This window comes from Nycticebus coucang, chromosome 21 (genome assembly GCF_027406575.1).
Source record: "Nycticebus coucang isolate mNycCou1 chromosome 21, mNycCou1.pri, whole genome shotgun sequence".
Taxonomy (NCBI): Eukaryota; Metazoa; Chordata; class Mammalia; order Primates; family Lorisidae; genus Nycticebus; species Nycticebus coucang.
The window spans coordinates 51275159-51417806 of record NC_069800.1 but is presented as its reverse complement, the minus strand read 5'-3'; the positions used below and the strand labels follow the sequence as shown (position 1 = coordinate 51417806).

General features: G+C 46.7%; 4 protein-coding genes and 2 pseudogenes across 4 annotated transcripts; 4 read left to right on the top strand and 2 right to left on the bottom strand.

Annotated features, from left to right (window-relative positions):
* The first annotated feature begins 25443 nt into the window (after window positions 1-25443).
* On the top strand, window positions 25444-41469 carry LOC128573526 (60S ribosomal protein L10a-like; annotated as a pseudogene).
* Window positions 41470-57171: 15702 nt separating this feature from the next.
* Window positions 57172-59187, top strand: LOC128573683 (beta-catenin-like protein 1). The gene is made up of 2 exons (XM_053574042.1): window positions 57172-58689; window positions 58925-59187. The coding sequence occupies exons 1-2, from the start codon at window positions 57184-57186 to the stop codon at window positions 59084-59086; spliced, it is 1668 nt and encodes a 555-aa protein (XP_053430017.1). The 5' UTR covers window positions 57172-57183; the 3' UTR covers window positions 59087-59187.
* Window positions 59188-60967: 1780 nt separating this feature from the next.
* On the top strand, window positions 60968-114091 carry RIMS4 (regulating synaptic membrane exocytosis 4). Its single transcript, XM_053574318.1, has 6 exons — window positions 60968-61277; window positions 95243-95381; window positions 105830-105942; window positions 106234-106335; window positions 106946-107085; window positions 109718-114091. The coding sequence occupies exons 1-6, from the start codon at window positions 61181-61183 to the stop codon at window positions 109934-109936; spliced, it is 810 nt and encodes a 269-aa protein (XP_053430293.1). The 5' UTR covers window positions 60968-61180; the 3' UTR covers window positions 109937-114091.
* Window positions 114092-114230: 139 nt separating this feature from the next.
* Window positions 114231-121013, bottom strand: KCNK15 (potassium two pore domain channel subfamily K member 15). The gene is made up of 2 exons (XM_053574317.1): window positions 120518-121013; window positions 114231-115622 (listed from the first exon to the last, which is right to left on the bottom strand). The coding sequence occupies exons 1-2, from the start codon at window positions 120798-120800 to the stop codon at window positions 114910-114912; spliced, it is 996 nt and encodes a 331-aa protein (XP_053430292.1). The 5' UTR covers window positions 120801-121013; the 3' UTR covers window positions 114231-114909.
* An 8304-nt stretch (window positions 121014-129317) lies between these two features.
* CCN5 (cellular communication network factor 5) lies at window positions 129318-142407 on the bottom strand. The gene is made up of 5 exons (XM_053574319.1): window positions 142119-142407; window positions 141864-141978; window positions 138059-138275; window positions 132125-132379; window positions 129318-129844 (listed from the first exon to the last, which is right to left on the bottom strand). Exons 2-5 carry the CDS (start codon window positions 141921-141923, stop codon window positions 129624-129626), a joined length of 753 nt encoding a protein of 250 aa, XP_053430294.1. The 5' UTR covers window positions 141924-141978; window positions 142119-142407; the 3' UTR covers window positions 129318-129623.
* LOC128574406 (uncharacterized) lies at window positions 137089-137212 on the top strand (annotated as a pseudogene).
* Window positions 142408-142648: the final 241 nt, after the last annotated feature.

Sequence of the window (142648 nt, the reverse complement as noted above, 5' to 3'; positions counted from 1 at the left end):
AGCAAAGAGCTGCTGACCTCAAGGGAACCACCCAACTGGGCACCCCAAGAAGGTGGGGGTTTTTTAAGGTTGTGTCAAAGTACCCTACTGTACACCTATATTGTTCTGTCTCCCTCTTTCTGTGCCTCTCTTCTTTTTGTCAATATTCCTTTTACCAATCCCCTCTCCTTTCTCTATTTTTTTTTTTTCTTATCACTCGGTCCTCCTTTCTTTCATCCCTTTTTTGCTCTTCAACCTTCTCACCCTTCTGGTCCTGTAACCCTTAGTCCACAGGCACGAGAACTTAAAGAGCAAGAGGAAGTGAAAGGAAAATTAGGGCAAGGAAACAGATAAAAGAAATCACTCATGAGCAAGAATCAGCAGAAAACTCCAGGCAACATGAAGAACCAGTCCAGAACAACCCCACCAAGGGACCATGAGGTAGCTACTGCAGATGATTCCACCTATAAAGAAATGTTAGGAATGACAGAAAGGGAATTTAGAATACACATGTTGAAAACAATGAAAGAAATGATGGAAACAATGAAGGAAACTGCTAATAAAGTGGAAAATAACCAAAAGGAAATCCAAAAACAGAATCAAATAAGAGATGAACGATATGAAGAATATAAAAAGGATATAGCAGAGCTGAAGGAACTGAAACAATCAATTAGGGAACTTAAAGATGCAATGGAAAGTATCAGCAACAGGTTAGACCATGCAGAAGAAAGAATTTCGGAGGTAGAAGACAAAGTTCTTGAGATAACTCAGATAGTAAAAGAGGCAGAAAAGAAGAGAGAGAAAGCAGAACGTTCACTGTCAGAATTATGGGACTTTATGAAGCGTTCCAACACATGAGTTATAGGAATTCCAGAAGGGGAAGAAGAATGCCCCAGAGGAATGGAAGCCATACTAGAGAATATTATAAAAGAAAATTTCCCAAATATCACCAAACATTCTGACACACTGCTTTCAGAGGGATATCAGACCCCAGGTCATCTCAACTCTAACCGAGCTTCTCCAAGACACATTGTGATGAACCTGTCCAAAGTCAAAACAAAAGAAAAGATTCTGCAAGCTGCCAGGAGCCAGTTGACCTACAGGGGCAAATCCATCAGAGTGACCGCAGACTTCTCTAATGAAACTTTCCAAGCAAGAAGACAATGGTCATCTACCTTTAATCTACTTAAACAGAACAATTTCCAGCCCAGAATTCTGTACCCTGCTAAGCTAAGCTTCAAAATTGATGGAGAAATCAAATCATTTACGGATATGCAAACATTGAGGAAATTTGCCACAATAAGACCAGCTCTACAGGAAATACTTCAACCTGTTCTGCACACTGACCACCACAGTGAATCAGCAGCAAAGTAAGGACTCAGAAATTAAAGGACAGAACCTAACCTCCACACTGATGCAAAAGATAAAACTAAGCAATGGACTCTCACCAAATAAGACGAATAGAATACTACCACACTTATCAATTATCTCCATAAATGTTAATGGCTTGAATTCCCCACTGAAGAGACATAGATTGGTTGACTAGATTAAAAAACACAAGCCATCCAATTGCTGTCTGCAAGAAACACACCTGGCTTCAAAAGACAAATGAAAGCTCCGAGTCAAGGGTTGGAAGACAATTTTTCAGGCAAATGGAATTCAGAAGAAAAGAGGAGCTGCAATCTTATTTTCAGATACATGTGGATTTAAAGCAACTAAAGTCAAAAAAGACAAAGATGGTCACTTTATATTGGTCAAGGGAAAACTACAACAAGAAGACATTTCAATTCTAAATATTTATGCACCCAATTTAAATGCTCCCAGATTCTTGAAACAGACCTTACTCAGTCTGAGCAATGTAATATCTGATAATACCATAAAGCAGGGGACTTTAACACTCCTCTTACAGAGCTGGACAGATCCTCTAAACAGAAATTAAACAAAGATATAAGGATTTAAATGAGACCCTAGAACAACTGTGCTTGATAGACGCATATAGAACACTCCACCCCATAGATAAAGAATATACATTCTTCTCATCACCCCATGGAACATTCTCCAAAATTAATCATATCCTGGGACACAAAACAAATATCAACAGAATCAAAAGAATTGAAATTTTACCTTGTATCTTCTCAGACCATAAGGCACTAAAGGTGGACCTCAACTCTAACAAAAATGCTCGACCCCACCCAAAGGCATGGAAATTAAACAATCTTCTGTTGAATAACAGATGGGTGCAGGAAGAAATAAAACAGGAAATCATTAACTTCCTTGAGCATAACAACAATGAAGACACAAGCTACCAAAACCTGTGGGATACTGCAAAAGCAGTTTTGAGAGGAAAATTCATCACTTTAGATGCCTACATTGGAAAAACAGAAAGAGAGCGCATCAACAATCTCACAAGAGATCTTATGGAATTGGAAAAAGAAGAACAATCTAAGCCTAAACTCAGTAGAAGAAAAGAAATATCCAAAATCAAATCAGAGATCAATGAAATTGAAAACAAAAGAATCATTCAGAAAATTAATGAAACAAGGAGTTGGTTTTTTGAAAAAATAAATAAAATAGATAAACCATTGGCCAGACTAACAAGGAATAGAAAAGTAAAATCTCTAGTAACCTCAATCAGAAACGATAAAGGGGAAATAACAACTGATCCCACAGAGATTCAAGAGATCATCTCTGAATACTACCAGAAACTCTATGCCCAGAAATTTGACAATGTGAAAGAAATGGATCAATATTTGGAATCACACCCTCTCCCTAGACTCAGCCAGGAAGAAATAGAGCTCCTGAACAGACCAATTTCAAGCACTGAGATCAAAGAAACAATAAAAAAGCTTCCAACCAAAAAATGCCCTGGTCCAGATGGCTTCACTCCAGAATTCTATCAAACCTTCAAGGAAGAGCTTATTCCTGTACTGCAGAAATTATTCCAAAAAATTGAGGAAGAAGGAATCTTCCCCAACACATTCTATGAAGCAAACATCAACCTGATACCAAAACCAGGAAAAGACCCAAACAAAAAGGAGAATTTCAGACCAATCTCACTCATGAATATAGATGCAAAAATTCTCAACAAAATCCTAGCCAATAGATTACAGCTTATCATCAAAAAAGTCATTCATCATGATCAAGTAGGCTTCATCCCAGGGATGCAAGGCTGGTTTAACATACACAAGTCCATAAACATTATCCACCATATTAACAGAGGCAAAAATAAAGATCACATGATCCTCTCAATAGATGCAGAAAAAGCATTTGATAAAATCCAGCATCCTTTTCTAATTAGAACACTGAAGAGTATAGGCATAGGTGGCACATTTCTAAAACTGATTGAAGCTATCTATGACAAATCCACAGCAAATATTTTACTGAATGGAGTAAAACTGAAAGCTTTTCCTCTTAGAACTGGAACCAGACAAGGTTGTCCTCTGTCACCTTTACTATTCAACATAGTGCTGGAAGTTCTAGCCAATACAATTAGGCAAGACAAGGAAATAAAGGGAATCCAAATGGGAGCAGAGGAGGTCAAACTCTCCCTCTTTGCTGACGACATGATCTTATACTTAGAGAACCCCAAAGACTCAACCACAAGACTCCTAGAAGTCATCAAAAAATACAGTAATGTTTCAGGATATAAAATCAATGTCCATAAGTCAGTAGCCTTTGTGTACACCAATAACAGTCAAGATGAGAAGCTAATTAAGGACACAACTCCCTTCACCATAGTTTCAAAAAAAATGAAATACCTAGGAATATACCTAACGAAGGAGGTGAAGGACCTCTATAAAGAAAACTATGAAATCCTTAGAAAAGAAATAGCAGAGGATATTAACAAATGGAAGAACATACCATGCTCATGGACAGGAAGAATCAACATTGTTAAAATGTCTATACTTCCCAAAGCAATCTACCTATTCAATGCCATTCCTATCAAAATACCAGCATCGTACTTTCAAGATTTGGAAAAAATGATTCTGCGTTTTGTATGGAACTGGAAAAAACCCCGTATAGCTAAGGCAGTTCTCTGTAACAAAAATAAAGCTGGGGGCATCAGCATACCAGATTTTAGTCTGTACTACAAAGCCATAGTGCTCAAGACAGCATGGTACTGGCACAAAAACAGAGACATAGACACTTGGAATCAAATTGAAAACCAAGAAATGAAACTAACATTTTACAACCACCTAATCTTTGATAAACCAAACAAGAACATACCTTGGGGGAAAGACTCCCTATTCAATAAATGGTGTTGGGAGAACTGGATGTCCACATGTAAAAGACTGAAACTGGACCCATACCTTTCCCCACTCACAAAAATTGATTCAAGATGGATAAAGGACTTAAATTTAAGGCATGAAACAATAAAAATCCTCCAAGAAAGCTTAGGAAAAACACTGGAAGATATTGGCCTGGGGAAAGACTTCATGAAGAAGGCTGCCATGGCAATTGCAACAACAACAAAAATAAACAAGTGGGACTTCATTAAACTGAAAAGCTTCTGTACAGTTAAGGAGACAATAACCAAAGCAAAGAGACAACCTACACAATGGGAAAGGATATTTGCATATTTTCAATCAGACAAAAGCATGATAACTAGGATCTATAGAGAACTCTAATCCACATGAAAAAACCAACAATCCCATATATCAATGGGCAAGAGACATGAATAGAACTTTCTCTAAAGACGACAGACTAACGGCTAACAAACACATGAAAAACTGTTCATCATCTCTATATATTAGAGAAATGCAAATCAAAACAACCCTGAGATATCATCTAACCCCAGTGAGAATGGCCCACATCACAAAATCTCAAAACTGCAGATGCTGGCGTGGATGTGGAGAGAAGGGAACACTTTTACACTGTTGGTGGGACTGCAAACTAGTACAAACTTTCTGGAAGGAAATATGGAGAAACCTCAAAGCATTCAAGCTAGACCTCCCATTTGATCCTGCAATCCCATTACTGGGCATCTACCCAGAAGGAAAGAAATCCTTTTATCATAAGGACACTTGTACTAGACTGTTTATTGCAGCTCAATTTACAATCGCCAAAATGTGGAAACAGCCTAAATGCCCACCAACCCAGGAATGGATTAACAAGCTGTGGTATATGTATACCATGGAATACTATTCAGCCATTAAAAAAAATGGAGACTTTACATCCTTCGTATTAACCTGGATGGAAGTGGAAGACATTATTCTTAGTAAAGCATCACAAGAATGGAGAAGCATGAATCCTATGTACTCAATTTTGATATGAGGACAATTAACGACAATTATGGTTATGGGGGGGGGGAGAAGAAAGAGGGAAGGAGGGAGGGGGTGGGGCCTTGGTGTGTGTCACACTTTATGGGGTCAAGACGTGATTGCAAGAGGGACTTTACCTAACAATTGCAATCAGTGTAACCTGGCTTATTGTATCCTCAATGAATCCCCAACAATAAAAAAAAAAAAAAGAGAAAAGATGAAGAGATTCATGAAGAGGTTCTCTTCTTGCAGCGAGAAGTTACATTGATTACAGGAGACAAACTCTGAGCCAGTCACCAGGCTGGCTGCTGGAATGACAGAGATGACACATGACACGGTTTCTGTTTTCAAGAAGTGCCCAGATACCTGTAGGGTCTAGTCTGGTAATAATAAATGACAGAAGTGGGCCAGATGTGAGGAAAGAATGTGAGTAAAAGAAATATTTCACATTCTTAATTAACCCATGGTAAGAAAAAACAACACTGCAAGAGTGATGATAAATGGCTCTTGACATTAATGTCAGGAAGACAGGAGGGCATGGTGGGGACTGAGGAGAAACGGAGAAACATGGACTTTATCCAAAAAAGGCCGCTGCTATGAGGGCTAAGAGGCGGACACATGTTGCTGCATTTCCGGTTTGTCAAAAGAAGCCAGAATTCCAGAATTTTATGTGAAATCTCTAGATTTTTAGTTTTTTTCTTTTATTATTTTAGGTTTGAGTGTACAAAGGATTAGGTTACAATGTTTGCATTTGTTAGGTAGAGTCCCTCTTATAATTGTATCCCACCCTCAAGAAGTGTGCCTTATGCCCTGACATTGTGCCGATTAAGGGAGAGCACACCCACGCCTCTCCCTCCTCCCATCTCCCTGTCTGCTCATTCTCTCACCACCACCCCCACCTTGAATCGAATTGAGTTTTTCTCTCATGTGGGTGTATATTAGATTGTCTACTGGCTTATATTAGTATTGAGTACATTAGATTCTTGCTCCTCCATTCTCGTGATAATTAGCTAAGAAGAATGTGATTCAACTCCATCTGGGTTAATACAAAAGATGTAAAGTCTCCATCTTTTTTAATGGCTGAATAATCTCTTCCATGGAGATTTTTAGTTTTTGATGATGAATGCTAACACTTCAAAACCATTATGTGGGCCGAAATGGTGCGGGCCAAAATAATCATGACTCTAGCTGATTGCCAGATCTGAGCCTCAGGGTTCAGGATATGATCTCCAGGTCACTGGGAGAGACAGAGGGGCAGAGGACAATGTCCACACCGCTTGATAAGTCCAGAGACAGAAAGATGTAGTTTGGTGCACAGAAGAGCAGGAGGGTCTTGATGGAGGAGCCCCAGAGAGTCCTCAGGCAGGTCAAGACACTGGAGTCAGGTGTTGTAGTCAGAAGGGACAGCACAGGAGAGTTCCGTGGGTCAGGGCCCAGTGGGCTGGCAAAGCTCAGATGGGCATAAGGAACTGGAAAGAAAGGGGGAAGGTGAGCAGGCTAGATGGAGAGTGGTCCTGACCAAATCATTGGTCTGTTTCACAACTTAATTTTCCTGATTTTATAATTTCTGCTATTTTTATAGAAAATCAGATGTTTCTATGCTCTTCAAACAAGTATTTCCTGTAATAAAAAGAAACCCTTTTAGCTATCAAAGGTAGCCACACTCCTCCCCGTCCTTCTTTTCTTGCCCTCCCGCCCCCTCGTCTATGTCACAGTCTCACCCCTAGGATATTCAAGAAAATAAATACTTTGACCTTTATCAGAACACTCTGGACTTGCCAGCATTAAAAAAAAAAAAAACAATTTGCACAGGAGGAAATGTTTCGATTCTTTCCATTGGCTCTTTTCTCTGTGTCCAGAGCCAAGTTCAGTTGATGATTCAGAGATGGCAGCGTGGCCAGCAGGCCCCTGCATGGGAGATCAGGAGCCAGTTCTGGGTCTGGTCTTGCAGGCTGCTTCCTTCTGTAGCTGTGGGTAATGCTAAGCCATACATGCTCTACAGTCACTAGCAGGTAGGTTGGATGGTTTCTGAGAATCTGAGGTTGCTGCTTCTCCGTGAGGATTCAGGGCCCAAATCTCTCCTGCATGGGATGGATCTGGACCTGACATCAGTCTGGGTCTCATACACATAGCCAGCACATGCTGTGTGCCAGGCACTCTGCCAGGCTCTCGCCATACACAATTTCACTTAATCCTCATCACAGGCCGGGGTGTGGAGAATGTCACCCTACTTTATAGAAAAGGAAGCTGAAACTCGGGGAAGTTAAGCTATAGCAACTTGCCTAATGCAGTAAGGCTTGTGTGTACGACCTCAAAGACTATGTTAATTTGAAACACAATGTTAAAAACTTTCATCAAAGTAGTTTATACACATGATAACATTAAATAGCACGGGAGAGAGCAATTTATGTAACCTAATTGTATGTATCTTCATATTAACCTGAGATTTAAAAAATATAGCACAGGCAAGCTGAAAACAGTCACCCCCCGACTTCCATTTCATAACTCCAGTCCCACTCTCTCAAAGCCACCTGTTAATCATTTTGATTTTCTCCTTAAATATGTACAGTAGTGCTATGTATGGTCTGAACCAGGGGTCCTCAAATTCCACATGAGGTGGTGTGATTGTATTTGTTTCCATTTTGTTTTTTTACTTCAAAATAAGATATGTGCAGTGTGCATAGGAATTTGTTCATAGTTTTTTAAAACCATAGTCTGGCCCTCCTACGGTCTGAGGGACAGTGAACTGGCCCCCTGTTTAAAAAGTTTGAGGACCTCTGGCTCTGAACATTTGCATCCTGTACCCCAAATTCATATATTGAAATCTTAGCCTCCAAGGTGATAGTATTAGAGGTGCGACCTTTGGGAGATGATTACATCACAGGGGCTCTGCCCTCAAGAAGGGATTAGTGCTCTCATAAGAGGGCTTGAGTGAAACCCCTCACCCTCCTGCCCCGTGAGGACACAGCAAAGACACACCATCTATGGCTTGGCACCCATAGCTCAGTGGCTAGGGTGCTGGTCATGTACACCGAGGCTGGCGGATTCAAACCTGGCCCGGGCCTGCTAAAACAACGACAACTGTAACAAAAAATAGCCAGGCGTTGTGGCAGGCACCTATAGTCCCAGCTACTTGGAAGGCTAAGGCAAGAGAATCCCTTAAGTCCAAGAGTTTGAGGTTGCTCTGAGCTGTGATGCCACAGTACTCTACCAAGGGTGACATAGTGAGACTCTGTCTCAAAAAACAAAAACAAAAACAAACAAACACCCCCACCACCACCACCACCACCATTTACGGACACGAAAGCAGGCCCTCCTCAGCCACTAAATATGTCAGCACCTTGATCTTGGACTTCCCAGCCTCCAGAACTGTGAGAAATAGATTGTTTATAAGCCATGCTGTTCATGGTGTTCTGTTATAGCAACCCAAATGGACAAAGACCCATAGCTGGACAGACGGACAATCATTGCAAGGTTTGCTAACAATCCCTGCTTTCTGCATCTCCAACTGTTTGATATGTATCTCCTTATCTGCGATTCTTTGCTTTCTCTTCATAAATTCAATAAATGTAGCTTCTATGTTTTAATTTCATCACATGGACAATAGCTCTTGACATCCCCCTTCTAAGATGAAGGTATGCACAGTGTTACTTTTCTCTCCACTTTCCCTCTCTCCTTTTAGTTTCCACCTTTTGTCAACTTCACCTTTACTTTTAACTTGTCACCTTTTTTTTTTTTGTAGAGACAGAGTCTTACTTTATTGCCCTCGGTATAGTGCTGTGGTGTCACAGCTCACAGCAACCTCCAACTCCTGGGCTTAGGCGATTCTTTTGCCTCAGCCTCCAGAGTAGCTGGGACTACAGGCGCCCACCACAACGCCCGGCTATTTTTTTGTTGCGGTTTGGCCGGGGCCGGATTTGAACCCTCCACCCTCGGTATATGGGGCCAGCGCCCTACCCACTGAGCCATAGGCGCTGCCCAACTTGTCGCTTTTTAATGAGGAGGAGACTTCAAGATTTCTCCCCATCCAGTTCTCATTTCCTTTTGGAGACCATGGAAGATTATGTTTTTCCAATCCTATTAGTTGGGTGGAACCGAGTCACTAATTCCAGTGGGTTGTGGAGGGAAGTGATCCTTGTTACTTCTGGGCTGGAGAATTTAATGGGTCCCCTCCCCAACACACACACACATATGCACGCACGCGCACACACACACACAAACACACACATTTTCTTCTTCCACCCCTGGTGTCATACCTGGCCGTATTCCATCTGGTAGAGCCTCTGTGAGTCTGGGTTCTGGGAGTGCAGAGCTCCCTGCCAAATGTGAGGTCAACATGTTGTACGTGGGAAACGTACAGCTTTGTTGTCCTAAGCCTCTGAGAGTTATTTACTACTGCAACATAATCAAGCCGAAAACAGTCACCCCCTGGCTGTTCTGGCTGATACAACTAACATTATATTCTGTCCTGCAGCTGCAGCCAAGACTTTAATGTTTTATCCTTTACATAAACAGATTACAAAAAGGACAAACTTCCTCTGTCTTACAAGTCTGAAAATGTCTTTATTCTGCCCTTACACTTGACTGTGTTTGGCTGAGAATAGAATTCTAGGTTAAAAATTCTCTTCTAGAACTTTCAAGATAAAGCACTATTGGTGTCTGGCTTTTGACCTCTGATGGGAAGTCTGATACTGGTCTGATTCTTTATAGGTGACTATTTTTTAAACCCATGGAAAACTTTTAGAATCTCTAAAATGCACTGTGTCTGACACAGTCTCTTAATTTTTTTATTTATTACCAGTGAAGCTGGGCCCCCGAGATCCTTCCCAACACTCCCCAAAGAAAGGTTACTCATTCTTTTATTTTAACATTGACAATTATTTCTGCCTGTTTCTAAAACTTTATATAAATGGTATCATATAGTCATTTATCTTCATGAGACTCCAATTTCCTCAGCTGTAAATTGGGAGTAAAAATACAACTAAAAGTTGACAGCATACTGCAGGTGCTTACTACATGTTTGTCAAAGCTGTATAGTTCAGAGGACCTTCAAATCACTTTCCTGTACTTAGTTTACTTTTGTGGATATGGTACAGAAATAGATAATGTGGCTGAGTATGGTGCTTCATGCCTATAATCTGAGAGGCCAAGATGGGAGGATTGCTTGAGCTCAGGAATTCAAGACCATCTGGAGCATGAATGAGACACCATTTCTACTAAAAATAGAAAAAAATTGGCCACGTGTGGTGGTGCACACCTGCAGTCCCAGCTACTTGGGAGGCTGAGGCAGAAGGATTGCTTGAGCCCAGGAGTTTGAGGTTTCTGTGAGCAAGGCTGACACCATGGCACTCTAGCCTGGGCAACCGAGGGAGATTCTGCCTTTAAAAATATTTTTAAAAAGCAATGTAAAAACTATCCAGAGAGCCTATAGTCATAGAATCTGATGTGGGGCAGAGGCAAAAAGCCACTGAGTAAGAGAGGAACATTTGCTCCAGTCACTGAATTTGACAAGATCAATTCTGCCAATTCTCAGGCAACTCACTAGGAATCTTACCAGGGTCGTCCTTGTTATGGAACCACTCCCAGCATGAACCTTCCCCAGGAAACACTTGTGATTAAGGCAATGGCTACAGCCAAACTTCCTGAGTTTTGAACTTGACTATGCCACCTTCTCAATGTGGGACCTCTATTCAGTTTACCTCAGTTTTCATGCCTGTGAAATGTGGACAATAATATCTACTTTAGTGTTATTAAAGGATGACGAGATGGGGCTTAACATAGCGCTGGCACACAGTAAACACTCAACAAACTTGACCAATAGTCATTCCAAGCTGCCAAAGAGGCTGAATATAAACATTTTTAGTAGGGAGTTTTTCCTAATAACTCCGTTATTAATACTTGAGAGAGTAAAAACACCAGACAGTTGATTCTTTTTCCACGTTTTCTTTCACCGATATTTCTATTTCTAAATAGTCTTTGTTTTTAATGAAATTATTGTCATGGCGGATGGTCTTTTTCATTTTGTGGTCCTTGGTTGTTCTGACCACCCTCATTCTACTTCTTCCTTTTCTTCAATTTCCCTTCACTCCCTGCCCTCTCCTCCTTCTATACTTTTTTGTTTCCTGAGGTATAATTCACATAGAGTAAAATCTGTCGCCTTTTAACAAACTATTCAAAGAGTTTTGATAAATACATACGTTTTGACAAACACATCTCCTTCACAATAGAGTCTGAACAGTTCTATCAACCCCCCCACCAAAGTTTCTCAACTCTTTTTTTTGGCCGGGGCTGGATTTGAACCCACCACCTCCGGCATATGGGACCGGCGCCCTACTCCTCGAGCCACAGGCGCCGCCCAGTTTCTCAACTCTTTATTTCTCCCAACATGTAAGAATTTCTTTTTATCACTGTTTTTCAGTAACTTTGATTAGATATACCTCGGTGTAGTTTTTTTCATGTTTATTCTGTTTTGGGTTCATTCAAGTTCTTGGATCTATGGGTTTATACTCTTGATCAAAATTAAATCAAGCCCTTATTCTTTCAAATATTTTTCTGGCTTCTCTTTCTCTCTTCTACTCTTTGGGACCCTTCAATTATATGTATTAGACCTCTTGGTATTATCCCTTAGATGACTGATGTTCTGTTAGTTTTTTCTGCCTTTTCTCCCCCTCTGTGCTTCATTTTGGACATTCTATTATTATAGAAGGTGGTCACTGATCTTTTATTCTGCAATATCTAATCTGCTATTAATTCCATCCAGTGCATCTTTCTTTTCAGATCTTATCTTTTTCATCTATACACATTCCATTTGGACCTTTTATGGTATCTTCTATTTTTCCTCTCACCACATTGCTGGTTTCCTCTAGGTTATTTTGTATAGGAAGCACATTTATAAAAACTGATTTCCTATCCTTGTCTGCCAGTTCCATCATCTCTGTGATTCATGGGTCTACTTGTATTGATAGATAGTTCTCCTGGTTGTGGATCTTATTTTTCTGCTTCTTTGCATGCCTGGTAATTTTTTTATGCAATGCTGATATCTTAGCTCAGGCTGCTGTAATAAAATGCTGTAGCCTGTGTGACTTAAACAATAGACATTTGTTTCTTACAGTTCTGGGGGCTGGGAAGTCCAAAATCAGGGTGCCGGAATGATGAAGGCTCTCTTCCTGTCTTGTAGATGGCTTTCTTCACTTGGGGGGTGGGGAGATATCTTTCTCATGTCTCTTCTTATGAAAGCACTAATCTCTTCATGAGAGCTCTGCCCTGACCCAATTACCTCCCAAAGGCTTCCTTTGGTCTCACTTTAATAGCCTGTAATCATTGCTCGTGTTCGTCTCCTTATGGGGACTTCACTGGGTGCCTGATATGTTAAGAAGTGTTTCCAGATGCACTGTTGGAATCACAAACTATTTATGACTGTAAAAGCTCTAGAAATTCTTTATCCCACTGCTTTCCACCAGTTTTACCCCAGACTTGGGTTCTTTTCTTTCACATATGTACAGATCAGTACTCAGCCAAAGTCCCAAGAGGACCCCTGGAGACCTCTGAAGTTGAGAGCTCTCCAATACTCTTCCTTGTAAATTCTAGCCACCTTGGCCTCCCTGGGCTTTGTTTGGGTGTCTCTTCTCTGAGCTGCATTCTGATAACTGCTTTCATGTTGTCAGGGACAATCACAAGGCTCATCTCATTTATTTCCTTTCTCTGAAGAATCACAGTCCTCCACTGTCCATTGCCCAATAAGTAAAAAACATTGTTTCATATAATTTTGCCTGTTTTCCTGATTGTTTAAGGGACAGTAAATTGAGTCTCTACTACTTTACCAGGACTGCAAGTAGAAGACTTTGCCTAACATGATTAGGGAAAACTTATACATCTGGGAAATATGAAAGTCTGAAAACCACTGCTGTAGGCTTTTTCACTCTCTTTAAAATGATTCCAGAAAAAAAAAATCTATCATGTGACCAATGTAGATCAAAATGGCACAATTTCTCCTGCTTGAAATTAAAGACTAGGAGGAGTACCCAGCCCCGGCCAAAAAAAAAAAAAAGACTAGGAGGAGTTGAGGAACAAGAGTGGAAAAGGAGAAAGGAAAAATAAAGGACTTCTCTTCCTGATATGGTTCGTTTTACGATCTCCGCATTGATATGTGGGAACCTAAGAGCCAGGGTGATAGTATTAAGAGGTGGTTCTTTCGGAAGTGATTAAGTCATGAGGGCAGATGGATTGGTGCCCTTGTAAAAGGGCCTGACGGAACTAGCTAGGCCCCTTTTGTCCTTCCACCTCTTGTGCCACATGAGGACACAGCGTTAGTCCTTTTTTGTCCCCCTGTGCCATATGAAGTTGCAACAAGGTGCCATCATGAAGGCAGAGAGCAGCCCTCACAGACGCTGGATCTGTTGGCACCTTGATCTTGGACTTCCCAATCTCCAGAATGGTGAATAAAATAAATTTCCGTTTTTATAAATTGCTCAGTCTCAGGTGTTTTGTTATGGCAACACAAGCAAACTGAAATATCTTACAACACTGAGAAATGTGTCCTGACTTGGTAGCAGTACTCTGCTTGACAGGACAGACACAGGAGCCATCTGGCTGAGCTCAAGCTCCAGCTCTGCCACTTCCAAGCTTACCTTGGCCTGGTCCTTGACAGCTCTGTGTCTTAGTTTCCTCTTTGTAGGAAGGGATGATGGCAATATGGATGTCTACCTCTTAGGGCTTTCATGAGGGTTAAATAAATTAACATTTGTAAAGTACTGAGGAAGTGAATGGCAAAAAGCAATTACCATGTAAGTGCTTGATTTGAAATATGTATAATTTTTTCATTAAAGAAGTAATCCAAATGCAGTGGCTCAGATCTGTGATCTGTGATCCTGGCATGCTAGGAAGCTGAGGCAGGAGGATCATTTGAGGCCAGCACCAGCTGAGGAAGAGCAAGACCCTGCCTCTACGAAAAATAGCAAAATTAGCTGGATGTGGTAGTGTATGTCTCCCAGCTACTTGGGAGACTAAGGCAGGAGGGTACCCTGAGCCTAGGAGTTGGAGGCTGCAGTGAGCTGTGATAATGCCCCTGTACTCTAGCCTGGGCAAAAGAGCAAGATTTTGTCTCAAAAAAAAAAAAAAAGGAAAGAAAAGAGAGGTAATCCGTATTTCCCATAGATATAGAACATCACCAGGGTGGAGAAGTGTGGCCTACTATGGCTGTGTACTTGTCTCCCAGGATACCTCTTCGGTTGCACTTTCTTTTTTTTTTTTTTTTGCAGTTTTGGGCCAGGGCCGGGTTTGAACCCACCACCTCCTATATATGGGGCCGGCGCCCTACTCCTTTGAGCCACAGGCGCGGCCCAGCCGTTTCTTAATATCATGTATTTACTCAAGCTTAACTCTCAGTCTTGCAGGTGTGGGAGAAACAAAGCTTGCAGTATGCTCTGGTTGGATCAGATCTTTCAAAGCCAACTGACATCTCTGTAGTACCAACCACTGTGAGGCCTCAGCATGACTATGTATTCAGAGACACTGTCTGCCTGGTGAAGATTTACACATTTTTTGCTGGGCAAAAATGATCACATAAAACTGGTCAGTCTTTACTTTTACGACTTAAGTGGCTAAATAAAATTTTCTTAAACAAACATGTTTAACGATTTAACTAGTTAAACTGCTACAAGTCTTATGGTTTAAAGATTATCTATACAGTCTGTATAGTCTCACAGTTACATCTCTCGGCCAAATGTCTTCTCGTGAAATATTATTAAATATGGGGAAAGAATCAGTAACTGTAATAATCAGGGGAAATCTATACATTTTTAGTTTTTTAAAAAATTATAGTAACATTCACAAGAATGGAGAAGCATGAATCCTATGTACTCAATTTTGATATGAGGACAATTAATGACAATTAAGGTTATGGGGGGCCTTGGTGCATGCCACACCTTCTGGGGGCAAGACATGATTGCAAGAGGGACTTTACCAAATGCAATCAGTGTAACCTGGCTTATTGTACCCTCAATGAATCCCCAACAATAAAAAAAAAATTATAGTAACATAAACATAATGCCATCTTAACCATTTTTAAGCGTATAGTTCAGCAGTATTAAGTAGCAACGCATTGTTGTACACCCATCACCACCACCCACCCAACGACATCTTTTCGTCTTGCAAAATTCAAACTCTATACCTATTAAAAAGTATTTCCCCATTCTTCCCTGCCCTCAGCCTATTCTACTTTCTTTCTATTTTTTTCTGAGACAGAGTGTTGCTCTCTTGCCTGTGCTAGAGTGCCAGGGCCTCAGCCTAGCTTACTGCAATCTCAAATTCCTAGGCTCAAGCAATCCTCCTGCCTCAGCCTCTTGAGTAGCTGGGACAACACGTGCCCACCACAGCACTGGGCTAATTTTTCTGCTTTTAGAGACAGAGCCACTGCACCTTACCCAAGACATGTATAGATTTAATCTAACCTATGGCTTTTGCCCCATCCAACCAGTTTCTAGCAATGCCCTTGCACACTGTTCTTACAGCCGCAGCTATGTTAACATTCTAGGTAACCTCTTTCTTATCTCACTGAGAGGGCAATTTCAGTGAAGCATTTAAAATTGTATAAGTAGTTACATCCTCCAGATTAATTCCCCTCTCTTACAAGTCTTCTTATCAAATTCACTTGCAATATACATTTCTTTTTCTTTCTTTCTGTTTTTTTTTTTTTTTTGAGACAAAGTCTCACTCTGCTGTCTAGGCTAGAGTATTGTGGCATCATTGTAGCTCACAGCAACCTTAAACTCTTGGGCTCAAGTGATCTTCTTGCCTCAGCCTCCAGAATAGCTGGGACTACAGGCTCCCACCACCGCACCCAGCTAATTTTTTCTATTTTCAGTAGAGACGGGTCTCACTTTTGTTCAGGCTGGTCTCAAACTCCTCAGCTCAAGCCATCTACCCACCTTGGCCTCCCAGAGGGCTAGGATTATAGCTGTGAGCCACCATGCCGGGCTGGCAGCATACACTTCTGTAACTAAGATTTGTTTGATTCTTCACAGGCTTAGGAGCTGATGAATTCTCGCAGAGGTGGAATTACATGTACCAGGCTCCTGGGCCTAAGGTGGGAAACCAGAATGTCAGTGTGCTCGTTGATGACAAGAAACATAATTGTTAAGCAGACAGTAATATTCTCTCTCTTTTTTTCCTTTTTTATTTTTGAGACAGAGTCTCACTATGTTGCCCTCAGTAGAGGGCCGTGATGTCATAGCTCACAGCAACCTCAAACTCTTGGGCTTAGGCCAGTGGTTCTCAACCTTGGGTCGTGACCCCTTTGTAACAATGAAAATACATCAGTCCTACTATGAAACCAATTTATAACTAGCTCTAATCCAATTATAGCCCAAGAATACGGGGAAAGGGGATAGGGAGGGGAGGGGGTGAGGATGGGAGGAGGGAGGATAATCGGTGGGACCACACCTACGGTGCATCTTACAAGGGTACATGTGAAACTTACTATGTGTACAATATAAATGTCTTAACATAATAACTAAGAAAATGCTGTGAAGGCTATGTTAACCAGTGTGATGACAATATTTCAAATTGTATATAGAACTAGCACATTGTACCCCATGATTGCATTGATGTACACAGCTATGATTTAATAAAAAAAAAAAAGAAAGAAAGAAAAAGAAAAAAAAGAAAATACATTGTGGCATTAGGAAGGCTGAGAATCACTGGAAGCGATTCTCTTGCCTCAGCCTCCCAAGTAGCTGGGACCACAGGCGCCTGCCACAACGCCCGACTATTTTTTTTTGTTGTTGTTGCAGTTGTCATTGTTGTTTAGCTGGCCCGGGCTGGGTTTGAACCATCACCCTCTGCGTATGTGGCTGGCGCTGTAACCACTGTGCTTCGGGTGCTGAGCTGGGACAGTAATATGATGAAAATCAGCATTCTTTCCTGAAGGCACATCTAAGTCAAATTTGATCATTTGACATGGTCTACTAAGAGACCATTATATGTCAAACCTTGTGCTGGACAGCAGGTAGAGAACAGCAAATAAGAAAGATGGAGTTGGACTGGGCGCGGTGGCTCACGCCTGTAATCCTGGCATATTGGGAGGCCAAGGTGGATAGATTGTCTGAGCTCACAGGTTCAAGACCAGCATGAGTCCGAGTGAAACCCTGTCTCCAAAAAAAGGCTGGGGATTGTGGCAAGCGCCTGTAGTCCCAGCTACTTGGGAGGCTGAGGCAAAGAGAATTGCTTGAGCTCAAGAGTTGAAGGAGTTATGATGCCATGGCACTCTATCAAGGGCAAACAAGTGAGACTCTGTCTCCAAAAAAAAAAAGCACGGGAATATACTCTCTAAGGGAGAATTGTTTTCTCCTAAAAAGAAGCTAGAAGAGTCTATTTTGGAAAATTGGACCAGCTTCACATGTTGGGAATACATGGCTGTGGAAAGACCTAAAGATCCTGATATTTGGGGCTCCCTAACGGGTAGTCACACCAAAGCTCCCAGTAATAAGCCCTTTTCCCATGTGTCCAGCTTCCAGTACATTTTAGCCTAAATCTCTTCCTTCAATTTGATATCTACAATATCATTGTAGATTTGAGCAAAGCCTGTAATAAACAAAAAAGAGAACAAACAAATAAACAGACTTAGGCAAAGATATGTGGAAATACGTATTTTATTAAATTAGAATATCCTTGAAGTTGGATGAGAAAAGCAGTCTTTATTTTCACCAAGTTCAACTTAAATCAAGCATTTCCTTTGATTAGGAACATAAGCAACCACCTTAGTCTGTACTGTTACTTCATCAGCAATAGAAATCGGGTATTTTCCTGTCACATTGCTGTTGTTGAAATTATTGCAAAATATCATTTATGCTCATCATAACTTTGAAATTATGGTCATGATTGGACATGCTGCTAATCTTGTAACATGGAAGTGCACATGTTACCTACTCAATGACATATTTGCTTTTTAAATATTTTGAAACTATTTTAATAGAAGTGATTTCTTTTGCAATTCTATGTATAGAATTTTATTCTTTTAAAAATATTGTGTTGAGAAGGCTCCATCAACTGCAAAAGAGCCATGGCACAAGAAGGGCTAAGAACGTCTTTAATGGTTAGATGTGGTGGCTCATGCCTGTAATCCAAGAACTCTGGGAGGATGATGAGGGAGGATCCCTTGAGCTCAGGAGTTCAAGACCAGCCTGGACAAGAGCCAGACCCTGTCACTACTAAAAATATAAAAACTTTGGCAGTGCTTGTAGCTCGGTGAGTAGGGCACCGGCCACATACACTAAGGCTGGCGGGTTCCAACCCAGCCCAGGCCAGCTAAAAAAAATAACGGTGACAACCGCAACAATAACAACAAAAATAGCCGGGAGTTGTGGTGAGTGCCTGTAGTCCCAGCTACTTGGGAGGCTGAGGCAAGAAAATCGCTTAAGCCCAAGAGTTTGAGATTGCTGTGAGCTGTGATGTTATCGCACTCTACCCAGGGTGACAGCTTGAGACTCTGTCTCAAAAATATATATAAATATAAAAACTAGCCAGTGTGGTGGGCTCCTGTAGTTCCAGCTACTCTGGAGGCTGAGGAAGGAGGATCCCTTGAGCCTTGGAGTCTGAGGTTGCTGTGAGCTATGATGATGCCACAGCTCTCTACCTAGCGTGACAGAGTGAGACTGTCTCAAAACAAACAAACAAAAAAAAGTCTGGATAGGGCCTGTGGCTCAGTGAGTAAGGCACTGGCCCCATATACCGAGGGTGGCGAGTTTGAACCCGGCCCCGGCCAAACCGAAACAAAGAAATAGCCTGGTGTTGTGGTGGGTGCCTGTAGTCCCAGCTACTCTGGAGGCTGAGGCAAGAGAATCACCTAAGCCCAAGAGCTGGAGGTTGCTGTGAGCTGTGATGCCACTGCACTCTACTGAGGGTGACAAAGTGAGACTCTGTCTCTAAAAAAAAAAAAAAAAAAAGAAAAGGTCTGTAATTATGTTCTCTTAGAGCTATAAGAGACTGAGGAATGCAAATAATCTTATCAAGCACCCCGCGCCAGATTTTTCTTTCTTTTTTTTTGAGACAAATTCTCACTCTGTCACCCTGGGTAGAGTGCTATGGTGTCATAGCTCACAGCAACCTCAAACTCCTGGCCTCAAGCAATCCTCTTGCCTCAGCCTCCTGAGTACCTAGAACTACAGGTACCAGCCACCAGACCTGGCTAATTTTTCTATTTTTAGTAGAGACGGGGGGGTCTCACGCTTGCTCAGGCTGGTCTCCAACTCCTGAGCTCAAGCAATCACCTGCCTTGGCCTCCCAGAATGCTGGGATTACAGATGTGAGCCATTATGCCCAACCTCTGTGCCAGATTTTAAACCTCATAATTCTAAGACGTAGGTCTTATTATTATTTTGATAGCTTTCATTAGAATTATGAAATGCTCATTGCGTCATTTGGGTGGGATATTTAGAGAGGGGTGAAATGAATGATGTGCCCAGTCACCAATCTTGGCCCAAAAGTCCAGTTTTCCTCTGTAAAACAGTAAAACAGTGTGTGCTCATCATAAGCAAGTTAGAGAAGTCCAAAGAGGACAATAAAAATCACCCACGACCTCACCACCTGGTTGGTGACCATCATTCCAGATAGCAGTCTAGGCAGATAGACATAAATATACACAGACCACATAACATATAAAGAGCAAAAATTGTATAATGATATATAGATAAATAATTTTAAATAAAATGAGATCAAACTACACATGTATTATTATTTTCAATTTTTTTTTATTTATTTTTTTTAGAGAGAGTCTCACTAGTCACCCTTGGTAGAATGACCTGGTATCACAGCTCACAGCAACCTGAAACTCTTGGGCTTAAGTGATTCAAACCCACCAGCCCCAGAGCATGTGGCGGGCACCCTAACCACTGAGCTATGGGCAGTCAGCCTCTGTGACCATTTAGAAAATGAGATGCCCAGGCCAGGCATGGTGGCTCATGCTTGTAATCCTAGCCCTCTGGGACCTACTGGATCACCTAGCTCAGGAGTTCAAGACTAGCCTGAGCAAGAGTGAGACCATGTCTCCAAAAACATAGCTGGGCTTGGGCGGTGCCTGTGGCTCAAAGGGGTGGGGCGCCAGTCCCATTTGCTGGAGGTGGCAGGTTCAAACCCAGCCCCGGCCAAAAACCACACACACAAAAAAATAGCTGGGCATTGTGGCAGACACCTGTAGTCCCAGCTACTTGGGAGGCTGAGGCAAGAGGAGCACTTGAGCCCAAGACTTTGAGGTTGCTGTGAGCTATGATATCACAGCACTCTATCAGGGGCAATAAAGTGAGACTCTGTCTCAGAAAAAAAAAAAGAAAGAAAGAAAAAAGAAAATGGGAGGCCCAGAAAGGTTAGGTGACTTGCCCAAAGTCACAAAGGTGGTATTTGGCAGGTCTGGGATTTAAAACCAACACTGTTTGACCCCTTTTTTTACAGGCACCTCCATTTTTTACACACTACCTCTGAGTTCAATGCCATCTTTCAAGGGCATATTTATGTGACTCCTGGTTATCTCTGTAGATCATAGTGGCAATAAGAAAGGGACTGTGAGCAGCCCTCAGAACATCCCCCAACCTCTAACTTTCCACACTAGGGCAGTGGAAATGTGTCCATTTCTTTCTTCCTGAGAAGCTGAGACTCAACCCCTCAGAGGCTTTCCTCAGTGATGACCCATTCTCCATCTCATCTTCTATGACAGACACTACTAGTTACTTAACCAATGTCTGTGATCCCTTTCACTAACAGAATCCCGATTTTGTTTGGATAACAATGTGACCACATTTCCTTGCAACTGGGGGTGGTCCTCTGACCCAGTTCTGGCCAATGAGAAATAAGTGGAAATCTGGATGGAGCTTTCTGGAAATTTCTTTTCTTCCTCAGGAACAAAGGTGGAACTCAGAAGGCTCATCCTTTTTCCTCTTTTCCTATGCTTTTGATCCCACCTGGAATGTAGGTGAGATGTCTGGAAGTGAAGCAGCTGTTTTGTGACTATGAGCCAGCTATAGGATAGTAGACCAGGAAGAGAGAAAGAGGTTTGGTCCATAAAGATTTCTTTGAGCCTCTGTACTGGCCCGGCCTGCCTATTTCCAGACTTCTTGTTAGTTGAGAAAAATGAAGCTTTATTTGGCTAGATTTGTTACATGCAAATTATTGCAAACCTGACTGATAAATTCTCCAAGAAAAGTCTCTTCTTGGTGGTGCCTGTGGCTCAAGGAGTAGGGTGCCAGCCCCATATACTGGAGATAGTGGGTTCAAACCTGGCCCTGGCCAAAAACCACAAAAAAAAAAAAAAAAGAAAAAAGGGGAAAGGAAAGTCTCTTCTTTGGCCTGTAGCCCTGGTATGTGGCCTTAATAAGCATCTGTGATGACCTAAAAATAGACCTAGGGATGGAGAGATTGACTGTGGCTGTGATTCTGAACTTGCTGAGCTATCACCTGTTCCACCCATGTTCTGAACAAGAATACTGTTAATCACCACTCTCCTTGGCCAGCCAGAGCACAGGAGGGTGCATCCATGTGTTCCCGGGGAAGCTCAAACACAGCTCAGGCTCCTCCACTGCTTTTGCTGAGTGTGCAGCATCTGCATGTCTGGCAGCCCCCATGCAGAAGGGGAAGCTTGTCCTGGAAGGTTAGGATCTGAAGAAGGGGCTGGGAACCAGGGGTGTTAGCAAGGCCTGGCGCCAGGACACCAGGTATTCTTGTGAGGTGGGAGTTGTTCTTTCTAGTTAGCAGATGACAAAATTTGCTTGGGTCCAAAGTGGGGCTCAGAGGGTAAAATGGCTATGTGCCAGTTCAGTTATTTGTTATGCAACAGAAGTGGGCTTCATATAACTGGAGGAAAAGATCATTTGTTAGAAGAATAAGAAGTGGTAGAATCATAGGCAATGCTGAAAAATCCAACTTAGACGCAAAAGGAGCCATAGTTCCAGGAGGTCTGGGTAATAGAGACAAGCATTGGAATGACATCATTTGGCCATGCACCCAGGCCTCATTCGAAGGAAGGCAGGATGCCTTGACGGGCAGTTTTTCTAAATGATATTGGGAAAAGTAAGCAGTTTACTGGATGCAGCCGAGGGTTTTAGTCCCCAAAGAATGGTGAGAGACAAAAACTCTTCAGTGCAGATGGCATAGAATTGGTCAAGGGCGCAGGTTTTGGGATTAGGCTAACCTTACTTAGAATCTTAGCTCTGGGCGGCGCCTGTGGCTCAGTCAGTAAGGCGCCGGCCCCATATACCGAGGGTGGCGGGTTCAAACCCGGCCCCGGCCAAACTGCAACCAAAAAATAGCCGGGCGTTGTGGCGGGCGCCTGTAGTCCCAGCTACTCGGGAGGCTGAGGCAAGAGAATCGCTTAGGCCCAGGAGTTGGAGGTTGCTGTGAGCTGGGTGAGGCCACGGCACTCTACCGAGGGCCATAAAGTGAGACTCTGTCTCTACAAAAAAAAAAAAAGAATCTTAGCTCTGACCTTCACTGTCTGTTCTCCGTCTAGTCAATTGAGCTCTTTAAGCCTCAGTTTCCTCCAACACAATCATTATAACAACAGCTAGAAGTCACCAGAAGGGGCAGACCTGGGTGCCTTTACCTATTCTGCCTAACTTTTGACACCCTCAGCATCTGTAAGCACTTTGTTCACAGTTTTTAAAATCTATTTTTATGTTCATTTATTTATTTATTTGTTTCAGGTTGATGTGAGGGGGCAAACAACCAAATTGCAACATTTAAATTTGTCAGGTAGAGTCCCTCTTGCAGCTATGTCCTGCACCCAAAAGGTGTGCCATACCACACTTTTTTTTGAAATAAAATTCTAAACCAGCTACTTTGTTCCACTATTCAGGCGTAATAGCACACTTCTGTGAAAGTTAACAATTTTGTCATGGAGAGAAGCGGTGGTGATATGGAACATTCTTATCCATATCTGTGTGATAAAAATGAGACTTTTTTTTTGCATTTTTGGCCAAGACTAGGTTTGAACCCGCCACCTCCGGCATATGGGGCCGGCGCCCTACTCCTTTGAGCCACAGGCACCGCCCCAAATGAGACATGTTTAAACTCACTAGGCTGTCAGATGTAGGAGGGCTGGGGTTTTGTCTGCCCCCCGCCCCCGCCTTATATCCCCAGCACCTAGATGAGCGTGTGGCTCATTGTTGGCACTTAGGACATATTAACTGAACTTTGCTTTTGTCCTAGAATACCTCGTAGGGTAGAGAGCTATTCTGTTGGATTTTTTTTTTTTTTTTTTTTTTGGGCCGGGGCTGGGTTTGAACCCGCCACCTCCGGCATATGGGACCGGCGCCCTACCCGCTGAGCCACAGGCGCTGCCCTTCTGTTGGATTTCTAATGCGGTAGGTTCTTGGAGTGCAATGTGAGCATCACTGCTGCCTTGCTGCTTCACTCTGGGAAGGGAGAAGGAGAAGAAAAGGAGAAGATCTAGGCAGACCTTGGGCGAGAGGAACAGACGTGCACGCTACAGGCTCTTCACCTGCTTACTCACAGGCACTTGTGCTGCGCCCTCGTCCTCCCAAACTTTTGCTGCCAACAACAAGCCCACGTCAAGGCAGGGTGGATCATCCCAGCAGTCTTCAGGACTTCCTGGCACGTTGCTGGCATGGTAAACTCTGCTCCTAGGTTTGATGTGTTGAAAAGTATGAAGTCATCATGCTCCCAAATTTCACAGAGAATCATGACATATTGTGGCAAATAGAAAAAAAAAGACAGCCCCGGGGAATTGTGTGCATTATTGAAAAAAAAAAATACACACAGCAGGACTTCACGGGGGAAATGAATGCATTTCGACTCTTCAGTCATGTTTTCATCCACGGGGCTTGACAAGATGAAATTCTAAGTTGTTTCACTCCCGGGGGCCATTGTAGAAATACAAAGTATAAAAGAAAGGCAAATTTTGGAGAAATCGAAATTCTGGTGCCCCTGATCTTTAGTCTGTCTAATAACTAGCACCTTTGCCACTTTCGTCATCACCCTCAAAGGCACCACCGTCATCATCACACCACCACCAATTACCGTCACCACCATCACCACCAACAACTGCTGTCACCGCCTTCACCATCACGAATTCACCCAAGTCCAATGTTGTCCACAGCAGCAGCACCATGACCTTTACCACTTCCAGCATCTCTGCCTCTATCACTTTCACCATAAAAATCTTCATCGTCATGGTTACTACTCAATAGTAAATATACCCAGATGCCCACATTGGTTTAAAGTTATAGAAACACAATTTGAATTAGCTTTACTAAAAAGGGGTTCCCCTTCAGCTCAAGTCCATCCTTAGGAGAAGCAAAACATGAGCTGGCCTTAGGGCTAACTGGAATAAGGAATCTTAAAACCAAGCAGTTTCTTCTCTCCCCTCTCTCCCACCTTCCCTCCCTTCCTTCCTTTTTTTGAGACAGAGTCTCACTTTGTCACCCTTGGTAGACTGCTGTGGGGTCAGAGCTCACAGCAACCTCAAAATCTTAGGCTCGAGTAATCCTCTTGTTTCAGCCTCCTGAGTAGCTGGGACTACAGGTGCTCGCCACAACGCCCAGCTGTTTTTAGAGATGAGGGTCTCACTCTAGTTGAGGCTAATCTTGAACTCTTGAGCTCAGGCAACCTGCCCACCTCAGCCTCCCAGGGTGCTAGGATTACAAGTCTGAGCCCCTGTGCCCAGCCTCCATCTCTTTCTTCTTGCATCCCTGACTAAGAAGAGGTTAGGGGAAGCCTGTCCCCGTTACCCCAAACCCTTGATCCCACCTGATGATAGGGTAGTTATCCAAGTCATCCAGAAAGTAGCGGAATCTTGACCCAGGGATTCACGCCAGGTGATCCTCTGATACATGAGGAGACAGAGACATTATGAAGAATAAGAAAAGTCCCATGGATGGGTATAGCTGCAGGCACTTATCATCTTTCCCTGTGATTGGAATTTCTGCACCTGCTCCGCATCCTCCCTAGGAAGCAGGCGGTGTGAGGTGGAAGAAAAACAGTACAGGCTGGTGTCACAGAGCTCTAGATTCCAACAGTAGCTTTCCTGTGCCTACTCAGCACATTGCCTGGTAGATATTTGATGGTTAACTGGCAGTGTGGCTTTGGGCAAGTCCCTGCACTTCTGTGAGTCTCCATTTCCCCATCTAATGGAGATGCTCATCATGCTTAGCTAGCAGAGTTGTGAAGATTAAACAAACGAGGTGAAGCACCTGGAGCACGGATGGTGCCCAGTCAGGGCTGCTTCCTGGCCCCACTCACCTTCCCGGCAGAATCAGCTCTCTTTGTCATGCTATTTCCAACTACGCTAGCGGAGTAGCATCCACTGTCACCCCAGGCTAGAGGCTAAAGAGAAATATATTATATTAAAAATATCCATACCAGGCCCTTGTTCTTTGTTTTGCTGACAGTGACATAAATCTCACAGTCATCTCCATCTTCCCCTGCCACCAGGCCGGCCTCCAGGCCATTAAACATTGATCTTGCATCTATACTTATCTTGTCCTCCTTCTTCCAGCCAAGCCTTGGACATCAATTCCGTCTTTCAAATAAAACATTTAACCCTCACATTTATGGAGTTCACTCTTTTCACATGCTCTTTATAAAGAATTAAAGCAATACGGAAAAGTACAAAGAATAAAGCAAAAAAGTCAGATGATCTGGGTTGGCCTCACCAGCGACAGGTCATGAAGATATCAGGTACCCCTTAATATAATGTTCAGAGGAGAGTCCAACATCTCTGAAGTATTCATCCCCCAAACCCACAACCTCAGTTGAACCATGAGAAAATGCCAGAGAAGCCCAAATTGAGGGACAATCTATAAAATATCTGACCGCCACTCTTTGAAAGTGTCAAGGCTATGAAAGACCAAAAAAGACCAAGAAACGGTCATAAGCCAGAGGACACTAAGGAGACCTGACATCTAAATGAAATGTGGGATCCTTGTTTGGAAACTGGATCAAATATGAATGAAATATGTAATTAATAGCATCCTACCAATTGCCAAGTTCATTTCTTAATTTTTATAAATGCAGCATCAATACATAAGATGTTAACATTAGAAGTTGGGTGAAGGGAAAATAGGAATTTTCTGTCCCATCTTTGTAGCTCTTCTGTAAATCTACAATCATTTCAATATTATAAGTTTAAAAACGAAAGCAAAGGCCAGGCATGGTGGCTCATGCCTGTAATCCTAGCACTCTGGGAGGCCGAGACTGGTACATCGTTTGAGCTCAGGAGTTCGAGAGCAGCCTGAGCAAGAGCGAGACCCCGTTTCTACTAAAAATAGAAAAACTAGCTGGGCATCACAGCAGGCACCTGTAGTTCCAGCTACTCAGGAGGCGGAGGCAAGAGGATCGCTTGAGCCCAGGAGTTTGAAGTTGATGTGAGCTATGCTGATGCCACAGCACTCTACCCAGGGCAACAGAGTGAGACTCTGCCTTAAAAAATAAAATGAAAATAAAAACAAAAGCAAAAAGCCTGAAATGAGCCTGATTCAAATGAGATGACCATCAAATTAAATATCTTTCAATGCACATATATAGATAGATAAACAGAAATAGTTTTATTTAAAATGTTCAAAGTTATAATAATTTTTGAAGGGTATTTCATTTACTTTACTTGGATTTAGTGGAAATTTACAAATGAAAGTAAAGAAAGAATTTGTGAAGTTTAGAAAGCTATTTCTCTACCAAAAGAAATATATTTCTGGGTGTCTTGGTTCACACCTGTAATCCTAGCACTCTGGAAGACTGAGACTGGTAGATCACCTGAACTCAGGAGTTTGAGACCAGCCTCAGCAAAAGCGAGACCCTCCATCTCTACTAAAAATAGAAAAACTAGCCTGGGGTTATAGCAGGTGCCTGTAATCCCTTACTGCAGCTACTTGGGAGGCTGAGGCAAGGAGATCACTTGAGCCCAAGAGTTTGAGATTTCTGTGAGCTATGATGTCATGACACTCTACCCAGGGCCACAGAGTGAAATTCTGTCTCAAAAAATAGGCATTAGCTCCTTAAAGATCCCTCTAAAAACATCATGAGGTTGTAGCCATTGTTGTTTTTAGCCATATATATCAATTCTAGATGGAGACTCCATGCAATGAAAGATTGGCACTGCTGCATGGTTTCCATCTTTTCTCTCCAAACTTCCCATTTTGTATTGGTTACATGATTTTTACATTGTTGGGTGGATCAGTTAAAGATCGCTTATAAAGAGTGACAGAAAGCCTGAGAAGCCAGTGGCTTAAATAAGCAACTAGTAAAGAGTCAGGCAGTTGAAATCACTGGTTTAGTGTTTCAAAGATGTCAGGGTTGGGTTCTACAGGATTTTTCTCATAATTGCAAAACAGTTGCTGCAGCTCCAGCCATCACGTTCTTATTCCATCCTGAAAGAAAAGAAGAAAATGACTGCATCAAGAAAGGAAAATTTTCCACAAATTTCTAGTCTACATCTCAAGGGTCACAACTGTCTTATATGCCACCCTTAGGCTAGAAAATGTGGAATTTTTTTTAAACTAAAAATTTAGCACATTTGATGGCCCCAATAAAATTGGTGTTTCTTAGTGAGGAAGATGGAAAGATGCTAATTCTCAGTTTTTTTCCCTCATTGTATACTTAAGCCTATTAAATAATTACCAGTAATTTTATATACTAAATCTTTTTCATATCTAATTTTTAAATTTTAATTGACTTCTTTTTTTTGTTTGTTTGTTTGTTTTTAGACAGAGTTTCACTTTGTCACCCTCAGTAGAGTGCTGTGCTGTCACAGCTCACAACAACCTCAAACTCTTGGGCTTAAGCAATTCTCTTGCCTCAGCCTCCCAAGTAGCTGGGACTACAGGGACCCGCCACAACGCCCAGCTATTTTTTTGTTGTAGTTGTCGTTGTTGCTTGGCAGGCCAGCACCGGTGTACATGGCTGACCCTCTAGCTGCTGAGCTACAGGCACCGAGCCTTGATCAACTTCTTAGTTGGCAAGATTTATTATTGTAAGTGAGCTCAAGCTGGGATCTCAGAAAGCACCTACAGTAACCTGCCTTGCATGTCCTTAAGTTCATCACTGCCCTGGAAGTGGACTCATCTACCAAGGTGGCCCAATCCTGACTCCTGTACCCAGGCAGAAGCTGTCCTTTAAAAGAGAGAAGATTGCAGCCAGAAAGGCTTTTGATTGACAGTCAATATACTCCCTGATGGCTTGGTGTCATCACCAGTGAGCAACAAGGCATCCAACTGGCAGCTTAACAATGAGTTGCCTCTGCCATCAGGAAGGCTCTGCGCAGCACTTGCCCTGCTTGATTTTAAAGTCAGAGGAATTTGTCTTAGTGGGTGGCTTCTAAGGCTACTCAGAGCCTCTCACACACCTTTACCCTCAAAGAAGGGCTGGGCTTCTCTCCTCACTTCTCTCTGTCCTTGGAAGCATGATAGTCCTGCCTATGAGACCAGACTGAGGTTGGCACCCAGGACTAGAGAGTTTAAATAGTTCTTTCCATCTCCAAACTTCCAGATCTGGGCTACATCCCGGCACTTATGTGCGTGTTCTTCCCTGCACTGCCTCCCACCCACCGCCCTGCTCCACCAAAGACCTTGGCATTATTTTTTTTCTATAGGCTTGTTGTAAAAAAAACAAAACAACAAAGAGAAGAAAGGAAGAAAGGAAGGGAGGAAGGGAGGGAGGAAAGGAAAGAGAAAGAAAAGAATAGCAAAAGAACAAAATGAAAATTATGCCTAGCACCCCATAAATGCATCAATGTACAAAGTTATGATTTAATAAAAAATAATTAAAAAGAAAAACAAAATTATGCCTAGCAATAATTTTTGTCTTTCTTTTTTCTTTCTTTCTTTTTTTTTTCTTTTTTTGCAGTTTTTGGTTAGGGCTGGGTTTGAACCTACCACCTCTGGTATATGGGGCTGGCTCCCTACTCCTTTGAGACACAGGCACCACCCAGCAATAATTTTTTTCTAGCTTCTCTCATAAAAACAAAACAAAACAGTTATTGCTAATATTTCCCCATTCTTCCTTTTCCAGCGCTTTTCTATCCATTTATGCACTTTTAAATGAGATATAACGCTCATAATCAAATAAAGCATACTAATTTTAACTCTACAATTGGAGTACTTTAAATATATGTTTACATCCATGCGACCCAAGATACAGAGGATTTACAGCACCCCTGTGGGTTACCAATCAACTTTAATCGACCTTCTCTTTTACCTCCACCCTCGATCACTACTGACTAGTCTTTTCTATTTTTGAACTTCATAAAAATGCTATGGATGCATTTTTAAAATCAAAATGGATTATAACCGTTATACATCATGGTTTTTTCACTTAATATGAGTATTTCCCCATGTTGTTCTTTCAGAACTTATTTTTAATGACTAGATATTTTATCAGATGATTCTACACGATTTAATCATTCCTCAATTCTTCCACATTTAACTTATTTGTAAATTTTTGCTATTTTTAAATACTACTATGTAGAGCATCTTTTGTACACACGGTTTCCAGAGTGTAGGATAGCAAGGTAGTTCAGAGCATGGGTTTTAGAGATCAAGGTTTGAACTCGATCAGTTCTAGCTGCTTGAACTTCACTTAGAACACCTCCATGGATCCCGGTTTCTTCACCTAAAAATGGACTCGGTAGTACTCACGACATCGCATGTTGCCATAAGGGCCAAATGAGTGAAGTGTAAAGCGCTTAGCATATTGCCTAGCACAGAGTGAACACCCAGGAAATGTTAAGTTGCTATTATTCATCTGTGTGCTCACTTCTAATTATTTCCTTAGAAGAAATTCCTAGAAGTAGGATTGCTGGATCAAAAAGAGAGCTTGTCTTTCGGATTTTTAAATATAGTCTGCCAAATTGCCCTTCAGAAAAGCTGTGCCAATTCACAGAACTACCAGCTGTGTCTGAGAATGCCCTTTCACCACGCCCTCAACGATGAGCCCCATCAGAAGGACAGAGAGGAGGAGAGAGAATGGAAAGAACGATGGGAGGAGGGGGAAAGGAAGAAAGGAAAGGAAAAAAGAAAGAAAGAAATGTTGCCAATCAGACAAGAAAAAATAATAGCTTCTAGTGAAGCTAAACATTTTATTTTTTTCATCGTGGCCATTTGTTGTGCTTCATTTAGAAACTTGCTTACTCAGATATTTTGCCATTCTATTTTTCTGTTGCGAGATAGACTGGTATTTCAATAACTGGACAGCTACCCAATTTGAGAAGTCTGTTCCATCTTGCATGTGCCACACATTTCCTGTGAAAGGGCTTTGACCTTGATTGCTGTTCCCCAGTTGCTGCTTTGGTGGTCTATCTGATTTCATGGTTCCTCTAGGTTTGGGCTTCTGCTTCATTCTTGCCAGGACCCCTTTCTATCTATCAATTTTTCCCCCAGGCCTTGCCAGCCAGAGATATGTGGGTGCCTAGAGCAACTAAGAAATCAATATCTCCTTTCTTGTTTAAATAAATGTTTGCTCAACATTTGTTTAGAAGAGAGGTTGAGTGATGCATGAAGGAACAACTCAGAAGGAAGCCAATATTTGCACCACTTATTACAAGCAATTCAGCTCTGGCCCCAGACTTGCATTACTGGCTTAAAGAAACCAGCGTCCTATAGTTAAACACACCCATCTTCCTTAGAAGGCAGTTTAACATCATCTCCCCTTCTCCCAACACTACAAGTAGTTATTTTTAAAGTATAGTTGACCTTTGAACCCATAGATTGGAACTGAAGGGATCCATTAATATGAAGAGTGTTTCAATAAATATATTGGGAAAGTTTTTGGAGATTGTGACAATTTCCTAGAAATTGTCCTAATTTTCAAAAAAGAAAAAGTTAAGTATTCATGAATGCATAAAATATATGTAGATACTAGTCTATTGCATCATTACCATAAAAATATATGCAAAATCTATTACCAAAAGTTAAAATTTATCAAAACTTATGCACACACTGATTGGGCACCATTTGCAACTGGGAGAAATATAAACAAACATGAAGATGCAGTATTAAATCATAATTGAGTAAAATTAGCTATAGTGCGTACAGTACTAGTGGATTAATTTTGTAGCCACCTCCTGTTGATATTGTAGTGAGCTCAAGTGTTGTAAGCATATGATTAGACACTAATCATCTCTGTGTGAGCAGTTGTCTCTCCAGTAAATTGTGTATCACAGTAAAAAGTGGTCTCTTGAGCTTCTCACATATTTTTATTGCATTTAGTGCAATATCATAAACCTTGAATAACACCATGGGACCCATATAAGGTGCCACTAGGATGCTAAAGTGCTTCCAAGAGCAAAGTCATGACATGAGTGCTTCCAAGAGCAAAGTCATGAAGGGTGAAATTGTTCGATATGCTCTGTAGATTGAGGTCTGAAATGTTTGCCTATCATTTCCGATAGGCAATTCATCTTATAAACGGACATCAAAAAGTTATAGTGAGGGGGAAGGGCAAGATGGCTGACTGCAAGCAGCTTCCGAAAGAGGCTCCTCTCCAAAAGGGAAGACAATGTCCAAAGACAGCCCAAATAAAGCAGAAGACTGGGAGCCCAGCCAAGAGAGAAATGATAACTGCAGGTCACCTCTGCTGAGGCAAGCTGGGACTTCAAGAAACCAAGCTTCAGGTACAAAATTCATCTGAAAGGAAAAATGTCCATCCCCTCCCCCAAGAAAGCTGTGGTCTCTTTGTTCTTCTGTCTCCTTTCTTTTTTCTCTTCGTCTGCTCCTACAGACAAACGGTGAACTGTGGACATCTTGTCTCACCCCACAGGTGAGTGCTGTGGGACGTGGGGACTACTGCCTCAGAGGGACCCTGCTGTGTCTCTGAATGCTCTCTCACTAGGCAGAGAAACTGAACTGGAGTCTTCCCTGCCATTCTGAACTTCCAGTACACCCTTCCCCCCTTACATAATGAACCAGAAGCCTAACCCCTGCTGAGACTGAAGGAGGAGGTTCTTGAGCAGTGCCCCCCCAACGCCCCCCCCCCGTCTGCAGGACTAAGTGCTCCCCCAGCAAGAGACTCCCGGGGCTACACCGAGTCCCACCCTACCCCCGTACCCCCTCCCAGGGGACTCCGTCGGCGCCCAAGTGACCCAGTGAGCTGCACCCGCCCCTGCTGGGGGACTTTGTGGGCTCCAGCATGACCCAGCAAGCCGTGCCCGCCCCTGCCGGGGGACTCTGCTGTAAACCACTCGATCCAGCAAGCAGTGCTCACCGGGCCTCCCCATGCCTGTCCCGGCCAGGGACTCTGCAGACAAATGCAAGGCCCTGCGCAAGCGCCCAGCGTCCACTGGGCCTCCACCCAACCTGGCCAGGAACTCTGGGAGCTGTGCAACCCGTGTCCTCCCTCCTGTACCCTCCCTGCCTCCACATCAGCCTGCCTGTCCAGCCAGGGACTCTGGTAACAGCATGACCCGTGCCCTCCCTCCGGAGTCCTCCCTGCCTATGCGCGGAGCCCTCCTCCTGGCCAGAGACTGCTGGAGCCTTGGGCTGTCTGTGCCAAAGTCACTGGGTGCCGGGTTCTAACAGAACCTTGTGCACCATCCCCTGCCCTGTTGCTGGACCTGGGTGTGCCACACTCTGGAGCTGCTCCCACAGCTAGAACTCCCTGGCTGGGGAAGTCCCAGAAGAGCTACACAGGATCACTCCCTACAAAGATCCAGCAATAATATAGTGATCCTGCCAGGGTCTAATCTCGGAGAGACACCTCCTCAACTCTGAGGACAGCCAGAGGCAACGGTGAAAAACAATCATGAGGCAGAATCAATGGAAAAACTCTGGCAATATGAATAATCAGAGTAGATCAACTCCCCCAAAGAACAACAAGGCAGATACAGTACAAGATCCCATGCATAAGCAAATGGCTGAGATGTCAGAAACCGAATTCAGAATCTGGATAGCAAATAAGATCGAATTAGAATTCCAAGCAGCAATCCAAAAGATGTCTCAAGAATTCAACGAATTCAAAGACCAAATGACCAAAGATTTTGGCACATTGAGACAAGAAGCTGTATCCCTCAAAGATCAGAGAAATACAGTAGAATCCTTCAGTAACAGAATGGAACAAGTAGACGAAAGGATTTCTGACGTTGAATACAAAGCTTTTGAACACTCCCAAACTTTCAAAGAGGAAGAGAAATGGAGGGCAAAAACAGATCACTCTCTCAGAGAGCTCTGGGATAATTCGAAGAAAACCAATTTCGTCTTATAGGGCTCTCCGAAAGCGATGAAGTGGCTTCACAAGGCACAGAGTCTCTTCTCCATGAGATTATGAAAGAGAATGTTCCAGACATGCCAAGAGATTCTGAAATTCAGATAGCAGACAGTTTCAGAACTCCAGCACGACTCAACCCAAATAAGACATCCCCCAGACACATCATAATCAGTTTCACTAAAGTTAATATGAAGGAGAAAATTTTGAAAGCAGTCAGACATAAGAAAACCATTACCTACAAGGGGAAGAATATTAGAATAACTACAGATCTCTCTGCTGAAACCTTTCAAGCTGGAAGAGGATGGTCATTAACTTTTAACCTCCTAAAACAAAATAACTTTCAACCCAGGATCCTGTATCCAGCTAAACTGAGTTTCATTATGATAGAGAAATTAAACACTTTAATGACATTCACATGTTGAAGAAATTTGCCATAACTAAACCAGCTCTTCAGGATATTCTCAGACCTATCCTCCATAAAGACCAGCATAATCCTCCACAACGAAAGTAAACTCACCCAGAAAATTTTGATCAAATTGCAACTTCCACAGTCGCAAAAGGATTAAAAATGTCCACCGGACTCTCAAAAAGCTTATCAATATTCTCAATTAAGGTGAATGGTTTAAATTGTCCTCTAAAGAGGCACAGGTTGGCTGACTGGATACAAAAACTCAGGCCAGATATCTGCTCCATACAAGAATCTCATCATACCTTAAAAGATAAATATAGACTCAAGGTGAAGGGATGGTCATCTATATTCCAGGCAAATGGAAAGCAGAAAAAAACAGGCATTGCAATCCTATTTGCAGATACAATAGGCTTTAAACCAACCAAAGGAAGGAAGGATAAGGATGGACACTTTATATTTGTTAAAGGTAATACTCAATATGATGAAATTTCAATTATTAATATTTATGCACCCAACCAGAATGTGCCTCAATTTATAAGAGAAACTCTAACAGACATGAGCAACTTGATTTCCTCCAGTTCCATAGTAGTAGGAGACTTTAACACCCCTTTAGCAGTGTTGGATAGATCCTCCAAAAATAAGCTAAGCAAAGAAATTTTAGATTTAAATTTAACCATTCAACATCTAGATTTAACAGACATCTACAGAACATTTCATCCCAACAGAACTGAATACACATTCTTCTCGTCAGCCCACAGAACATACTCCAAAATTGATCACATCCTAGGTCACAAGTCTAACCTCAGCAAATTTTAAAAAATAGAAATTATTCCTTGCATCTTCTCAGACCATCATGGAATAAAAGTTGAGCTCAATAACAACAGGGATCTGCATACTCATACAAAAACATGGAAGTTAAATAACCTTGTGCTGAAGGATAGATGGGTCATAGACGAGATTAAGAAGGAAATTACCAAATTTTTGAAACAAAACGACAAGGAAGACACGAATTATCAGAACCTCTGGAATACTGCAAAGGCAGTCCTAAGAGGGAAATTTATAGCACTGCAAGCCTTCCTCAAGAAAATGGAAAGAGAGGAAGTTAACAACTTAACAGGACATCTCAAGCAACTGGAGAAGGAAGAACATTCCAACCCTAAACCCAGCAGAAGAAAAGAAATAACCAACATTAGAGCAGAATTAAATGAAATTGAAAACAAAAGAATTATACAACAGATCAATAAATCAAAAGGTTGGCTTTTTTTCAATAAAATAGATAAACCTTTGGCTAACCTAACCAGGTAAAAAAGAAAAATCTCTAATTTCATCAATCAGAAATGATAAAGATGAAATAAAAACAGACCCCTCAGAAATTCTCTATAAAGAGAACTATGAAACTTTAAGAAAAGAAATAGCTGAAGATGTTAACAAATGGAAAAACATACCATGCTCATGGCTGGGAAGAATCAACATTGTTAAAATGTCTATACTACCCAAAACAATATATCATTTTAATGCAATTCCTATTAAAGCTCCACTGTCATATTTTAAAGATCTTGAAAAAATAATACTTTGTTTTACATGGAATCAGAAAAAACCTTGAATAGCCAAGACATTACTCAGAAACAAAAACAAAGCAGGAGGAATCATGCTACCAGACCTGAGACTGTACTATAAATTGATAGTGATCGTAACAGCATGGTACTGGCACAAAAGCAGAAAGACAGATGTCTGGAACAGAGTAGAGAACCAAGGGATGAACCCAGCTACTTACTGTTATTTGATCTTCGACAAGCCAATTAAAAACATTCAGTGGGGAAAAGATTCCCTATTTAACAAATGGTGCTGGGTGAACTGGCTGGCAACCTGTAGAAGACTGAAACTGGACCCACACCTCTCACCATTAACTAAGATAGACTCTCACTGCATAAAAGATTTAAACTTAAGACATGAAACTATAAAAATACTAGAAGAAAGTGCAGGGAAAACTCTTGAAGGTATCGGCCTGGGTGAATATTTTATGAGGAGGACTCCCCAGGCAATTGAAGTATTACCAAAAATACACTACTGGGACCTGATCAAACTGAAAAGCTTCTGCACAGCTAAAAACGTATTAAGTATAGCAAGCAGACAGCCCTCAGAATGGGAAAAAATATTTGCAGGTTATACCTCTGACAAAGCTTTAATAACCAGGATCCACAGAGAACTCAAATGTATTAGCAAGAAAAGAACAAGTGATCCCATCTCAGGCTGGGCAAGGGACTTGAAGAGAAACTTCTCTAAAGAAGACAGGCACACAGCCTACAGACACATGAAAAAATGCTCATCATCCTTAATCAGAGAAATGCAAATCAAAACTACTTTGAGATATCACCTAACTCCAGTAAAATTAGCCCACATAACAAAATCCCAAAACCAGAGATGTTGGCGTGGGTGTGGAGAAAAGGGAACACTTCTACACTGCTGGTGGGAATGCACACAAACACATTCCTTTTGGAAGGATGTTTGGAGAATACTTAGAGATCTAAAAATAGACCTGCCATTGGATCCTATAATTCCTTTACTAGGTATATACCCAGAAGACAAAAAATCACAATATAACGAAAACATCTGTACCAGAATGTTTATTGCAGCCCAATTCATAATTGCTAAGTCATGGAAGAAGCCCAAGTGCCCATTGACCCATGAATGGATTAATAAATTGTGGTACATGTATACCATGGAATATTATGCAGCCTTAAAGAAAGATGGAGACTTTACCTCTTTCATATTTACATGGATGGAGCTGGAACGTATTCTTCTTAGCAAAGTATCTCAAGAATGGGTGGTGCCTGTGGCTCAGTGAGTAGGGTGCTGGCCCCATATGCTGAGGGTGGTGAGTTCAAGCCCAGCTCCAGCCAAACTGCAACAATAAAAAAAAAAAATTAAAAAAAAAAAGAATGGAAGAAAAAGTATCCAATGTTCTCAGCCCTACTACGAAGCTAATTTATAGCTTTCATATGAAGGCTATAAGCCAACTATAGCACAAGAATATGGAGAAAGGGCCAAGGGAGGGGATGGGAGGGAGGAGGTTGGAGTGGAGAGAGGATAACTGGTGGGGCCATACCTATGGTGCATCTTAGAATGGGTACAGGTGAAATTTACTAAATGCAGAAAACAAATGTCTTCATACAATAACTAAGAAAATGGCATGAAGGCTATATTAAAGTTGGATGAAAATATTTCAGATTATATACGAAACCAGCACATTGTACCCCTTGATTGCACTAATGTAAACAGCTATGATTTAATAAAAAAAAAAAAAGAAAGAAAAAAAAGTTATGGTATTGGGCAGTGCTCATAGCTCAGTGGGTAGGGCACTGGCCACGTACACTGAGGCAGGTGGGTTTGAACCTGGCCCGGACCAGCTAAAACAACAATGACACCAACAACAACGAAAAATAGCCAGGCATTGTAGTGGGAGCCTGTAGTCCCAGCTTGCGAGGCTGAGGCAAGAGAATAGTTTAAGCCCAAGAGTTTGAGGTTGCTGTGAGCTATAATACCACAGCACTCTACCCAGGGTGATAGCTTGAAACTCTGTCTCAAAAAAGAAGATGGCGTGGATGTGAAGAAAAGGGAACACTTCTACACTGCTGGTGGGAATGCAAATTAATATATTCCTTTTGGAAAGATATTTGGAGAACACTTAGAGATCTAAAAATAGTCCTGCCATTCAATCCTATAATTCCTCTACTAGGCATATACCCAGAAGACCAAAAATCACATCATAACAAAGATATTTGTACCAGAATGTTTATTGCAGCCCAATTCATAATTGCTAAGTCATGGAAAAAGCCCAAGTGCCCATCGATCCACGAATGGATTAATAAATTGTGGTATATGTACACCATGGAATACTATGCAGCCTTAAAGAAAGATGGAGACTTCACCTCTTTCATGTTTACATGGATGGAGCTGGAACATATTCTTCTTAGTAAAGTATCTCAAGAATAGAAGAAAAAGTATCCAATATACTCAGCCCTACTATGAAACTAATTTATGGCTTTTAAATGAAAGCTATAACCCAGTTATAACCCAAGAATAGGGGGAAGGGGGAAAGGGAGGAGAGGAAGGGGGGAGGTGGGCGGAGGGAGGGTGATTGGTGGGATTACACCTGCAGTGCATGTTACAAGGGTATATGTGAAACTTAGTAAATGTAGAATGTAAACATCTTAACACAATAACTAAGAAAATGACAGGAAGGCCATGTTAACCAGTGTGATGAAAATGTGTCAAACGGTCTATAAAACCAGTGTATGGTGCCCCATGATCGCATTAATGTACACAGCTATGATTTAATAAAAAAATTTAAAAAATAAAAAAAAGAAAGAAAAGAAAAGAAAAAAGAAACTTATAGTATTGATAAATATGGTACAGTACCATAATATATTTTCTCTCTCTTTTTTTTAATGCAGAATCTTACTTTGTTGCCCTCAGTAACATGACAGGGTGTCATATATGGTTCACAGCAACCTCCAACTCCTGGGCTCAAGTGATCCTCTTGCCTCAGTCTCCCAAGTAGCTGGAACTATAGGTGCTCACCACAACACAAAATGCTCTAGCATTTTTAGAGACAGGATCTCGCTCTTGCTCAGGCTGATCTTGAACTCCTGACCCCAAGCAATCTGTCTAGGCCTCCCAGAGTGTAATCCCTCCCAGGATTACAGGCATGAGCCACTGTGCCCAGCATCCTTAAGATTTTCTTAATAACCTTTTCTTGTCCTTAGCTTAGTAAGAATACAGTATGTAATATGTATAACATACAAAATATGTGTTAATTGTGTTATTACTAGATTAACAGCAGACCATAGGTAGTTCACTTGAGGGGATTCAAACGTTATGCATGGATTTTCAACTGCATAGGGGTCAGCACCCCTAACCCTCACATTGTTCAAGGTTCAACTATATTACCTTCAATTACATATAGAGATGTCCGTGAGAATGATTAGGGTCAATATGATTTTTGCCATCTTATTTTATTTCTAAAGTTCTCTTAGAGTCTCAGAGATTTCTTAACACTTCCTACAGACTGACAACTCTTGGCAACTGCTCATCTGACTAATGACTCACTGGTTCTGCCTGGTCCTTGTAGGGTCTGGATTTCTGAGGTCTTTGGAGGTTCGTTCTTGCTAAAGAGGTGACTGAGGAGGCAGGGTCAGGAGGGGAAGTATATTGAAAACCTGCATGTTTTGCAAGAAGATACTATTCCCTTAAATTGGAGATTTTTTTTTGAGATTTAATTTAATTGGAGATTAAATTGGAGAAGAAAAGGCAAGAAAATGAATTATCTAGAAATTAACCAAGCATGTCAGAGAAAATCCATTAAGGAGATAAAAGAAAACCAGATAAATAAAGAAATACACTATATTTGTAGATGGTAAGAAATACAATTGTCATGGTGTTAATTCATGTAATTCTTACTAAATACTGTATTTGTAGGAGAAGAATTAAAGAAATTACAAAATTTGCATGGAAGAATAAGTTTCCATGAGTAGCTAAGACAATTATTCTCAAAAATCAGAGCAAAGCTAGGGAATCATCCCACCAGATAGTAAGACATATTATAAAGTCATTTGACCTTTCAAGGCATGCTATTAATGCAAGAACATATAGAAAAATGAGACAGAAGAGAAGAATCCAGAAAAAAACCTATATATGTAGATATTTGGTATGTGATAGAAGTAACAACAGAAGTCAGTGGAGAAATGATGGGTTATTTTAATGGTGTTGGAGAAAATGATTCACTGTATGTAAAAAATAAAATTAGATCTCATACTACAGAACAATGAGTTTCAGATGGTTTATGAAGCTATAAAACATTTAAAAATCTTTATGATACTGGGTTAGGGAAACATCTCTTAAATAAGATACAAAAAGTCCCAACCATAAAGAGAACAATTGATGGTTTTCTGCTCAGTAAATGAGATCACAAAGTTAAAAAAATGATCTGCATTATGGGAAAAGATATTTTCTGTGTATTTTCAACAACCACCAAATGATTAAAATCTAAACGATATAAGAAACTCAGCAATAAATCAGCAAGAAAAATTCTGGCAACTCAATATGAAAAATAGGCAAACTCAGTGTTTGAGAACCTCCATTAGTGAATAAACATATAAAAAGAAGCTTGATTTATTGGTAATTAGAGAAAGAAAAATTAGGACAATGACATATTGCTATAGGCTCATCAAGCTGTTGAAAAGAAAAAAGATAAAATCAAATTCTGGTTAGAATGTAAGGAAATGAGAACCTAATGCTTTGTAAATGAGTGTATCCTCTCTGGAGAGTAATTTCAAAGTATTTCGTGAAACCAAATATATTTTAATTCATTGTTTTTCAAATTGTGGGTTATGACCCTCATGGGGGCAAATACTCATATACTGTAAAATCAGTTTATTGAGTTGTGATCCACATTAAAAAAGAAGCTGAATTGAATAGAATGAAACATATCCCAATGCTTTAACCCTTTTCTAGTAACAAAGAGAAGGGTTACTTGTATTTGTGGAGATTATGATGTAAAATGTATTTCTTATGTGAGTCAAAAAAGTTTGAAAAGCCCCACTAACCCTATCAACCAGCAATCCACTTTTGCATAGGAACTCTAGTAAGGATAAAGATGTAGGGATGAAGATGTTCATTGTGGCATTGTTTATGATAGCAAAATAATGGCCACAAATTACATCATTTGGAAAATGAACTCTAAAAATGAGGACAAAAATTAAACAGTAGTTAAAATGAAGAGTCACGTAAATTAACACAAATTTCAAAAACAGTATTGATTGAACTAGAAGGAACAACAGAATAAAATATATAGTATGATTTGATTGCATCTACATGGATACAAAAATGCCCTTCCAAAGCAGTATTATATAATGTTCATGGGTATGTAAATGTTTATTTACATATATGTAAATAAAGGTTTTGAGAGTGGATTAAAGGATCATCTTTTCCAGTTATCGCAGCGCGAGCACTACAAGCGGCAAAGTCTCTCACGATAGTCTGTACCAGGCAGAGCAGGAAGTGCTGCACCAGAACCAGTAAACGCTGGCAGTTTTTGCAAACAGGTGGAGCTGCAGATCAGCTTGAAAAACCGTGATCCTCAGAAGGACAAATGCTTCCCTGGCACCGTCAGCCTTAAGTCCACTCCCCGCCCCAAGTTCTCAGTGTGTCTTGGGGGACCAGCAGCACTGTGATGAGGCCAAGGCTGTGGACATACTGGACATTGAGGTGCTGAAGAAACTGAACCAAAGTAAGAAACTGGTCAAGAAGATGGCTAAGAATGATGCCTTTCTGGTCTCAGAGTCTCTTACCAAGCAGATCCCACGAATCCTTGGCCCCGGTCTAATTAAGGCTGGCAAGTTTCCTTCCCTGCTGGCACTCAGTGAAAACATGGTGGCCAAAGTTGATGAGGTGAAGTTCATCTTCAAGTTCTAGATGAAAAAGGTTCTGTGTCTGACTGTGTCTGGCTGATGATGAGCTGGTGTACAACATCCACCTGGCTGTTAACTTCTTGGTGTCGTTGCTTAAGAAGAATTGGCAGAATGTCCCAGCATTAAGAGCACCATGGGCAAGCCCCAGCACCTGTATTAAGGCATATTCTAATAAATCTTAATGATGCTTCTTCCCCCATCCCCCAAGAAAATCACAAAGAAAATGGCTGATTTCTTTGGGGCTAGAGAATAATGCCATGCTCCAGAAAGAAAGCAAGATTGCTAAAACACTGTAAAGGGAGATTAGTCAGTATTTATTAAAAGCCTTGGAAACATGCAAACTTTTAACCCCGTAGTTGTACTTCAATGATGACATGGATGTGTACAGCAATCTAATTGCTAGAATATGTCTTTAAACTTTAACATGAGAGCAGGGAACTGGAAACAATCCAAACGACCAATGATAGGGGTTAGTTAGATAACAGAGATGTTATTTAGTATTTTAAAATAGTGACATGGAGGTATGTTTATTGCTGTGGGAAACTGTTTATGATAGAAGCTAATTGTAAAAAAATGCCTGAAACACGAGCCATGACATAACTTAACAATATACGTACTTAATACCATTAAAAATGCACTTAGGTGATATATAGTCAAAGAAAAAAAGGAAGAAAACACATGAGGTTTAAAAGTGGCTGTCTCTGGGAGGTGTGATAAAGGTGATTTTCAATTTTTTTCTTTGTGCTTATTTTTGTTTTCTTTCCCTAACTTGCCTAAAATGTGCAAGAATTATTTTTGTAATAAAATTAATTTATTTTGATTTGTAAACTGGGCAGGCAGTCCAGATAATTTGCGAAATGGATGGAACTAGGCTGAGAAAAGAGAACCAAGTACAAAACCATCAGGATGGGACACTCTGAGATGGGCAGGAAGGTCTAGAACAGCGGTTCTCAACCTGTGGGTCACGACCCCTTTGTAACAATGAAAATAACATCGCCGCATTAGGAAGGTTGAGAACCACCGGTCTAGAAGGAGGGGAGGTGAGAAGCAAGTCCTGGAGAACAGAGGGCCTTCAGTGGTGATTTACCTACAGGACTCTGCAGTTTAGGGCATGGCCAGGAAGAAGTGATTAAAGGTGCAGCGTCTTGTCCTGGCCCAGACCACAGTGGACAGAGCCTTACCTCCTTCAGGCAGCTCACTAGTCTTCAGGCCCCTTGGTGGCCTGGACCCCAGCATCTCCAGGCTTAATTGCCCATCACTTTCTTGTGCGGGGTGTGTAAAGATCCCCTTGTGTAGGGATACTAAGCTCTGTCCACCAAGTGGTACCTCAGCCACCATCCACCTCAGCTGGGTGCAGCCAGAACCAGATAGGGGAGGGCTCCTTCAGGGTGAGATGTGGGAGATTAAGCAACAGCCTCAAATCTTCAGGCTCCATAACGGAGCCATGCAAAAGGTCAGGACCTAGAAAGCACTTGGACAAAAGGGTGCATCAATTGTGCATTGCTGAGCATCAAGCGACTGTAGAGTTAATAGCTTAAAAACACACACATATTTATTACCTCCCAGTTTCTGTGGGTCAGGATTCTGGGCCCAGCTTAGCTGGGTGTTCTGCTCCAGGGGTCTCTCACAATCCTGTCATCAATGTCACCCAGGGCCGTGGTCTCATCTGAAGGTTTGATGAGGGAAGAAACTGCTTCCAAGTTCATAAGGTTGTTTGTGACAGTCAGTTCCTAAAGGGTCTTTGGACTCAGTCAGAGTCTTAGTTCCTAGCTGGCTTTTGGCCAGAGGTTGCCTGTGGGTCCCTCCAAATGTAGCTGCTTCCTCATCAAAGGATACAAGAAGCTAAGAAGGCCATAGAGTATATTAGCAATAGGGAAGTCACCATATTATGAGAAATCCATTATGGAAGTGACATTCCGTCACTTTATTTTATTGGTTAAAAGCATGTCACAGGTCCCACTCCACTCAAGGGGAGGGGATCACACACGAACACAACACCAGAAGGGAAGGATAATCTTAAGAGTTAAGATGATCCACAAAGGGCAAAACGAAGCTGGATACTCTCAGACTACAGTGGTAGGATGACCAATAGTCCTGCTTTGTCTGAGACTGTCCTATTTATAGCTCTGAAAGTCCATCCCAGGAAAACCCCTAATCCTGGGGAAAACAGAACAAGCTGGTCATCTGACGTAGTGGGACGCAAGATGACTTTCAGTAGTGTAACATTAAATGGCATCATGTAGAAAGTCTCCATTTGCTGCTACTGTGTCTTAGCATTTCTCTAAGACTGTCAATCAGACTTAAGCCTCCTGCGGGCCATGGTATCTCTCTATAATTTAATATAATTTCCATTTTGTTGCGTTTATTCTGTTACCTTCTATTTGTAGCAAGTGATACTGGTTCTTCATTTATAGTGATGATATCCAATTTTCATTTCAAATGTATCTAAACAAAAATTAAGCCAACTAAGGCTCGGTACCTATAGCTCAGTAGCTGGGGTGCCAGCCACACACACTGGTGCTGGTGTGTTCGAATCCAGCCCAGGCCTGCCAAACAATGACAACTACAACCAAAAAAAAAAAAGAAAAAATAGCCATTGTGGCGGGCACCTATAGTCCCAGCTACTTGGGAGGCTGAGGCAAGAGAATCGCTTAAGCCTAAGAGTTTGAGGTTGCTGTGAGCTGTGATGTCACAGCACTCTACCCAGGGCGAGAGCTTGAGCCTCTGTCTCAAAAAAAGAAAACCAGGGCGGCGCCTGTGGCTCAACGGGTAGGGCGCCGGTCCCATATGCCGGAGGTGGCGGGTTCAAGCCCAGCCCTGGCCAAAAATAAAAAAAATAAAAAAAAAAGAAAACCAATTAAAAAATAGTAACACTTATGGCATATGTATATTGTACAAATCAAGGACTATGGGGAGGGAAGAGGAGAGGAAGGAAGGGGAGGAGGGAGGGGGGTTATTGGTGTGCTCCCACTGAATGGGCACAACGTAAGAGTATCTGGCACACCTCTTGGTTGGGGGATGCTACTACAAGAGGGATTCCTTACCTAACAAATGCAAACATTGTAACCTAGTTGTTTGTACCCTCACAGTAACCTGAAATAAAATAAAATAAAAGCCGGGCGCAGTGGCTCACGTCTGTAGTCCCAGCACTTGGGAGGCTGAGGCAGGTGGATTGCCTGAGCTTACAGGTTGGAGACAAGCTGAGCCAGAGAGAGATCCTGTCTCTAAAAAGTAGCCAGGGGGGGCGGCACCTGTAACTCAAAGGAGTAGGGCACTGTCCCCATATACCAGAGGTGGTGGGTTCAAAACCTGACTTCGGTCAAAAACTGCAAAAATAAAATAAAATAAAAGGCAAAAATAAAAAGTAGCCAGGCATTTTGGCCGGTGCCTGTAGTCCCAGCTACTTAGGAGGTTGAGGCAAGAGGATCACTTGAACCCAACAGTTTGAGGTTGAGCTAAGTGCCATGGCACTCTACCAAGACTCTGTCTCCAAAAAATAGATAAATAAATAAATAAAATAAAGTAAAATAAAATAGCATAACGTCATAGTCCAAAGAAAGAAACAAATTCTCAAATTCAATTATTTCAATATCTAGAATATTTTTAATGCTATTGTAATAAACAAACTTAAAATCTTCAAAAAATATAAACATCTCATCAGTCCGAAAAAGAAAAAAAAGGTCTATACCATCTTCCCATTCCTTTCCATCATTACCTCTCTGGCTTCATGAATTCCCTTTCATCCCTCCACACACACTGCACTGGCCACCTGACCATTTCCCTAACATACTGGGTGTACTCCTACCTCAGGGCCTTTGCACATCCTGTTCCCTCTGCCTATAGCACTCTTTCTGCAGATATCTGCAGGAATCATCCCTTGAGGATCTTTACTCAAATGTCACCTGCTCATGATGCCTTCCCTGGACATCCTGAGTTAACATTATAGACGTCTCTCCTAACACCTTAAATTCTCTTTCTTCTCTGCCTTGTATACATTTTCCAACATACTTACAACTAAAATACTATGTTTTTACTTATTTCTCTTCTTTATGGTCTGTTTCTCTCCCCTAGAACGAGGATGCTCCCTTAGGACTAGCACAGTGCTGGCTTAGAGTAAGTGCTCAATAAATATTTACTATCCAAGGGCTCTTTTGGTATGTGAGTCAGCCTATTCTAGGGGTACAAGACTGGGGAACTGCTACCATTGCCTCCCTTCTGCCTGATGTTCCCCAGGGTTCAAGGTCTGCACCACGTTCCTTCCAATTGTCTGCTATTTTCTTCCTTGAATCAGAAATAAAGGCATTTGCCATGAAAATCTATACTTGGGGGCTGCTTAGAGAAGCTCTAACTCAATCTGGGAGTATTTGGTTTTGAGAAACAAAACAATGAGAGGGTTTTATTGAAGGAATGCGAGACAATGTCAAAGAGGCTATTGGAGGGAAACACGGTCAAGTAGGTGTGTCTATTAGAATGCTTTTGGTGACAAAAAACCCCAAAATAAACCCCCAAAGCAAAATACATTAAATAATATTGAAACGCATATGCTAACCGTTACACTGGGCTTACCAAGTAGGGCAGATTCAAGGTTGGTTAATTTAGCAGCCCAATGACATCATTAAGGATTGGGGCTCTTTCTTTACCTGCTCTGCCAGCCAGTGTTTCAGTTCTGTCCTCATTTAGCTTCTCTCCTTGTTGCAATCATAATATGTCCAGCAATGGTACAGGCAATGTTTCTCTGTGTCTGCTTTTCAAGAATGAGGGAACCTTTCCAGGTAACTCCTTGTCCCTGCAAACTTCACTTATATGTAAAAATTGAGTCAGATGCATAAACCAAACACTGGTAAGAGATATGACTGTGTAGTAAAGGGTGAATTACCCAAATAAAAAAGGAAGGGGCAGAAAGATGGATTTGGGTGAGCAACTCACCTTGTTTGTTTCAGATGACCTCATGAAGACATAGAACTGGGAACTGAAATCTCAGGCACCAAAGATTGTCCCTTCCATGTCCATAGCTTCATTTCTCTCTCTCTCTCTCTCTCAACAGGGTCTTGCCATATTGCCCAGCTGGCCTTGAAGTCCTGAGCTCAAGCAATTCTCCTGCCTTGGCCTCCCAAAGCACTGAGACGACAGGTGTATCTGTTCATCTCTAGAGTCTTTTTCTACTTTTCTGCATCTCCAGCAGTCTTGCCTTCTTCACCCCACAGAGCCCAAGGCCCAGATGAGGCTCCTTTAGCCCCATATTAATCAGGACTCCCAGTTTAAATACCCAGAAGCAAAGGTATTATCCAAGGTAGAGACGAACTGCTGTAAAAAACAAGTCTGAAATAATGGCGACTTAAGATAATAACATTCTATTTTTTGCTTACATCACAGTCCAATTTGAGTCAGTGTGCACGCACCTGTGTGTGTGTGTTTGCGGATGTGCGAGCGCCTGTGCTGGGCTCCAGGTGTCATTGTGCAACCCAGTCAACTTCTGTTTTGTGGCTCTGCCCTCCTCTAGGCCCTGGAACCTTTTCCATTCAGCTGGGAGATGGGAAAACTCCAGGGTTTTATGGGCCAGACCTGAAACTGGCCTGTATCACTTCCTTCCACATTCCAGATCTCAGTACTATGGGCCCCTTTGAATGGAAAGAGAGATTGGGAAATGTAATCTAACAGCACTTGTAGGAAAAGGTTACAGAAATCCTGTGAATCCTATGAACTCTCTGCCTCAATTAATTATTCCATTTCATAAGGATAATAACTAAAGCCAAGAGAGGAAAAGTAGTCTTGAGGAAATCAGGGGCTGAGGAATGAAATGCTTTTTAATTCTCCTGTGAAATCCTATACACTAGTGAAGTTTACACAAAGTATTTTTAAAGGGCAACTTTAGTACATGTCAATATGTAAAATGCACATACCCTTTGATCTTACCTTAATACTTATAGAAATAAACTTTAAGGAGTTAACAGACCAACTGTGCAGTGAGATATATTCACAGATGTTCTTCATAGAATTGTTCATAATATTCAAAATTTGGTACTGTCTATTATCAAAACAGGAATGATTAAATTATAGGAACTTAGAGACATTTCGTGATGGATCACTATGCATATTTATTGATACTAAAATATGTCCATGGTATAATAAATAATTTATAAAAAGTGACAAAAGCTGATTCTGTTTATTTAAAAGTGAGCAAATTCTTCTGCATGATGAGAGATCTGGAAAGAAGCACATCAAAATACAGGGTGGACATAAAGTTTGTGTGTAATTTAAAATACTTTAACATAGTAAATTGCACATGAACTTTATATCTACCCTATATTAGTCATCTGGCTGGGGGTGGTGGTGGTGGTGGCTCACACCTGTAATCCTGGCCCTCTAGGAGGCTGAGGTAAGAGTATTGCTTTAGGCCAGGAGTTCAAGACCAGCCTGGGCAACATAGTGAGACCCATTGTTTTTTTTTTTTGCCCCTGCAAAAAAATAGAAAAATCAGCTGGGCATAGTGGCAAATGCCTGAGGTCCCAACTAATTGATTGAGGCAGGAGGATCCCTTGAGCCCAGAAGTTTGAGATTGCTGTGAGCTATGATGATGTCAATATACTCTAGCCAAGGCAACAGAGCAAGACCCTGTCTCAAAAAAAAAGTCATCTAGGCTCAGCCCCGATAGTGGTTGCAGCGCTAGCCACATACACGGAGGCTGGTAGGTTCTAACCCAGCCCGGGCCAGCTAAAACAACAATGACAACTGCAACCAAAAAACAGCTGGGTGTTGTGGGGGGCGTCTGTAGTCCCAGCTACTTGGGAGGCTGAGGCAAGAGAATCCCTTAAGCACAAAAATTGGAGGTTGCTGTAAGGTGTGATGCCACGCGGCACTCTACGGGGGGGGTGACAAGGTGACACTCTGTCTCAAAAAAAAAAGTCATCTAAATTTATAAATACATCTGTGTAGTCCCTTGACTGATGACAAAGGGACCATAAAGGGAAAAATAAGGGCTTTTCTTTCTTTCTTTTTTTTTTTGCAGTTCTTTTTTGGCCAGGGCTGGATTTTGAACCCGCCACTTTGGATATATGGGGCCGGTTCCCTACTCCTTTGAGCCACAGGTGCCGCCCAGGAAGGGCTTTTCAATAAATAGATAATTGGATATTTATGTTAAAAAAACAAGAAGCATGACTGCTTACCTAGCACCATACACTAAAACAACTTAAGATGCATCACAGACATAAATACGAAAACTAAAAACCACAAAGAGATATTACTACACATCCACCAGAATAACTAAATTTTTAAAAGATTACTAATACAAAGTATTGGCTTCTCCTTCTAGCCAACTCCATGGGGAGGTGATCAGAGCCCACCCAGGTAGCACAATGTGTTTGGCAGCAAACGCTCTCTTTATGTACACCTTCCCTGGAGGGACTGTGTCACTCCTGGAAAAGACATTGCACATGAAGTCCATGTGAATTCTAAGAGGAATCTGTCCAAAAACTCTTTCCCCCCACCAGCCTTCCTGCCATTCCCAGATGCTCAGTTTTAATCAATTAATTATAATACTCATGCGTGGTTTGGATGGGGCCACACATTGATCTCTGACTCCATCTGAATTCAGTAGCAATAAGGATTTCTGCTTATGTTTTCCTAGGTCAGAGTCTGTGGTCCTCCTGGGGCCAGAGAGCTGCTGGGTACAGGGTAGGAGGCAGATAGGAAAGATCCTTCGAGAGGGCTACTTTTGAGGGGACAGGTCCAGGTGAGACTCTGGATGATGATGATGACTAACATTTATTGAGCTCCATGCCAGGGCAGTTCTAATGCTCTACATCCTTATCTCTCGGCTACCCTATGAAGTATATTATTTTCCTTATTTTACAGATGAGGAAACTAAAGCTCAGAGAGGAGAAGTGACCCACCCAGTGTTACACAGCTAGTGACTTTCAGAGCCTGGATTTGTGACTCTAACTCAACAGAGTCAGTCACAGAAGTGGAAGGAACACCTAGACCTAATCTGACTACAGATGGGTCCGAAAGGGGAGAGTTCTTAGCAATCAACCTTTCCCATCCTTTTTCTTCCATGTGAGAAAGCTGAGGCTCAGAGGGAGAGAATGGCCTCCATCTCTTTCTACAGGGTCGCACCACAAATTTATGGCTTAGCAGACTTGCAGTGGGTTTCTAGACCCCAGCTATCTCCTTCTTTGGATCTGGGTGGCAGCAAGGGACAGGTTTAGACAGCAGGGTTGCCTGGTAGGAGGTGGGGTGCAGTAGAAAAGTTCTTGGTTCTAGAAAGAAGAATCCAGCTTTCCCACCCAGGGAAAAGAAGCACTTGACTCAGGAAAAGAAGCACTGGCTTGGGAAATGGCAGGTGGTTATTCTGGGCAGCCTAGCCTACTTCTGCACTCCCAGGAGACTGTGCAGCAAAGCATACTCCCGCCGCAGGGGGTTCCCAAGGGGGGGCTCCTCCACCTGCTTTCAATCTGTCACCAACTTATGATTCGGAATTGAATCCATGTTACTGAATTCACAGAAAACCGGACCCAAGTAATACATTTACACCTTAGTTATTTACTAACCATTGATACTAACTCCTTTTTAGGTGAAAAATGTACTGAATTTATTTTGTTTAAACCATATATGCTCATGGTAAAAAAAAAAAAAAAATTCACACCATAGGGAAGGACTTAAAGCAAAAGAGGCCAATCCCCACCTAGAAGTTTTCAGCCTTACTTCCCTAAGGCAATCACTGCTAGTAGCCTCCTATGGATTGCTCCTAAAATCTGTGCACCCATTCAAAGATTTATATTTAAATACCTACACACATATATATTTTGAACACAGATGGCATCATTCTATGTATACTGTTCAGACATCGCTTTTTTATTTCATTATACATCTAGGCTAGCAGAGCTGTGTGGATCTACCTTGTTCTTTTAAATCTCTATAGTATAAATATACTGTAGTTTATTTGACGGGCGCTTAGCTTGTTTTCAATCTCTTGCTTTCTTGCTATTACAAACAACGCTACAAAGCATTCCTGTATATATTATCTTCGTGCAAGTACATGTGTAGAATGTTGAATAAATTCCTGGAAGTGAAAGTGCTGTGTGTAATGATGAGTTGCTGAGTTAAATGGCGAACGCTAAATTAAAATGGTTTGTGGATTTAAATATTTTGATAGATACTAACAAATTAGTCTCCGAAGTTTCCATCAATTAATATATACTCCCACCAACAATGTGTGACTGTGTCTAGTTCCCCATTCTTTCTCCCATACAGTTTCTTTTCAAGCAATTTCTTCTTTGTTAGACGGAAGGGTGGAAAATGATGGCTCACTTTTGTTTTAATGGACGTGCTGCTAATGGTGAGAAATGTCAAATAATTGTTTGCTATTTACATGTCATTTGTAGCTCTTTTTCTGTGAATTGCCCATTAAAGTCCTTTCTCTGTTTCCATTAGAAAAAGGAGTGATGGCCTTGTAATATTGTTTCAGAAGTGCTCTTTATATATTAAGGGATTTCATCTTTTCTTGCCCTTTAAAGAAATTAACAGTAGTTTTATAATGTTTTACTCTCGGATAGGACTCTACTTTCCCCCACCCCACATTTGCCTGATAATTTTTCCTTATGAACTATACGATTAACTTGCTGAGTTCCAAAGCTCTCTTTCCAAATTTTTCTATTATTTCTAAAACTCTTTTGCCTGCATTATCCCATTTAGCTTGGAAAACACGGAATGAGGTCTGTGAGCTTATTTTCCAAACGAGGCAAATGGGATGTGGTTTAGCATCACCTGAGGCCTCCTGGGGGTTACTGATGTCCCCTGCGTTGAGGTCCCTGCATCTTCCTTCACTTGGTGGTGAGGTCTTGTGTATAAATGTGTGTGCATGTGTGTGTGTGAGTGTGGTTGAGGATGGACTCAGGAGAGTGGTAGTTCTTGTCATGGGGCTGCTACAGCCTTGCTTTGGGGTAGCCCAAACCAGGTCTGTAGAACGAAAGCCCAGCTTTGTTCTGCTCCCACTTGCTGCCTCTAGCTATCTCCCTCTCTGTCTCCTGCCTCTTCCCTCTGCCCTTCCTTGTCCCTTTGTGTCTCTCTGTTACAGTGTCCCTTGTTTCTATTCTAGTCTCTGTCTCTTTCTACTCCTTTCTTCCTTCTTTAAACATAAGGCTCTTCACCAAACAGGCCATTGGTGGGAAGTGACAAAGGTGTGCTCCTGCCACATGGCTTCCCAGTAGGTACTTACTGGAGGGAGAACAGGGACGAAGGGACAGGAAGGGGGCACCAAAGGGCAGGGGCTAAGCCCTGCAGCGCTATTAGGTCTGGCTCTATCCCAGCTCTGCCTGACCCTCCGAGTGACCGAGAACAGGCCTCTGCCATTCCGAGGTTTTGGAGAGCCTTCTGACCTGTTACATAGCTGTGCACAGCTCTTGGCAGGTTTTGAAATGGAGGTACATCCAGAGTCTTCATAAAAAGGGAGGGCGAGGGTGCTTTACCCATTCTGTGCATTCAGAAAGGGCATCGACTTTGTCCAAGGTCACACAAGAAAGTGGTGGCAGAAGTATTTAATGTCCCCTGCTGTGGGGAGGGCCTCACTAGCTCCTAGCTCAGGGGTGGCCCTTCATAAAGTACTGTTGAGAAATTGCTGCCCACAATGATATGATCATAGTCATTAATATAGTGAGCAATTACTATGTGCTATTCAATGTGTTAAGTGTTCTATATACATTGTCTCTCTTAAATCCTCACCCCACATCCTTCCCCCAGCCCTATCAGGTAGCTACCTTAATCACCTCCATTTTATAGATGAGAAAACGCATGCCTAAGAGAAATAGCTACCGGGTTACTAAATGCCAGTGCAGTCAAGATGGATGAATGGATGAGTGTGTGGATGGATGGACAGGTGGATGGATAGATGAGATAATAAAATTAATGGTTAGATAAATAGTGAGGGCATTTGGAGTTTAGAAAAGATCTTCATATCTCTATCCCCATCAGCTCTGTATCATATATCAGCCACTTAAGAGGCTGAGATTAATCCAAAAAAGGTCCAGAAATCTTCTCTTAAGCTACCAGTCTACATGGACAAGTTCACCACCAAGGACATGCATGCAGACAAGAGCAGAAATCCTATGCTGATGGCCAAAAATGGCCAGTACGACTCAGCTACATACACACACAGACACTGATACGCTTGGAGATGAGGCAGGCACAGAGAAGGACTCACTGGCAATAAAAGACATAAGCGCAGCACAGAGCCACACAGAAACAGGGACACACAGGTCATGTGCACACAGAGGCAGGACGGGCAGTCTCTTTGCTCTGTGTGTATTTCCTCTCCCACCCTTGCACACACACATCGGTACATACAAAGACCAGGATGTATGTCACATTCAAAGGCAGACTGCACACTTAACACAAAGACGCATACCCTGTAAGGACATGCTCAGAGACAAGGATGCAGATACATCAGTGTATTCAGAGACATGCACACATGAGCAGAGATGTGATCCACAGAGACACCTGCACAAGTATACAGATCCGAATCTTTTATGGCACTTACCACAATTTACATCTACATTGTAGATCAGGCGCGGTGGCTCACGCCTATAATCCTAGCACCTGGGAGGCCAAGGCAGGCTCAAGAGTTCAAGACCAGCCTGAGCAAGAGTGAGACCCCCATCTCTAAAAATAACCAGGCGTTGTGAGGTGCCTGTAGTCCCAGCTATTTGGGAGGCTGAGGCAAGAAAATCGTTTGAGTCCAAGAGTGTGAGGTTGTTGTGAGCTGCGATGCCATAGCACTCTACCCAGGGTGACAAAGTGAGACTCTGTTTCAAAAAAAAAAAAAAAATGTGTAATTAAAATTATTATTAGGACGGCACCTGTGGCTCAAAGGAGTAGGGCGCCAACCCCATGTGCCAGAGGTGGTGGGTTCAAACCCAGTCCCGGCCAAAAACTGCAAAAAAATAAAATAATAAAATTATTATTATAATGAAACCATTAGAAAAGGTTGTAATTAAATACTTATTTAATGTCGCCAAACTATAAACTCCAAAGCAGAGACCAGGTCTGTTTATTCATTCCTATATTCTCAGAGCTGGGTACGAAACTGGCACATGGTGGGCCCTCGGACCTTTTATTCAAAGACTGTATCTATCAAGTACCTACTATATGCCAAGCACACCATGTATCTAATCTTCACCATGACTTTGCAGAGCGAGTGTTAATTATGCTCATTTTTTGATGAAAACCCTGAGGTGACTTACCTAAGGTCGCGTAAGTACAATAAGGACAGGCATTTGAACCCAAGTCAGGCGATAGTTCAACTCCACTCCACCAAGCTGCCTGGTATCTTAGCTTCCTCCACCTCATTGGACCCAAGTTTGTCTCTGGTTTCCCATCTCTTCCTTCTTCTGGATCCACATCCATTACCTTCTTCATCCACAATCTCAAACATCTCCTCCACTGCCAAGCTTGTTCTTAGAATGCATTATTCAAATGTAAATTGCTGGCCACCAAGAAACATTACATATTTACAAGAGATCAGAGGTTCAAGCTTACAGGCCCAAACCTCATTTGGTGGAAGAGTAGGCATGAGCTAGCCAAGAAAGGAGAAATCACACCAGCAAGTGCATTGTCTCTATTACTGGCCAGAGGCTGACTCTTCCTCTGTTGGCCACATTTTCTCCTCTACACTGCCTCATCGGCATTAACCCAGGGACTCCGTGCCACTCTTGCAGGAGCACGGTAGAAGGAACACCAGCCCAGGGCAGTGTTCTGTCCCGGTGTGCTCTGTGGCTTGAGGCTATCCCCTGCACTATCTGGATAGCCTCAAACCACAGAGGCTCAGTTTCCTTCTTTCTCAGATGAGAGGGTTGGAGGATCTTTCTTATTCCTTCCAGTCCTGGATGTGTGGCTCTGATAGATGGGGCTGTCCTGTCCTTTAGCAACAGCAGCTTATCCTTGCAGAGCACTTCTTGTATTTGGAGACTGTTCTCGGAACTCCATATTTATTAAGTCATTTGGTGATGTTAAACTGCAAGGCAATGTCCCTGTTTTACAGTCAAAGAATTAAGACCAAAGAGGTTACTTCATTTGCTCAAGGTCACTATTCTATGGTGGCATAAAATATTATCCCAAAACTTATTGATGCCATTTATTCTGTGGCTCAACAGTTTGGGAGGGGTTCTGTTGAGCAGTTCTTGTACAAAATCTCCCATTCTGTTGCCATCAGGTATCAGCAGCGGCTACAACAATGTGTCACTGGACTGGGCACCCATGATGGCTCACACACGTGCCTGGTGGATGATGCTAAAGCAGGGCCTTTTGCGGTCTCCCCAGCAAGGCTCCTACATCTCCAGGTAGTCGGGTTTCTGAAGTGGAGGCTGGCTTCTCCCACAGTGCGTAACCCAAGTGAGCTATAGGAAGCCACAGGACATGGCTGATCTAGCATCAGAAGTTATGCGTATCATTTCCTCTGCATTCTACTAGTTACAAGCCAGCCACTACGGCTGACCCAGATTTGAGAGAAGAGGACACAGAACCCACCTCTCAGTGGGAGGAAAGTCAAACACTGTGCATGCATGTTTTAAAACCACCACAGAGAAGGGCTCCTGTGGCTCAGTGAGTAGGGCGCTGGCCCCATATACTGAGGGTGGTGGGTTCAAACCCATCCCCAGCCAAACTGTAACAAAAAATTACCGGCTGTTGAAGAGGGCGCCTGTAGTCCCAGCTACTCAGGAGGCTGAGGCAAGAGAAAATAATAATAATAAACAAAATTAAAAAATTAAAAATTAAAAAAAAAGCAACACCCACCACAGAGGTCCAACAGCTAAGTGCCAAAGCTGGAATTTGAACTTCCAAAGGCTGGCTCCAGGGTCTGCACGCTTAGCCACCATATACTGTCCTGCACGTCTGGCTCCCAGGAGCGTTACTGTGGGTCTCTCAGACATTCCTCACGGATGCCTGTAACTCCTCCCTGGCTCCAGGCCAACATTCCCTGAGTTCCCCATCTCCCTTGCCCCTCCCTTTGTGCCCTGGTCTCAGGACGCCAGAGAGGGAATGGGCACAGACTTTGGAGCTAGATTGCCTGAGGTGCTAATCCCATTCTCCACTCACCATGACTTTGGGTAAATCCATTGCCAGCCTCAGTTCTTCATTTGTAACATAGGGGAGGGGCACCAAGAGTACTTCCTTCCTTAGGCTGGTGTGAGACTTGATGGGTCCGGTCAATAACTATCCACTGAGCATCAACCTTTTGCCAACTATTCTTCTAGGCTCTGGGTAGGGAGAAGAAAGAGACAATAAGAATGAACAGCCAAAAATGTCTATCTGCACACACACACACACACACACACACATATTTGTGTGCATACATATATATGCACCCCCCCCTCACATATATATGGCTATACGGGATGTGTCAGATGATGGTAAGAGCTACAGTGGGAAACAAAGCAAGGTATGGAGGATTTGGCATTTCGGGGAGTGGCTTTTGGTACTTTACAAGGGGTGGTGAGGGCAGACTTTACAGAGAAAGTTCCGTTTGAATACAGATCCATGAGAGTGAGCCACTCAGCTCTCTGGAAGGGAGAGTGTCTCAGGCAGAGTGTTCAGCAAGTGCAAGGGTTCTGGAGCCAAGTGAGCCAATGGGTGATTTTTTTTTTTTTTAATTTATTGTTGGGGATTCACTGAGGGTAAAAGAAACCAGGTTACACTGATTGCATTTGTTAGGCAAAGACCCTCTTACAACCGTGTCTTGCCCCTAAAAGGTGTGGCACACACTAAGACCCCACCCCCTCGCTCCTTCCCTCTCTCTGCTCTTCCTTTCCCCACCCCTCTTCCTCCTTCTTTTCTCTCTCTTCGCTCTCCCCTTCCTCCACCCCCACCATGTCATTAATTGTCCTCATATCAAAATTGAGTACATAGGGTTCATGCTTCTCCATTCTTGTGATGCTTTACTAAGAATAATGTGTTCCACTTCCATCCAGGTCAATACAAAGGATGTAAAGTCTCCATTTTTTTAATGGCTGAATAGTATTCCATGGTGTACATATACCACAGCTTGTTAATCCATTCCTGGGTTGGTGGGCATTTAGGCTGTTTCCACATTTTGATGATTGTAAATTGAGCTGCAATAAATAGTCTAGTGCAAGTGTCCTTATGATAAAAGGATTTTTTCCCTCCTGGGTAGATGCCCAGTAATGGGATTGCAGGATCAACTGGGAGGTCTAGTCTGAGTTCTTTGAGGATTCTCCAGACTTCCTTCCAAAAAGGTTGTATTAGTTTGCAGTCCCACCAGCAGTGTAAAAGTGTTCCCTTCTCTCCACATCATTTTGGGAATAGATTTGATAGGAATTGCTAATGGATTGAATGTGGTCTGTGAGAGAAAGACAAGAGTCAAGGATGACTCCAAGATGTATGGTATGAACATCTGGGAGAAATGGAGCTGCCATTTACCACAATGAGAACAACTGTACCAGGAACATGCTTAACTATTTCACCAGGCTTCTCTTAAGGTCTTGGTCTGATTCCTGGTAAAGGGCCTGGGTCCAGGGACACCTGCCTTGTGCAGGCCCGGTGCTGGGTATTTTACATAGAGAGGTGGGCAGGACTGACCCCAGTGATCCTGGCCTTTGTATAATCCCTTCCTTTTTGAGTGTGGGTAGAAACCGTGACTGTAATAAGATACTACAGTGATAATACAATCAGTAGTGATTGTATTACATCATACATCAAAGGGAGATTATCTGGGTGGGTCTCATCTAATCACAAGAGCCATTTAAAAGCAGAGTTTTCCCATGCCAAGAGGCAGAAGGGAAGTTAGAGAGATTTAAAAGCCGAGAAGAGCGAGTCTAGGAGCAAGTGGAGGGAACTAGTGTACTGGCTGTTGGCTGGGCCAGGGACCATGGATGTGGGCGACCTTCTGAGTTACCAGCCCAACAGGGGCACAAAACGTCCCCGGGATGATGAAGAGGCAGAGCAGAAAATGCACTGGAAGCAAGCAGGAACTCGAGAACGTGGCCGCTATCGGGAAGAGGAAATGCCTGTGGTGGAAGAAGCAGATGACAAGAAAAGGCTGCTTCAGATCACTGACCAGGAGGAGGAGCCACTGGATGAAACCTCAGTGAAGAAAATGATCCTCGCATTTGAAAAGAGATTGTACAAAAACCAAGAATTGCGGATTAAGTTTCCAGACAATCCGGAGAAGTTCCTGGAATCTGAGCTGGACCTAAATGACATCATTCACAAAATGCACGTGGTGGCCACCATGCCAGACCTGTACCGCCTTCTGGTGGAGCTGAATGCTGTGCAGTCACTTCTCAGGTTGCTTGGACATGATAACACAGATGTGTCCATAGCAGCGGTTGATTTGCTTCAGGAATTGACAGATATAGACACCCTCCGTGAGAGTAAAGAGGGAGTGGATGTACTCATCGGTGCTCTGGTGGACAGGCAGGTGGTAACACTGCTGGTACAGAATCTGGAGCGCCTGGACGAGTCTGTGAAAGAGGAGGCAGACGGTGTCCATAACACTCTGGCTATTATAGAAAACATGGCAGAGTTCCGACCTGAGGTGTGTACAGACGGTGCCCAGCAGGGTCTTCTGCAGTGGCTGTTGAAGAGGCTGAAGGCAAAGATGCCTTTCGATGCCAACAAACTGTATTGCAGTGAAGTGCTGGCCATATTGCTCCAGGACAACGATGATAACAGGGAATTGCTTGGGGAGCTGGATGGAATTGATGTGCTTCTTCAGCAGTTATCCGTGTTTAAAAGACGCAATCCCGGTACAGCTGAAGAGCAGGAGATGATGGAGAATCTGTTCGATTCGCTCTGCTCCTGCCTAATGCTCAGTTCCAATCGCGAGCGCTTCCTGAAGGGTGAGGGTCTTCAGCTGATGAATCTCATGCTCAGAGAAAACAAGATCTCCCGGAGCAGTGCCCTGAAAGTGCTGGACCATGCTATGATTGGGCCCGAGGGCACGGACAACTGTCATAAATTTATTGACATTCTTGGCTTACGAACCATCTTTCCCCTCTTTATGAAATCTCCCAGGAAGATCAAGAAAGTGGGAACCACTGAGAAGGAATACGAAGAGCACGTCTGTTCCATCTTGGCTTCCCTCCTGCGGAACCTGAGAGGGCAGCAGCGAACCCGGCTTCTGAACAAATTCACTGAAAAGGACAGTGAAAAGGTTGATAGACTAATGGAGTTGCATTTTAAATATATGAATGCAGTGCAGCTATCAGACAAGAAGATTGAAGGGGAAAAACACGACATGGTCCAGTGTGGGGAGATCATAGACAATGACACTGAGGATGAGTTCTACCTCCGGCGCCTGGATGCAGGGCTCTTTGTTCTCCAGCACATCTGCTACATCATGGCTGAGATCTGCAATGCCAATGTCCCTCAGGTAGGAAGGTCTTCCCTTCAGTGGGCCTGTCCGTCCCTGCATCCTTGCTTGACACCTGATTAGGTAGAGACTTTCAAGGAAAGATGGACCACACTTTCCTTGAATTCCTTTATGCCATGTGGCCTTCTTTTTCAGGGAGGAGGGGGAGCTAAGTAATTTCAAGATGATGCATTCTGGTGTCTACCAGGACAAATGGTCCTTTTTCTTTTTCTTCCTATTCTTTCCCTGCTATTAGATTCGCCAGAGGGTTCACCAGATCCTGAACATGCGAGGAAGCTCCATCCACATTGTCAGGCACATCATCAAGGAGTATGCAGAGAACATCGGGGACGGCCGGGGCCCAGAGTTCCGGGAGAATGAGCAGAAGCGCATCCTTGGCCTGCTGGAGAACATCTAGAGGCCCCTTGGCCCTGTGCACCATGGACTCATGGCTTTTCTCCAATAAACAGCTCCAGACTGCTCTGTGGAGCTTCTGGACAAATTAAAGCTAGTTTTGGTAAAATAAATAAATACATACATACATACATAAACAAATAAATAAATAATAAAAAAAGATGTGAAGAGCTTAACATCCTAATGGCCTTGAGGGTGGATGGGGCCACGTGCAAGGACCAGAGAGCCACTCACAGGAGCTGAGGTCGACTCCTGGCTGACCGCCAGCTAGAAAATGGGATCTCAGTCCTGCAACCACAAGGAACTGAATCCTGCCAACAACCTGGATGATCTCAGAAGCAGAATCTTCTCCATAGCCTGCAAAGAAAGCCCAGTTTGGAAAATATTTTGTGAGGCCCTATGCAGAGAACCCAGCTCAGGCTGCCCAGACTTCTGACCCACATACAGAATTGTAAACTAATAGATGGGTATTGTTTTAAAGTTGCTTAGTTTGTTACACCACCATACAAAACTGATACCCATATCTTACTGAATCCTCCTGGCCATCCCAATTGGAGGGTACCTATCCCATTGCACTGGTGAGGAAATAAATCAGTGAGGAAAGGTTTTGCCTTAGGCCACCCAGAAAGATAGTACCTGAGATTGAAACTCTGAGCTGCCCCCTCTGAGGCCTGCACTCTTTCTACCTGACCAGGCTACTTCATAAAGAGGAATGTGGGAGCAGCTGGGGCCTGACTAGGGGGATGGGGATCCTCAGGTCCTGGGTCAAGGCAAGGTATGCAGAGGTTTCTGATGATGCTTATCTCTGCTTATTCTGGGGCTCTGAGCTACTGAGCCTGTGTGTGAGTGTGAGGACTATGGGTTGCTGTGGGTGGGTATGAGGGAGGGTCTGAGAGTGTGAGCCTGCCCAAGTATGTCTCAGGGTCTGCATGTTGAATCTGAGGGTATCAGGACATCAGAATATATGCTTCACTGGGAGTGATGAGTCTGTGGCCACATCGTGGTGTGAGTGTGTGCCACTGAAGTGGGTCTGAGAGGGTCTGTCAGTGTCTGACAAGGCTGAGAGCATTCAAGGGGAAGAGGAGGCCAGTTGTTATCTGTGTGCTGATCTGGGATTGTGTGATCATCTGAGGTAGGACTGTGTGTCTGGATTCTAGGGTGTCTGTGAGTGTGCGTGCACCTGTCTGAATTTCCATAGGTTTTTGTGAGACCTGAGGGTTCCCCTGTGTGGGAGGCCAGTGCCAAGGGTGTCCTCCCTGTCACCCTGAGTGTGTCCCCAGGTCTCTGTGAGTCTGTGCGGGTCTCTGTGCGAGTCTGTGTGTGTCCGTGGATTTGTCAGTCTGGGAGGGAGGAAGTCTGTGGGTGCATCTACCCGGGGCCTGCGGTGCCTCTTGCAAAGTGCGTGTGTAGGTGTGGGTGCCTGTTTGAGCTTCTCTGTGGGAGCATGTGTGAATCCGAGGGTCTCTGTGGGAGGCCGGGTGCCGACAGGCCTGGGAGTGCGTCCCTTCACAGCGCGCCGGTGTCGCGGGGTGAGGCCTGTCTGGGTTGGGGACTGGACACCTGCATAGCGGGCGAGTCTGAGGGCTGAGTGTGAGGGCCGGGGAGCGGGGTATGGCCCCGGACCCGGGCGCAGACACTCTCGCGCGGCGCCTTTCTCCGGGTGCGCACACCTGCCCGGGCTGGGGGCGGCGAAGGAGACACAGCCCGCGCTCTCTGGGCTCCCACGCCCCGCCGGCGGCGCCCCCTCCCCCGGGCGGCGCCCATTGGCTGCAGTCCGCGCTCCGAGCCCGCCCCGCGTGGCCGGCGGGGGGCGCCGCGGGCCAGAGCGCGCTGCGCCGCCGCCACAGCCGCCGCCGCAGCCGCCGGGAGCACAGCGCGCCTCGGGCTCCGCGCGTCGCCAGCTCCCGGCCCGCCGCCGCCTGCTCGCCGGCCCCGCCGCGCCCGCCAGCCCCGCCGCGGAGCCCCGGCCCGGCCCCGGGCCGCCGCCACCACCACGCCGCGCGCCGTACTCCGAGTCAAGAATGGGGCGGCCAAGCTGCCCAAGCCGCCCGCCGCCGCCGCCGCCGCCGCGGCCGAGGCGCCGGGCGCCGGCGCGGGCATGGAGCGCTCGCAGAGCCGCCTCAGCCTGTCCGCCTCCTTCGAGGCGCTCGCCATCTACTTCCCGTGCATGAACTCCTTCGACGACGAGGACGCAGGTGAGCTTGCGCCTGCTCCCCGACCCCGGGAGGCGTCCCGGCAGGACGATCCGGAGGCCCCCTCCCTGACCCGGTGCGTCCTTCGAGGTGGCCGCTTTTTCTTCCCCACCCCCGCTCGGGAAGGCGCCCCCTGGGTCTCCATCCCCAGCCGCGCGACCCCAGAGTGTCTACGATGCACTCTCTTCTAGCCTTCCCCACCAAGGACCCCAAGATCATCCGCAGGTGGGCCCTTTGGGTCTCCTGAACCCAGCCCCCCGTACTCACTGCGCCTACTGCATACCCTCTGCCTCATCACGGGGTCCAACCTGCCACCTACCCTGAGTCTGGTATATGTTTCCACTCTTCAAACCGCGAGGCTTTGGCCGCCTCACCCTGGGGCTCCGACGCGCCCACCGCCATTGGAGGTGGCGCGCAGACCTTACTTCTCCATCTTTGTCTTGGCTGCATCCAGAGGTTCTCTGCCCAAGACCCCCGCCCGGCGCCCGAGGCCTTGAGCGCCCCCATTTGTCTCTTCCCCACTTCCCCCACAGGCTGGGGCTCCTGATTCTCATCCGTCTGGGGCGGACCGGGGGGAACCGGCCAGGCGACGGCCTTCCTCCCCGGTCCTCCGGGAGAGAGGTGTAGGGCGGCGCAACTCTACACTGGCGCGCCGGCGGTTGTGTGCCCCTGACCTCAGGTGCTCTTGTGCCTGGAGTAGTTCTCCTGGGTGGGCTGAGTTCGGCCACCATCCAGTGGCTTGAGCCTCCTCCCAGGCCTGCGCACAACCTCAGCCAGAGCCCGAGGGGCGGGAAGGAGCGGGAAACCTGCTCTTTAGGGCCTGGGACCAGGGCTGGGAAACATAACAGTTCTGATCTGGTTCTGGGGTAGGGGAGCGGATCCAACAGGTGGGGTTGCTAGAGGGTTTGGGTGTGAGTTCCCCAGAGTGCCAGTCAGAAGCAGGTTTCAGTCCATTCTCCACTTGTTAGCTGTGACCTTGGGTAAGTCATGCCATCGTAGACCCTCAATTTGCTCATCTGTGAAATGGGGATGACACTGCCTCAGACACAAGGTTCTATACGGTGTGAGGATGGATTTCAAAGTGTTTTGTGAGTTGAAAGTCAGAGGGTATTTGAATTCAGTGAGGGGACAAAACAGGAGTGTACGTGGTGGGGAGGAGCAAAATGATTTCATGGCCACTTTCAAGACTCTGGTGAATGTAGGGACTTTTGCTCCCAAAGCACACATATGCAGCATCCACAATGTTTAGCCTACAGTTTCAGGGAGTTTGTGGACCCAGGTTTACACGTCCTGCCCTTGGGGACCCTTGTCTGGTCAACTCAGCCGTTTAGGTTCTATCCTGGAATAGAGGCCTGGGTGAGGGGTGCTTATGTGGGGCTGCAGCGGGAGAAAGGTGGCAGAAAGAAGGCTGTCCAGAGGAACGTGTTGGCTAGTGAGTGAAGGGGAGTGCGCAAAGCAGACCCCTAATAGACCTGTCTCAGTGTTGACCTGGAGGTGGGTGGGGGTAAAAATGGTTACTAGAGAGCTGTTTTACAGAAGCACCCATTTTACGGAAAAAGCAACTGAGGCTTAGAATTAACCCTTCCCTTGATGTAACTGAGAGAGGTTGTATTGTTATTCTGGACAAGGCAAGCTGAGGAGTGGAGTGTGTGGTGGTTCTCAACACGGTGGCCAAAGAATTCTGCTGGAGCAAAATCAGACAGAGGAAATCTAGCTTCTGAGGGTCTGAGGGAGGGAGTAGCTGCAGAGAGGGAGCTGGGGCAGGGGCAGAAAGCCAAAGCTGCCTAAAGGAGCTGGCTCCCTTATGGGAGGATACTCTTCTGAAGTTCAGCAGGCTGGGCAGGAGCATGGGTTTATAGGAGTATCCCGGGCAAGGACAGTTTGGTTTTTCTCCAAAGTCATGCTCCATGTCATGGGTTAGACACCTTGATGATTGCAGGCTCCAGGTGACTTGCTCTGGTTTCACTTAAATCAGAACAGATAACTTCATGTCATGCTAGCATATTTTTAAAGGTCCACCTGATGTTTCTTTCCAGTGGATTTCTTGAAATTCTTCCATTTCATTTGGAAGAGACCTAGAAATCATCTTGTCCAAACTCCTTTTTGATACCAAATGGATGGGAGGGTGTGTGTAGTTTTGTGAGCATGGGTTTATGTGTTTAACTAAAGCCCTGGGGGTGAGGGGCGAGGGTATACATGTGTGTATATCACCCAAGGTTATCCAGTGAGGCAGGCATAGAGCTGAGACTAAAATCGGGTTTCCAGTTCTCTTTGCAGTAAACCAGTGGCCCTTTCTCTGAAAGGATTTGTTTTTAAAAAGCCAGGTCTCACTGTGTGGAAAATGGTTCCCAGGTGAGGAGGCCTCGGGACATGGCTGTCAGCCAAGAGTTAGGTTTGGGCATCTTTTGCTCCCTGTCTGCTCTTCTTGAGGGATGCTTTGAGTTTGGGAGTGGGAGGGGGGAAAATCAACTTTGATTTCCGGAAGACTAATGAATATCTGGTGAGAGCTGGAAGTAGGGAACATTGTCGTGGTGTTCTTGCAATTGTTAATTTTTTCCTAAAAGAAGCCTTTTGGATTTATTGTTTTTGAACAGCACTATGCTGAACTAATTTCTAAAAGCAGTTGGAATGGTCTCTCCAATACCGGACATAGACTGCTTTGGCAGGAGGCTGTCAGCAGATTTGGCTCCACCTGCCTCTTCCCCCATCTCTCCCCTGGCCGTCTTAATGCCTGTCTGTCCCCGATGGCTCAGAAGTGTGTCCTTGACAGGCCTCTGGCTCATCTAGGAGCCTCTCCTTTGTTGCTGCTTCCACCTCATGTCAAATGGATCTTTTTTAACAACTAGATTGAGCCAGAGCCATCTTCAGGGCTTATGTGTCATCCTTCAGCTAGTTTCCTGAGAAATGGTGTGAGGAGCAGACGGTATTTCATTAGCCTTAACTGGGGCAGAGCAGGTTCCTAATGTGGGTTTGAGATCCTTCACCGTTGGGGTGGGCAAAAGAAGCTGCCCTGTCCTACCCTCTCTAGCCACCCTTGAGTGCTGGTCATTGGGGGTCCCTAGAATTCCTTCCAAGGAGCACTTTGCCTTGTGCACTTGGAACTCATTTTTGATGATTCTGCTTTTGCCCCTTTTCTCAAGGATGCACTTGGAGGCATTTCTGTGTCTACGTTCAGACTTGCTGACACTGGGCTTGTAATTGGGGAGGTTTGGGTGGGCGGGACTTAGACATGTGAACTCAGTTTTCTCATCTATAGGAGGAAGAAAATAATAGCCTGGACTGCATAGGGTGAATGTTTTTAAAATGATTACCTTGTGCTGGACATATTCTGAGGCACTTTAAATATATTATCTTAACTCATTCCTCATAGCAACCTTGTAAAACTAACATCCTGTTAATGTCCCCATCTTCAGATGAGAAAACTGAGGCACAGACATTAGTAATTCACTCAAGGTCACTCAGCCAGGAAGTGAGGGAATTAGGATTTGAACCTGGGCAATCTAACTCAAGCATCAGTGCTTTCAATTATTATGCTATTTGTGCTATGCAAAGGGCTTAGTACAGTAGCTGGCAGGAGGCAGGTTCCCTAGACATGTTAGCTGTTATCTGTCTTATTACCAAGAAAGAGTTGTTTCTGAGCATGACGGTGAAAAAGAATCACTGGATTTGGGGAGGGGAGAAGGCTGGTTTTCAAAATGTTAGCTTTATAATTTCAATAGGTTAATTGTATTGCATTATTACAGGTATTAAGGTAGAGCTGAGCTCTCCTTCTTCAAAGTGGCTTGAAGGAAGAGATTTGGGGGGCTTACATGCCAAACAAACGGAGAATTCTGGCTGCCGTTCCCCTGCACTTCCTGACCAGTTCATTTGCACCAATCACGTCAGCAGTTCCAGCCCTGACAGGCTGCCTTGGGGCATAGCTGGGGAGCTGGGGTGTCTCCAATTTCCAGCAGATGCCAAAGGGGGTTGTTACATTGGGGTCTAGAATTGGGGATGGTGTTCCTGAGCCTGATTAAGTGCTTTTGGCGTCCACTTCTCCCCACACCCGCCCAGGAGAAGGGCGGAGAAGCTGGAGCAGCCAGCTCTGATTTGCCCATAGGATGGAAGCTTCGATCCAGCGCAGGGAGGAAGTTGCCATGGCAACACCAGCCGGCTACCGGTCCCTTTCCTAGCTGTTCAGGCCACGTCTCTGGGCTGGAAAGCCTTTCATGGCACCACCCTCTTCCGTTCAGACCAAATTTAGTAGAGGGGGGCATGGTGGTTGGGACCCACACACTGGTACCTGCTCCCATTTTTGGATGGAGGGGAAATGGAGGGAGTAGTCTGAGTACTTCTGGGTTGTGGGGTGGGGAGGGTGATATCCGTATTCTGCCAGACATATCCTGGCAGGGGGAATCAGAGTTCCAGTTCCTGTCCCCACCCCCAGGCACCTGGAATGACTGCACTGAAACCCCCCCCCCCCAACACACACGCACACCCACACCCCGTTCATTCCTTTGGCAGAGTTTTCTTTCCCAGGCCAAATGCTAACTCTTGTCCTTGAAATTTGACCTGAGCTTTTTTTGGGTAACAAAATGTCCTGTTGTCCCATCCCTCTCCCCTAAGATGGTGGGAACAGAATCCTTCAGCCCTAGGGGGAGGCTGACTGAGTAGATGAGGGGAGAGGCCTTAGAATATACTATGCTCAGGGCCACTTGAAGGAACCAGGCTGAGACTTTGAAGTCTGTACTCACACCTGCACCCCCAGGATAGGCCACTTCTTCCCTCCTCCCTCCCCAGTTTACCCTGAGTGCTGTGATCTCTTTTATGTTTTGGAAGCAGAGCAGAATTCTAGATTTGGATAACTGAAACATGATAGTGAATTGAACCACTTGTTCCATAGTTCAAATTGAGGAGTGGGGGGCGAATGTGGACCCAAACTACTTTGTTTTTTAATCAAATTATCCTGAAAGAATTCTCAGAAAATTCAGGCGTGTGAGGATCCATCCCTTCACCCATTATACACATCCGGGCTGCAGATCTGCTCTGATGCTATTAGAGCTCTTTCCCTAATTTTTCTCTCCCCTAGACATCCCCCCTTTCCCATTGGAAAGCGCCTAGACTCCTGGTACCAGCTTCCTTGGTTTGCAGCTGCCAGAGCCCCACCTGGTTCTTCGATGGGAGTGGGAAGGAGGGGCCCATCCACCTTGTTTCCCTTTGAGGAGTTTCTGCCTCCCTCCCCACTTTACCCCAGTGGCAGAGGCAGAGCCAGTTCCAGCTGAAGGTTGAGGTGTGTGTGGGGGGAGGAGGTAAAAGGGGGGTGTAAATATGAACACTAAGAAGCCTTAACCCCCAGCTGACCCCCTCGGCTGTCCCAGGGCTTTTCTTCTACTTTGTTTTCTCTATATCTTTTCATTATGGTTTTAACAACCATCACTTTTAAATATAACATGTCTTTTAAACATTGTTGGATAGGTGCCGTTGTGGGAGAATGTGCTTAAAAGGGTGCAACTTCGCCTCCACTGTAATCCATCCTCCTGTGCCCCCCAGGGGTCCACATCAATTCCACTGCCTTTTTTGGGGGTGGGGGGCTGGAGCTGGGCTTGAACTCACCACCTCCATCACATGGGGCCAGTGCCCTACTCCTTTGAGCCACAGGCACTGCCCTGTCTATTTTTTTTTTTTTTTTAATTTTGCTTTCAACTGGTTTTCACTTCCACTGTCTTTTTATAGTGGAAAGATCTTGGATTTGACTCCACTCTGAATCTGTGGCCTCAAGCAAGTGCCTTAACCTTTCTGAGCCTCATCTGGGGAAAAAAAGGGGTTAATTATTTTTGTCTGAGCATCTCTCAAGATTGTAAAAATAGAATGATTGAGGGACCTGCTTGGCCCTGCGCAGTGCTTCCTGTGATCTCACTGAATCCTGTAGCAATCTGGAGAGGTAGCCAGTGTTGTAGTTGTACCCATTTTGCAGATGAGGAAAACTAGGCAGCTTGGAGCAGTTTAATGACTTTCCTAGGTTGTGTGGTGATTCAAACCCAGGTGTGACTCTAGGCTGTCTGCCTCTGGGCATGAAATGAGATCCCATGTGGGAAAGAGCTGTGTAAGCTCCAGGGGCTGTCCTTATGCTGTCAAAAGAGCAGGTGACGAGGCCAGGGTGCAATGTGCCCCACCAGGGTCTGCCACCCCACTGTTGCCCACACAAGCCTAGTGGAGTACCCTCCTGGCCATCAGTCCCTGGAGAGTGCCCATCACAGTGGGTCAGCAGCTGCTGTGGCTGCTGGCCTCCTTAAAGAATCCAGTTGTCTGCCCTGGCCCTGGGGACAAAGCCATCACCTGCCTCTCCAGACTGATGTAGGCCAGTGCTGGATTATATTTAACGCTGTGCTATTTCCACTTGACAGCTCCAGAGCGCCATCCCCCCTCCCCTTTTCTCCTTCCTCTCCCCCCCCCCTTCTGATTCACTCGGAAACTGAGGAGGCTGATGTCAGCGCCTTATTCTTAGCCCCCGTAATTGTAACTGCATTTAGCAGTGCGCACTTCATTAACAGTTTCTGTGATGGGGGAGTGAGATGACTGAGTGGCTGGGCAGGGATGTGGGTGGGGGTGGGCAGAGGGCAGCTGCTGCTGGGACCCTGGCCACCTGCCTCTTTTGGATGGACCAACTGGGCTGGTTCCAGGCTGGGCTTTCCAAGACTGGCAGACTTAGAAGGACCCTTAGAAAGCATCTGTTGCTCTTTCCTCGGTAGACAAGGAAGGAAACTGAGGCTCAAAGAGGCAAAGTGGCTTGCCGAGGTCCCATGTTAAGGATCTAGAGCTCTGGCCTTTTTTTTTTTTTCCTGGCCTTTGAGTCAGGTTTTCTTTATTGGTATTTATTCATTAAACCAATATTTAATTAGCTGCTCTGCATTAAACAGCATTTGAGGTGCTAGGATTATATTGGGGAACAAGTCAGACATGGTATCTGCTCACATAGACTTATGTTCCGGGGTCAGAGAGACACAATATGTAGGTAGCCAATTAAAAAATAATTTCAGAATGTATCAAGTAGAATGAAAATAAAATGGTGATGGCATAAGCAGTAATATAATGCAGTCAGGGAAGGCTTACTGAGGAGGTGACATTTGAGTTGAAGACTAAAGGACAATGCTAGCAATGGGAATGTGAGGGGGGAGAGTGTTCTGGGCAGAGGGAACAGCTGTGCAAAGGCCCTGAGGTTAGTGTGAGTTTGGGATTTAGGGAATAGAAGCAGTGTGGTTAAAGAGAGTGGATGAGGGAAGACGGGGTCAGAGACCTAAGTAGCCGGGAGATCATCTTAGCCTTGTAGATGATGATAAGAATTATCCACGGGGCAACTGAGGGTCCAAAGAAGGAAAAGAAAAAGCCAGAGAGAAGGCTCATGTCTCCTGAATCCCTGTCTTTGTATTCTGTAGGCACAGATGGCATGCCTTTAAATGTGTAATGTGGCTTCTTTTACAGTGTGACTTGAAGGTACTGTGGAGTTGTGAAGTCAGGGCTGGGCTCTTTCTGCCCACCCTGCCTAACCCAGCTTTGTCACTTCTCAGTCTGACAGGTCTGAGAGATTCTGGGGAACTTCATGGCGGGACAGAGAGACTCTGGCTTTGGAATCTGACGGACCCAAATTTTCATCTTGCCTCTTGCTGCTTCCAAATTATGTGAACTATATTATCTACAAAATGGGCATAATAATGGTCAAACTTTAAAGGGTTGCTGAGAGGGAGAAATGACCTAATGCACAAAACACACCTTCGCCACATGTGGAATTAAGGAGTCCTCAGCTATGAGGACTGGTGAGAGTGTGTTTCATGCTGGGCACAGCAAGTGCTCAGGCGGTGATAGCTGCTACAGCTGTCCTGGTGGTGGTTGTCAGTTTTAATGGATTAGGGCAGGCCCACCCCAGAGTTTCTCATTTGGTTTGGGGTGAGACAGGGCTTCCCGTTACTAACAAGTTCCCAGGTGATGCTAATCCCAGGACTCAACTTTGGGAACCACAGGGTTAGAGGAGAAGGCTGGAGAGAAATGAAGGGATCTTGTCAATGTGGGCTGTCTCCTGGCTTCCTGGACCTTAGATGCTGGGACACTGGGTACCACATTCAGTCTTTGGGCCCTCCTGTTTCCATCACATGGTCTCTGATCTAAATGAGTCTCAGCTACTGCCTGCTTTAGTCCTGGGTTTAACATGCGGGTCCCCATAAATCCTTTAGGAAGTTATCGTACAAATGACAAATGAATCAAAACTAATAACGCATCAGGCCATAATATCACTTCGTGGGATATTGGACTCAGACAGCTCTGGGAAATCTGAGGATTCAGGCCTAGCTCCTTTTACCCAAGGGAACAGGGCACAATCCCTTTTCTGCCTAATGGAAAGGCAGGGCTATGTGTTAAAACCAGGAGGTTCATTTAAGGATAAGCCTCTACTGGGAAGAAGTAAATCAAAGGAATTGTCGGTGTAAAGGGGCAAAATGCTAGGAAATGCTAGCAGGGAAGTTTACCGAGTCAATTTATTTAGACATTTCTAAGAAAGGGGTTGCTAGTAGTTTGCTAGGGAAGGTGGGATCTAGCTCAGGTTGGAGGTGGGAGATAGACCTTATGAGGTGATGAAGATTCTCACTCAGCCCCATAAAAGTCACAGTCTGAGAGGCTAGGGCACATAAAAATATAGGCTGTCCTCGAGTTACAAACATTCGATTGATAATACAACTTGAACTTACAAATGGAGACTATTACAGGCAATGGGTAAATGTACCTGTTCCAACTTACATACAAATTCAACTTAAGAACACCTATTGAACCTACCTTATTCATAACCCCGGGGACTACCTGTTCTTTCCAGGTGGGACTTGTTCTAAGCTGATGGGAAGTGCTCTTGGAGAGGGGTGGCTTGGGATAGCAAAAGGGAACAGACTTTGGAGGCCCAAAGACATAGGTTTGCATCTCAGCCCCTTTCTGGCTGTGCAACTTGGCTACGGTAGACAGCCAGCCAGTCTGGGCCTCAGTCTGTCCTTTTGCAAAATGGAGTGAGTTGGAGATAGCTTGTGAGAATCGGGAGATAATGTATGTATAACACACGTCCACGAAATGGCAGCTGCTGCCTTTCTTGCGCTGTAGGCTTCCTGAAAATGCGGTCTCCACACACCCGGTGGAGGAAGGGTGTGAGTAGAGGAGCACACTGCCAGCTTGGGACTCCCAGCTCTGGTATGGGTATGTGGGGTTTAGCATGTACACCCCGGAGCCCCAGAGGCTGGGTTAGGGGTCAAGAAAGGAGGACTCGGTGGAGCTGCTGAATCTCAGTGTCTCCTACGGCCACCTGTCTTTGTCTCTTTGAGCCTCAGTCTCCTCCTTTCCAGAGTGACAGTCTGGCAGGTTTGGTATAGATACAAACAGAGCCTCCCAGAGAAGGGAGGACACTCGTTCAGGACCCCCATTTCTCTTTTTATTTTCTCCCACTGTGCTACAGCCCCAGTATGGTCATTTTCATCCCCAGAGTGTCCCCTCCTGCTGAAGTTTCTCTCTAGCTGATCTTTGGCTAATTCACCGTGGAATAATTTTTTAAATAAACGGTTTTTTGGATTAGGTCGTCTGTGAAGGTGCTCTGGCATTATGAGCACGTGAGAAATATCTGATGAGAAGTGTCCTGGGCACCCCTGTCTTCTGATCCTCCTGCCCTATCCCTAGCATAAATACTGTGTCTGTTCTCATGACTTTTGTGCTATTCCTACTGATGATAACTAAGTTCATAGTGAAAAAAAAAAAGAAAGAAAGAGAAGAAAAAGCCAAACAGCACTAAAAGACTCCAAGGAATACCAGCCCTCTTCCCACCTCAGCCACCTAGTCCCTCTCCCACAAACCACCATCACAGTCTTTTGGGCTACCATTTCTTTGTTAATTTCTTGTTATCCAGTTCTTATAAAGCACTTATGGTGGTGTCTAGCCCTGCACCAGGCACCGTGAGGGTCCCAGAGCAGTGTATCAGCAAATACCAGGTAGTGTAGCATGGTGGGGGATAACACTGTGTGCTGCACAGCCAGAGAGCCTGGGTTTGAATCCTGGCTCTGCCACTTACTGGCTGTGTGACCATAAGCTAGTTACTTAAACTCTCTGAGCCTGTTTCCTCATCTGTACAATAGGCTTATAATAGCCCCTTCCTGCCTTAAAGGTGTCACGAAGATTAAATTAGTAAATATTTGCAGAGAGCCTGGTACGCAGGAAGTGTGTTAAGAGTGTTAGCCGATATTTAGCTAGAGTCCCTCTGAGGTCATCTACTCCAGCTATCTTAAGAAGGTGAGGCCCAGAGAGTGATCTTGGTTTGCCCAAAGCCTCAACAGCAGGTCTGTGGCCAGGCCAGGACTAGCACTGACTTTTCCAACTCTCTGCTCAGGGCCTATCCCCACCCACAGGGTGCCTCCACGGGCCATGGTGGACCCTGCCATCACCTGACTTTGCTTCAAAGCTGTACTCTGCATCTCCAGCACTTGGTGTCCCTGGTAAATGCCACCTGGAGTTGCCCTGAAAGTGGGTGGGAGGATGTGTCACTAATTGGGGCCTGTAATGGAAATTAATTAGTTCCTCAGCAAATGTCTTGAGCAACATCTTTCCTCTGCCTGGGCCCAACACCAAGACTGGACCCGGTGCCTCTGGGGTCCACCCAGGCCCGAGGCAACCCACCTCCGGGCCATCTGGCCTCAGGAAGGTAACACTTGTGTCAAGCTTCTGTTGTGTCTGTTGAGACCTGGCAGAGGGACCCCCAAACTGGCAGCCCTGTGGGGAATCAGGCTAGTGCCTCTAGTGAGAGAGAATTTTACACGCACGTTATTCTCTGCACTTCTCCCAGCAGTCTTTTGGAATTGAAAAGAATACATAAGATGGGGGAACTCTTCCCTCCCATTTCTGCTGCCTTTGCCCGTATTTGTGTGCAAGTGATAGACGGAGGGATGCTCTCAGGTGAAACCTGCAAAAGAGAGAGAGGAAGAGGCAGAGAGAATAGCAGCCCAAAGCAGGAAAAGAGCAGCCGGCCTTGGGCACTCATCTGCCTCAGCCTGACCCCTGGGGAGCTCTAGAGAGTGGATGGCATTGCAGGGTTGATCAGCCTTTGGTATTCCTGAATCAAGTAGTCCCCCGAGTTGGCAGAGAGCATAACTCTGGGGGGCAAGACAGCTCTCATGAGCTAAGGGCATTTCTCCAAAGATGAGGCAACTGTGAGCAGGTACCAGCAAATACAGCAGCTGTGTAGTCAGTGACCTGCTTGGTATAGGGGACTAGCAGGTCTACCCACCCACTGTCTGGGAACCTGTGGCTACTGAGTGGGGAGAGCACGCGTGCCCAGTTCTGTGTGGAGCAGGTCACTCTCTCCACAGTCCCACAAGGTGGACACGGGTGTTGCATTGGGCAGTATGGAGAAATCATGTGTCCAGATGGACCCCTTACTTTGCGAAAGTCACACAGCTAGTAAGGGATGGGACAGGGCTTTAAACCCAGGCCTGACTCTAACATCTGTGGCCCTTCCAGCATTCTGTACTGCAGTTATTTTTTTTCATCAATATGTATGTATACTTGGTTCTCCTTAGTGGGAGAACTGTTTCCAAGTACCTCTTTGAAGAGTGTCTGTCCTGACGTTCTAACTCCTTTGTGTTTAACAAAGCATTTTTATCTGTTTGACCTCACCTGATCCTCATGGAAAACTGGCCCTCTATCCAGAGAGGTAGGCAGGAGCCCTACCAGGCTGCTTGAGGCGAAAGCTTAAAGGATAAGCTGATTTGTCATGGAATGAGCCCTGGATCTGTCATAAGGAAACTTAGATTTGAGATACCACTTCTGCCAGTTTGCCAGCTGCATAACCCTGGGCAAGTCATTCTCCTTTTCAAACCTTGGTTTCCTCATTGTATGAAAAGTCCCTGGCTGTAAGCAGCAGGTACCCTGCAGGTGTTTTAATGGCACTACATATATCAAAGATACATGGCAGGGCTGTGGTTGGGGGGTGGCTAGGGAATCCCAAAACAAAGCTGACCTCTGCCATTGTGGAAGAAATAATGTGTGTGCATGGAGCAGTCTCAGGTTAGGGCTCGTCTACAAAATGGGCATGGTGACACGTGCCCTGCTATCCTACTTTGGAAGTAGACCCTTAAACAAGAATTCAAGTACCAGTATTGGGTCAAACCACACGAAACAAGTATTTTTATAAGTCAAAGCAGTCTAATAGCAATTTTTCATGATTTATTTATTTTGTGAGACAGAAGTCTCACTATGTCACCCTTAAGGTGATCCATGAGACCCCAGGACAGGAGTGAGAACGTGACATAGGGAAAGAAGTCAGGAAGTAGTGTTGTTAGGCAGGTTACCCCTGAGTGAGGACAGCTGGAGTTTAATCTTGCTAGGGACTTCTGAGGGACAGTGTAGCACAGAACTCAGCAAATGTCTGCAAAGGGCCAGACAATAGATATTTTAGTTTTTGTAGGCCATGTGGTCTCTCTTACAACTGCTCAGTCACACTACTACACAGTTGTAGTGAGAAAGCTGCCACAGACAATATGTAAATTAATGGGTGAGGCTGTGTTCTAATAAAACTTTATTTACAAAAACAGGCAGCCAGATGGATCCAGCCCAAGCACCTAGTTTGTGGACTCCTGAGGTAGAACATGCACTTTAATTATCCTACCTGAGAATGAGGGAGCTGGGATATTTATAGACCACGTCCCTTCAGTCATTGGCTGAGGGCTGCTGGGGCAGATCAGAGAGTTGGTGATTGCCTGTCATTTCCAGCCTGTCATGGGAGGTAGTCCTCAGGCAAAGAAGTGCAGGTGCTAACCATAGGCAGTGCGCTGGGACAGGGGCGTGAGGCGGGGGAATGTCAGCATTGCTCACTTCGGCTCTAGAGCATGGCCTGCCCGTTTATTTGGAGAGGGTACTGGAGAGAAGGTGGCAGGATGAACCTGGAAGACAAGTTTTGCTTCATATTTCCAGTCTTCCCAGCCATTTTTTTTTTCTTTTTTGCAGGCAAAAATCAAGATCTCCTTATTTGGCTGTCTTTTTTGAGTTTTCTGTCTCTGTGCCTCTGCTTGGCCCATTATTTCAGAGTACCCTACCCTCCTTCTCCAGGGCTCCAAAGCCACCTCTTCCAGGAGGCACACATCTGTTCCCCACCCCCCCACCTCCCCGGAAATGATCGTTCCTCCTGGGCATTCACATGGTGCTTTGCTTGTCTTCCTCTCTGGCACTCACACACCTGGCTTCTGCCACTTTTCCATTGCCACACAGTGAGCCTCTGCCTGGTCAGGGACTGTGTGATTCCTGTCTGCATCCCACCCAGGGAGCACTGATTTGGGAAAGGCAGGGCTGAATCCCAAGCCCTCCCTCCCTTCTTCCTATTCTCTCTCCCTCCCTACTCTTTTTCTCCCTTTTTTCCTCCAGCAGTTGGTGACACCAGGCCCCGTTATGGTGACCGAACTAGTCTTTGCCCTCGTGGAGTTCACATCCAGCTTCTAGGGGAAGGGGTGAGACATTAGACAACCCAAAGGCAAAACTAATAATCCAGTCTCTACTGTGATCAGCCATATAATCAAGTAGAAGGTGCTGGGAGAACTGGCCTGTGGTTTGTGTGTGTGTGGAGGGGTGGTATCAGGGGACAGCTAAGCCGAGGCCTGAGGAAATAGTGGAGTTGGCCAGTGAAGGCACGGCAGGGGAGGGAAGTGACACATGTGACACATGCTGAGGACATAGACCTGGGAGTCAGCGATGGGAGTGGAGGTGGAATCCTGGGTTCTCTGCCCTCACAGTGATCTCTTATCTTCCTCCTCTCCTTCACTCCTTCCCCCCAACACAGATGGAAATGTTAAGTTCCATCGCTTCTGCATGATGGAATTATGGGTAGTTTTTTCTTTCCTGTTTGCTCTTTTTTTTTTTTTTTCTCCATATTTTCTATAATGGACACGTCCTGGTAAAAATTGAGGGCTTCAACGTTGAAGACCACACTCCCCCTGGTAGTTGTGTGAATATTCTCACATTGTGCCTCTTGGTGGTGCCTCTGTTTCTCCCTCTGTAAAAGGCACCCGTCTGTATATGGCACCCCTCACGTTCTGATACTTCACTTCCATTGACTCATTCAAGTCCCACATCTGCTCCATGAGGTAGGTACTATACTGTCCTTATTTTGTAGAGGAGGAAATAGAGACACAGAGAGGTTGATTAAGTTGCCCCAGATCACACAGTAAAGGTTAAAGGTAGGATTCAGGTCCAGCTGGCCAGCTTCGGAGTCTGAGCTTAACAATGTGGCTCTTCACCTCCCTCTCAGGGTGGGGGTGAGAGGACACTGTGAAGCCCTTAGCACAGGGCCTGGTACGTAGTGCTCAGAATATATTCGCTCTTGTTGTTATTAGCAGACATGCACAGGTCCTGAGGTGGGACTTGGTCTTTTGAAAGCCCAGGGAAAGGAGCATGTGGTCAGTGAGGGAGCAGGAGTGAGTCATACTTCGGTCTTTAAAGTTAAGATTTTTGGCTCAAGCTAGAGGGTAGTTGGAGCCCCTGTTGGGTTTTTAGCAGGGACAAGACGGACTCAGATTTAGAGTTTACAAATCTTTAAAGACCTCTGTGGTTGCAGGTGGTGAGAATGGAGCCAAGTGGCCCATGGATGGTTCTTTCTTTATAGCAGCTCTCCCCAGACAGATGCAACCGTCTCAGCATCGAGTCCTCAGACCAGGGTGGTGATGATCTTCTGGCGTCTGCGCTGCCTGTGTGGGCTAGAGGGTAAGGGACAAAAAAGTCAGGAGTGTGTCACCAGGCTGGTCTGGTGATGCTGGGAAGTGCCGCTTTGAAGGCAGGAACAAATTACTCTCCTGGAGACAAGGCTGGGCCAATTCCTGCCGTGTTACATTATTAAATTTGTAATCTTCATTCTAATACTTTCCAGCAGTGAATAAGAACCAAATTTAAAATGCTGGCTTTACATTTCTGGAATGAAGCTCTTTGTCAAGAACTCTTGAAACCCATAATTTCTCTCCAGAGGTGAATGTCTAAGTCTTCAAAAAAAAAAAAAAAAAATTAAAATAAAAAAATAAAGGAAAACCACTCTTTAGTTAAGGGTTGAGTTTGAAGGGTTGTTGACCCCAACCCCGGCCAGGAATTAGGACCCTGTTGGTCTCCTGCCCTAGAAAGGGCTCTATATGGGCCTGTGGTGGAACTTAAAGTCCCAAATCTGAGCCTTGCCCAGGAAGAAAGAGAGGGAATCCTCATGCCTTATCTCACCTCTAGCCAGCTGGCAAATCTATTGATTTGTGAACGGTTTGGTAAATATTGGAGAATAGTCCCCAAAAGAATTGACCCATGTCAGGCTCCTGTAAGTTTTTTCATGACCTGTTTGGTGAATGTTAGGTCTGGCTGGTGGTTGAACTGGGTGCTGCCTCGGTTCTTGCCTATAGACTTGCCCAGGGAGGGCTCGGATCTGGGGTTGCCAGTATAACTGGGCTGCTGTCCAGCCCTCCCTCAGCCAGGCCACCTTAGAGGGTGGGGAGGGTGAGGAACCTGTTGGGTGAAGATGTGCCTACCTGGACTCCTCTTTCTGGGCCTGCCCCAGGTATGGGGACCTTGGAATTCTCTGTCCAAATGGCCCTCAGTCAGCTTTTGAGATCTGTCTAGACCCCTTCACTGGTCCATCCTTCTGGGGTATCCTGAAGGGTGGCCCTGAGGTGCTGTTTAAGGAGGTGAGAACAGAGCACAGATGAGCAGAGTGCGACCTTGATATGGGGGGAGGGGGAAAGACAGGGTGGGCCATGGCTGAGGGCTGCTTCCCACATTCAGCTGTAGAACTATGAAGATTCTAAATTTGAATCTGTCCTGGCCTTCAAGGTCATTATGAAGACATTTGTCAGAGTGGAAGGATGAAACATATTTTATTTAATATCCTGCTTTATAACTTTTAAATATTTAGAATAAGCACGAGGGCCTTCATTTGCACTCTTGTCCTGGGCCCCACAATCTTAGTGGGGCCTTTGAACTGAGAGTGAGCACAACCCATTATGGCCCATCCACTTGGGGGTCTCTTATCTTGGGCCCTGGCACAGATGCACAGCAAATGCAGTACCTTTGTGCAGATTAGAGGAGAGTACTTCTGTCTCCACTCCTGGTGGTTGAATTAAAAAATACCCCCTTCTTGGGCAGCACCTGTGACTCAAAGGAGTAGGGTGCCGGCCCTATATACCAGCGGTGGTGGGTTCAAACCCAGCCCCAGCCAAAAAAAAAAAAAAACAACCCTTCTATAGGAGTCTGAGTAAGAAAAAGGCTTTTCTTTCTCCAGCACCAGGAGGGTGTGTGGCCTGGCGGGTGAAAATGGCTGTGTCTCCACTTACACTCCCCCTATTCAGGTTGGCACCTTCATGCAAGGCAGTCTGTCCATGAGTTTATGTGACACCACAGACCTGAACCAGAAAGGAGCCACAGGCAAGATCTGAAGGGACAGTGCTGACACTCTGGGATTCCTGAGGTGCTCACTAAGTTACTTTATATTTTTAATAATTGTCCTCATCATGATAGTGGTATTATTGTGTTTCATGTATCTCAGGTCCTCTGAGCACTTTACCTGGCTTGTCCTATTGAAACATCAGACTAGGAGGGGTAAACAAGTGTTATACCCATTGTACAGTTGAGGAAACTGAGGCTCAGAGAGGATAGTCCTGTCTTTGTCCCAGGGTCATTCAGTAATAGGTTCAAACACAGACCTGCCTGGCTCTTTGGAGTCTGTTTGCCTGATCACTTCTCTTCACTGCCCTTGATCATTTTAAAAAGCATTCTTTACATAGTCAACAAATATTTAGTGGTCCCTGCTCCTGTGTGCTGGGTACTGGAGGGATAGTGCTGAGTGGGACCAGGACCACCCTCAGCCTAGGAAGAAAAATAGGCAGAGATGATAACAGGGGACTCCATTGAGCACTGGGTGCTGAGTACCAGACTAGGCAGGGGAAAGTGCCTCAGGCCACCAGAGGTCCTTTGTCAGGGAGGAGCTGTCTATGGTTTTTTTATGTCTTGTGGGGCTAAGTAGGTGAGGTGCATTAGGAAGTAGGTGCAGGGAGGAGGTGGGGCCAGGAAAGAGGAGTGGGTAAGACCAGGCCTTTCTTGAAGATCTGAGTTATGGCAATCACCCGAAGGCCTCTGGCACCTCTCCTCAGAGGGATGGGACTTAATAGCCACCTCTTGCCACTGTCCATTTCAAATTCAGAAAACTGAGCATTGAGAGAGGAAGGAGGCATTTGTGCATTTGGGGGCAGGTTGAGTTGGAACTCAGGCTTCTGAGCCCTCCCCATTTGTGATCCAGTCCCTTTGAAGGGCTCTTTCCACACCTGTGAGTGGGAGAGTCACTCTTTATCCTTTTCATTTTTTAAAAACAATATTGTGCTTTCACTAGTTATAAATGCTTATACAGTTAAACTAACTGGCATTTCCTGAGCATATACCATATTCCAGATGCCTTGCTAGGATTTCACGCATATTACCTTATACAGTCCTCTGAGCAAACTCTGAGCAAGGTCTTGTTGCTATTCCCAAAGTCACATAGGTAGCAAGTGGTAGAGCTGGGTTTTTTGAATTTGACACTCACATAACACTCTGTATGTTATGTCTACCCAGGGTGGGATTTGGGGGGCGGGAATGCAGAGAAAGCAAACAAAAAGAAACTAAAAGTAGATCCAGTTCTGTGATCCAAAAGTATAATGTGTAACCGCTGGAGCTGTTTCTCTCCAGGAGCGTGTGTGTGCGCGCATGTGCACACACAGAACATATGAGTTTAAGCCAAAGCAGGGTCATGTGGTGAGACTAGTTTGTAAACTGAAGCCACCATTTAAAAATCACCTTAAAAGGACCTTCACGGGCTGATCCACACAGGGACGCCGATTTCTAGGATTGAGTAGGATTTGCCCGTAGTCCACACACTTGGCACAGAAGGCCCAGGGACAGTACCAGGCAGCTCACTCTAATAGCCACGGTTCATTTTTGTCCCTGCTTTCTGCTCATGTCCTTGTAAAAATTAAATAAATAAATACATTTTAAAATTGACAGACCTCTCCAGGATTTTATTCTTTGCTTGGCCCTGCATTTAAATGCAAGAAGCAGAAGGCTTGCAAGCTATAAATAGCCCAGGCCTCTTCTGAACATTGGCAGAGAGAATTTGTAGGTTCTGTCTCCTCCCAACCTGGTGACCTGGATTACTTCCTTCCTGCAGTGACTGCTTTCAGTGGCTGCTTCCTCTGTCCTGCCTTTATGGAGCAGAGCACGTCTCTTTCTGCAGATGTTAGCACTTAACATTGGGCTAGGCACGCAGACTTGAGTGAGATACTGATCCTGTCGCAGCGTGGGGTGGCGGAGGGTGGACATAGACACAAGCATCCACAAGTGAGAGTTTTATCTACTGTGGAAGCCCAGAGAAGGGTGGCTTTGGGAATCAGGGAAGACTTTCTGGAGGAGGGGAGGCTGGAACTGAAAACTGGAAAGAGAAGAAAGGAGCCTGGAGAGGAGGTGGCCTGGCAGAAGGAGTCTACGGGACAACAGGTGTCATGCTTAACAGTGTGCAGCCAGAGCAAACCATCATTATGTTTCTTGAGAGTGTGTCCTGGGTTCCTTGAGTGGCCTCTGTGGCTTCTGGAATTCAGGATGGTGCCCAGCATTCTGTTAGTCTGTGATTCTCAGCCTGCTCCGCACATGTGTTCCTGTCTGCAGCTGGGATCCTGAGCTCCAACCCAGACCAGTCCGTTACAAATCTTGGGTGGAGCCTAGAAATCTGTTGCTTCATATGAGGTCTGACAATTCAGTTCGAGAACTCATATGTCATTGCTGAATATCACCATGGTTATCATATGGCCAAGGGGAGTACTTCGAAGGTGACCATAGGGATATTCACAATGAAGTATGTAGCACTTTTTCTTGGACAAGTTCGAGAACTTAATTGTCAGACCTCATAAGCTCCCAGGTGACTCTGGCGTTCATCCATATTTGGGATTGGTTGTGCGGTCTCCCACCTGGGGACCACGCCTCAGTCCGCATTGCAGTCTCCTAGCTGAATGGGAGCTTAGTCTTTCCTGGATGCCTCTAGTGACAAGAAAGAGAGCTCGCAGCCTCTCAGGGGGCTCCTTCTTCCATGGATAGGCAGCTGGACTGCAGAAAGTTCTTCCCCTCTATCTGCAGTCACCTTCATTGTTAATCCTAAGCCAAGAGCAGAGGGCATTCAGGAGCCAGCCAGGGCCAATGACAGCCAACATTTGTACAGACCTTTGTTCTCCACAAAATACCTATTTGATTTGAGAGGCAAAAAATTTCAGATAGCTGGTTTAAAGTCCCCCTTTCTTGTTTGTCCTACTTTCTTAGCTGTTACCCTTAAACAAATGACTCAACCTCTCTGTCTCATTGGAAGGATTAAGGAACGTATGTCACAATTGTGACATTAAGTGTGAGATGAGCCCAGTATCGTCGTAAGACATTCACTTCATAGTAATATATTATTATCACTATTATATAAGACATTTGCATGGTAATTCAATATTCAAGAGCTTTTTATTGAGTGCTTAATGTGTGCCCAGCCTTATTTCAGGTGATGGGATACATTGTGAAAAAGTTCATTAATGACAGTCATTGCTATCAGCATGATTAGAATTATTTGATCTTTCCAATGCTTTTGGGGTCAGGTGGTAAAATCACCCATGTTTTGCTGATAGGAAGATAAAAGTCAGAAAGGTTGGGGGCTTCTAAAGCCCACTCAACTGTTTACGATGTGGGAAAGGGATTCAATCCATGGTTTCTGTCTTGAACTCTTCTCCCACCTTGAGCAGATTTCTACAACAGTCTGTATGTGAAGGAAAGAAGAAAGGAAAAAAAGAAAGGGAGGAGAGGAGGGAGGGGCAGACCTTTACACACAGAAGTAAGGGGTTCTCCCAGCTAATTTAGCCTCTGAGGTTCCCATTGTGCCAAGCAGTTTAGGAACAACCATGTGGACCTTTCTTCTCTCCCTCCACAGTGTTCCCCCAGAGGAATCTAGTTATGTTGCTTCTGAGCATCTTACAGGTCCAAGGAGTTCTCAGGGAGCACTGTGTGACTTGGCTGTTCAGCCAGCTGTCCTGGGGTTGGGTTTGCGGCCTGGGTGTGCTCCGAGTACTCAGATCTGCTCTGGTAGCTGCAGGTGTGGTCGATACCTTGTCTCCTGCCCGCAGTCTCCCTTCTACCCTGAGTCACTGCCAGTGACTTTCCTGAGTTGAGGCCTCCTCAGATCTGTTGGGTCTAAGATTGGCCCTGCTGGCTCCTGAATGCACTCTGCTCTCGGCTTCCTTCCCATCCCAGGAAAGTGAGCAGGAATTTTTGGTTCTGTCTTCCAGGGGAACTGGCCTTCCAGCCTAATCTCTCTCCACTGGATGAAAGGCCCTGCCCTCCTCATAAAGAAACCTCAGACATCAACAAGGAAATGAAAGACATATTGTAGCTAAAGAGGGTCCCTGTTACCAGGCATACACATAAGTTTGTTGTAGGTGAGGTCAGGCCTCACCCAGGGGCTCTTGTGTCTTTTGTACATGTCTAGTTACGTCTCCCTCCTACAAATCTTCCCTTTCGGCACACTCTGTAGCACACCCCAGCTGCTCCATTCCAGCCTCCTCTGTTTGCTCCACTTCAGATATCAGGCCAGTCTAATTTCTAGTAGCCCCTGACAGTGGAAAAGCTGAAGTTGGTAGTCAAAAGACCAAGTTCTAGACCAGCGCTGCCCAATAGAAATTTCTGTAATGTTGGAAATTTTCCGTGCCTGTACCGTTCAATACTGTAACTACTCTAGCCCATGTGGCTGTTTAGCACTTCAGATGTGATCAGTGCAGCTGAGGACCAAATTCATAATTTTTTTAAAGTTTAGTTAATTTAAGTGGCTAGTGGCTGCTATACTGGGCATCACAGCTCTCGGCCCAGCTTCTCTCCAAAGAGAAATTTTGATTTCTCCCAGGAAACAAATACAGATGTACAATAACATAACTTGTATATAATTTCAGGAGGTTCAAGGTTATGAACTCCAGCTCTGAAAGTAAGCATTTTATAAACATGCTTGCTGGATACACTGTGTTGTGAGACCTTGAACAAGTTTCCTCCCTGTCCTGAGTAGATGAGGGGATGCCCTGTCCAGAGAGGCTACCTGGATACCAGCTCCATGCCTCAGTTTCCTAACTTGAAAAGGATCATAATTACAGTCACTGCACAGGGTTTAAACGAGGTTTAAATGAGATACCATTCAACAAATGCCCCATTCCCAATAGGCTCTTGACAACTCATAGCAGTAATTTTAGCTGGCATTATAGATGCCCTCTTGCCTCTTTGGAAAACTCTGACAATTCTTGCTCTTGCTCCAAATGTTTACAAAATGCTTCCTTTCAGGGCTGGAGTTCATAACTTTGAACCTCCTGAAATTAAATACAAGTTATGTTATTGTACCTCAATTTTTTTTCCTGGGGAAAAATCAAAATTTATCTTTGGGAAAAAACAGTTTCCAGCAGATTTTCAAAAAAGTCTGAAGGGTTGAACTGTGGGAGGGAAAGGAGCTGGTATTCATGGTGCATGTGAACAGGGGTGTGTGTAGGCAAGAAGCCAGGGTTCTTGTCCCTGCCCTGCCACCTCTAAATGGCTAACTTTGTTGTACTTCAGCTTCCCCATCTGTAAAGTGGGAATAACATAGGATGTGTTTCGTGGGTTGCTGTGGGGATTCAGTCAGTGAATCTATGTTAAGTGTGTAGCTTAGCACCTGGTGCCTGTGCCCAGTGAATGCTGGCTGCTTTTTCCATTATGTCATCATCATCATCACCATCATGTCCCTTCACTCTATGCCAGGCCTGGTGCAAGGTGTGTTTGTCTCTCAAAGTTTGCCCTCCCCCCTGCCTTGTCATCTCGAGCCTCATCTCACATCGCTAACCCTTGCTCGGTCTACTCTGAGACCTGTGTTTCTGTTCCTTGTGTCGGAATGCTTTTCCCCAGATAGCCACATGGCTCCTTCCTTCACCTCCTTCAGGTCTTCATCCACCTGATTTAGTGGGGTCCTCCTGACCACTCTGTTTCAAAGAGAAACACCCATCCTTCCTCTCACTGCCTTCTAGCATCCTCTCTGTCTTTATGTATTTGTCCAGTTTAATATTTGCTTGCCTCTCCTAGGAGTGCAGTTTGTTTTTCCTGCTATAGGTACAGTGTTGAAAACAGTGCTTGACATACAGTAGGTATTCAGAAAACAACTCCGGGAATGAGTGAATACTTGGATGAGTGAATGAATCTCATCTAGTCTGAAATGGCTTCTGTAGGGTTCTCAAACTCTGCGAAGTATCTCATATGTGATATTTTCAATCAACCAACAATCCCTAAACCTCCCTCTGACAGGTTAGGTCTCAGGTTCTAGGGATAGAAAGATGCATAACAAATTTTAGTTCTTGTGGAACTCATAGGCACATAGGTACGCTTTTCTTCCAAGCACTTACTGCAGTTGTAACTATGGAGTTATGCTGGCATCCTGTTTGCTGTCTGTCTTTTGCCCTAGACTGGAAGATCTCAGTGGGCAAGGACCCCCATCTGTCTTGTTCAATGCTGCATCCTCGGCACTAGTGGGCTGGGACATGTATGTGAATGACAGGGTATCGTGGGATAGGGACTAACAGAGGAGTCTGTGGATGTCCTAGGTTGGGGCAATTGGCCCTGCCTAGGGAAGAGTAGGATGGAGCTGGGGGAGATCGGCAAGGTAGGTGAGGAACCTCCTGCCCCTTGGCAGCTTGCCTTGACTCCCACTTGGCCAACCATGTAGCATCTTGGGCTTGGTGGGAGGGTTGGAGCTTCCCCACCCTCAGGAGGCTGGGTGGCCTTCTATATTTCAGCTTCTGCCTGAGCCTCTGTCCTTGGAGTTAAAAATAGGCAAGGATGGGAGCACAAGGACATGCTGTCCTTTTCTGCCACTGAGCAGTGATTCTGCTACCTCTTCTCAAAGGGGGCTGTAGGGCAGCAGGTTTGAAAAGCCAACAGCTTAAAGAATTATCCCTCCCTGCCCCCTTGAGGACAAGTACAGACTTCTCTTTCCCAGTCTGGCGTGACTCTAAATGAGCTATGGAATGTCACAGCTGGAAGAGCTCTCTAGGGTAGGCAGACATCTGGCAGGAAGCCCATCCCCTCCAGGCCTGGGACCTTGGCAGACATCACCAATCAATCAAGGCCCCCTTTCCTGAAACCATGGCAGGCATCACCAATCAATCACAGCACCCTTTTCTGCCAAGTCCAGACACAGTCTAAGAATTCTTAACACAGGGTATTTCAGGCAACAGTTACCAGAGTTGGCAGAAAAGAGAAAACCTATTTATCATCCCCAATCTAGACCAGTTGCCTCATGATGGGAAAACTGAAGCTCACAGAAGGACAGAAACTTGTCTGATGTCATACAGGAAGGCAGTAGTGGAGCAGGGATGAGACCCAGGAGTTCTGATTCCTGGCAAGCCTTTTTTTTTCTGTCCCCCATTGTATCCTCTTTTCCACCAGAATTAAGGTTTGTATGTGTAAAAGAATGGCTTTTAGCCTATGGACTGCAGGACCAGTTTTATGCACCATATTGTATGTGCTGGCAGTATTCTAGCTTTCATCAGATCTCAAGAGGCTGCTTGTACAACCAAGAAGGCAAAGGCAGAGGGGACTGGAGGGAGACTGGATTGTAAGCAGTTGTGGGATGTGGATGAGCTGGAGTGACAGGCAATGTACTGCTTAAGGTCAGTGTGCTGAGAACAGCTCGACTAAGGTGGGTTTGCTCCGGTGAGTGCAGGTGCCAGGTGGTTCCAGCTGGTTTCATCTGGTCTTAACTGATCCTGGCTCATTCTCCTGGGTCTGGTAGACTCTGAAGGAAGCTGGCCATGCATGGACTGAGGAAGGCAGTGATAGGGAGCTTGATGCTTGCCCTGGTGGGCTGGGAAGGAGGGAATTCCATCACCCCAACCCTGCCCCATCCCCCAAGTTCCTGCTTCCCATGTGCCTACTGCGTGTTTTCATCCGTGAACCTTTGTGGGGTTATGAGTGCACGTGTGTATTCTGAAGATTACATGACTAGGGTCCAGGCTGAGCAGCTCAGGCCTTGTCTGGCCTTTGCAGCCCTGACCTCCTGTGCTGCCTCTGCTCATCCCCACACCATGGGCTTCTTGGTCCTTGGGGGGGTCAGTGTAGAATAGGGGTTAACAGCTAGGCCTGGAAGGTGAGACGGGATGGTAGCGTGTATATATCTTTATATCTATATCTGAGCTTTATTGAGATTTAATTCTCATATCATACAGTTCACATGTTTAAAGTTTATAATTCTGTGGGTTTTAATGTATTTACATAGTGTGCAACCATCACCACACTCAGCTGTAGAAGATTTTTGTCCCATTAGCAGTCATTTCCTAATCTATTTTCCATCTCTGTGATTTGCCTGCCTTGGATATTTAATATAAATAAAGTCATAAAATGTATGGTGTTTTGTGACTAGCTTCTTTTGTATAGCATAATGTCAAGGTCTATCTGTGTTGTAGCATATATTAGTGTTTCATTCTTTTTTATGGATGAATAATACTCCCTTGTCTGAATGTACCACAATTTGTTTATCCATTCATCCATCAATGGACATTCATGTTGTTTCTATTTTTGGTCTATTACAATTAATGCTACTGCAACCCATTGTGTGGGTGGGGTGGATTTGTTTTGCATTCTGTCTCTCCACCACTTACTTGCTTTGGGACCTTGGGCAAACTGTGTCAGTTCTCAGAGCCTCAGTTTTCTGAGAGTTTCTGGGAATTAGGAACACTGTTACATATCTCAGAGTACTGTTGATCGTAGTGGCTATAATTTACTCATTGCCTTTTTCTTAACCTTGACATCGATTGTACAAATGTTACTGAATTCAGCCCACAAGGGGCATGGCAGGATTTATCTCACAATTACTTTGGATCTGTGTTATAAGGGACTAACATGCTGCCCTGTTATAGCAGATGATTTGGTGGCTTGATGAGTATGTGGGCAGGGGAGGGGGCTCTTCACAATCCCATATACCTTTGGCATTTTCTTATGAGTAGAAACCATGTTTCTTTCCTTTGTTTTGTACTTTAACAAAAACTTTTAAATATATACATGGAAAAAGGTGCAGTGGCTGGGAACCTTCCCTTGTGGTTCCATCATTTCTCTGCCATGAGAACAGCATGTCCCAGATAGGCATGCTCCTTTACCCTGGATCCCAGAAGAATTCTTGAAGTAGAGCCACAACTCGCTTATAAAGAATGTTTAATGTGAGCAAGAACTAAAGCTTTTTGTTCTGTAAGCCACTGAGATTTGGGGCTCATTTGTTACTGCAGCATAACCTAGAGAGGGCTGACTAACACATTTAATTCTTACAACAATATTTAAAGTGGGTTCTATTATTATTTCTATTTAATAAGGGAACTTAGGCTCAAATGGGCTCAATAACTTTCTTTAGTGTACTCCAGAGTGGCAGAGGGATGCTTCAAGTTCCAAACCCAGTAATTCTGGCTTCAAAGCCTGTTCTCTTAGGAAGACGGAAGTACGTGGGCTGTGTTTGGTGAATGATGAGTAATCCAGTGTGGATGGAACACCTGGTAAGTGCATCGCTTCACACTTGTAGTATAGGTTTGGGGCAAATCCTGGAAGACTTGACTGCTGTGTGGATTGTGAAGCTTCCTGGTGCCAGATGGAACCATAGACTCTACCTTTTGCCCACAGTCCATCTCCTTCCAGAGCTTGTTCACTTTGTCCCTAGTGCTAACGGGAATGACTCCCCGGGGAAAGACATCCATTTGCAGGGCCTGTGAATTGTCTTCCTTCTTGTAATTGCTGAAATGTCCCTTCTCTAGAAAGTCTTCCTGTGTTAGCTGGAACAGAGTGAATGACGCTAGAGCAGAGTGAATGACTTTCCTCTGACCACCCCTGCTAAGTGCAGGACCTGCCCCCATGCTAAATGCATTTACTCTGCATCTAGAACTTTTTGTCCTCCATGTTTGGTTCCACATTTTTGCCTTCTCTCTACATGTTTTCCATTAGTCAACATAACCTTCGATTACACCGGAAGGTAGCACTTGCGTGTACAATGAAATTTTAGGGTTTTGTTTGCAATCAGGTAGAATTCAGCACTGAAGCAATTCTACTTATAGACCCTGCCTCTGCCTCCAGTGCTGTATTAATTACCCTTCTCCTCAGCTCCCATAAAATTCTATGTATCTCTCTGCCCTTACGCTAGACTCTGTTGTAATTATAACACCTTGTGTTATAATTGCCCCTTTACTTGTCTGTCTCTTATGGTAGACTGGGAGTTTCTGTCAAGTCTGGGTTTAATTCATCTGCGTTATGAGTCTCTGGCACTGAATAGGCAATTAGGAAGAGTTTGTTGAATGAATGATAATTACTTATCTGTTCCATCTCCCTTCACCCCTCCACTCCCTGTAAGCTCCTTAAGGACAAAGACTGTCCTATACAAATCCCCAGTGCCAGGAAAAGCATGGCATAGAAAATGAGCTCAATAAATGTATATTTTTGTTGGATGAGTGAAAAATAACATTTCCTGCCAGGGGCAAAACCCTATAGAGTTACAAAGTACATTTGTATACATTACCCAGTTGATTCTCTCAGGATCTTCCCTCTCCTTCTCTAGCGTTCCCAAATCCTCAGCATGTGCCCTTGGGTGCCTTTGCTTCCACTCATTACATCTTCAAGTCTTTACTATTTTTCTCTCTTCCCCCTTCAAATCCTCTTGGAAAACTGTCCGAGACATTCATCCCACATCACCCTCACCCCCAAGAGTAAAGCAGCTTAACAGGCAAAAATTACACTCTGATCTGCATCGAACCAAGATCATGCTCCCGCTTGACAGCTTAGGAGTCTTGGGCAGGGTCATTAACCCTCAAGCTTCAGCTTTCTCTTCTGGAATTGGAGACAACAATTACCTTCCCTGGAGGTTGGGGGATTAAGCAAAGAGGTGAATCTTACACATCTCTCATAGGCTCTGGTTGAACCCAGGAATTGGGAGTTCTCTTTTTGTGAAAGGGTGATGCTTCCAGGGTGGGATTCCGGGTGTCAGCAAGACAGTGGAAAGGAATCATGGTTTAAAACAAACACAGAATGAGGTCCCCTTTGTTCTGAAACCTTCCCTTCTTGTGAGCACCATCTCCGCACTGGGCAGGCCCAGTCCTCTGCACCTGGTCAGCACCATGGACAGTTCCTGCAGCCTCCAGCTCTTCTGCTGCTGGACTCGATAGCATCTAAGAGACCTTCACTTGAAAGTCACACCTTTAGTTTATGTACCAAGAGAGCTAAAACACATCAGAATTTAATTCTGAAGTGCTATTAGTTGTCACTCACATCTCCCTTTTGAAGATGTTGAAAAATGCTTATCTTAGAATCTATGAAATGATGATAGTTTATTAGAGATCAGTGAGCAAGTGACTATTGACCTTAGAGAGTTAATAGTAATAGCCAGCATTTCTTGAACACTGGCTGTGTTCCAGGCCTTCTTCACCCCTTCCTCCCCTGTCCTGCATGCTGTCTGTCCTTTATAATACTCTTGGCAAAGATTACATTTGAGGAATGTAAGTGAGAGATCAACAGTCTTTCCACCATCTTCCTTCCCAAAACATTCCAGTCCTGAGCCTCACTTCTTTAGACATTGTTTCCTGGCAATTGATAATTTAAGGCATTCACCTTACAGTCCCAATTAGGGGTTTTAAAAAGCATTTCAAATGCACATCCTATGATCCATCAGTTGCATTCTAGGTATTGTACTGAGAAGAACTGTGAACAAATGGTTACGAAAAGATACCTAAAATGTTTTTGGCAGAGCTATTGTAATATCCCCATAAAGGAGACTACCAAAATTCTCATCACCTATAGAGCGGATGGAAATTATTTAGATATATTTGCACAATGTACTATAATAAAACCAAGAGAATGAAAGAGCTGCATTGAAACAGTCAACATGGATGAACCTGACAAACATAACATTGAGTAAAAGAAGCCAGATGCTAAAGTATATACACTAGATGATGTTGTGTATCTAAAAGTATAGAACAGGCGAGGCCAGTCCAGTCTGTGGTGTTGGAAGTTAGGGTAGTGCTTCTCCTACAAGGGAAGTAACTGGAAGCATGCATGAGGGCTCCAGGGCATTTGGTAATATTCTCTTTCTTGATCTGAGTGCTGGTGCCATGAATGACTTCACTTTGTAGCATTTGTCAAGGTATATACACTTACAAGTGTGCACTATATAATTATATACTTTTCTATGTGAATATTATGCTGCCACAAATAGTTGGTTTAAAAGCACCTTTCTCCAGAAGAGAAGAAAATGCTGAGATGTTTGTGTGCAGAATGATGAGTAAGAACTTTGGGGGTAGCTGGTCAAATGGAATATTTAGAATTATTCAGTGTGAGTAGAATGTAGAGCGTACACTGGGGAGAAGTAAAAACGAGGCTGGAAATGTACAATGGGAGCAGGTTAGAGAGACAGTGCATGTTAAAGCCTTTGGAGTTTATCAACAGGGAGTGAGGTGCCATTAAAGGTTTTTGAGCAAAGAGATGGTGTGTGCAGGGTTGAGGTTTGGAAAGCTCATGCAGGCCACAGGGTGGAGAGGAAGCTGGCAGAAGGGGACACCAGTTAGCACGGACAAAGAAACTGAGTCATAGAGGGTTAAGTAACTTGCTCAAGGTCACACAGCTAATAGCATAACTCAGGCAGTCAGGCTTCATCATCTGTATTTTTAAGCCCTAGGCTATGCTGACTCCTGAAGATGCCCAGAAATATTAGCAAATGACTATGGATTGTGAAAGCAGCAGAGACAGTCGCCGTCAGGAGACCTCAGTTCTGATACCAACTTGGTCATTGACTCGTGCCCTTCTTTGGGCTTGATCTACCCTCTATGCAATGAAGGCATTGGTCTAGGTGGTCTCTAAGTTCCCTGCAAAAGGAATCTTCTTTAACAGTTGCATATCAATGGAGGGGGGCAGGAACCATTTGTTTTCACGTGTCCCTGACCCTTCCTCTGCCCCCATGGGCATGTGGCTGTTTAGGGGAAGGCAGGTGTGCTAGCTGTAAGGAGAAGGTGGGGGACAATAAGAACCCGGACAGAAGCAGTCAGGGTTCGTGCCTCTGTCCTTGGAGACACAGCCAGAGGAACAGCAGGGCTCCAGAGGCCTGAGTGCCTACAGATAGATGTTTCAGTCCTCAAGTTGCAGATGAATTTCAAAACCTAGGCACAGCAGGGCTCTAGAGACCTGAGTGCCTACAGATAGATGTTTCAGTCCTCAAGTTGCAGATGAATTTCAAAACCTAGGCAAAGGAGGCCCGTGAGTCCGAAGTCATTGGGAATAACAAGGCCAGGGAGAGGCTGATCATGAGGGAAAAAGAGGCAGCAGTGTCCAGGGTATTTATCTCAGAGGGACAAGGATGGCAGCTGCTATGGGAAGGGGAAGCAGTGAGCACAGCCTTGGTGCTTCTCTCCTCCTGGTGTAACCAGGGCTTTCGAGTTCAGGGGATCTTCCCAGACTGCTGTGTGGACATGGAGTCAGCACTCACAGTGATGGGATTAGACGCTGATCAGTGTGGTCAGCGATCAGAGCCTGGGGACCTGGAGCAAGTCATGGAGCCTCACTCAGCTTTGATGCTTCCTTTGGAAAACAAAGTTCATAATGCCCATTTTCGTTAAATGAGGAAGTAGGGAATGGCTGTGTTCTCTCCTTCTCCCTCTTACCACCACACTCCTGGGCTCTCTGGTGGCGAGGAGTGCAGGCTCAGTTCCCACACAGACCTGAGTTTCAAACCTACCTCTGTCTTGCCTGGCGTAACCTTGGACAAGTTGCCAAACTGCTCTGAGCCTGTTCCCTTATTGTAAAATTAGGATAATAATACCTTCTGAGTTATGGTGAGGTTAAATTATATGTATAATAATGGTACAAGGTAAATACTAAAGATAATGGTATCTGCTCTCATAATCTATCATTATTATCAGTTTATCATCCTGTTTCTTATGAACACTTGCTTTTGGGGGAAAATAAGTACATAAAACACATTCATATGCAAGTATAAACAACTGAGTAAGATTCACCGCTTGTTTTCTTTATTAGAGCATTTGCTAAAATTCAAGGTCCTAAGGCTAGTTAAATCAATCGCACTTTCAGAAGGGATAGGCAGCCTGGGGGTGCTATCCCTGGTGCGGGAAGGCAGTGGGCAAGAGGTGAGCTGACTGTAAATACAGGCACCATCTAGGGCGGCCAGCCTGTCTCAGGTCAGTTTTCCCCAAGCAGACCCTTAGTGAGATTCACGTGGGGACAGTATATGAGGGGCGTGCAGGACAAGAAAGGAGAGAGGCAGGCAAGGCTGTGCTTTGAGACAGTCCACAGAGGTGGCCCAGCCTCTCTGCAAGTTGCTCCAGAACCTGTGTGGAGCCTCAGAGTTATTCTGACTGTTGGCAGAGAAAATGAGGGTCCAATTGGTCTTTGATGAAGGGGCAGAGTGGGGAACAGTTAGGGGTCATCTGTTTCCAGGCCTTTGGGGGTGGGGGAGTGGGCTCAGTAGCTCAAGGGAACCAAGGGAAGATCCCCTCTACCCTCATCCAAAAGCAGCTGTCAGGTACAGGTACTGACTATGGGAAGCTGCTGGACCCTGAAGCAGAGAGGGGGCTCACAACAGTAGTGGCAAGGGGACCTGGGTCGGGCTTCTCATTGTTTACTATGGCAGGTCAAGCGAGGGTCCTAGGAGACTATTAATTGCCTCTTTGCTGCCCATTGGTGTGTGTTTGATCAGCAGAGATCACATGCAGGCATGTTTATCATCATTATGAGGGCTTCCCCCTAATGTTTGTTGAAAGAGTGAAAGTGCCATCCTTCTTCGTGCACTGGGGCTGAGATGAGGCCCTTGGACCCAGTCACAGCAGTTGTTGGAGGCTGGTTTTAGGGAGCCGTGGGAACAGGGCCACGCTCTGAGGGATTGGAGCGAGTGTGCTAGCAAGATGGCGGCCAGAGGCTGCTCTTAAAGAAGCATGCTGGTGGAAGAAGTAAAGCCTTGGCAGGTGCAAGGCGGAGTGGAAGGAGCCAGAAGATGGATAGACAGCCCAGAGAGGAGGACAATGGGCAGGATGTCATGGTGAGGGTGGGTGGAGGGGGTGGTCAGGAAAAATGATGGGTCTGCTTCAGCCAGGAGGAGGGGAGGGTCGAGGGACAGGTGGAGAGGTCTGAGGATAGTAACATTCAGAAGTGTCAAAGAGCTAACCCAGGGGTTCTCAACCTGTCGGTTGCGACCCCTTTGTAACAATGAAAATACGTCAGGGCGTTAGGAAGGTTGAGAACCACTGAGCTAAACAAAAGGGAACACATTGTTCAGGCAGGTGGGGTGGATAGGTTATAGGGTGGGGGAGTTGGGAATGGCCTCTTGGGGACTATGACAGTCAGCCAGAGATGCCCAGCGGAAGGTTAGGGTGGAGGTTAGATGGTAGGCTTTGTTGTTGAGGCTGGATCCAGTCATGTCCCCAGATTGGGGATGGTGGCCTGTGAAGGGAAAAGTGCATCTGTGACGGTATCAGTAAGACAGCTGGCCAGGCCTCTCTGCAGGGGCTGGGCTCCTTTTGTTTAGCACCTCCTAGCTGCACTGTGGTGAACATTCTGGCACTTAACCCTCTTGATTGTCCAAGGTCTTTGTACCTGGACTGTCAGTTTGCAAAGCCAGGTTCGCCTGTGTAGCGGGGCTAAACAAAAGGGAACATACCTTCCAGGCAGGTGGGGTGGATGGGTTATAGAGTGGGCTCAAACAAGGGACTGGATTGGAAGTGCTCTGGGGGACCGAGTTGTTTGTCATGCTTTACTCCTCCCTCTTCCAGGAGAAACTATGTCAGACCTAGTGGGTGGAGATGGAGTGGGGTTGGGGCTGCAGAGCAAGGCTTAGGGGGAAGGTGAGAAGGCTGGGCAGATGTCTGCAGCCTGCCTGCCAGGTGCTCTGTCCTGGGTCTGTGTCCCCAGCAGGGAGGGGTGTTTGTCCCCGTGTACATGACTGTGTGGGGGGTGCACGTGCACACACACGTGCATAGAGGGACATCTCCATGTACTTGAGTCTGTGTTTCTAAATGTGCCTGCGAGTGTTTCCATGTCTTTCTGTGTCTGTACCTGCTATGCACAGAGGTACACAGAAGCATTAGGGACAGGGAGGCCACACTGCAAGTTGGGGAAAGAACAAATGGTGGGGCTGAGTGGAAGCAGAGAGAGCACACGTGCCGGCCGGCACGTGTTCAGAAACACCAAAGCTGCGTGTGCGTCTGGCACACACACAGATGGCATGCCTGTTTAGCCTTAGACATCCACAGAATGACAGGGACCTGGAGAAGCCTGGAAACACACCAGTGCAGACACTCAGACACATGTTGACATACTCTGTCTTTGCATGTATATTCCTGTATGTGTGTGTTGCTGTGTTTTTCTGAGTAGGGGGGGCATCTGTGTGTCTGAGTAACCCAGACACATGTGGGAGACAACATGAGGGTCCAAGCCCTGAGAAACACGGTGGGTGTATCTCTACACATCCGTGTGTGCACATGTGTGTGTGACTTTCTCAGAGTGGGAGGAAGGAGCTCAGGAGGATGCCATTAGGGGGTGTCCTGGCCTCACTCCAGCTCCTGCTGGGGAGGGCTCCTGGCTCAGCTCTTCTGTCCTCTGACCAAAGCCTCCCCAGCAGGAGCAGCATGTTGGGGCTGCTTTGCCCTGGTAGGTCAGCAATGACGAAACTCCTCAACTCCAAGCCCACAGTCGCTGGGGGAGGGGAGAGATGTGTAAAGTTTACCTTGACTCACTAGGCTGTGGAGCAGGAGCAGAGACCATCTTGGGGCTCCCCACCTTACTGGCTTTCTGGGCATAGACAAGTCCCTAACCTCTCTGTCCCTCTCATCCTTGGCACTGCAGTGGGATAGTCGGTAGCATCTGGCTCACAGGTGGGCAATGACGATTAAGACTATTCTCAGGGCAGACCCCATCCAGCAGTTATTAATTGAGCACCACTGTTAGACAATGTGCCTGGCGCTGAGGGTTTCACAGTGAACCCGCAGAGTTCCACATCTGGGGGAGTTTCCCTGCTGCATGGAAGAAGTGGATCAGTGGGCCAGTGGTGTTTACCACACCAGGGTGGGGAGCATGAGGAAGGGAACCAGCCTAGGCCTCAGGGCAGAGAGGGGCTGGGGCAGGAGAGGGCTGCTGTTTCAGAGGAGCGGGGAGTGGCCCAGAAAGGTCTCGGTTAAGGTGACAAGCAAAGGCTGGAGGCACTGGTGGGACAGAGGACGTTTTGGGGGAGGGATTAAGCAGGCAGAGGGTCATTTAGCCCCGTGGTAACCCTATCATTCTCCTGCTTTGTGGTGGAGGAAAAAGAGGCACAGAGAGGCTGAGTGATTTGCCTGGAGTCTCCCAGCCAGAGAGAAAGAGGTCCAGGATTTGAACTCAGGCATTTGTTTCAGAGCCAATGGTCTGAATCAGTGGTCCTCAGTCAGAGATGATTTTTGCCCTCAGGGATATTTGGCAGTGTCTGGAGAGATTTTGCTTGCCACAGCTGCACTGGGGGTGCTAGTGGCATCTGGCGGAGAGAGGCTGGGGATGCTGTCAGACATGCTGCGGTATACACGCCAGCCCTGCCGCACAGCATGCCACCTAAAGTACAGAGCACTTGACAGAGAATGTGACACATAGTAGATGCTCAACAAGTGGTAGCTGAAGAGGAGGAGGAGAAATGATTTGGAGAAGGTTGCAGGGGGAAGTGAACTCAAGGGGGAGAAAAGTCCACGGAATTGAATCTACCCGTTATCAGAACTCACGTGAGGCTGTCTGTTGGGGGTTGGTGGGCTGGGGTGGAGGCTGCAGCTGGGCCACTGAAGCACTAACTATATGACGCGTCCTTCTATCCCCCTCCCACCTGTGTCTCTCTCCCTATCTCCCTTGGCCTCTTTGCCCGGAAGGGGATGGCCGGAGGCTGAAGGGGGGCATCCAGAGGAGCACGGAGACGGGCCTGGCAGTGGAGATGCCCAGTCGGACGCTGCGCCAGGCCAGCCATGAGTCCATCGAGGACAGCATGAACAGCTATGGCTCAGAGGGCAAGTGAGTGTGGGCCCTCACTTGGTCTGGCAGTGGTGGGGGGTGGGCATGGAATCCCTGGTCAGTTCTGGCAGTGGGTGCGGCTTAGGGCTCCTGGGCAGTGCCTCTCTTTAGAAAGGAGGTGGTGAACCCGGCAGAACTGCAAGGGAGAGTGAGCAGAGCACAAGGCTCAGATGCCCGACCGCCTGGATCTGAATCCTGGCTCCACTCCTTTTCTGAAGCTTGACCTTGAGCAGGTCAAGTCTCTGTGCCACAGTTTCCTTACCCATAAAATGGGGATAGTAGCGTCAGTCCCACAGGGGTGTTACAAAAGTAGAATATTTATAATCCATATAATCCTGGGCTAATTCTTAGACATGGGACAGTGTTTGGCACATACATGCTGTATATCTGTGTCAGTAAAGCTATACAGAAGGGGATAAGAAGGGTTTTAGTAGCAATGTTCCCTTCTTTTAGTTTCTTAAATCTCAGTTTTATTTTATTTTGCTTATTTCATTTTTTTAATTTGTTTTAAAATTTTATTTTTGAGACAGAGCCTGACTCTGTTGCCCAGTCTGCAGTGCCATTACATCATCCAGCTGACTGCAACCTCAGACTCTGAGCCCAAGTGATCCTCCTGCCTCAGCCTCCTGAGTAGCTGGGACCACAGGCACCCTGCTACTTTTTTCTATTTTTAGTAGAGCCAGGGTCTCACTCTTGCCCAGGCTGATCTCAAACTCCTAAGATCAAGGGATCGTCCTGCCTCAGCCTCCCAGAGTGCTAGGATTATAGGCGTGAGCCACCATGACCGGCTCCAGCTGGTTTTTAAACATATATATGACTGGTTGAGAAAGGCGTTTCCTGTACCACAAATTACTAAATAGCAGGACTGCCAGCTCCGCCAGTGTTGCTCTCACTTGGCTGCATATCAGAATCACTGGGGAGCCTGTTACAAATGCAGATTGCAGGGCCTTGCACCTGAGCTGCTGAATTAGTCTCTGGGAGTGGAGCCCAAGAATCCCATTATTAAAAAGCTCTCTGGAAGAAGGATTAATCTAGACGAGGGGTTTCTCATCTTTATGGACCCCTTTGAGAATTTTTGGAAAGCTTTGGGCTTGCTTTTCCTCAATACACAAACACCCTCACAGACACACACATTCTAACACATACACAGTCATTCTCATATACAAAGATATACAAACACTCTTCTCATAACTATAGGAGGGAGGTTCCCACATTCCTTTAAAACTGTCCATCAATCCCTGGCAAAGAAACTTTTCATCCAAAGTGACTTCCTTGGGCGGCGCCTGTGGCTCAAGAGTAGGGCACTGGTCCCATATGCCGGAGGTGGCAGGTTCAAACCTAGCCCTGGCCAAAAACCACAAAAAAAAAAACAAAAAAACAAAGTGACTTCCTTATCATATAGATGACTAGGGCACTCAGAGAGGATAAGGAGCTTTCCCTGGGTCACACAGCATGCTAATAGGTCTGGAACCTGGGACTCTTACTTCCTGCTGGGGTTATTCCACAGTACCATGTTGTTTCATGGTCTTGGCTGTCCTCTGACGTGGGGCAGGGACTGTCACGATCCTCGTGCACATGAGGAGACTGAGACTTGGAAAAGGTAAGTGCCACATAGGTCAGTTCACCAGCCACCAGATACTTGTGGCTACTTAAATGTCAACTAGTTTAAAATAAGATGAAACATTCTGTTTCTCTGTTGTACTAGTCACATTTCAAAGAGTCGATCACAACAGGTGGCTATTGGCAGCCCTATTAGAAGGCATGGAACATTTCTGTCATCACAGAGTTCTGTTGGACAGCAGTGGCCAAGTGGTTTGGTGCAAGGGCAGATGCCCAGCCAGCGAGGGGTAAGGCTGGGTGTGGTCTCCACCCTGTCTCTCAGTGGGGGCCTCCTCCTGGCCAATAGCCTTCCCCACCCCCAGCCTCTCCTACACTGGGTGCCTCCACCCTTGGGAATGGCTGCTGTTCGACCCACTTCCTTGCAAAACTTCCCAGTGGGTGAGAAGAGGAGGACAGTGGAAAGGAGAAGAGGAAGAGGAAGGAAGCCAATGTTTCCTTGAACTTGAGAAACATGGCAAGGCAAGCCGAACCTAGAAGATGTTCTTGGTGTCTGGGGAACAGTGGGTCCCTGCTGGTAGACGTGAGTCCAAGGGGATCAGGAGGTGTGGGTCCTGCTCCTGCCTCTGCCATTGACCCCCTGAGTGGTCTTGAGCACATCTCTCTGAGCTTTGAGGAGGCCAGTAAGCATCTTGTTGGCCTCGTGGGAAGGTCTGGAGGACCAGATTATAGACAGGATGAGCAACATAGTTCAGCGAACAGCAGCAGGGAAGTCACCTGTACTGTTTTACAGGAGAGGAGGCAAACACTTAAAGAGGTCATGTGACTTGGGGACGGGTGCATCTGGCCAGGATGTTGTGAGGGAGAAATGAGGGGCTGCCTACATGTGGCAGGTGCACACTCTTGTTATCATTCACTGCAGTGTGCTTTAAGGGACCAGAGAGTCCAATTACATTACAGACAGGTTCAAAGCCAGGACTCAAGGGTCAGGTAATCCTGGATGGTAATGGTTCATTTCTGCTTCTTAGCATTTATGTGGCTTCACCTCTCTAAGCCCAGATTCTTAGTCTCTAGAAAGGTAATAGTACAGACACTCAGAATTACTGTGGGGATTAAACTTATTAATATATATCAAAGCACCATGAACAGTGATTGGCCCCTAGCATGCACCATCATTATTAGCTGTTAGTTAGGTAGTTGGCTGCTCGTGGTTAGTTGTGTTCCAGTGGATATTATAAACCATCCCCAATACAATTGTGTCTCTAAAGTACCAAGGACAGAGTAAGTGCTGAATAAATATAAGCTGTGATGATTATGATTATAATAGGTTTGGGGTAAGTGTTCTGAGCCCCACTGAGGAAGAATCAAGTGGTTTGGAGGGTGCTGGGTCCAGCAGCGAGGATAGTCTTGGCCTCCTGAGAGGGGCTGAGTTTTGGTGAATTCCAGCCAGATACTGCCACCTGCTCAACACCTGGGTGAAGAAGGGACACAGAAGGGACAGGTGGGGACATTGAGAAGGGACAGCCTCCTCCTTGTTCTTCAGGTATTTTGGGCACTGGTTGGACCCAGGTGCCAGGCTCTGATAGAGGAAAGGATGTGACTGTCCTCCCCTTTCCCGACCCCCTGGGCTTCTGCCAGCCCAGCTGGAGCTTATTGGGAAACAGCCTGCCAGGCCTGTCTGACCGTGTGCTGGGTGGCCGGGCACGCGTATCCTGCAGGCGGGCACAGGATAGGTGTTCATCTCAGCAAATGTGATCAAGCACCTGTAGTATGCCAGGCAGTGAGCTGGGCACCTGACTAGCAGTCTCAGAAGACCTACAAAAGACTCACATAACTATCGGAGGGAGGTCCCCACATTCCTCCCTTGGGAAATGCTGCGTTTCCAGCCAGGGCTGAGGGATGGGTATGGAGTGCACGTGGGCTGGATCGCTGTGACAGTGAGGATGTCCTGGGTTCCACGTTGCTGATACCAACAGCCTGTGGCCTTTGCTATTCAAAGTGGGCCGTAGTCTGGCAGCACTGGCATCCCCTGGGAGCTGGTTAGAAATGCATTATCTCAGGCTCCACCCCAGACCCACTGAATCAGAATCTGTATTTTAGTAAGATCCACGTGGTTGGCATGCACGTAAGGTAGCAAAACTAGAGAACACGTACTGTGTGCAGTGTGCTGAGTGCTTTCACATATATTGATTCATTCAGTTTTCACAACAAGAAATGTAAACTCAGAGAAGTAACTCACTCACTCAAAGATTACATGGCCAGTAAGTAACAGAGCCAGGATTCAAATCCAGGCATTTGGAGTCTGCTTTCAATGATTACACTCAGCTCTTTCTCTGATTTAATCTCTATCTGCATCTATCAAGATTTCTGGAGCTGGAGGCTTCCAGGATGGTTTGGTGGATTGAGGATGCAGTCAAAGACCCAGAGTCCTCCCATTCTTCCCCTCTGCAGGCCTCAGCACCTTGTCCGGACATGGTTTCTCCCCTGGGGCTGAGGAAGGGTTTTCTTTCCCTGAGCCTTTTCTTCCTGATCAAAAATTAGGGTTCTTTGTCTTAAGGATGGAGGGTCAACCTGCTGAGCCACCAGAGCAGGCCCATGTCACCCATACAAAGGGCAGAGGATCAAGTTCAACACCCAAGAAAGGACCATGAGAACAGTGCCTCCCCAGACATTCCCCCCGGCACCCTGCAATCCTGAGACACTCCCTATGGACTGTCTGCTTTAGTTTGGTTTTCCCCAAACTGAAGTGGAAGTGATTCACTTGGGAGATTATTCAAGAAAATAATGGCAGAGCATCATACAAGACAGAGACAGGGATGTACCCAACAACGCACACTTTAGGAAGCCAGAGACCCTGGTGGGCAACCAGGGCTTAATCCTGAGGGGGAGCCAGTGGAGAACACGCACCTGAGAGCTGCCGCTCGGAGGTGAGGGAATAGAGGTATTTATACTCCAGCTATTACCAGTTATTGATTGATGGCCACTGCCTGTTAACTCTGGCTCTCCCTGTGGCTCAGTGGGTTCTGGGGATTCAAGTTCTTCAAGGGCTGGAGTGGAGCAACGTAGACAAATGAATACATGTGCTGACACTTGGAAGTCAGCAAGAACAGATGAGGTGAGGGGGTGGGGGTGGGCCAGCAGAGCCTGCTATACTGCCTGAGTGCATAGAACCATCATCTCCCAGCTGCCCAAGCCAGAGACCTGTCCATAATCCATATCCAATCCATATTGGGCTCTTATCATTTTACCCTTCATTATCTCTTGAATCCAATGATTTCTCCCCATCTCCATCCCCTGGTCAAGGCCGCCCATCACTCTTGCCTAGATACCTTCAAGTCTCCATTAGGGGCTGAACTCTGTAGTCTCTCACCCAGCACCTATTTGCTCAGACCTCTCTCAGGCTCACCCAGGTCCCTAGTCATGTGTCCCCTGTGCCACCACCCTGAACCTTTCACTCTGCCCTCTTTCTCACCTTGGGGGCTTTGTATTTACTGTTCCTTCTACCTGGCTGTGCCTTCCCTAACCTGCTCCCCCTTTACCCTCTGACACATGCCTTCTCCAGGTCCCAGCTGACGACTAGAACATAAGCTGTATCTTGTGTGTGCCAGTTCCAATTAATTGACAGTGGCTCCCTGGAGTGCTGTGTTGAGAAGGGTGCTGGAGCCCATCCAGGCTCACTGGGAGTGCTGAGGTTGATTAGCAATGTCTGCCCTGAGCATGGACAGGGGAAGTGGAATGTCAGGGGTCTGCCAGTCCTGGATGCACCCTGTCCTCCCCTACCACCATACCCTCTACTCTATGTCCTAATTGTCACCTATGTACCTGTCTGGACACTGGGTTCAGTGTTGACAGAAGCACATACATACTCCGCTCCTTCCCAGCCTCTATCATCTCACAAAATCAGGGCCTTAGCCTCCTCTCTGCCAACCTGGAAGCTCTCAGAGCTGGCTCTCAGCACCCACCTGCTCCTTCCTTCTGCCCCTCATTGTCCTGAGATGTCTGGGTCATCAGCACCCAGGTCTCTGGGTGTCTGGGTCACTGTGCCCATAGCACAGGAAAGCAGAGTGAAGCCAGTGGTGGAGCCATTGCAGGCTGACGGTTACATTCCCGCTGAGACTGTTTCTGATAAGCAAAGGTTCTGGAGGCTGGGGTGCGTAGGTGGGTGGGCAGGACCCTCTTCTCTTTCCTGCTTCTGTGATTTAGCAGAGTCATTGATTGAGCAGAATCTTCATGCCTAAAGGACAAAGTGGGACTGGATATGGATGTGGGTTAGGAGATGGGATTTCTTTGGTTTTGTTTCATACACAGTCGTATTTCTTGAGCATTGAAATGTGTCAGACTCTGTTCTAAGGCATTTATCTCACTTAATACTTATAGCAGCACTGAAGATTATCTTGTTATTCATTCCTATTTAAGAGGAAAGGAAACCAGGGCTTTAAGAGGGGAAGAATGTGTCTCTAGTGAGTGGTGGAGTCAGGATTCAGTTTCAAGCCTGCCTGACCCCAAAGCTGGAACTGCAAATCCCTGTGCTCTGCTCTGGGCAAGGCTAAAGTCCCCTCAGGGCACATCGGAACAGTCTAGGGTAGTGCTTAAGAAGGTGAACTCTGGAGCCAGGCTTTCAGGGTTCAAGTCCCAGGTCTACCATTTCATAGCAGAGTGATCTTGATTGAATTTCTTAACAGTTCTATACGTTGGTTTCCCCTTCTGTGAAATGGTTATTAATTACAAGTACCTAGCTTTTAAGAGTTGTTAAGAGGATTAAATGAGTCAGCGTTGATAACTTAGTACTATCAGTGCTTGGTTCATGACAAATTTTTGATAAATAACAAAATAGATCAAATCCTCAGCTTCATGCTCACAAGCCACAGTGTCATGGAGGGGCCAGGGGTGGAAATGTCTTGCATGCTTGAAAAGCCAGAGTCAGGATTATGAGATATGGTGTATCCTGGCACCTGGGTAATTCTGCTACAGCGCTTGTTTTGAAAATGAGAATTTGTTACAACATGATTGAAGTATTAGGAAAGAATTTGCGATAACACAATTTTCACATTTGCTCAGTCAGATACATTCTTGTCCGTGAGAAGCACTAGGCGAAGGCAGAAATCTGCACCTGGGTAAGAATATACAAAACTCACACCCAGGACACACCCTGCTCTCTCTCAGTTTACGGTGTGTGAGCCACACTTGTCCACACCTGGTGGCATGAGCCTCCATCCCATTTCATCTTTTTCCTAACCCACGTGCTCCAGCCCTTCTGACACTCTGCTGACACCCACTTCCACAAGCAAACTTCAGGTTGTTTTCAAGGTCAAGTGCCACTTTGATTGTAGTATTTATGCATGTCTTAACCATTTAACATGTATAAAACTGTGCTGTTGTTTTTATTGTGTTCCTGTCTTGTCTTCTTCTTTTTCTTTTTTTTTTTTGATGTGATACTGACCCCATTTTCCCCATAGGCTCTGTGATTTTTATAGCAGGCCTTTGCATTGCACAGTAATTTTTAGGAACACTTATTTCACATTGCACCAGAATTGACTATGTTGAAGGCTCAGCAAGTTTGGGGGAAGGTGGATGGATGGGTTGTATGTTGGGGGGTAGGCAGTGAGTGGATGAACAGGAAGCCCATAAGCTGCTAAAACCTTTCAGAACCACATAACCTATGATCACCATGAGGGCGGTGCAGCCTTTTAATTTCTGATGCCTTTGAGACGCGTGATCCAACTAGAAAAGAGAATGGAGTCAAACCCCTGAATAACCCAATCACTTCTTTCACCATCAAGAACACAAAAAAATCCAGGGGCCAAACCAAGCTCAGAGGTTAATAATAAAAGACAAATGGGTTTCATCTCCATAAACAAAAGTAATAGGATTTGAAATGCAGGAAATCTCATTTCACCATTAACACAGAATGAAAGGCCAGTGGAATATGGGTTGTAATCCTGTGTCAGGGCTCTGCCTTTGCCCAAGTGGCACGTGTCCCTGGCAGGAGGCTGCTGCTGCAGTGTTTCCTCCGCTGTCTCCAGACGGCCTGGGCTTGGTCTCCCACATAGACCCTGCACTTTTTAACAGGTCTGGAATAGAAATGCTATGAAAATACCAAGAAGAGGAGAGGAAGCACTCCAAGGCTGGTGGTAGCACCAGCAGGTCCTGGTCTGTCATTCTTTTTTTTTTTTTTTGGCCGGGGCTGGGTTTGAACCCGCCACCTCTGGCATATGGGTCCGGCGCCTTACTCCTTGAGCCACAGGCACCGCCCCTGGTCTGTCATTCTTGATGCATTCAGCAGACACTCTGTACTAAGCACCTTGCCCACAGTATCGCGCTGACTCTCCACAGCAACTCAGCTAGGTGATGACTATTTATCCCCCATTTTATACCTAAGGAAACTGCAGCTCAGAGAGGTTAAAAAATTTGCCCCGAGTTGTACAGCATCGGAATCCAGTGTCCGTTAGGCCAAAGTCCATCCTTCACTGCCGTCCTCTATTTTCCCAGTTTGAGTCCATCAATAGGGGTTGGCAGTGGACATGGATTGAGTCCCTATTATTGCATGTAAGGACTGGTCTAAGTTATAGCATGTATGTGGCACTGAATTCATTAAGCTCTCATATACTCCTTTGCTAATGGGTCCTGTAGCAGAGATTTGGGAAACATGTAAAACTGATACAGCCAACTAAATGGCGTGCAATGTCATTTACAGATAAGAACATTGAAGTGTAGACAGAGACAACAGCACCTCGTCAGAGGTCACACAACAGGCAGTTGGCCAGCAGATTTGTAGTCTCTGCTTCCTTTCCTACTCCAAGGAAGATGCCAGGGTGGAGTAAGGTCTCCAGTGCAGTTGGACCTCTGGCCAGCAGGGACCGGCCACCACTTTATTCCTCCTTCCTCCAATCCCTGGGGGATGTGATAGCTCATTCAAGGTTTCTGGGGCATCAGCCTGGTGCTTGGCAGCCAGTGAGGCTCCCTGGGATGGGAAATCAGGCAGCCGCCCAGATATTATAAACAATTACTGCTAATTACCAGGCCTGCCAGTTCCCATTGTCTGCTCACAATCCTACCAGGAACTGAGGAGCAGACAATGATGATGTTGGAGGAAACTTTCAATTTCAGGCTGCGGAAGCCTTGCTCTGCCTTGGAGGTTGGGCTCCCTTGTGCCTTGGAACCCATAAGGCCCCACCATTTTTCAGGCTTTTGGAGCCCAGATCCTCCTTATAAGATGGAGCCTGGACCCCCCCGGATGACTAGGAAGGCAGGGTTGGAAAGAGACCCAGGGCCTGGGGGGAAAGCTAGGGCACTAGCTCTAGAGGATCTCGGGTTGAAGCCCCGGGGCTGTTCATTAAGGGTCTTTGGTTTTGCAAGAATAGTGGGTATACATTTCGGTCCCCACTTAGGTGATCTTATTTTTTCCATACTTCATTTAAAAGAAAAAACACTGTTGCATAATTGTTAAGAGAATAGACTCAGAAGCCTGCTGCCTAGGTTCAAGTTCTACTCAGCTTCTGTCTTGTGTTGGCATCTTCCTGAGTAGACTGACACAGAGATTCAAGTGGGAACTAGTTATTGGCCAGCTGGTCTCTAGGACCCCAGCGTGGAACTCATGAAGAATGAGGCAGAAAGGTAAAGGGTGGGCGATCAAGGCTTTAGTTATATAAGTCAATAACAACAATAAGAATAATTTTATTATTATTTTGCATAAGCCTGTTTCAGTAAGATTTCTTCCTCCCTTCGCCTCTGCAAATATTTCTTTCCCATCTCTGAAATGGGAATAATTATTCTTGTTGTTGTTTTTATTGACTTATATAACCAAAAGATGAAGTATCTTGCTTCAGGTAGAGCTTGATCCAGGAGATCACACAGTGCCATTGTTCTGATGGCTTCATTCTTGGGATCCAGGTGGTAGCAACATAGCTGTCAGAGTCTAGTCCTGCGTTTCAGTCTCGAGTCTAGTGGTAAAGGAGAGCTTCTTACTCCCCATGGTTCAAACAAAACTTCCAGGACAGATTCTTTTTTTTTTTTTTTTTTTTTTGAGACAGAGTCTTACTTTGTCACCCTTGGTAGAGGGCCATGACGTCACGGCTCATAGCAACCTCCAACTCCTGGGCTCAAGCGATTCTCCTGCCTCCGCCTCCCAAGCAGCTGGGACTACAGGTGCCCGCCACAACGCCCGGCTATTTTTTTTTTTTTGGTTGCAGCCGTCACTGTTGTTTGGCGGGCCTGGGCTGGATTTGAACCCACCGGCTCAGGTGTATGTGTCTGGCGCCTTAGCCATTTGAGCCACAGGCGCCGAGCCCAGGACAGATTCTTATTGCCATATGCATGCCTCAGAGCCAGTCACTAGCCAAGGGGAAGGAAAGCTCTGGTTGGCCAGGCTGAGCTGGATCTGTTCCACCCTACTGCAATCACATACCATGGGGCAGGAGCTCCCAGAGGAAATTCGAGGTCTGGTTACCAAAGAAGGGGAAGTGGATACTGGGCAGCCCAGCAGCAGTAACAAATGCCCACAGCCTCTGGTCCTTTCCATCTCAAACTTGCATGTGCAAATGGGTCATGTTAAAATTCAGACTTTGGCAGCTGGGGACAGAGTGGTTTCTGTGTAGCTCCCAGGGGATGCTGGTGCTGCTTGTCTCTGCACCACACTGAGTATCAGGGCCCTAAATCTCATGAACCAGGGAGTTGACAGTCTTCATTTCCCTGATTTTTGCAGTCACTGCAGGAGGTGAGTAGCCCCAGATCCATATCGTGGAGCTGGAGACTCAGGCTTAGTTAGCAAGGAGAGGTAGGGGGACAGGTGTGGACATAATGCCATGGACTAAGGAGTGTTCTGGGGCTGCTTTCCTGAGCCACTGGAGTTGTCATTCAGCTCCCAGAAACATTTGTCTCATCTTTTCTTGAAGCCTTAACTACGGAGGAGTTTGCCTGGCATCAGACGCACAATTCAGTGACTTCCTGGGCAGCATGGGGCCAGCACAGTTTGTGGGCCGCCAGACCTTGGCCACCACTCCCATGGGTGAGTGCCCCAAGGCCTGTTCCACAGTGACTGGGGTGGAGTGGGGGAGGGCCCTGTGTCTGTCTCTCTCTCCTGCCCCTCTGCCAACTGATACATCTTCTGAGTATCCAGCATGGAGTCCAGTACACACTGCTAAGCCCATAGCAGGCCCTTGGGGTGGGAGCTGGTTCTGGTCTTATTTGGGGCTGGGTATAAGGAAGGAGTTTTCATCCCCAAGTAGAAGGGAGGGGCTGAATCCTTGCTTGAGCTTCTGAACCATTTCCCAGTCTCATCTCTTGGGACCTCTTGTAGGGGACGTGGAAATTGGCTTGCAGGAACGGAACGGTCAGCTAGAAGTGGACATCATCCAGGCTCGGGGTCTGACGGCCAAGCCAGGCTCCAAGACACTGCCAGGTTTGGGACCCCCCGTCTGCAAGGCAGGGATGGAGGTTGGGGAGGATATCCTGAGGGGTGTTTAGGGTCTAGAAAAGAAAAAATTGTGCCTCAACCACCACCCACCCCCAGCCCTATCCCAATTCTAGTATCTTACATGGAACTGGTGGTTGCAATGGTCTGTTGACAGTGTTGGTATCCCCCACTAGACTGAGCAGGAAGGCAGGGCCATCTTTCCTGTTTAACGTTGTACCCCAGTGCTGAACAGGGTACTTGGCATGGGGTGGGCGCACAGCAAGAACCTGTGAAGTGATTGTATCATCAATTGAGTGTACAAGCCAAGCACAGGGTGGGCAAGCCATGGATTAAGAGAGGAAGCAGGCAAGCTCAGAGAGGGCAAAGGAAGGGGGAGGATGTTGGTCTGGACCAGCAGAGGAGGTGGAGTGGGCCCCACCTAACCCTAGCTGCACCTGCCTGCCCCCCATCACCCCCACTCCCACCTGCTCCTATTGTATCCTCCCTGGACCCCATGGAGCCACTTCTGTTCCCAGGCAGTAGCTAGCTAGCCTCAGTCTGTTGTGCCCATTGAGAAGCCATACTAGAACTCACCCCCACTGGCCTCTCTCCCCAGCGGCCTACATCAAGGCCTACCTGCTAGAGAATGGTGTCTGCATTGCCAAGAAGAAGACCAAAGTCGCTCGCAAGTCGCTGGACCCACTGTATAACCAGGTGCTGCTGTTTCCTGAGAGTCCCCAGGGCAAAGTCCTACAGGTGAGGGGCACTGGCGTGTGTGTGCAACATCAGAATAGGGGGGCATCCTTGGGAAGGGTCTCTGGAGGGCGTCACCTGGAGGAAATAGGCACTATGGTCGATCTGAGTTCCACAACTTACTGCACAACTTTGAACAAGTTCTCTTCTGAGCCTCAGTTTCTTTTCTTTTTTCTTTTTTTGTAACAGAGTCTAACTATGTTGCCCTTAGGAAAGTGCTATGGCATCACAGCTCACAGCAACCTCAAACTCTTGGGCTTAAGTAATTCTCTTGCCTCGGCTTCCCAAGTAGCTGGGACTACAGGCATCTGCCACAACACTCAGCTATTTTTTGTTGCAGCTGTCGTTGTTTAGCAGGCCCGGGCCGGCTTCGAACACGCCTGCCTTGGTGTATGTGGCTGGTGCCCTAACCACTCAGCTAGGGGTGCCAAGTCGAGCCTCAGTTTCTTTATCAGTAAAGTAGGGATATGATTAGCCCCTGCCTGATAACATCACCATGACAGTGGAATGTATGCTTCATGCAAGAAAAGTATTTGTGCAAGTTGGACGTGTTGTAAGAGCTCTGCCAGTGGCTATCATCATCATCATCATCTAAAGGTCAGAGCTTGGCCTAGAGTACAGTGATAGTAGCTTGGGGCCAATTGAGGACCCCACAGAGGTGTTTGGCTCCAACCATTTAGGGAGGATTCTAGTGGTTACCCAAGCCTGGGGCTAGAAGCAGCCGCCCACCCTGGGAGCAGGCAGGGCCAGGGTCAAATGCCCACAGAAGCCATGTGCCCACTCTCCCAGCTACCGCTTTGGTTCTTCTGGCTTGCACCTTAATTCTTGCATCCAATGTGGGCAGGCAAAGCAACGGAGGGCAGGCTGCAAGTATTAACAGGTTGCCAAGACAGTCAGGGACTTTGGGAAGCCCAGGTCCTGTCTAGAGCCGAGTTTTTCTTTTTTCTTTCCTTTTTTTTTTTAATTTCAGGTTAATGTGAGGGTATAAACAACCAGGTGAAAATATTTGAATTTGTCAGGTAAAGTCCCTCTTGTAGTTATGTCCCACACTCAAAAAGTATAGGGCAGAGTTTTTTAACCTGCGGGTTGAGACCACTAGTGAGTTGTGAAACCTCTTTAGTAGGTAGGTCTCAACAAGCTTTTTTATTTTTAATGGAATAGAAAAGAAAACATTTATCACTGTTAGCAAGGTGAATATTACTTGTTGGGGGACTTGCTTCCATTACACATTGCATGGGTTCTCTGTGCTGAACGTTTTCCTGTATATCCCTGTGAGAAATGTTGGGTAGAACGCTACTCCTTGAGAGTATTCAGACACCCATTTAACATAATCAGAAGACCACCTGGGGGCCACATCTGGCTGGTGCACTCTGGCCCCCACATCTTTAGGGAAACCTCAGTGCCTGTCTCCGCAAGGGGTGGGGAAACAGAAGGCAGAGATGGGGTCCCTGAAGCTAGGTGCTCTACCCAGAGCAGGACAGACCTATAAGTGACGTTCCTAGAGTCTCACTTTGTCTAAGTTTCCTCCTTTCCTAAGGACACCAGTCAAACTGGAGTAGGGCCCACCCAAACAGCTTCATTTTAACTTAATCACCTCTTTAAAGGCCTTATCTCCAAGTTCAGCCACATTCTGGGGTACTGGGGCTTAGGGCTTCAACATACAAATTTTGGAGGAAGACAGTTCAGCCCATAACACCAGTGAGCAGGAATCCATTCATGCACTAGAAGTGAGTTTCTGATTAGTACCTAAGGACCACGGAAGACTTACTAGTTGAGTGACCCTGGGTAAATGCTCTCAGCCTGGGTTTAAGCAGCTGTGAAATCAGATCATTTGGGGGAGGGTTGTTTGGAAGTTTTGCCACCGAGCAGTTCCTGATATACCAAATAATAATAATGTCAGCCCCTGTTTTAATGTTCCCTGTGTGCTTGAGGAGCAGCCGACAGCTTCCAGTGAGGTAAGCTGAACAGGGATCGCTGCGTTTACAAACAAGGACACTGAGGCTCAGTGAGGTTAAATGACTCTCCCAGAACCACACATCCCAGGAAGTGGCAGAGCTGAGATTTGAACCTACATATGTCTGACTCCAAAGGCTGGGCTTTAAGCCACCAGGCTCTCCTGAATGAGCCAGCTGCCTGCACAGAGCAGGTGAAGTTAGGAGCTGCTGAGATGCAGAATAGCAAAGGAGGGTCCCACAGCCACAGAGACTGTCCACTGGGCAGCTCCAAAGACCAGGAACTAGTTGATCAGGAACTGCGGAAGGCAGTGGGGAGGATGGAAGAATGTACACTGCACCAGCCACTTGGGAAACTTTCACATGGAGGATCTGGAATCAGGGGGCCTGTGGGAAAATGGTCAAGGAACTTACGGTGTAGGGTCAGTCTTCAAGGCCTGAGTTCGAAGATGGGGCATGTGGAGGATGGAGTGGAGAGGGCAAGATCGGAGGCTGGAAGCCAGTCACCTGGACAAGCAATCCCTGGCACTGAAGCCAGGAAAATACAGCAGGGCTTGAGCAATTTTATGGAAGTGGAATTCACAGGACTCAGATAAACAGGATACGGGGCAACCCCAGGCTCTAATTCTGGGCCTGTGAGTGTTATTGGCAGGATTTGAACCGCTGTGTCTGTTGCCCCACAGGTGATCGTGTGGGGGAACTACGGGCGGATGGAGCGGAAGCAGTTCATGGGTGTGGCACGCGTGCTGCTGGAGGAGCTGGACTTGACCACCCTGGCCGTGGGCTGGTACAAGCTCTTCCCCACTTCCTCCATGGTGGACCCAGCCACGGGCCCCCTGCTCCGGCAGGCATCTCAGTTGTCCCTGGAGAGCACCGTGGGGCCCTGTGGAGAGCGATCTTAGTGCTGAGGATGGAGAGGGTCTCCCCCAAAGGGCCTGGGGACCTCCCAGCCCTGATCTGGACCCCAGGCCCAGGGGCACACTGGACAGGAGGACGGGGTTCTCCCCCACAGCGGGGAAGCAGAATGGGGAGACCTGCCCCCCTTGGGCCCCTCCTCACCCCTTCTTTGCCTCCTACTCCCTGAGACCTTCCCTCTCCCAACGGGATTGTCTATACTTTTGACTGGGCCGGTTCTTGACCTGGTGGATATGGCTGCAATCTGGAGAAAGGAGAGACTGAGGTGGCAGAGCAAACCACTCTCCTGCCCCAAACACTGTTCACTTCTCCCCCTTTTTGCCTCCTCGGAAGCTCGCTGCCCGGAGCCAAGTCCAGAACCCGGCCGGCCATCTCCATGGTGCCAATTACCAGCAAGTGTCTTTCCTGCGGCACCGGGTTCAGGCAGCTACTCCTGCCCCAGAGCTGTCGGGGCAGCTTTGCAAGGATCCGGAGCCAGCTCCCACAGGCCCGGAGCCCCCTGCTGAAGAGGAGCTCGGGCTTCCTTCTGCCTGCCCATAGAAGGAGCTTTGCCGCAGCCTGTCCGAGTCCATCTGTCCATCCCCTCCTGCCTGCTCCTCTTCGGGTGGCTCTAGGATTTGGGGTCCAGAGGGATCAAAAGAAAGGAGGAGTACTCGGGGCCTGGCACAGACCCCAGGGTGCCTTGCTCCATGGGATTGCAACAGGCTAGTTTGAGAACTGTCGGTGGTCTGGAAAGGACATTGTCATCTGTGTTTTGGTGGAGAAGCTATATGACCCCAAGTTTCCAGAACTCCAAGCCTAGAGAGCTCACTGTCTGCATTTGCAGGATGCTGGGTTGGAGGGGGAGGCTGAGGAAAGCTGGTGGTGCCAGGGTAAGGGTTTCCCAAATAGGAGAATCCCTCCTTGTCGGATGAGGTCAAAGATTATCTTGTCTACCCCTCTGCCTCCAGGCTAGGGGCCTGGGGAGGCCATAGAGCGCCCCTATTTTAGTCTTTTTTAACTAACCATTCTGTACTAAGGGCAGAACCCACTGCCTTGGCCTCAATTACCTTGGCTCAAGGAAAGATGGTGGTAGGAGAGAAATAGGATAAAAAGGTTTGAGTGTAAAAATTGGGAGATTCCTTCCCAAGCAGGCCTGGGTTGCTGCCTTCCCAGCCTGGCCCTCCCTGGGGCCTGCGGGAGCCCTTTTGCATGCAAGGGAGGATATAAGCTGGCCTCTCTTTATAGAAGCACATTTCTGCCAGCCTCCCCTGGGAGGCACCCAGCAGCCTACCACTCCTCTGTACCTAGTCCCTGCTGTGTAGGGCGTAGTCCAGGTTAGCTGGGTAGAGTTAGTGTTCCAAACCTTGGGGCCTGTTCTTAGCTCATACATAGTCCTTGCAGAGCCCCAGGTCAGGTGGGGAGGAGACACAAGAACATTCCAGGAGACCACTGTCTCCTTGCTGGCCTGGGCCTGCGGCGGCCAGCCCCTCCTCCCCTTCCCCCTTCTTTCCCTATCCCCATAGGGTTGTAGCTGGAGCTGCCCATTAGAATCATGTTCTGATTTATTATCCTTGGTCCTGACTTTCTTTACAAGGCACTCTTTATGATTGTGGGGCCTTGGCAGAGGGGGCCTGGTCTTCACTAGAAGGTGTCATTTTCCACTGAGGACACCCAGGCTGTCTTTGGTCCCACCCTGTTCTTGGTCCTGCCGGGCGATTCCTTCCACCTAGAAACTTTTTCCTGTCCCCGGCTTGTTTCAGCCCAGGGTATCCTTTAAAGCCCTGGCAGAGAGTTACAGCGCCTCCTTACAGGAGCATCTTATGCTGCACTGGGAAGAGGAATTGCGGAGGCCCCTCCTATCCAGGATCCCAAGGCTGGGGGCAGGTGGGAGCAGGGCTCTGGGTGGAATCAACCCCCCCCCCATTTGTGTTTTTAACCAGTGTGATTTCTCTGCTGTTTGTTTATTACTCACCATTTAGAATATTTTGAGCCAGGAAAGCAACTTCTCTCTCCAGCCAGCACTGCTATGGTTGTTCAGGGGTAGCTTTTCAAAGATGGGGCAGAGGCTGGCTGTTCCAACCAGAGGGGGAGAGGGCTCGGCCCTGGCAGCCTGAGCCCACCCTCTGATGGCCACATAGCCTTTATAAAGAGAGAGAAAGCTCCGAAGCAATAACACCCTGGGGGTGGTCAGCAAGGGCCCCCTCAATGATTTTCTTGTTTGTTCTGTGAAATCTCTCACCTCCTGGAGGGGTGGGGTGGCTGGGGCTGGAGCCCTATTTCTTTGTGTCATCATTGTGACCACAAGCCCCCTTAAGACGGGGCTGTGACCATCAGATGTGGGAACCACCGTCTGTCCTCATCAAGGGATGGGGGTTTGGGGAGGGAAGTGACATTTTCATTAGCTTTGGGGAAACTTCAAGCCCAGCCCAGTCTGTCCCTGCTGTTGTCTGATTCTTTGCCAGCTCAAATTGCATCATTCAGGGAGCAGCAGAGAGGGTGGAATTTGGGGCCTGGGGTCTCTAGGGGATGATTTTATTTTCAATCTCTAGGCCAAGATCACACACAGAGGTACCATGAGAGGGAACCATTTCCGCTTTCCTTCTCCAGAATCCCCTTCATACTAAAGGGAAGGGGTCTTTGGGCTCATTAGTCCATCTTCATTTTACAAACAAGGAGGCAAGGCCACAGCACGGGGGAGGAGCCACCCCTGGGGTCACCTGTGCATTCAGTGGTACCCCCAGCTGGGTCTCCAGGCAGGCGGAGGTAGGGGCACCCCTACCCACACTTCCTCCTCCCTTCACTTAGGCACCTCCTAGTGGCCTGAGAACATGGGCAGGGCAAGTTGTAGTCCATCAGAAAGGTTAGGAAACTGGGGCCCAGAAATAGTAAGTGACTCAGTCAAGACCCCTCAGCAAGTGTGCAACAGAATGGACAGAAGTAGGACTCTGTGGCTTGTACTTCAGGTGACAGGAAGACATGTTACCTTCATGGGCAGTAACTTCTGGGCTTGGGTTTGGGAAAGGATTGCCAGGGAGACCAAGCTCTCCTGGGGGTCTTGCCCAGCTGACTGAGGATCTGTAGGATTTGATCCAGGCTTTGCTGTCTGGATGGAGAATCTTGCTGAGGGGCTGTAACCTCTCTGGGACCAACTGGAGGGAGAGTTAAGAAACACCTGCTCCTTCCTGTGGCTGAGAGCACCAAGGGGCAGCATGATGCTCCTCAGCTTGGGGACGTCCTCCCAAACCTTTGGGTGTAATGAGTCCTAGCCCTCCCCTAGTGCTTTTCGAACTTTTGTTTTCAGAGTGCTTTTACCTTGAGTGTGGTCTTTGGCCCTCACAAGAGGCCCTGGGTAGTAGCTGAGGGCCTTTGCTGTCAGCCCCATTTTAAAGAGGGGAGTTGAGAGCCTGGGTGGGGAGGTGCTTGCCTGAGGTCCCACTTAGACAAATCAGTGGCTGAGCCAGGCCTGGAACTCGGTTTCTCAGCAGTTCAGGGCTCTTCTGTACAGGGAGGTGAAGGGGATAGTTTACTGGGTGGTTGTGCATTCTGCAAGCTGGCTGACTATACCATTCTTTAAATCAGGAGCTCCTGGGTGCATTTCAGCATCAGAAACAGCAAGCACCAAGTCTCGTCCTCTTTGGAGGTACAGCTGTTGCATCAGGCAAGGTCACCTGCATTTATTTATTGAGTAGCAGCAGTGCCAGGACCAGGGGACTGAGCTTGTTCCTTGTAGTGATTCCAAGGCCCTCTGGGAGGACCTCACATCTATAGAGCAGCACTTCAGAGTGGACAGAAGGTGTCCACGAGCTCCCAACTCTCAACCCCCATGAGGTGGGCTGGTGGTACCCATTTTACTCAGAGCTTTTGTGAGGACAAAGTGGAGACTTGAACCCAGGGCTATGGGCATTGCCTCTGGAGCCAGTTCCCTCTATGGCTGCCTCCTGAGGGGCTGGTGGGAAGGCAGGGGCCTGGGTCCTCAGGCTGGAGGCCTCTCTCCATCCACCCACTTTTCCCCTCATTCCCTCTCGGGGAGCAGGAGCTGCCCAGGCCTTTGGGGAGGGAGGTTTTCCAGGGCTCCTGGGTTGCAGCGGGTCACATTGCATTGTGTTCATGACCATGTAGCTCATGTTGAAAATTAAAAGTTTTTGGCTTTTCTAACCTGACTTGCTCTTGCTTTGCATTGAAACGGTTCTAGCTGGGAAGCTAAGGGAAGTTGGTGCTTTAAGGGTCTGAGTGTGACAGGATTCTAGGGCACCACTCCATGGGCTTTGTTAATGCCCCATGTGGTGCAGGGGCTTGTTCAAGAAAGCCCTGCCAGAGATGCAGAAGAGGGGCAGAGATTCCGAGTGAGCCCACTTTACAGATGTGGAAACTGAGCCTGGGGAGGGGATGCAATCCCCCAAGGTCACACTGCTGGTGATTGAGAACTTATATCACAGCATTTGGCTGTGTCCAAGTCCATGTGAGCCAGTTCCACACCACACACTAGGCACAGAGGACAAGAGATGGCTTAAACAGTGCACAGGCTGGCCAACTCGTCCACACAGGGCCATGGCAGGGCTTGCAGTGTATCTGGCCTCGCCCATTCCAGTGAGGATTCCAGGGTTGAGAGTTGTGCATTTCTCCTACAACACGGAAAACAGCCTCTTGGTACAGAAAAGTTGCTCTGAAGGGCCAGCTGGTGACGTGGACCTGCACAGAGCCTCTCCTGGGTGTTGATGTGGCCACTCCTTCCTACACACTAGACTACAAGAGATTTTCTTCTGCAGGGTGGCTGTAGAGTCTGGCTTGTGCTTATGATGCGACTTCAATATATTTTTGGAGAGGAGGGAGGGGACTGGCCACAGAAGGTGATGAGAAGCTGCTTGTGGTGGAAGACAGCATTGAGGCTCCTCACCCTCCCTTCCCAAGCCCCGGGGAGGGTGCACAGGGAGATGAAGCCAGTCCTTGGCATTCCAGGTCCAACTCCGGCCCAGGGCTGTCAGATGGACCTCCGCCGGGCTCGGGGCGGGTCTGTCTCGCCGCCCCTGCGCCCGGCCTCAGGGCTCGAGGGGGGCGAGAAGCCCAGATTGTCGCGGGCGCACGCCTCCAGCTGATGCACACGGTGGGAGACCAAGGCGGAGCCCCTGGGGTGTGGCGGGCTGCGGGGCCGTGCGAGGCCGCTGCTCCCAGGCGCCCCCAGGCGGCGCAAGCTGGCGCGGCCGGCAGCGCGCTGGGGCGGGTCGGCGCTGGCTGCGAGGAAGCGCAGTACCACCAGGTTGAGGAAGGCGCCTATAACCGTGAGTCCCAAGAGGATGTAGAGAAAGCTGAAGGCCACGTACGGCGGCTTCCTCTGCAGCGCCTCGTCACTCTGCAGCGCCACAAAGTCACCGAAGCCGATGGTGGTGAGGGTGATGAAGCAGTAATAGTAGGCGTGGAAGAAGGTCCAGCCCTCGAAGTGCGCGAAAGCGGCGGCCCCGAGTGCCAGGGTGGCGACGCACGCCAGCAGCCCGGCCACCACCATGTTCTGGGTGGACACGCGCGGGCGCCGCAGGCCCAGGCAGCGCTTGGCCGCCAGCAGGAGGCGCCACACCAGCACGTTCAGCCGCTCGCCCAGGCTCTGGAAGGTGACCAGCGTCAGGGGGATGCCCAGCAGCGCATAGAACATGCAGAAGACCTTGCCCGAGTCGGTGCCCGGCGCGGCGTGGCCGTACCCTGTGCGGGGAGAGCGGAGGGGACCGCTAGTGAGTGTCCAGCTGCATCCCACAACATCCTCACCGGCAGCCTGCTTGCCAGGTGCCCCGCCCCATCCTCAGCGCCCGGCAGAGCGTCTTCAAATACTATTTCTATCTGGGTCATTCCTCGGCTTTAAAACCCCGTGTGGCTACTCATAATCGGCCCCAAGCTGAAAACTAGCAAAATCTCCCTCACCTACGTTTACATCTAAACAATGGAACCCTTTTCAGGAACAGAAAGGATGAACTACTCTTAATTTACAGCAACGAAGGGCAGATCTCAAATGCATTATGCGGAGTGGAAGCTCAAAGGGCCACCTGCTGCAGGGTTCCTGGGATGACATTCGGAAAACCGCAAAACTATGGGGACAGAGAACAAATCTATGGTTGCCAGTCTTTGCGGTTGGGGAAGAGGTTATCTCCCTGTCAGTTGCATGACAGAATTTTGGGGGATGATGGAAATGTCTTGGTCATGGCTGCAGTTACGCAACAGGTATTCATTTATCAGAATTCACAGAGGTGTATACTGAAAAAGTGGTGAATTTTGCTATATGTAAATTATGCCTTAAAAAAAAAAAAAACGAAACCTTTCATGCTTTCCCAGTGTCCACAGGAAAGTCCCAGTTCTCACATGGTGTCCATCCTCCATCCTGAAAATCTCCCACCTCTCCAGTTTCATCCCCTTCTCCTTACATCCCACATTCCAGCAACACCCCTGGCTGTTTCCCCAACATGCACGTCCCACCTCCACATGCCTTAAGTTTTTTTTCCTCCCCTGGATTGTCCTGTTCTCCCCTCCGCTGCCCCAGTCTCAGCCTCCCCTTCCACCATTCAGCCAGTTCTTGCCAAACACCTCTTGGTTCTGGCTGAGTTTGGTGTGGTGATTCTTTACTGGGTCCCCTCACTGTAGGGGATCTAAACATGATGGCTTCCTCGAGTCCTGAAATGGTGCTATTACTGGGGAGTCAGTGGACATGTGCCTTTTCCTGGGGAGAAGAGCAATAGCTTCCATGGTGTTCTCCAAGGGGCCCATACCCCAGGAAAAGTCAGGTAGATCTTCCCCAACAGAATATACCTCCTCTAGCCCATTGGCCCCATCTATCAAAAAATTAAAATATATAAACCCTTTGATCTGTGAAATTCCACAGTTAAGAAGTTAGCACTAGGCTCAGTGCCTGTAGCTCAAGTGGCTAAGGTACCAGCCACATACACCAGAGCTAGCGGGTTCGAATCCAGCCTGGGCTTGACAAACAACAATGACAACTACAACCAGAAAATAGCCAGGCATTGTGGTGGGCACCTGTAGTCCCAGCTATTTGGGAGGCCAAGGCAAGAGAATCGCTTAAGCCCAGGAGCTGGAGGTTGCTGTGAGCTGTGATGCCACAGCACTCTACTCAGGGCAACAGCTTGAGGTTCTGTCTCAAAAAAAAAAAGTTAGCTCCAATAGACACACACATGTGCAAAATGTCTGTGCACATGGGTCATCAATGTAGCACATTTGGTCATAGCAAATGTTAGCAACAACCCCAGTGTCAATCAACCTGGTTAAATAGATAATTGTGCATCCAAATGATGGAATACTACACAGCAGCAGTTCTCAACTGGGAGTGGTTTTGTCCTGGAGGGAACATTTGGCAATATCTGGAGACACTGTGTTTGTCACAAAAGAGGGTGCAGAGGCCAGGCATAGTACTAAACATCTTTCAACACACAGGACTGCCCCCCATAGCCCATAATGTCAGGAGTTCCGAGGATGAGAAACTTTGCTAAACAGCCATGAAAAGGAGGATGCAGCTTTTTAGGAACCAATAGGAAAACATCACCAAAATATATTAAGTGAAAAAAAGCAAGAGGCAAAACAGTGTGTGTAATATAATGTCTATATAACATGCGTTTATATATATATATAGAGAGAGAAAAAATATATCTGGAAGGTTGAGAAACTGGCAAGTGTTTTTGATCCAGGGAAAGGAATTTATGAGCTGAGAGACAGGATGGGAGAATTCCTTTGCATCCCAAACCCTTTTGTACCCCGTGAAGTGTGTGCTAAATGCACACAGTTTTAAATTGCATGCGAACTTTATGGCCATCCTGTATAACATTCATATCAGCCCAATAGATATATCAGGGTTGCCAAAAATGTATATGCATTATAAGAGATGTTACCTATGTATTAGACATTGTATTACTTACATACTCTGAGCTCTTCTTGTAATTGCAGGAGTCAAACGTGACTGTATTTATCTTTTGTTATTGGTATATAATACTACAATTTTAGTAGTTTTTTCCTTTCTTAATATGTTGTATACATTTTTTGGCACCCTCTGTATTTAAAGACCTATGGCTCCATGTCCACATTTTGATTGCATGCTCCCTATTATTTAGCAGGGCAGAGTGGGGGTGGATCTGCCTATCAGAAGACTGTGAGCTCTTTAAGGGCAGGGACCATGGTGGTCACTTCTCTATGGCCCCAATCACAGAGCCTGACACAGACTACAGGCTCTGTGACAGTTTCCTGAATCAAACCAAACTGAAAGGGTACCAGTAAAAGACAGACAGGGGCCTCTTTAAGAAGAAAAAAACAGGAAGTGCTGTTTCTAGCTGTTTAGGGCTGATAGGTTTTAGCAGAGAGTGAAATGAACAAGCATGGTAGGTACGCTGCATAGATTATCTTTTTTTTTGAGACAAAGTCTCACTTTGTTGCCCTCGGTAGAGTGCGTAGAGTGCCGTGGCATCATAGCTCACAGCCACCTCTAGCTCTTGGGCTTGGGTGATTCTCTTGCCTCAGCCTCCAAAGTAGCTGGGACTACAGGCGCCCGCCAGAACGTCAGGCTATTTTTTGTTGCAGTTTGGCCGGGCCGGGTTCAAACCCGCCACCCTCAGTATATGGGGCTGGCGCCCTACCCAGTGAGCCACAGGTGCCGCCCTACATAGATGATCTTATTTAACTCTCTCACTGACTATATGAGATATTATCCCCCATCTTACAAATGAGGAAACTAAGTTCAGAGGGAGGAAGCTGTGCAAAGGTCACAGGGCCTGAGCTATTACCCATTATCCTCATTGCTTCTTAGCGCCACACTTCCAGCCAACCACAACGCAGACTCCCAGGTCCTGGCCATGGGCTCTCCGAAAGACTGGCTTAAACAGGCTCGGTACTAGTAGCACAGTGGTTACAGTGCCAGCCACATGCACCGAGGTTGGAAGGTTCGAACCTGCCCTGGCCAGCTAAAACAACGACAGCTGCAACCACAAAATAGCCAGGTGTTGTGGCAGGCACCTGTAGTCCCAGCTACTTGGGAGGCTGAGGCAAGAGAATCACTTGAGCCCAAGAGTTGGAGGTTGCTGTGAACGATGACACTATAGCACTCTATCAAGGGCGACAGAAACTCTGTCTCAAAAAAAAAAATAAAAGACTGACTTAAACAGACGAACTGTAAAGCAGGTAGTGGCGCCCCCAAGTGGCCATAAAAGCCAAAACTCTTGTTTTATTCAAGTCTTTACTCCATCCAGGCTCCAAAATGCTTGTCAGAGGGGAAGGGAGAGGAGGAGGCCAAACCCATCTGGGAGGCCTCAAAAGAATGGGGAAGGGCAGATGGAGGAGGTGGGTGGAGTCCCATATCAGGGTATAGTGACAGGGAGGGTCTCAGGTTAAGCCAAGCTATGGAAACAGGGGTGTCCACATAGACAGGAAAGGACAAAAGGGCTGAACGAGGCTTAGGGCCACAGTTGACAAATAATGAATTATTATTACTAATTAATTTGCCTATTCAGCTTCAGGCACTGGGCCAACCATTTTTCATGCTTGACCTCATTTAAACCTGGCAACCACCCAATGAGGTAGGAACAATTGCATTTTGCCTTTGAGGAAACCAGGGCTCAGACAGGCACAATCAACTGCTGGAGAAGGCATACGGCAATAGAGATGAAAAAAGAACTGCGGTCTAGGGAATTGCAGAACTTGTGCTTTTAACTCCACCGCAAATCCCACAGCTCACATTCAGTAGCAAAGGTGTTATGGAGAAACTTTCTCCAAGGTGCGAGCTTCCAGGCTGGTCCCAGGCCCTGGGATTGCCTGGACATCCATAGCGAGAGCCTGGGGAATGTGGCTTGGCACCAAGAGCCCTGCAGAACCTGTTTCTCTCCTTTCCTGTGCCCCAGGTTCGGCAGGTACCAGCCAGACAGTAGTCATGGCAACAGCTGGTGGTCCAGATGCTGCGGAGGAACTTCCCTGGATCCCTGAGGATGAGGTCCAAAGCTATGGTAATCAGTCATTCCTTTAACAAATATTTATTGAGCATATTACACGCTAGGCACTGGCCATTCAGCAATGACTAAAACAGACCAGGACCTCATTCTCTTGACATAACAAAAATAATCACCATTATAATATAAAAACCAATCTTTTCTTGTACTGCTCTCCATGTGTCAGGCCCCATGCTAAAAGTTTCTGCATATAATATCTACTTCATAACAATTTTCATACCACTGTCCTGAGATAAAACCTATTAGCACTCTTATTTTACAGAGAAAACTGTGGCTCAGAGAGGTTAAGCAACTTGTCTAAGGTCACACAGCTAACTAGGGGCAAGTAGCCAAGGAGATGACTCCAGCCACTTGATCTTCCAGCCCCACTTCATCTGTCGCCCAGCCCCTGGGACATTCTCTGTGTACTCCCGGCTCAGCCTTTTGGCAAACTCAACTTACTGACTCCTTCCGGCCCCATTCTGCAGAGGCAGCAAGAGAGGCTTGGGGAGCCGAAACGACTGTTCAAAGTCACTCAGCTGGGCAGGGGAGAGATGGGACTGCAACCCAGAGGCGCCCGGGCGGTCAGGGACGGAGCGAGCGCAGAGGGGAGGCGCCGGGGCGGCTCACCGATGGTGGTGATGACGGTGATGGCGAAGTAGAAGGAGCCGGCGAACTTCCACTGGCGGCCGGCGCGGTGCGGCTCGGCCTGCCGCGCCAGGCGCTCCAGCTCGCGGTAATCCTCGGCCGAGAAGCCGTACTTCCTCCGGAACTCGCCGCGCTTCTGGGCCAGCAGCCGCTGGTGGCCTCTCTCCGCCTCGGACTCGAGCGCGTCGAAGACGGCGGCGCCCACCAGCAGGTAGGACAGGATGCAGAGGATGAGCGCGGCCGTGCGCGCGCTCTGCTTCCTCATCGTGGCGCCCGGGACCCGCCAGGCTCCGAGCCGCGACCCACGCGCCCCGAGGCCGGCTCCGTGCGCCCCGACGGCGGTGCGCGCGGTCCGCCCGGCCCGCTCCACGCCGCAGCCAGGAGAGGGGCGCGGCGGCTGCGGGCACACAGGGGCGGGGCTCGGCGCGGGAACAGCGCAGGTGTGCGGGGCCGGCCGGGACCGCCTGCCACACCTCCGCCGTCTGCTATGGTTGATTCTCCCGCGTGCCGAGACTAAAGTGTCTGCAGACAGTGATATCTGGAGCAAAGTTCCGAAGCCTAAGTCCACAGAATTCCTGTCTCTGCCACTAAGTCGTGCTGTGCCTTAGCCAAGTCCGTCCGTCCTTCCTCCTTCTCCCTTCCTTCATTCAGTCACCTGACAAATATTTACCACACTCCCACTGGTGCAAATAAGATTCCTGGTGAAAATACAGCTGCTATCCTAGCAAGCAGGGTTGGCTACCACGCAAGGCAATTTAAGACAGAATGGCAAAGAAGAAAAGGGGTAGTTTATTGGGAGGGATGGGCACCGCCAGCTAAGGTGGTCTAGGAAGTCACCCAGGTGTGGGAGGAGCAGGGAGAGAATTGAGGCAGCAAGGGCAAGTTTCTGCTTAAAAGCAGAGCCCAGCTTGGCTTGGCAGCCAAGAACACCAAGGCAGCAGGTGTGGCTGGAGCCAAGGGAATTGTGATGCCCCTGGCAGGGAGCAGAGGGAAGATAGGGTCTTACAGGTTCTCATATAGGTTTATTGAAATGTGGGCAAAAGTGGCACATGCCACTTCCAGACCTGGCCCCTGAACCCTGGCCCCACTTGCAGAGCTCCATCACTCTGCTAACCTGCAGACTGAATGCAGAGACACGAAGTCTTTAGAAGAAGGTGGGTGCCTGGGCACAAGTCTGACACATCATGTGGCCACCTACCCCCAAAAGCCACCCATTTTGAACTTGTGTTCTGTTGAGTGAGGCCCCTAAGGTGTGGGGGTCAATCTGTCACCACAGCTGGTGTTACCCTTAGACATGGAGCAACTGGGCTTGCTGATGGGTTGGATGTGGCAGGTGAAGTAGAGGACTGAGGATGGGCTCTGGGTCTTTGAGCATCTGGGTATTTGGGGAACCTTCCATTGATTCCAGTCCCTGAGGAGTCCACTACTGGCCCCCAGGACCAAGGGGTTACCCTTTTCAGAGTCCTAGGTGGGCCTGCCTGGAGACTCTGGGAAGAGTGCTAGGTGGCCTCACCATCTCTGGGGTCCAGAGCACCCAGCCTTGCTGGGTCTCTGCTACAGCCATAGCATTGCTCACCAACCCCTGTAACTGCTCCCACTTCTGTCCCCACAACCACCCTTAACCTTCAGCTCCTTGCATAAACTCCTGCTTTGCTTGGAACAATCCTCTCCCATTCTGCTCAACAGGCAACATTTACTGCAAGCCTACCAGGAGCCAGGCACCGGGTTGAAGTGCTTTACATGTATCAATGCATCACATCTATATGCCATAGATACAGCTGGCTGAAGCCTGTTCATTCTTTAGCTTTCTGTTTCCTTGGACACCTCCTCTCCTGAATTCTGCCCAGGTGGCCTCCTTTGTGCTCCTGGAGGCCTCTGGGCTCCTGCCATCTTGCATCCCTCTTGCAATGTAATTCACATATTCCATATCAGTGACCCTGCCTGAAGGCAAGATCCAATCTCCATCACCTTGTGTCCCCAGCACCCAGTCCTGGCACAGAGCACATGCTCAATGATGAGGACAAAAGAGCAGCAGCAGCATGAAGAGTTTAAGAGCATGGACATTGCCCCCAACTGCCTGGGTTCATATTTCACTTCTGTTGCTTGTGTGAATTTGGGCTGTCTCAGTTCTCCATTAGTAAAAAGGGGTAAAAAATTCCTAGCTTTTAAGGATCTATGGGACGCAGAAGATGTCATGCTCCAAATGATGCCCACAGCCTCTGCAAACTTTGACTGCGTTCGATTACATGAAAAGGGGAGCAAGGTTGCTAATCATCTGACCTCCAGAAAGATTCTCTTGGACTATCCAGGTGGACACAGGGTGATCACCAGGACCCTTATAATTGAAAGAGGGAGGTGAGAGAAAGAGATGGCAGCCTGAGAAGGGCTCAGCCTGGTGTTGCTGGTGTTGAAGGTGCAGGAAGGGGCCAGAAGACAAGGAAATTGGGCACTCTCTAGAATCTGGAAAAGGCAAAGAAACTCTAGGGATTCCTCCCTAGAGCCTCCAGAAGAAATGCAATGCTACCGACACGTTCGTTGTAGGCCTGTGTAGAGCTCTAGCCTATAGATCTGGAAGACGGTAAGTTTGTGTTGGGAATAATTCATTACAGCGGCAACAGGGGATTCATACAGTGGTGTTGAGCATTAAGTGAGCCCATAGATGTGAAGCTGGAGAGCAGCACTTGGCCTTGAGGGTTTGCCCAGAAGTGTCAGCCACTATCATAGGTATCACAAGTGAACGGGGATGTCCAGGCCTGTAAGGACCTCGGACCCTGCACCTGCCCTGATTCGGTTACCAGTCAGAATTAGAGCCCAGTGCCTGTTAGACCCCTCTGTCCCCAAAGAAGCAGGATGGAGCTCAGTGGCCCAGAAACAGGGTACTAGAGGCGAGGGTGCTGGCGCTGCAGTTCCAGCCTTATTTTTAGCAATGGCATCAGCAAGTTTGATATTCTAACTTCTGCTCAGACTTCAGAGGACAGAAACCTGGACTAAAGTCTCAGAGTGGGGGTGGGTGGGGCACCAAGAAGGTCCTGAGAAGAGCTGTGGAGACAGTGGGGTTGGGAGTGTGACCTGTTCTTAGGGGAAGGGCAGGGCTCTCTCACAAGAAAGTTAATGAGGGTCTGGACACGTCACAGCTGGAAGCAACAAGACCTAGGTTCACATCCCAGTTCCTCCACTTGCTAGCTGGGTGTCTGTGGACAGAACACGTCTACTCTCTGTGCCTCAGTATTCCCATCTGAGAAATGGGGGTGATGATAATGTTCACCTCATAGAAACAATGAGGATATAAAAGCTATTTTGTGCCACCATCCTGGCACCCTTTACCTACGAGCTATTTTTCCTTCCTTTTCACAACTGCCTGCAGATGTCAAGACTTCTTTTCTCAAAAGCAGGGGTAAAGCGAAAGCCTCTGTGCTGGGCATATTCACAGATATCACTCCTGGGGCTCTCACCTTACAGCTCGGGAGACAGAGGCACAGAGAAGATGCCTGACTTGCTGAGTCCTCCCAGCCAGGTGGTGGCCTGGCTGGGATTTTCTTCAGGGTCTTCTGGCTCCCAAGTCATGATCCTTGTTAGGCAAGATGTTGCTGGCTTCATGGCCCCCTTTCCTCATCTCTGAGATGGGGCTAAGGATCCTCGGCCCAGAGGTGTTTTGTCGACTGTGCCCACTGGGGGTGGGTGTTGTTAGGACCATGGGGGGGCTGTCTGGCCCTGCCAGGCAGGTGACTCTACCCTGTGTGTAGCATTTTTGGTTCAGTAGCTCTATTTTAAGCCAGAGGAGGTTAAAGTTTGTGTATGTGTGTTTCTCAGCTTGGAAAACTGTCAGCAAGCAGTCACCAAAAACAGCAACACCCCAAGGCACCCCCTCAGGTCACCCTCCCTCCCTCTGTCATCTCCCCTCCTTCCTCCTTTGGAGACCTGAGGGGACCTGGTGATTTTCCTCTGTCCCATCATACAAGAGTTTCACCCTTGACCCGTCAACGAGTCCTTTGGTTTCCTTCTTCCAGAGCTCCAATGTTGTCAGCTTTTAGGACTACAAAAAAGTGCCCAGCAGGGCACTCTTCAAAGCATTTCATGTTACTTATCAATATAGAATCTTCTGAAAGCTTTGTGATCCATGCCGGCCTTGTCATTCCAATGTCAGGGAGAAGAAACTGGGGCTCAAAATGGGAGAGAGAGAGAGGTCTCTCACCTTAGGCCAGTGCTTGAGAAAGAACATGGGTTTTGGAGTTAGCCAGACTTTGCTTCCATCTTGCTTAAGTGACTTCACCTCTCTGAGCCTCAGTTTCCTCATCTGTTACCTGGGGGTAGGAATATCTTTCTCACAGTATTCCTGTGAGGATTCATTGTATGTGTGAGAAGTGCTCAGGGTACAGCAGTGCCCAGCAAACGTCAGCACCTTCTTCAACCAGTTAATTTCCTCTCTCCCCTTTTCAACGCTGCCTATTTCCCTAGCCTACTGGCATTTTAAGGGATTGATTTTTATGGTTAGAATATAGTTCAGTAATTTTCCAGAAGGCCAGATGGGCCAGTTGTTTTCTCAGAGAAGATCTCTCTCTCTCTCTCTTTCTCTCTCTCCCTTTTCCCCTCTGCCCTGTCTCCTAAAACAATGGAGTGTATTTTAACCTCAGGTGACAGTAGGTACCAGCTCTTTTGAGAAAGCAGCTGTGGTCCTTCTGCAGCCTGATTACCTTATAGGGTTGCAAGAAATTAGAAGTTGCCTCTTGCTAATTTAAAGAATGTTATGGGTAGTATTTGGGGGTCTCCCAGAATTTTCTGGGCATTGAAAGACAAAACATATGGTTTGGGGGACCCAGAGAGTTAGAGCAAATACAAGCAATGTTTGTTGAGTAGTTACTGTGACCCAAGCACGAGGCAGGCATCAGTTCATTTAATGCTCACGACACTATGGAGAAAGCTTTTAATCCCACCTTGCAGAGGAGGAAACCAAGGCTCAGAAGGATGCAGTGATTTGTTCAAAGTCCTGTAGCCAAGGAGGGGAGGGGGCTGTCTGCCTAGCCTTGACCTAAACAGCAGCACTTCCCTGCCGGTGAAGAGCTTAGCATGGTGCTGGCACAGATGGCAGTTGTTACCATATGGCAATTTGAGCTCAGCTGCCAATTCCTCCTGCCAAGGTCCACCCTGCCCTTCCCCAGTCAGCATAATATATTAGAACCCAGAGATGCCTGAATCAAAGAGGACGGGGCTTGTGTTTCAGACGACGTCATGGGCTGGGAAGAATCAAGGCAGAGAAATAAGGAGTCTGAGATGAGAAGAAAGGAGTGTGCTAAAGCACTGTCCATATCCAAGCATCTAGCCATGTGTGGCCACTTACGGTTATACAATTAAAGTGAAACTGAATTGAAATTTCAGTTCTTCAGTCCCATTATACACTTTTCAAGTACACATTAGCCACATGTGCTAGTGACCACTGCATTGGACGGAGCAGACCATCTCCATTGTCATGGGAAGTTCAACTGGACCACTGTGCCTCAGAGGGTAAGAGTGCAGACACAAGACCAGACTGGCTGATTTCGAATAATGGCTCTGCTTCTGCTATTATTCTGGGCTTCAGTATATTCACCCATAATATAATACTAATATTATAACAATATTATTATAATAATCCCAGAGAAGCCAATGTACCCAGCTAAGGATCACAGGTTAGTCAGTTAATCAAAGAAACAGGGAATTCTAATGATGTACTCCTTAAACATTTTATTCAACTAAAAGCACACACATGTGCCCATTTGCCAATTTATTCTTTATGTGTGGGTCTGTCAATTGGCTTTGCACCTTGCCCTTCTTACATAAACTATGCGCAGAATCCCTCTAGATTATCATGGTTATTTTTTCACAGATTTTTATAGTTGTGTCTTCCACACCTGATTTGGCAGTATTCTTTTTAGCAACTAAGCCTTACAGTGTTTTGATAAAAACAAATCTTTTTTTTTTATGGAATATCTAATTCAAATACAGCATTACACTAACAAGTGCGGCTGGTGCAAACTGGTTTGGGAACAAACCCAACAGACACTTGGCAAGTATGCCATTCATGGCAGAGAGCCGAAGAGGACATAGGGGCCAAAGAGTGGCTTACAGCCGTGAAATTCAGTATGCCCAGGGCAGTAGTGATCCAGACAGAATGGAGAGCACTGGCTAGCCTGGTGAGCTGGTTAAACAGATGGGAATAGAGAACTTTTTTGCACTAATCCTTGAAAACATGCCATAGTGTAGAGTTGTCTCAGGAAGATACCTACCCAGCTAAAGACTACATTTCCCATAATCCCTTGCATCTTGGTATGATCATGTGACTAGATGAACAGACATGGTGAGAATTACTTCCAAACATGGCACTTAGGAAGCAGGTGAGTTCGCCACCCCTATTTTTTTTTTAATGTTATAATACTTCTAATTGTTGTTTACAAAATTAACTCAACTTTGTTTAAACATCTCTATTCCTATTTGAAAACAAGATAAGAGGGGCACCAATGCCCTGGGAGATGTCTTCACGTGACTAAGACCTGACTGTGAGTCCATCATGTGTCCTTCCCGTGAGAGTCACATGACCTTGAGGTGATAATTGCATCCCTTGCTTGGCTGCTACATGACCTCAATGTGATTGTCATGTGACCCTCCCGCCCTTCACACCAATGACTTGTGATCTCCACATGTCCTTGACGTGATCATCACGTGATCTCCACTGAATCACAACATGTCCTTCACATGATCATCATGGGATCACCAGGCAGTGATGATGTGAAGGACACAGATATGCAGATATCACATGAAGGACACATGGAGATCACGTGAATGACATGAAAACATGGTCATCAGGTGAAGGAAACAGAAACCTGGTGATCACACAAAGGACACGAACTGGTGGACATCATGTGACGGACATGTGGAGATGATATGATCATGTGAAGGATGTGGTGATCACATTACACTTGGCAAAGTACAGGTAAATCACGTGATACCCTCAATCCTTCTCCGGGTTGAGTATTACCATTCGTCACCATTTTAAGGGAAGGGAAACTGAGGAGGCACAAGGAACTTAAGTGCTTTGTTGATTGTACACCACTAGGAATCAGTGGAACCATGAGACATTCACAAACACGTCGCTGGGAGTTGCCGTGGTTCTCAGTGCCCCTCACCCCTCTCTGCCCTACATCTCCTGGGCTCCCTTGCCCTCCTCCTTCATAGCAAGTTTGGCTAATGAGAGGCTCGACCAGAAACTGGGGCATATAAGAGGGGATAAGCAGATATGACTCTCCATGTCCACCTGCCGCTAAATACTGTCACCCCTTGGTGGCTCCAGCTCCGGGCAGATGTCTCCACTTGGACTGCATCTTCTGCCTGCTGGGTCAAGTGTCTGAGCTCTGTGCAGGGTCTGCCTCCCTCTCGTCTCCCACCCCCAGGGCTGTTATTAACCTTCTCCTCTTGCATTTCACAGTCCCTTGGATGGCCTGTCAGCTGCGTAACTCCATCCCCTTACTAAATGCCTCTTTTTTATTATGTTGAGTGAAATAAATCATTTATTGAAAAGTACCTACTATATGGTTCTATTTAAGCAAAGTTCAAGGACAGAAAAACTCATCTACGATGAGAGAAATCAGAATAGTGATTTCTGCTTGGGAAGCAGAGATGATAACCAGGAAAGGGCTAGAAGAACACTGTGAGATGATGGACACATCATCTTACCTCTTGGCTGAGGTGTTGCTTACCTGAGTGTGTACATTCGCAAAGACTCTTTACACCACATGTTTAATCCTTTGTATTAAAGGAATGTAACTTATACCTCAGTAAAATTAGTTTAACAAGAATAAATCCCTGTTTAAATACTAAGAGTGCTTTCTCATTTCTTTGTTGGATCCTGATGGAAACACAGTTTTAATTTTTAAACAAATACGGGTAGACCATAGAGGAGGATGTAAAGTTTACACAGTTGGCTTTTTCTCTTTTTGTAAACAGTACAACATTAGACTTCAAAGAGACTTCTGCACTTGGTTGGTTTATTTCAGGCTCTGCCTCCTAGTCCCTGGGAGGTGGCCTTCATTCTCTGCTTTGCTCTAATCAAAACGTTAGAGAAGCCTTGGCCCCTGTGAAATGTCTCACTCAGTATCTGGCCATGCGGGTGCTCAGGAAACGTTAATTCTTACTAATACAAGGGGTTCCGCAGATCACTCGAAAGCCTATTTTTTCTGACTTTCTTCAGAGCTTATGATTTCACCTGGGAGGGTCACAAAGAATTCAGCCCTCTGAGTTCTGCCCTGGGGCGGAAAGGAGGGCTTTCTCAGACAGCACAAGCCTGACACACAAGTTCACAAATTGGCTTGTATTCAGGAACCATTTTACAAAATAAAGGAGGCAAGAGATTCAGAATATCTGTGTGCCCCCTTTTCACCACACCCCCAGAAAAATGGCCAGTACAGTCCAGACCCTGCTGAAGCCTTATTATGAAGGGATGGTTGCCCATCTCTTGCCTAGGGGAAGCTGGAAAGAAAGCTCACCCATGGGCGGCGCCTGTGGCTCAGTGAGTAGGGCGCCGGCCCCATATGCCGAGGGTGGCGGGTTCAAACCCAGCCCCGGCCAAACTGCAACAAAAAAAATAGCCGGGTGCTGTGGCGGGCGCCTGTAGTCCCAGCTACTCGGGAGGTTGAGGCAAGAGAATCGCTTAAGCCCAGGAGCTGGAGGTTGCTGTGAGCTGTGTGATGCCACGGCACTCTACCGAGGGCCATAAAGTGAGACTCTGTCTCTACAAAAAAAAAAAAAAAAAGAAAGCTCACCCATGTGCGCGCTAAAGGCTGAGTGTAGTCTGGGAATGGACCAGAAAACTCTGAAAAACTTGGCCAGCTTCCCAGGCTGTGAGTTAGGAAGGGGGGGTTAGGTTGTGCATCCCCCTCTGTCTCAGGGTTCAGGGGGACCAGGTGGCTTGTGAACATTCTTGACCCACCGGCCCTGGATGGTGTGGACCCAAGCTGGGTTGTTGCCTGCAGCCACGGGCATGGGCAGGAGACTTCTGCCATCAGCCCAGAACCCAGGAACAGGGCAGGGTGGGCATGGCGTCTCCATTTCCAGCCTGGCTCTAGAAGGCACTGCTCTGTGGGCTGCGGCCCCTGGCAGGTGGGCAGGGCCTGGGCAGGCACAGGCGGCGCTGGGTCTCCAGACGACAGAAGCGGTTCTGGTTGGACACCCGGGTGGCCACACCCAGCCCACAGGTGGTGGAACAAGGGCTCCAGGCTGTGCTCCATTCTGGGCAGGGGATGCCAGGGCGTGGTGGAGCCACATGGCCAGAAAACTGGGATCCTGAAGGGAAAAATAAGGAGTTAGCACTGTAAAGCCAGGGCTTGGCAGCCAAAGTGGCCTACTTGCCAGAGGTCACAGCAATCCATCAAATTACTTCATCTCCTCTCTGACCTGTTTCTTCTTATGTAAATTTCCTAAAGGTTCCTGTGACTAGAACATAATGGTGAGTCCACCATGGTCTAGCTTTTCATCCTCCCCAAGCCCCCTTCTTCTCTGTTAAAAATCTGGTGTCCTTCCTTCTAATGCTATGCCAGTGGTTCTCAAGTAAGGGTCATTTTGCCCCTAGCATGGGACATTTGGCAATATCTGGAGACATTTTGGGTTGCCACAATTGGTGGGGTGGTGGCTTTGGCATCTAGTGGGTTGAGGCCAGGCTGCTGAACGTCCCTCCTCAAGAATTACTCATCCATGGGTGGCACCTGTGGCTCAAAGGAGTAGGGCGCCAGTCCCATATGCCAGAGGTGGCGGGTTCAAACCCGGCCCCAGCAGAAAAAAAAAGAATTACTCATCCAGAAGCAGGTGCTCTGGCTCACACCTATAATCCTAGCACTCTGGGAGATCGAGGCGGGTGGATTGTTTAAGCTCAGGAGTTCAAGACCGGCCTGAATAAGAGCAAGACCTCTTCTCTACTAAAAATAAAAAAAACTAGCCGGGTGTTGTGGCGGGCACCTGTACTCCCAGCTACTGCGGAGGCTGAGGCAAGGGGATTGCTCAAGCCCAAGAGTTTGAGGTTGCTGGGAGCTATGATGCCACAGCACTCTACCCAGGGTGACAGAGCGCAACTGTGTCTCAAAAAAAAAAAAAGAATTGCGCAGAATGTCACTTGTGCCAACGTTGAGAAATCTGATGCAACATGTGTGCGTACACATACATACGTGCACATTTAGTGGAGACCAAATTGGAGATAGCTTCTCGTCCTGCTCTCTATGCATAGGTAAACTCATCGGCATTCGCCTTTGCACTGAAACGGATATATCACATTCCATGGCAGGGACAGTAGCCACGGCTGATGTGGTGCTGTGTACCACCTGTGTTACAACTGCTTTACTTGTAATAAATTCTGTAGTTCTCACCACAACTCTATGAGGTGGGTGCTATTATCATCCCCATTTTACAGTTGGAGAAACTGAGACACACAGAAGTTAAGCAGTTTTCTCAGCGTCACAAAGCGAGGAAGTGGCTGGGCTGGTGCAGACTCCATGCACCTAAACCGCCGTGCCCTCCTGCCTTTCATGTGTGACAGGAGAATTTATGAACCAATTCCCTCTTTTTTTCTTTTGAGACAGAGTCTCACTTTGTGGCCCAGAGTGCCGTGGTGTCCTAGCTCAGAGCAACCTTAGACTCTTGGGCTCAAGCAATCGTCTCGCCTCAGCCTCCCGAGTAGCTGGGACTACAGGTGCCTGCCGCAATACCTGGCTAGTTTTTCCATTTTTAGTAGAGACAGGGTCTTGCTCTTGCTCAGGTTGGTCTCAAACTCCTGAGCAAAAGCAATCCACCCGCCTCGGCCACCCAGAGTGCTGGGATTACAGGCGTGAGCCATGGCGCCTGAGCCTGATCCCTTCTTCGGTTGTCCTTTTAAAAAAGTCACGGTTATATAATGATGATTTTTAAAAAGCGACATAGCAGCAGCAAATCTTTAGAGCTGCAGAGTTTATAGTGGAGGTGACTGTCTTTTCTCTCTGTCTCTGCCCATCCCTAGGTTCATGTCCCAGAGATAACCCCTTGCCTAGTTCTTATTTTATAAGCCCAAATAAATAATAAATTAATAATACATAGTGTCGATTGGCACACATATATTATAAATACACTAATGTTATATATCGTAATAGCATACCTCTAGCATGTGATATTTCATCTCTGCTATGCAATGTGGGGCTTTGGCTCAGCTATCCTAACCCCCCCTTCTCCTCCCCACTCTGCCACTTAGTTTTTATTTTTCATTATTTATGATAACAAATTACACGTTTAATCGGCTGCTTCTCTTTTTGCCAGTTTTAAAGAGACCTGGTGACTTTTTTTTTTTTTTTGGCACTTTTTGGCTGGGGCTGGGTTTGAACCCGCCGCCACCTCCAACATATGGGGCCGGCGTCCTACTCCTTTGAGCCACAGGCACCACCCAAGACCTGGTGACTTTTTAATCCTGTTTTCTGCATCTCTCCTCAGCCTCTGCCCCCTCCCAGCTTCTGATGTGCCCAGGTGTCCTGGCACCTAAGAAGAGAAACCCCTGTTTGGACCCCCCAGGTCTGTGGTCCCCCAGGCAGGGGTCAGCCCTGCATTCACCTTGGGATGGAAGGGGCTGGACCCCTGGCCCAGCTCGCTGGTCACACACCCACTCGGGGCAGCACTTGCCCGGGACCTCAACCCTCTGGGGGTGAGGGCAGTCCCAGCTAGGCAGGCGCACGTCCTCACTGCACAGTGGCACACAGGTGAAGCCACCATCCGTGCAGCGGCAGCGGATCCTGCAGTTGGGCTGGAAGGTCTCCCCGTCCTGGTACAGGCGGCCGTTCACCTCGCAGCTCCCGTCATCCTCTCCCACTGCAGAAAAGAAAGTGGACCCCAGTGCTGACCCCCAGCTCTGCATGCACGCTCTGCAGAAGTGCCAGATCTCTGGGCCCCTGGGGAGGGGAGCAGTGCCCCAGCCCAGCAATCTGCAGCACCCCAGCCCTCTACCACCTGGCTGCCTGGTGTGGCATCCAGGATCCTGGCACAGGGTTTTCAGGAAGACTGTCCCAGCTTGAGCCCTGCTCTGCTCTCTTTTAGCTGCGGACCTTGGCCAAGTGATTTCACTCCTTGCTCCAGTTTCCTCATTTGCAAAATGGGATGTAATGGTACTTATTTCCCAGACTGGCATAGATTAAATGAAATTATATATGTCATGATCCCAACATAAAGACCTTGAATAGGCCCTAGACACTCTGTTATCATTAGTATAATTACTGTGTATTAGTAATATTTAACTATTATATACCTCCTGAGCTGAGATTCATGCAATATACACATTGTCCGCCTGCTGTGTTGTAGTCATCTCCCAAGTCGGGGCTTGACTTATTTGCAGGCTGTGTGACTTTGGTTAAGTTACTTAACCTCTCTGAGTGGCCTGAGCAATAGCAATGATGAGAACAGAAATTTAACCTTTGTGTTACCCAAGGTAATGTGCACACAGCACCTAGTATGGGGTGAGGCCTGCAGCAGGTTCTCAGGGAACACTCTGAACGAAGCCCTCAAGATATGGAGTTATTCTCACATCCTCCACTGGACATGAATTGCTTGAGGACTGGGCTGACAGAATTAATCCTGGCCGCCCTCAGGCTGGCTTAGAACCTCAGGTATGCCCTTTGAATGAATACCTGGCACGAGGCTCAGCACATGAAAGATGCAAATGAGATAGTTCTGACTCCTAACAATTCCAGAGATATTTATACACCCTTTCTGGGTGCCAACCACCGTGCTCCTACATAGGAATAAGAAAGTTCATACCTTGTAGGACTCAGTGGGAAGACAGGTGTGAAAGTCACCATCTCCAAGAAAGGGTGAAGCAAGAGCCCTGGGGAAGTGGATGTGAGCTGCGGGACATACAGACAAAGGTATGATGTGTGTGTTTGTGGGTAGGAGAGTGATGTTTCTGGGGACCTGGATGGCAATTGAGCTGGTCTGGGGAAAGTGCTCATTGGCAAGCAGGTTCTCTGAGAAAAACCTCAAATAGATCTGTACACATGTGGGATTTGGAACCACACATACTTGGGTTCAACCCTAGCTCCCACTGGCTAGCTGTGTGACTTGGGGCAAATTACTTCACCTCTCTGAGGCTTGGTGCCCTGCTACTAGGGTTGCTGAAGGATTAAACCAGCTGGTGTTCTTAAAGGATTCTGCCCCAGCCGGGCACATAGCAGATGCTCAACAGAAGGGATTGGGTTATTCTCTTTCTTTGGTGAGGACAGGACCAGAATCAGCTCTCTCCTCTCTCCCTCCAGACCAAGCTCTTAGGCTTCAAATCTCTGATCTGATCATGTGGCTGCTGGTTTTCTAGAAACCACAGGGACAGCTGCATCCGAATCCCCACCCCCAGCCCGGCCAACCCCAAGTCTCCCAGCCTGACTTCTGTGTCACAGTGCTGAGGCCTCCTAGTCACTGGGATGACTTGGTAAATAGAGTGATTGTTTAGGAAAATGAGTGGGAGGGGTGATAATTTTATCATGATTTCCTGGGCCTCCCCTGAAATATCCAGCTCAGAGCTGGTTGGGGTGGGGAGTGGGAGTAACGGTCCCTGGGTAGCCACTCTCCCCACCACGGTGTGTGTGGTCCCAAGTACCACCAGGCACCTCCAAACTTGCTGCTCTGGTTCTTCCCCGCCTGCTTATGCACACCTGCGGCTGCCCAGATCCTGCTCCTCCCTTTAGGCCTCTGTGGTCTTCCTATCTCCATCAACCTCCCCCAAATAGTGCCTTCCTCTGATTTCCCATAGCTTCTCCAAGCACAGAAATCTTGTGATTTCAACATCCTTCTTCCCTCTGGGAGTCCCTCGCAGGGGCAGGAACATCAGAGTGTCATTATTTTTTTCCTTAAGCCACTTGCAAACTGTGTGACTTGGGCGGATGACTTAACCTCTCTGAGCCCAGTTTTCTTATCTGCAAAATAGGGATAATAATAGGACCTACCTCAACGGGAAGGATAAAATGAAATCTTGTCTATAAAGGACTTGCTCAAGGTATGTGCTCAATAAACAGTTCCTGTTACTGCTAGTCCCACTAAAACTATTGTTACTATTCCTTCAACAAATATTGACCGAGTGCCTGGGATGGCCCAGGCATTGCTCTACGTACTTGTGATACAGCAATGAATAAAACAGGCAAGCATCCTGATCCTGCCTTCACTGGAGCTTGCACGCGAGTGGAAGTGAACACAATAAAGTACTAGTTTTATTATGTCGGCTGATGATGAGCGCTAGAAAAATAAAGGAAGGTTAAGGAGTTGGGGAGGGGTCTGCAATTTTAAAATATGGTGATCAGGGAAAGTCTCTCTGAGAAGGTGACATTTGAGTAAAGATGTGAGGGAGATGAGGGAACTTGCCCTGCAGGTATCTGTAGACAAAGAATGCTGGTAGTGGGAACAGCCAGTGCAAAGGCCCTGTGGCAGGAGGTTGCCTGGGGTATTGGAGGAACAGTGAGGAGGTTGATGTGGCTGGAGCAGAGAGCAGGAGGGAGACAAAACAGGAGCAGGATCCCATGGAGCTTTGGAGGCCACCGTGGGGACTTTGACTTTTACTCTGAGGAGATGGGCAGCCACTGGCGGATTTAGGGGAGAGAAGGAGGCACTCTGACTTCTGTCCTGGCAGGAGCCCTCTGCCTGCTGTGCTGTGAATACACTAGGGGCAAGGACAGAGGAAGGAGACAATTATGGGGGTGCTACAAAGTCCAGGCAAAGGATGATGGGACTTGGACCAAGGCGGTGGCGTGTAGGGGCCGACAGGTGTCAGATTCTGGAAATAGGTGAAAATTTGCTGGGAATACTATGTGGGGGGTGAGGAAAAGAAAGTCATCAAGAATTACTCTAAAGGGTTGAACCTGAGCCGAGGAAGGAACAGAGATGCTGTCCCCTGACTGGGATTGCTGCAGGTTTGTGGGTAGGAGGGAGATCAGAGCTCAGCACTGGACATGCTGTTACCTAAATTGGGAATCTGCAGCCCAGCACACGGAGTTGGCCCTCATGGGAGGATGGTACAATGAGTGAGTGATAGAGGTTTTGTAGAAGCACGTTCCCTGCAGAGCCCCAGATTGAGACTGAGCCTCTGTGAGGTCTTAGCTGAACTCTGACTCACTTCAGCACTATAAATCAATCCAAATTATTAAGTATTCATGAGCACCCACATGTTGCCAGACCAACATTGGGAGCTGCAGGGAGGACCAAGGACCAAGTAATTCCTTGGCCTGCGGGTGTTTGAAATCTGAATTTAGACGGCATAAGAGGCCAGGTATGGTGGCTTGTGCCTGTAATCCTAGCACAATCCATGGCAGGTGAATCACCTGAGCTCAGGAGTTTGAGACCAGCCTGAGCAAGAGCAAAACCCCATCTCTACTAAAAGTTGAAAAATTAGCCAGGTATTGTGGCAGGCACCTGTAGTCCCAGCTCCTTGGGACGCTGAGGCAAGAGAATCGCTTGAGCCCAAGAGTTTGAGGTTGCTGTGAGGTATGATGCCACAGCCCTCTACCCAGGGCAACATAGTGAGACTCTGTCCCCCCAAAAAAAGAGATGGAATAAGAAAAACTCTTTAATAAGGTTAGTGACCAAAAAAAAAAAAGCCACTAGGTTCAAATCATATGTTGTGTGTTGAGCAGTTGAGTCATGGAGCCTAAAGTCGTGGAGCCCGGATCCCTGAGTTCCCAGCTGCAGTTCTGCTACTTATGTGCTGTGTCACCTTGGAGAAGGTGCTTAACCTCTCTGAGCCTCTTCTTTCCACTTATAAAATAAGGGTAATATTAGTGCCTACCTCATAGGGTGGTTGTGAGATAAAATGAACTGACATTTGTGATGCCTTCAGTGCCTGGCACATGGTGAGGCCTATGTAAGTGTTCAATAAATAAACTCTGACAAGTGGTTCAGCACCTGTGGCTCAAGCGGCTAAGGCACCAGCCACATACCCCTGAGCTGGCAGGTTCGAATCCAGCCCGGGCCTGCCAAACAACAATGACGGCTGCAACCAAAAAGTAGCCAGGCATTGTGGCAGGCGCCTGTAGTCCCAGCTACTTGGGAGGTGGAGGCAGGAGAATCGCTTGAGCCCAGGAGCTGGAGGTTGCTGTGGGCTGTGATGCCACGGCACTCTACCCAGGGCAACAGCTTGAGGCTCTGTCTCAAATAAATAAATAAATAAATAAATAAATAAATATAAAAATAAATAAATAAACTCTGACAAGTGCTGTTGATGTGTGTCATGGAGAATCAATTTAACAGCGTTGGAAGCTAAGAGTTACTTATCTCAGTTTTTTCCTTAGGTACATTTTCATAACAAACCATCCCTTTCTCCTATGCCCCTGATCAAATAAAGCATTTAACAAGGATTTACTATTGATAACTTGCTGTCTATAAGTTTTATTGTTATTTTTTAACAAGGCTTTTTCCTGCAGATGGATTCATTGTCAATGATTCATGAACCTTTCTCTCTCTCTCGTTCTTATTTTTGTAAAAGTGATAGGCACGTAGATGAAAGATATAAATAGTTCTATGCTTATTGCTTAAAAAAACAGAGAGCAATCGCTTCTCGGCCTTTTGGCTAAGATCAAGTGTCGTATCTGTTCTTACCAGTTTAATATCCGATACATCCTCAATCTGAGGACAGTATATTAAATGGATTTTTGGAGCAGGGGAAAAAAAAATAACAGAGAGCAAACAAAAGCATGTCAGGGGGCATGTGGGGGCAAGGGTTCTCTTGGCATCTAGTGAGTGGAGTTCAGGGATGCAGCTCAATGTCCTACCATGTACTGGACAGTCCCCAACCCCCAGCAAGAATTATCTGGCCCCAATGTCACTATAGCAAGTTTGCCAAACCATGCCCATGGCTTAGAAGAGTGGTGAGAGATGTAACACTTTCAAGTTAGCTGGTAAATGGCAAACCCAGGATTCACACTGCTCTTCTGGGAGAAAGACTGAACGGAATGTTCCTTTGAGAGCCTGTCCCAAACTGGGTGACATGAAGCATGTCAGTTATATCACTGAGCTTCAATTTCCTCCTGTGGAGCACGGATCTGAAAGTACTTCCTGTTACAGGAATATTGTGACAATGGTGTGACTCATGTAGCCTGCACGTAGCACAGTGCCAAACACAGATTATTCTCTAAATAAGGGCTTGCACTTTTATTCCCCCCCCCCCAAAGTCTTGTGAGAATCCTGAGAAAGGGATTGGTGGCTTCTGGTGTGAAGAATCTGGGAAGGATTCTCAGGGGAGGTTTTGGGCTTGGCTTTGAAAGTTGGCAATGAGATGGACAGGTGGGAATGGGGAAAGTCTGTATCCAGGTGGTAGTCATGATCTAAGTGAAGACCAAGAGGGGAGAAGTAAGGCCTGGACCTGAGATAACCTTGGGTCACCAGGTTGTCCTGGAATGGATGGTGTATCGGAAGAGAAGGTGAAAAGAGGTAGAAAAAGGAAAGTTGCCCTTTGATTCAGGACCCCATGGCCACGACCTCCCCACGCACACCCTCCATCAGTCCCGCAAACCTGCTTACAGAGGCAACGGGCTCCCTGGCTGCCGGGGCCTGCCCCGACTTGGCAGACCAGGCCCTGGGTGGGGTCACAGACGTTCAGGTGATCGCAGGGCTCCCCCAGCCGCCGTGCACACACCCGGCAGCAGCCACAGCCATCCAGCACCAAGGGCACCCCCAGTGGGCATCGGGGTGGTGGCCAGGGGCAGGCACACAGTGGCGGGCATGGCTGGGCACACACCTGAAGAGAAAGAGACCTCACTCAGCCATGGGGTTATTGAGATGGACAGTGAGACCCTCACAACTGGTCACCTGTCTGCCAGGCTGAGAGGTATGGGGTCCACATCTTTGTCTCATAGTTATGCAGACCTGGCCCTGGACCGTGGCAGTCTTGGGCACTCCCTAAGAGGCAGTGTGGCATGTGGTCATGAGCAAAGACTGGACCAGCATTAACTCCACTCCTATTTGCTGAGTGACCTCAGCCAAGTTACTTAAGTTCTCTGAGCCTCAGTTTCCTCAACTGTAAAAGGGGGACAATAGTATCTGCCTCAGAGGATTGCTTTGAGGGGTATCTGATTGATGCGTGTCACACCCTCAGCACATTGCCTGGCATGCAGTAGTAGGTGCTCAACACATTGAGCTCTGATGACCATCGAGGGGCTCAGCTCCTCCCACTAAGAGGCGACAGGCCAAAGCAACACACCAAGGATTCAAATGACTGTGTATGGAACATTTCCCATCCTGTGGATACTTGTCTTGAGGACTGGGTACACCAAACAGTATCACAGATTTTCTTGGTCTTTGGAACAATCCAAACGTGTTTCTGACCCTAGGACATGCACTACATCAGGCAGAAAACTTGGTAAAATACAAGACCCGGTCTGGGACTTGAATCAGAAGTCCCAGAGGCCGGTGCCTGGAGTCTGTATTTTTAACGAGCTGTCCAGGGCCTTCTGAAGCTCAGCTAGGATTTCAGCGCCTCTGCCCCACTGCACGTGCCCAGTATGGATGGGGAAACTGAGCTCCAGGGAGTAGAAGGGATTTGCCAGAAGTCAGTGTGTTGAATGCAGAGCTGGAGCAGTCTCAAGTCCTGCTTCTCCCGTGAGGACCCAGGCCCACCAGACGGGAGGGACACTTTTACCGTAACAGAAAAAAGCTTGAGCCAGGGTCCACCCCTCAGTGGCAAGGTCAAGGTATGAACCCAAGTGACCCACCTGCCCCTCCCCACCCAGGTTGAGGAGGCAGTAAAACCATAAATCAGCTGCTCTGGGTTCCCTGTGTGACCACTTGCATGTGGACGTGGAGAGGTAGGTATAATTCCTTATCCTATTTGGTAGGATTCTTATGGGACTAGAAGGTTTTAACTAGAAGAAGGGAGATATACAGTTTAGGAAGATAAAATTAGGACCTCATCTGCCGTGAGGCCCCCAAGCAGGCAGTGACCCCTTTGCCCTAAGCCTCCATCCTGCCCCATCTGGGTAGATCCATCTCCCAAGCTCTGCAAACCTGCTTTCAGTTGCCTGAAGTTCCCACTCTGGCCACCAGGGATCCCACAACTGGCTGACCAAACTCTAGTGGAGACACAGGGCAGGGGGCAACCTCAGGTCTCCAACCTAGAGGGCAGTAGTGGGTAGTAGGTGGGCGTGTGCCTCTTGTGAGGGGCCCAGGTCCCATCTCTGTAGGATTTTCAGGTTCTGCAGAAGATGGCCCAGCTTCACTCCTTAGGTGTGGTCTGGGCTAGTAATCTCATTGTTACCTGGGGGCTTGCTAGGAAAGCAGCATCTAGGGCCCTTCTTCATAAATCCAAATCTTCATTTTAATAAATTGAGGGGATCTGAGAAGAAAGAGCCTGGACTTTGGGTTCCCCTCCAAACCAGGGGTTCAGCTTCCTTGGTTTGTAGTCACTGGGGGACTTTGACTAGAACAGGGGAGACGGGAAATAGGCCTTTTGTTATGCCCTTGGGTCCCCGTTTGGCAGGGGCTGGACTGTGTCCATCACCCAGGATAGCCAGAAGAGGCTGTTGATGACATCAATGACTGTAGCTGTCAGTTATCATAGTTACACCATGTGTGCTGTTGTCTGATTTCACCTTCCCATGCGAGATGCCATCCTTACGCCTTATTCTAAAGACTCAGAAACTGAAGCTCTGAGCAGCGTGGTAACACACCAGTAAGAGGTGGAACCAGGATTAGAATCCATGATCCTGTGGATCCAAAGTGCAGGCTAAGTTGTCCTCTCACAGCTGGGCTTCCTCTGGCCCTTGCTGTGCTCATCCAGGAGAAGCTTAGTGGTGAAACACTGGGCATGGAATTTTCTGGGCAAGAGCTGAGATCCAAGTTCACCCCTGACTGGCTCCATGACTTTGAACCCAGGTCTTCACTGCTTTGTGGTGTGGTGGTGGAGTTCCGTTTCTCCTCTGAGCAATGGTGTGCATACCATCTAGCTTTGAGTGATTTTGCTTATTTCCAGGAGTCTGGCTCCTGCCCCAGTCCACAGCCCTGTGCCCAGGAGCCAGTCGCCTGCCTGGACTTGGAATTCTCTCTTGAGGGTTGCCGGGGCTTCCGTGCTGGTGATGACTAAGTCCCTGTGTTTCTGTGCAGGATGCTCCTTGGCTTCCCAGGACCAGGGAGGGGTGGTCCCATCGGTCTCACCCTGGTGGTGAGGCTGGGATAGCTCTACATGGCCCTTCTTCATCCTGGGCCCCTTCTGCCTCCCAGAATCCCAGATTCCCTGCTCTGGCTACCCAGGCCACCCACCCTGGCATCACATCCTGCCCATCCCTTAGGGTAAAGAAACAGCAGACTGGGTGCCAGGAGAGTTCTCAGCTTTCCCTGGCACAGCCCCGTGGGGCCCAGGAGAGAGAAGCTCCTGCCCCTGCTCCTCAAAGGAGCATAAAAATGCAGTGAGATCATGGCTGTGCGGGGCCGATCCCATGGTTCCAGAAACTCAGCATTTGCTGAGGGGGTAACACAGTTCAATAGCTGTGACCTCGATCCAAGTTAGGGTTGGGGAGGAGCAGACTGGAGTCCCCCTCACTTACCCACGTCTATCCTGGGCTCCACCACTCCACTTCCAGCAAACCCCTTCTCTATTGCAATGGTATATCTTTGCTGTGTGGCTTTGGGAAAGTTGCTTACCCTCTCTGAACATCAGTTGACTGAAAATTGGGGCTAATAATTCCTTATGTGGTTATTGCGCATGTTACACAAGGTGAACATCTCACATGCCCTTTGACAGATGCCCCGTGCAGCACTGGGGGAGAAGATCATTACTGCATGGAGGTGTCTTCTGTCCCCCTGGAGTCAAGATTAATGGGTCCCGCACCACCTAAGGACCCAACAGCATTAATCCCTTTGCTGGATGAACTTTCCAATCAGTGAGACACCATCCAAAAGATCCATACCAATCCTGCCTCAGAGTTAAGCAATGCATGTCATGTCTTTAATCCCCCCATGTATAATGAGGATACCTGCCCCTGCTCTGTAGAGGGATGTGGCAATTGGTATCATTAAAATCCTCTTTTGAGTGCCAAGTCCTATGCTAAGTCTTTTAGGTGAATTATCATGAATGATGTTCACAAAGGCCTCGTGAACATTGTGCCCATTCACCTGATGAACAGACTGAGGTTCAGAGAAGATAAGGGACTTACCTAAGGTCACAGAGCACGGCTGGCCAGAGGCAGCACTATAGGCACCAGGGAGGGAAGCCTGGTTTGGGCATGGAGACTAGAATGTGCCCAGAGGAGGGCCCTGGAGGAATCTGCCATGAGTCCCCCACCCGCTCCACACTGAAGCAGCCAGCAGACTTTCAGGGGCTGGGCCCCCTTACCTTTGAGAGGAGGCAGATGAGAGAGAAGGCCAGGAGGTGGGTCTGTGGTGTGCCTCTCATGTCACTGTGTCCCTGGTGGAGTCAGCTTTGAGCCTGGGAGGCAGGACCTGTGGGTCTTTATGTTCCGGCAGCTGTTCAGTCACTCCCAAGCGGGCGTGCATGCACACACACACACACACACACAAACACACACACTGGGTTTTCATTCCTTGCTCCTCTCCCCATCCTCCTGATCCCAGTGATGAGCCCGTTTACCTGAAGGTGAGACTATGGAGGCCACCAAGGAAATGCCAGCCAGTGTGTATCCGTGTGTGGGTATGAAAGCCTGAGCCAATGCCAGCACCACGAGCCTGTGACAGTCTGGCAGGGGCCTGTCTAGTTCCTCCCAGCCCAAGAGGGCCTTGGCCAGAGCCAAAGCTATAGCTGCTGCGACCCTACCCCAAACCCCCAGTCCAAGCCCAGAGGGGCTGTAGATGCTGGAAGCATTCAGCAAACACTCCCTTTGCAGAGCTGACCCCAAAGCTCCTAAGCCCCATGGCCCCAGACTCTGGGCAGCCTCGGCTCAGCCTGCGGTTTCTGGCAGGAAGATTGGCAGCCACCCAAAGGTGGGTGTGACCCAGAGCAAAACTTCCCTAGGCGGCCTATTTGCTCTTGGCAACCAGGGGTCTCCCCTGGTTTGCTCCCCAGCTTTGGAAGGTGGTCCACAGTGGGTGAGCCCAAGCCAGCTGGACCTACTGTGTGCAGCACTTGCCTCCCACTGCTAGATGACCTGGTCAAACCAAATC

What these genes read in the sequence shown, in the direction of transcription:
- LOC128573683 (XM_053574042.1), top strand. Translation starts at nt 57,184, where the DNA reads ATGGATGTGGGCGACCTTCTGAGTTACCAGCCCAACAGGGGCACAAAA. An exon ending in GCAATGCCAATGTCCCTCAG is followed by an intron (nt 58,690 to 58,924) that starts GTAGGAAGGTCT and finishes CCCTGCTATTAG; the next exon opens with ATTCGCCAGAGGGTTCACCA.
- CCN5 (XM_053574319.1), bottom strand. Translation starts at nt 141,923, where the DNA reads ATGAGAGGCACACCACAGACCCACCTCCTGGCCTTCTCTCTCATCTGC. An exon ending in TCATCTGCCTCCTCTCAAAG is followed by an intron (nt 138,276 to 141,863) that starts GTAAGGGGGCCC and finishes CTTTCTCTTCAG; the next exon opens with GTGTGTGCCCAGCCATGCCC. An exon ending in CCAGCCCCTTCCATCCCAAG is followed by an intron (nt 129,845 to 132,124) that starts GTGAATGCAGGG and finishes TTTTCCCTTCAG; the next exon opens with GATCCCAGTTTTCTGGCCAT.
- KCNK15 (XM_053574317.1), bottom strand. Translation starts at nt 120,800, where the DNA reads ATGAGGAAGCAGAGCGCGCGCACGGCCGCGCTCATCCTCTGCATCCTG. An exon ending in CACCGTCATCACCACCATCG is followed by an intron (nt 115,623 to 120,517) that starts GTGAGCCGCCCC and finishes CTCCCCGCACAG; the next exon opens with GGTACGGCCACGCCGCGCCG.
- RIMS4 (XM_053574318.1), top strand. Translation starts at nt 61,181, where the DNA reads ATGGAGCGCTCGCAGAGCCGCCTCAGCCTGTCCGCCTCCTTCGAGGCG. An exon ending in AGCTATGGCTCAGAGGGCAA is followed by an intron (nt 95,382 to 105,829) that starts GTGAGTGTGGGC and finishes CTTTTCTTGAAG; the next exon opens with CCTTAACTACGGAGGAGTTT. An exon ending in CCCAGGGCAAAGTCCTACAG is followed by an intron (nt 107,086 to 109,717) that starts GTGAGGGGCACT and finishes GTTGCCCCACAG; the next exon opens with GTGATCGTGTGGGGGAACTA.